Genomic DNA, 121618 nt, shown 5'->3' with positions numbered 1-121618 from the left:
CTGCAGTGTGCAGCCGTTTGGGAAGCGTACAATAAAAAGCTGTGTAAGACTTGACTGGTGAGGCTGGATCTGGAGTACTGTGTCCAGTTCTGGGCTCCCTGGTTTAAGAAGGACAAGGAATTACTGGAGGGAGTCCAGTGGCAGGCTATGAAGATGATGAGAGGTCTGGCGCATCATTCTTAAAAGGAGAGACTGAGAGAGCTGGGCCTGTTCAGCCTGGAGAAGAGAAAGCTGAGAGGCGATCTCATCAATGTTTATAAATATCTCAAGAGTGGACGTCAAGAGGATGGACCAGGCTCCTTTCAGTGGTGCCCAATGATAGGATGAGGGGCAACGGGCACAGACTGAAGCACAGGAGGTTCCATCTGAATATGAGGAGAAACTTCTTTCTTTTTAGGGTACCAGAGCACTGGAGCAGGCTGCCCAGAGAGGTTGTGGGGTCTCCTCCTCTGGAGACATCCAAAACCTGCCTGGACACATTCCTGTGCAATCTGGTTTAGGTGAACATGCTTTAGCAGCTGGGTTGGGCTAAATGATCTCCAGAGGTCCCTTCCAACCCAAATCATTCTGTGATTATGTGAATACAAGCCGTAGTTTGGGAGACAGACCTAGTCCATGCACAGTGTGAGCACTGGAGGACAGTGCTGTATATGCAGGGAAGTCCTACCTTAAGCCTGTCCAAAGTCAGATAAAGTTTATGCAAAATGCTTTCAGACCATGAGAATGACCTGTAGGTCTCAAATGTGTCAGCTTTTTTCCAGTTGCTGTGATAAAACATGCATCTGGTTTTAGTTGCTCCCTTCAGTTCTAAGATCATGAGCTCCGAGAAGTCTACTGATAAGTGTTCTGTGTTATCGTCCACACTGTATAATGCAAGTTTTAGGCAATTATGGTTTTCGTTAAGGTTTTCAGAATATGACTACAGGTAGCTGATAGTGTCTTTCTGGGTAATTCATACTGTTACAGATTTGGTTGCATCCACCCTGTTTTGACATGGCTAGGGAACTGGTCCAACAGTCTTTGTTGCAGTGGAATCTGGAGTAATTTTGCACCAGAGCAATATATCAGAATAGGCTTGTGGTGATTTGGACTGTGCTCCAGAGTGTTTTACAGTCCTCTTACTGTCTGTGCTGTTTCATACCCTACCCCAGAGAACTGGTCGGTGGTAATATGGGGTTGCAGACAGCTCTCAAATTGCTTGGTAGCTGATAAAACTCTTTTTAGCTTCTTTTTGCTTGCATGCACCTGCAGTCAGCATACTGGTCAACTTATTACCATATTTGTTTGAGGTACCTCTGTACAGTGTACAACTACTAGGCTTCTAGCTGCCGCTGTATGAGATCCCGCCTCAGGGCAGGCCTTGCAGAGAGGCAGAAGTCCAAGAAGTTGAAATTCAGGCATAAAAATTAGGTCACGTTTATGGATGGTGCCATAATGAGGACTGAGCTTGGTCACAGTAGGGGTGCCAGGCAGTGCTGTTTAAAACAAAAGCTTTGAAAGTGGCCTGGAAGAGAGTTGAGGACAAAAGCCTGGGCTTCCAGGCTGTGTTCCAGGTACCTGTTTGTGTAGCAGAAAAGCAGGACAAGATTTGCTTTCCAGGGGCTTAAGCAAAGCCTTGTACAAGCATCCAAGCCCCATATTCTCCTTCCCAACTGGAGTTGCTGTCGTTCTGCCTGAGCATGCAGGCTGCCAGCAGCACTGCAGAGCCGGCTGGTAAGCACAATTGCATTTGCCCTCAGTGATTGTTTCAGGCTGACGTGTGCTATGCAGTATGTGTTTCTTCTCACTTCAAATGGCAGCCTCCCCTTGCATGCTCAAGATCGTGACCTGAGTTTGAAATTAGCAGTAGTGGGCACTGGGAATTGCAGGGGAGTTGTGTCCCCTGAAAAAGCCAAATCTGCTTTGCTGTGTGCTCAAAGCGTTGATCTTGCCTTAGTCAGCCTTTTTTCATTCCCAGCGCTGGGTCCCATCTCTTTCCCATGCATGTGCTGTGTCCTCAGCTCCCAGCCATGCCCAACTAGAAAGCAAGCATACCTTATCACAGGAATGTTTTTACTGAGAGAAGCGTCTTAAACCCACTGCAGAGTAGATGTTGCATGTGAATCATGTAGTGAATTAACGTGCTGTTTCAGTGGAAGTTTTTAAATAGCACTTGGGCATTTTTTTATCTGTAGCCATTTTTATCAATTGGTTTACTAAAAACAAAATCAGAAGTCCCATGTGTATTGCAGCAATATTAAGTAGAATGCAATTTTACACTGTACCAAATGCTTTACAATCCCAGGAGGCCTACAAATCACTGGAAAATAGCAATAATGGCAATGTAAACATTGAGAGTGTCCGCAGGGGATGAGTAATAGAATTAGGATGTGGGAAGGGCTGTAGAGTATCAAAGCTGCCTTTTCTCCACTCCTTGAGTGGCTGTCCACATCCAGCCCTGCTGAAAATTAAGAGGTGTTGGTCTGGTGAACAAGTGCAATATGTATCTTACTAGGTTCCTGTTGGTTTGTCATATGGACGAGGGCTCGCCTGAAGAAGTGCAAATTGCAATTGCTAGTCTGGCTTGGTGTGACGTGGTTCTTCCTGCTGTTCATTTTGAACCTGGCTCGAGGTGAACACCCTTTCCTTCACTAGTACTGCAAGGTCTATTTTTTTATACGCTACCTCAATAATGAGAAAATTAAATACAGCTCAGCAATAAGTCTACATGCTCTTTGATGTGAGCAGTTTCCTACCTGCCTGTTAGTACTAAGTCTCAGTGAACTGGAAAGGTTCCTTGTACTTTTCTTGATAGTATGTGAGGAAAAATGCATAAGGACTCTGGAGTCTCCTGAATTAGGGAAGAAGGTCTCAGGCTCCTATCCCAGGTTTGTGAGTTGAGGTTTTGGTTTTGTTTGAGGTTTTTTTCCACCCTTTGACTTTATGAAAATTGACCACTAATGACAGTTTTCTCATCATGCAGAGGGGATTACTCCAGTTGAGGTGTATGAAGGGTGTTGGGTGCCTCATGATTAGGATAATTTAAATCAATATTTTTTTTTTCTTAATGGAGGAAGAAAGTGATGAGAGGAGAAAATGTTTGGAAAACCAGCAGAAGGATCTTTAGCATGAGTTAGGCTAAAGCAGAGCAGAGAGAGTGAGGCCCCCAGCAGCTGTGCTCTGCCCCTGCGGGGCTGCGTCCATGAGCCGCAGGGGTCCTGGCCAGTCCCTGTCATGCAGGTGGCTCTGCTGTGACGTGTGATATCACCACCGGGACAGCAAGGAGCAACCTGAACTGGAGAAGGATGGCCTCCCATTGCGAATGTCAGTAACATGTATCTGGAGGTGCAGGGACAGCTGATGGAGAAGATCCATAGGCAGAAATGGTTGGGGCAGCATACGCTTGGTCAGAGCTGCTTCCTGCCCCAGTTGCTGCTTCCCGGTGAGCAGAGAGTTGTGCCAGCTCCCTTCCTACCCATGCTGGTGACGTGACCCAGCAGAGCGGCTGGTTGTGGTGGGACGCCCTTCAACTGCCACGTTCAGGCTGTGAAGGAGCAAATGCCTTGGATGCTTTCAGTCCAAATGCATTGGTACACTTCTGCTCCATCAAAAGGAAAAGGCTGGTTTCCGCAACTATGAATTTATTCTGCTCCAAGCTTTCAGATTAAATCTCTCCCAGTACCTAATTTACATCCCACCTGGCTGTTTAGCTTCCAACATTCCTACTATTCTTACTTCTCTACTATCAGAAAAATGGAGGGGTTAAAAATGAAATTGTCTGTGGCTTCACTCATTGGCCATATTGCAGTTTAGAAAATTGTTAGGTATCTAAAATGGTGTGAGAGAATATACATAGTCCTTCTGTATGCCACTAAATTAAACTGAAGTTTTAAAAATTATTACATAACCTCTTTCTGCATTTGTTTTCATATCTGCGAAACAGGGATAACTTTTTTGCTAGATGGTAGGTTGAACTCAATGTAGCAAGTTGTGTCAGTTGAAAAGTATCTTCTAATGATGGTTACATAGTAATTTGTACCATTACAATTTCCTGTACAGTATCAGACAACTTTTCTGTTCATTTATGCATCTTTAGCAGTGTTGCACAGATGCAATTTGTGCTATGATTTTTAAGTGTTTAACTCTTTAAAAAGCCTTAAGTTTTATTAAAAAACAAAACAAAACAAACACACCACACACACACAAACAACAACAAAAAAAACCCCACAACTTTTTTTTCTTGTGGTTAGTTGTGTATGTGTCTGCTGGGTGCCATTCGTACTTTTATAGGGGCTCTGGAAAAAGAAAAGATTAAAGTTCTTAGCTTCACCACTCTGTCAGGTGAAAACCAATGGATTCCTGCAGGGTAGTTTGTGAGGTCTGGTGGTATTTTGTACATTATTCTTTAAAAGAATTTGGAGGCTTTGATGACTTTTCAGAGCCTGCAGTGTGAACTCTTGTGATTTGCATTTGTTCCCTGCAATTTGGAGCTGCAGGCACTGCACTAGCTTTGTTTAAATATAATGCCAAATGCCTTAAAATAGGTATTTGAACTTTGGATTAAGGAGACTACTTTTGTAATATTAAAGGCTTTTTTACTGCACACATCAAATATCTAACTTTCAATGCAATCTTCCTGTTAGAAGTTTTGGAAAAGCCATTTCTATATTCTTCATAACACAAAAAGAGAAGCAGGGTCTTTAGAAATGCCTTTTGTGCCATTTTCCTAGTAGCCTTTCCTTTTCGAAGTCTATTTTAAAATGTGATGAATTTGACACATCATAAATGAGCAGTAAGAGTGAAAGTGCTGTTTGCATTTTAGTTGTACTTTATTTGAGTTTTTTGCTACTGACTCAGTAAAGTTACGTTGACAGCACACTTGCTGTTTATCAGTGCTGTTATCTGGAGTGTGGACTTCTCACCAAAAATTGTATGCATGCTCTGTCTGGCAAGTTTAACCAAAATATTGCATAGATGAGAGAAATCTAACCCACAAGTTGATGTTAAATACAGATTTCACGATGGTAAAATAGAGTTCTACACTGGAAAAAAACTACGGCGTGTAATATTTGACTTTAAACATTATTCTGTTTGCGCATACTGTGTAAGGGAGAAATGCCGCTGTGTAGTTAATGGAATTCTATATTCTATGTATCCTGGGTAATTATTTATTACGCAGTATTTAACATATTTACCCACTGTCTCAAAAGATTTATGAATTAATTTTTCATATTAGATTTAATCTTATCTTTTGGAAAGTGAAAGTGTGGTAGAGTGTCCCCATTTAGTTTGCATTCAGATTCTGATTAATGTTTTCTGCAGTTATTCATGTGAACAAGTTCTTGATTTCTGAAATGTTCAGCTGAGAAAGATAAAAATGTCATACTACTCATTTGCATAATCTTTAATGCAGTAACCACCTTGAAAATGCTGTACGTTTGTAGACTGAAAAAAATGTGAATTAGCTGAGTAAGTAATCTGATTTATGAGCTTAAGATCTTGGTGGAATGGCAAATAGTTTGTGAGCAATCTGGATACTGAGCATGGTCATATAATTAATTTATTATTGCTTCTAAATAAAGAATAAATTCACAGAAATAAAAATGTCCCGTTGAATTCATTAACAGAACAGGGCTTGAAGTCACTGAATAAATTGCTCACAGGGATTAGCTCATGCCTGTCTGCTTGTTAGAGCAAGTCTTCTGGTGCTATAGCACTTTTAGTTCTATAGTAATTTTGCACTTGCTTATAGATTAGGGCTGTGGTATTTTTATTGCAGTTAGGATATAAATTTAAGTGAGGTAATATTGCTAACTGCAACCCTAAGTGTTAGTAGGCAAGTATCTGCTTTGTTCAGTATTATTTTCTCAATGAAAAGCAAACAACAAAAAGAACAAGAAAAAGCAAGAATAAAAGATGAAGATGCAAAGTGCAACCAATATGTGACACCTGCTTGATAACGTCTTGACTTCATGATTATTTGTCAGTGACACTTTTTTTTTTTCCAAATGCAAACTAGGAATTCAGGTGCTAGATAAACCACTCTGGTGGGTGCTGAACTAGTCAGACTGTAGCCAGTGTCCTAGCCAACGTCTGTATGAATCTCTGCTCAGTTGCTAGTGTGCAAACCAGATGATGGGGTGGAAAAAAAACCCCAAAAAACAAAACCAAAACCCCTAACTAAATTTGCAGATGCTACCAAGCCAAGAGGAGGACTAGAATTTAGAGAAAAGGATTTTTTTGTTCGGTTGGTTGTTTGTCTGTTTGTTTGTTTTGGTGAGTGAGGTTTTGTTTGTTTGGTGTATTTTTGTTTGTTAGATTTTTATATATAAATAAATCAGCACAGACAAGCACAAATTCATACATTATTTTTACAGCCAGTGATCTTTAAGAGTCTAGTCAGTTGACCCTGGGAAATCTGTAGGGACTCTGTGAGATGACCAAGAGAAGCAGATTAATACTGCTTCACACCAATGCAATTTTTGTGACATTCCCCCAAAGATCATGTCTTCTTGGGGGAAAAAAGTGTTCTGCAAGACAGGAAAAAAAAAAAAAAAATATATATATATATATATATATATATAGGAACAACATAAATCACGAGCTAGTGTAAAAATGAGTAAGGGTTGCAGAAGAAGGCTTTGTAGAGCCTGGGTGAGGTTTGAGCTGAGTGTGGATCAGCGGAATTGCAGTGCCCTGGGACGCAGATGTCGCAGACGCAGGAAGCCTGCGAGGCCACGTGCTGTGATCCTTCCCCTTGTCAAAGCTTTGGCTGGGCTCAGTGTGAATGCTGTGTCTGGCTTTGGGCACCACGCTTCTAGACTCTCTCCAAATCTTTCCTGGCTTTCTTGAAGAGAAAAGGGATGCTCTGAGGTCTAGGAAGCGTGATCTGGGAAGAGTGAGTGAAATGTTGGTTTACGTGTGTGGCATAAGAAGGAGGAGGGGGTTGGAGGAGATTTCTGCAGGAAAGAAAGAGCTGTTCTCTGTGACCATTGTAGATGAACTCAATTTCCTGAGCAGTACAGGCCATTTTTTATACACTAACCATACTCCACACAGGGTTTTTGTACTAGTAATGACCCTACTAGAAGAATCTGTTTTGTTACTTTCTGCAATGCACTAAAGTGGGTAATATTAATATGTAGAAGAATTTTGGTATTTGGGGGGTGGGTGGTGGTGTTTGTTTGGGAGTTGGTTGGTTGTTGGTTTGTGGTGTGGTTTTTTTTTTTTTTTTCCTTTCAATGATTGGTTGACTACAATTTGAGAAGGCTTGGGTTTTCTTTCTAGGTTTTTGTAGGTAAGTCCAAGGATATGAAAGGCCACTGCAAGGGCAGAGGGACCATCTTTCCCTGTGTCTGTAACAATGAAGAAATAAATAAATTAACTTTGCAGCAAGGAAGATTCAGGTTATATTACAAAAATCTTTTTTTAGAGAGGGCCAGCTTCACACTAGAATAGCTTGCTTTTGAAGGTTTTGAAAAACAGGTTAGACATCTACCACAAAAGATCATGCACAGCTGATTCTACCAAAAGACAGGAGAATAGATTAGATGACCTCTCAAGAGTTTTTTCCAGTTCTGTTTTCTGTGATTCTGTCAATTCCATCGTTATTCGTAAAAGGCATGTGCTTTCATGCAGAGAAGTGAGAATGTGAGGCTGGCCATACGGGGTCAGACTGTTTAACCCAGTACACCACCCTCAGTGGGAGCTGAAAGCAGATGTGCAGGGAAGACTGTACAAACAGGGTAACTACATGGGATGACACTCGTTCTGCAGACGGTTTCTGTGTTTTTAGTAGCTCTTGGTAGATTCCAGTTCTATGAATTTATCTCGTGCTCCTTGAACAAGCCTGAGCTGCTGATGTTCACAGTATCCCACAAGCAGAAGTTCTTGCAGCTGAGTCACATGTATGAAGACCCACTTTTTTCTCTTGGTTTGCAACCTGACTCTGTTCTAGCTTCAGTTAGTGCTTTTGGGCTCTTATTTTGGAGAGACATTAAAGACCCACCCTCTCCATTGCCACTAGAGACTTTATAGACCTTTACCTTATTCAGACTTAAGCATTTCTGGTTTTAGACCCGAGAGCTCTAACTTACTTAGATATTTCTCATATGGAAGATGATGCTTGGATTCTCCTTGCTGCCTTGTTTTGAACATTTTCAGTTCTACTGTGTATTGTTTGAGAAGGTGGGAACAAACTGCACACAGTATTTAAGATGCAGGTGCTCCATAAAGAGATGTTTTCTATACTGTTGTCAGTTCCTCTTCCAATAATTGTTTTTCTTTTTTTTGACCGCTGTTGAGCACTAAGCTTACGTTTCCATAATCTGTCTGTTGTGACCTCAGGGTCTCTCTTCCTGAGTAATACTGGTCGACTCATTGTGTATATGAAATTTGGACAGCTTTATTCTCCTGTATCTTTTTACATTTATCTATATGGAATTTCCTGTTCTGGTTTATTGACTAATTACTAAGTCACATAAGGTCTGTATGTAGTTCTTTGTTATGAACCCTCACCTTCACTACCCTAAATAATGAAGTAGCATCAGCAACTTTTGCCACCTTACTAGACCCCTGTTCTAGCTTGCTTATAAATACAATGAGCAGCACAGTCCCGGGACAGATCTCTGTGAGGACTCTTTACTTCCCCAAACCTTTCAGGCAATTATGTCCTATTTTTTGACAAGTTCTTACTCTATCCAAGAACCTTCATTATTTTTTGGTATGTGCTTAGATTCCTTAAGCCTTCTGGAAATCCATATAGATTGTATCAACTGGATTTCCAGTGTCTGTGTGCTTGCAGACATGAAAGTATAACAGCAGTAGCAAACAACATGATTCTATTTCACATAAGAAACTATGCTTTTCACCAAATACAAATTTGTTAGTTTAATCACAGTATTATGTTCCTAGTCTGGATGCATAGACTTTCTGTGTCTTCATTTTTAGAATACGGGAATTATAAATGGATTAATTTTACTGCTTGAAGAAGGATTTTGATGAAGAATGTCACTAACAGTGTGCTGTTGAGTACGTCATGTTATACAGTAAAAAGTTTTGCAAATGCATTTGAAGATTTTTCAATAGACATGATTAGTATTTTAAAAAACTAGATTATTTTTCAGCACTGTCTAGTGTTATTGCTGAGATTATTGGCAACAAATAAGTGTGTCAGCCTGTTGTAGTGTCCTTTTTATTTCCTAATTTGTAGTTGAATATGGCTCAGCAAACTTGAGTGAAAGGTGAAAGGAAAAAGAACGGGTAGCTTCAAGTCAGGGTTATGCTCCCCTGGTCATGTCCTTTGCTCTGAGTTTGGCAGAAGAGCTGAGTTTACTTGCTTGCATTAGATGTATATATATAGCTGTACGCAAACAAGGAATTTTGCTAATTATTTCATTGTATGAGCGAGCTAATATCCCTGCTCCTTTAATGGAGAGGAGCCCATCATTAAAAATGTAATGAGCATTTTCGTGTAATTAAAAATGGTGCATCTGAGTACTTTTCAAGGTTTTTCCCTTCCCCCAGTTCCTTCCTTCCTCCAACACAGTTCTGGCAGGGGGGTGTGTTGTTTCCTGTAGCAAATATTAAGGGCTGATATGAACAGAAGATATTGTCTTTATCACTTTTCATCTTTTATGATTGAAAGCAAATGTTTTCTGCATGATATTTTTTTAAACTACAAATACCATTTAAATTCCTCTCCTGAAAGGTTCCAAGGAATCCATATTCTCCAGCTAAGGATCTGAGAATGCAGATAATTATACCTAATAATTCCACCACTGTCAGATTAGATTGATTTTTAGTCACTTTTGTGCAGATTAGATTCAACTCAGGTGCTCAAAGTGAAAGAAGGTGCATTAATCTGCAGTGACATTCTGTCTCTCCCAATTAGCGAGTTCTAAGAGAGGTTAGATAATGCAAGTTTGATGGTGTGAAGCATTTTTGTTCTCCCATGGACTTCAGTAAAGTTAAGGAGGTTTAGGCCTTCAGAGGTAACCATCAGCAATTTCAGTGTTGGACCTACAAAAATAGGCATGAAAAACTACTGGAAATTAAGAATATTCCTGACAGATTTAAAGGCTGGGGACAAATGATGGTGTTTAAACAGAGATTTTGAAGGAGACTTTTTAAAAAATGAAATACCTATAATGTAAGCTTGTAGCGTCCACATCTCCATGCAATCAAAACATGTCTTTCAAAATTTGATTAGCATATTGACATTTATAATGTAGGTAAGTTTGCATGCAGTGGTTTATCTAATGCTGCATAACCTCATTGTCTGACATGTATTGTTTCTGTGTAGTGTTGAAGGTCACACACGTGGTCAGACCATAATTTTAATTATTTTCAAAGCAGCAGAACATTAGCATTACAGAAGTGAACAGTGAAGGACAAAGTACTGAAAAATGAAATGCAAATGAAAGACATTGCAATGTGTGCATGTCTTCTGATTTGGCAGAATTAATGCTGGCAAAGCTTTGCTGTAGCTCAAAGTATATGTTTATTGCTTAATTATCTCAGTTACTGAATATGCACATTGCATAATCTGGGGAAACAGTAATTGAGTCCATTACTGTAGATAAACAATTGCCAATTTATAGTACTTCAGAAAAAAAAATCTTGACTGTAAACAGATGTTACAAAATCTAAAATATTGATGCTATCTTATTTTTAACATGATGAAATCTTAAATGATTTCCTTAATGTGCACTCTGCCAATGCTTGTTGAAAATATTGCCAATATTTTTCTTATTTCTTGGCGAAAGGAGTCTACTCTGATTATATTTAAAATATTTTTCCTTTTCACAGTTGCCTTAATTTTTTTATGAGGTATTAATTTTTTTGTTTATATTTTTCAATGTTGGTATTAGCTAATGTCAAGAAGCAAGTTCTTTTTACTAACTGAAGATTGGCTTTTGATTAAATGAGAGCAATATAGGATGCAATTTTAACTGATGGAGCAATGATGATTTTGTAGGCGTGTAGGCAGTTTTCAATCTCCTACTTAAAAAGATATAATGGGTTCATCCTATTTTAGGAATGTTTGCATAAATCCCAATTTAATGTTAAAACAAACGAAAAACCAAACCTGATAGGAGCTCAGTATTAATACCAGAAACTATTTTGAACAGCATAGTGAGATTCAGGGGTTTTCCTGGAGATCATAATCTCTTCTAATTTTTAGATTTAATTCCTTATGTTTTGCAAGTCTGTTAACCCACCTAATCCCAAAGCAGTGGTCAATATCCACTTTCCCACTTTCATAAAGCTTGAACTGATTGTTTAAAATTGTACCATAGGTTGGAAAGAGGAAATTTTGCTACATCTGAAACACTCCGTGTAAGAAATAGGTTTGGTTGTGTGGGGATTTTTTTTTTTTTATGGGGGGCTTTTTTTCATTTGTTTGGGGGTTTGTTTGTGTTTTTGTTTTGTGGGCTTTTTTTGTTTGGTTTGGTTTGGTTTTCCTTTACTGGTGATTATTAATTATCTAGTGCTTTAAAATACGTAATTACAAGACCCAACGCCTGCATCTGCAAGGACACCATAGTCTTGTCTGGATGATTTCCATTTGGATGAAGCAAGGCCTGGGCTGATTCCTCTTGGAGTCAGAGGAAAACTCTCCATTGACCATAGCGGGAGCTAGAATTCCTCGACAAAAAAAGGAGTTACTTTATGCACTCGAGAAAGTTATGTGACTCTAAAACTGGAATTGGCACCTCTAATGTCTTATGAGAATGAAGTTGCAACCTGTGTGAAGGACTTTCTGTCTTGTAACTGCTCCCTTGCTTTGTTCGGTTATGTATTCACGTATTACAATATACGCTATATAGCGGTGATAGATTGGATTTATATATATATATATGTGAATATAGAGAGATTGTATTATTTTTTTAGTGTAACTGGAAGTCACATATGCAGACACAGGTACACACACATACACACACACACACACACACACATATATATATATATATATATAGCTTCAATACACGTGCATAGAAGTGTGCATGTGAGTGAGTGTATGCAAAAAGCACTCCAGAAGGCTCTCCTACTATCATTAAAGTTTTGCTATTGAGTATAGTAAGAGTGAGTACATGCCTCCTGTTATGCAGAATTATTCTCCCAGTCTCAGGGGGCAATTTTGTATCTTATGTCTGCAAAATGAAACCGATCTCACAAATACTTAGCCCAGAAGTGTTCATTTAGTCTTGGAAGTAGTCCCACTGAATTTAATGAGCCCTCAGATGGTAAATACTTTGGGGCTCTTATCTTCCTTTTTGCCTTATTCAGTGGTAAGCACAATCTCCATTAGCTTTTACATTAACATCTACCGTTACTTACAGCAAAATGCTTTTAGGTTTTGACTTGAAAATGATAATTCAAACAATAAGCACAAAAACTCTGAAGCAAAGGATAATTATTAAATTAGAATTATTCCAAAATTACGTTTGAAGAATCTGAGTTGGCTTTGTGAAATTTCAGAAGCTACATTTTTGAGTACTGCTGCAGGGGTTGTCTGATCTGGCCTTCATTGGAAAAAGAGTCTTATAGCCATTGGGATTTTTGAGAGAGAAAGGATTGTAGGCTTCAGATAGTAAACACTCCAACCTGCTGATGAACACTGATGGTCAAGGCAACTCTGGTTTCTCTGTAGCTGGGGATAAGTGTCGAAAACCACAGCTTTTGTTAATTCCGATGCTGACATCCAAAGGTGTCCGCCTGTTACCCGTTGGAGTCCTCTGAAATCCGTTCCAGTCAGCAGCATTCTTCCAGCTGACCGCACCGGCTCTGGATGAGGCTTTTCTTCTGCATGCTTCCTGAATCACATGCCTAAAATGAGCTTCCTGCAGGCTGGATTTGCTCAGTGGAATTGATGTGGTCTGACTATATATTTATTAATAAGCTATACGTAATGCACAAGCTCATTTTAGATAATTGACGCTTTTCTTTTTTTCCCCCCAGATGGTTTCAATCTTTGCTTTCAGAGCAGAGGACAATTCAACCTTGCCAGCAAAGAATTTCTAAACTTTGTAAGTCTGTAAACTTTGTAAGTCTGTAAACTTTGTAAGTTTTTTGATTTCGTTAGAACAGTGTTTCTATTTTGGTGGTGTAAAACAACGTCCCACGCTGACCAGAGCTCCGCATGAGGCTTACAGTGCATGACCATATTCCGTTAGCATTTGAAACAATTAATAGGAAATTGTGCTTGGTTTTTAGGTATTTTTATCTTGAGGGTTATGTGCTAGCATCTGTTTATTTTCTCTTTTGAGAAAAAGGAGAGAGGTAGGAAATGGGAAGAAGATGGAGCAGTAGTAAATACAAATGTAGGCAATGAAACCAAACTAGTTTATCATTGCTGTGAGAAAATTAGGTGAGATGAGTTGATTTGTGTATTGGTTTTCACTTGAAAGCTGTGTTTGAAAGGCACATTATCTACTGCATTGGTTGTCATGTTAAAAAATGGTATTCTGGCCCAGCAGTGCTGTCAAGAAGTACAGTATGTCCCACCTCATTAAGTACCATCTTTTTCCTCTCCATCTGTCTAGAACAGCAGGAAAACTAGTTTTCAAACAGAAAAATAATCAGTTTTGCACATTTCCTTTCTTCACCTCTGTACCTGTATTCATTTAAAAATTCAATCGAATTCACAGGGAAGCACAGCTAGAACAATAATCCTACTAAAGGCGCCATTTAGTATATCAGGGCCTGTTACTTGGGATGTAGTAAGGTGAGCAACTATGAGACCCCAAACAAAAAATACATTGGACACATGAGAGAAGGAAAATCTGCCCATTTAATAGAAATATAAACTGTGAGTGATTGACAGCATAGCTAGAAGAAATTTAGAAAGGCAGGTATTTCCTCTGTTTGAATATGTGACCAAGAGGTTCATCACTGGGTGTTAGAAGTAGTGCAGCACTTCACACCTAAAAAGCCTGATTTATATGGAAGTAAATAACTGTGCCATATGCAAGAGAAATTCCTTGAAGGTTATCTGATTCATTACAGACAGTACTGTTCCGATTAAGGGCCTGATCCGCCATGACAAAGTGCAGCTTTGCCAACAAAGCAACTCGCCTCTTGCTTAACTGAGGAGACAAAAGCAAACTGCAGGTGCTGGCTTTACTGTTGGAACTAAGAGAAAAACAACTCCAAAAGCCAGGAAGATAAGGCAACAAGAAAACCATTAAAACATTGCCTGTGTTTTCAGGTAATTGCTTTTATTGCTGTTCAGCTTTTGGAAATTCCAGCATTCTTCAGGTTAAAGCGATTCTCCTGATGGGACTCGTATCGATACCATCTCCTTATTCTTTATAGCAGCTGCTCAGAGGTCCTGCAAGAAATCAATTTGAAGCCTGTATTGTCTTTCTGGAGAATACTCCCAAAGACGGAATGAGGGGCTTTCAGAGGCCTCAGATCATACTGATACTCTTCAACTAGTTGGAGTTCTGATACTGAGCGAATGAAACAGTGTTAACTTCAAAAGGTCACTCCTTTACAAAGTCAGAGAGAGTGGCTATTGGCAGAAGTTGGCTGCACACATCGCTGAAGTTCCACATCAAAGGCTGGCTAGAAAATTGTTTTGCAGCTGAGGCAATACCAGAGGATGTGTTACTGCGTGAATGAATATTGTTTGCAATACAAAAAGCTGTTTTTAAAAAGTAAATAAATACAGGCTTAGAAAAAAGCAAATAAGCAAGCATAATTCATTCCCTGCATCCTAAAATATTTACATGTTTAGTTCTATGTAGACACAAAAAATAAGAGACCCCATGTGCAACAGAAGAAATAAGCATACAAATCAGTTGCAGGCAACAGACATCAGTTACCAATTTGCCACTAGGTGATGTTTAACAGTCTGAGAGTAATGAAAGGAATTTTCAGGGAGAATAATTTACTGTGTTCTGGGCTATGCATGTGCTAAGGATGATATCATACTTTGAAAAAATAACCATGCAGACCATAAATAGTCTTTCAGCTAGAGAGATTTAACACCTATTTGCAAGGCAGGACTGTATCTTTGAAGAAATCACTTTTCTCTTTCTCCAAAGCCTTTGCTTTATCTGAAGAAGGATATTTCAAAGCATAAAGCAACTTCTACTGTTTAAACTCTGCTAAACAGTGATATGCTGAACTGAAAAGTGAGATGCATCTAACTAAATAGGTGCATGACTTAATAATGAAGCACAGGAATGGGAGAGGATATAAGACCTTTAATCCTTTTGGCACTATGTCACTGACTTGCTTTGCAGCCTCAGGCAAGGCCCCAGTTTGCCTCCCAAAAAGCAGGGGTAACCTTACTTGCATTACAGGGTCACAAGTTTAGTTTGGATTCAATGTGGTGTCTCCGGGCCTTTGAGTCAGGGCAGCCATTTGCCTGGCAAGAATGAGACCAAGACAGCTGCATCAGCAAAAGCTGTGAGAACCTCAGGTAAAAAGAAAATGTGGACATACACGTTCACTTACCTAAGACTTGTGCTAACCAACATGCCAGTGTTACTAATATTTAATAATAGTCAGCCCTCGTGTACATTCAGATAACTAGACAAAGAGCAAGACTTTGTTTAGTTGCAAAGGTGTAACTTTAAAGCAATATTTTGGAAATGATGATATTGTGCTTACTCTTGGTTCTGACGGAAGTGATTAGCCAAGATGGTGTGGAAATGCCTCAGAAATAGTATGGGTCAACTGGAATGCAGTTTATAACCCTGAACAGCTACTATTACCTTCCATGCTCACTGCCACATGCTGCATCTTGCTGTTGACTTTGTCAGACTGATGGGTTCACACAAAGGTTTGAAAAAGAAACTTCACATTCCTGTACTTTGACTTTATTCCATTGGCTCTTTTCCATAGCAGGCTTCAAGATCCCACTGGGACTTGTGATATTTGGGCATTGTATTAAGTGGTTTATCGAAGCTCTCTGAAATACTTACTGAGATCTCTGCTCATGCACATCTGCTGCTCGATAACACGAGAAAGCTTGCAGACTTTTCCCTTTTGCATTATGGGAAACCATCTCAGAAATGGCACTCTGGAGAGTTAAAACTTTTTTTAGAAAAGACTGGAGAAAAAAAAAAGATATTAAAATAGATTCATACAAAATTAAATACATGAATTTACTTTAATGCTGCTATGCTGATTCTAGACTGTATATTCCAATTTTTTCTCATCTCCTTTTAAGTGTATAGCTCGTTGCGTGCACAGTCTCTGTGCATGTTACATTCGATGAAATAATCTTTCTGTACTATCCATCTCTGGTAGGATTTCTGAGCATATATCCAAAAAACAATGCAGCTTATTTTTAATTTAACAATATAATACTGGGGTGGGGCTGGGGGTAAGGGAGGGGAGGTTTCTGTGTAATAGGGAAGAAAACAGAGTCTTTATCCTGGATCCATGAGATTACTCTCCGGGTAGAACTATTTGCGTGGCGCAAAGGAAGAGTTTAAAAATGCAGGCAAGCCACAAGGTGGGAAGAAGAACTAGATCAACAGTTCAGGCAGATCTTCCTTATTTTGTCCATTCCAAGCAGTGCTGCTTTGGCTGTAGCAGCTGCTGTAGCTCTAGGGCAGAAACAGCAGCTGCCAAGTACTACCTTGAGGTGCTGGATTTTTCTTCTGTAATTCCTCTCTGCTGGGCTCATGCTCAGCCACGGTGTTCTCAGTTCCAGTGCAGGATTAAGGAATCAAGCAGTAAGCATTAAAACAGTTCCAGATGGAGTGACTTTATCCACCTTGTCTAAAATCAGTGCATCCCTGGAAGAAAGGCAGTGAATGTAGTAGTATCAAAGATCACTGCTACAGAGTAAGACAGACGAAAACTTGTTCGAATGCCCTCATTACTCAAATGTATCCTGGGTAAAATATTTTATACTTGCATATACTTAGAGACTGTGGGTTAGAAGGATTTAGGAATAAGAACAGAGCCGTAAGAATGTTAGACAATTTCCTAATACTTGAAATTTGTTAACAAAGAAGTCTGACTATACTTGTGATAAATTTATACTTTGGATAAATTATTTGGCCTCACACAGATGTTGTCCACTGCTTCCAGAAATCAAAACCCCAGGGAAAGTATGTGAATTCCTATGGTCTGGGCCAGATCATGAGGGAGAAACTGAATTAAGACATAGAGCTGATACTTGCTTTTTGCCTTTGCCAGCAGCTCACATGTCTCCAAAGCTGACCTGCAGCAATTAAGCATTGCCAGTACATTTCATTTAAACATGAACTTAAGGGGAGAGGTAACTGAGGATGATCTTCAGCATTATTACCTCTGCAGACTTCTGCAAGTTGTAGAAGGTAAGTGAACTGCAAATCACCTTTGTATTGAAAAGAGAAACTAAACCCAAGTTCAGGTGGAAGTTGGGCAGGTGCCACCATGTATTTGCAGTAGCCCTTGTAATCTTTTTCTGAGTACCCTCTTTGGGAGACGTCAGAGAGAGAAGCTGAAGCTAGACAGACCTTTAGTCTGACTCAAACCACTCATTTGTGCAGGCGTAGCTTGATTACAATGTAATTTGGCTAAATGGTAAATGTAATTAAATCATTGAATTGCAGTGGGTGTTGACCATTTAAAAACCTTAACTGGGCAATAAAACTGGAATCTAGATTATGGGTGGAGTCCTTTGGAAATAACATGTGGGAATGCTAATCAGTGCACACTTTACTGTAGGAATGCCAGACTAACAGGGGAAAAACTACCAAATACTTATTAAGGGCTTGTCCTACCTGAAAAGTGAGTGGTAAGTAGTGTATTTTGCCATATCAGTCCACATCCTTTACCTGCCAGTAATTTCTTCTGATGCTTGTAACTAAAAAGAAATGTTCCTGCTTTCTTCTGTTGTTGCGCTTCACAAGCCATATATTTAACAAATAGTGCTTTTCTAACACAACTGTTTATTTAAAGTTCCAATCGCTGCCTCCACTAGAAACCTGCTGAAGGCAAATGAACTATTCAGTTGTCACTGAAGGCATAATTTAATGATGTAGCATCTCTCTAGGCTGATGAATTCAGCCTTTTTGTTGTGGTTAATCTATGATGTGTGGAGCAGACGGTACCTTCGTTTTGCAGAGCTGTCTGTGGGAAGCCCACTTCCTTTTCTGTATATGATAAACAGAGCCTATTTATTGTAGAAGCCATCAAGGTATGAAGTTGAAGCCCTCGGGTGCCACTTATACAGTTCCTATTCAGAAGATACCTCCTTCTTCAAACAATTGGTTTCCAAGTGGTCTCCAACATCCCCTATGAAATTGCCTTGTTTCACATTTGGCAAAAAATTATATTGCTGACCCACTGTGTTAACAGCGATGGTAAATAGTGAAGGATACATGGAAGCATCTGGGTGAGAAATCTGTGACAGGCTTTTATGTGAAAACATTTAATATCTGCTCTCACTTTAATCACTTATTGTTTTTAAGTCAGTGACAAAAACATCCTGCTGGAATAGGAACACTGGGATCCCATCTGCAGGGAGAACGAATGGTGTTAGGCCTTACTATCATGTAGACATGACAATATATCAGGCAAACATATTAGTTGCTAGTTTTACTGTTGTTTTTAAGACTTCTGGAGAGAAGTTGCTTTAACCAGGCTTATGAACTTCCACATGGCTACATAAAATTATACCTTGTCCTTGTTTCTCCATAACATAAAGCTACTCTGGTAAAAATAAAATAGAGATTTCATCTTTTAGAGGTTTACTATACCTTTATGTTGCCCTCAGGCCGCTTCTATTTTTCTTGGGAGAAAGCTCATTCGTATTTCTTCGAGAATAGGACAAGTCACTTTCACTTTGTAAAGGCTAGAGCTGCTTGTGATAAATTCTCAGTCCTTTTGGTCACATGTATATTTGAATGTGTAATAGTTCTTTTTCTTTCATGGTTTAAACGTCCATGTTTTGTAGTTGTGGATATTCTCACTGGATTAAGTATTTTGTAACATATTGAAACATCTCATTGCTGTGACAGAACTTAGAAATAAGTATCAAAACACATTATGACATATGGAATAACAACAGGCTGTGTAAGAATGATGAATATGCTCCAGGTTTAATCTACATGGAAATGGAAGCACATTCATACCTGCCAAAGCCTTTTAACAACGTTTTGAAAACTGGTGCTTACATTCTTTGAAATATTTGTATCTAGAAGCAGCCTCCTCCTTTGGCAAACTTGGTTTAAATCATCTTGGACCTCTGACAACTGAAATAACAAATATACCGATATGCTCTGATGTTGTCCTAAAGCTTGTTTTCAATAGGAGAGTTAACAGAAGTAAAAATTAAGGACTGGGATTTGAGAAACTAGTGCCTGATGAGGAACTAACGCTCTGAAAATATTAGCCTCTGGTGGTTTGCTCCAGTAGGCTCAATAGGAAAAATATACCATTGGTTAAGATGAATTTTAAGAATATTGGAAAAAAAAGGAAGTGCAAGGGTTGCCAACAGCATTCTCTTTTACCAAACACTTTCCATAATGATTCATGGTCTCCTGCAACTCCTGACCCTTTTGTGGTACAATATCGCAGCATAGATGGCAGCAGCACAGTGTGGCTGCTATTTGGCTTGCACGTGATAGCAAATGGTTCAATAATTATTAGGTTGTCAAACTCAAATGATATCTGTAAGGCTAGGCTTACCCAGTACAGTTTTGCCAGTCCAGTCTCACTGTTTTTCTGTCCTTAACTTTCTCCTCAGATGCAGGGCAGCATCCTACTTGCAGTCCAATACAGAGGCAGGAACGGGGTGAAGGAGACCTGTTCTCTCTTACTTTGCCCCTGCAAAGGAGCACAGTGCACAAGAGCCATGCACTCATGGGCTCTGGGAGTGTCCATGGGATGTGAGAGTGCTGGGACTCCTGTACCCTGGGAGATGAGAAGGTGCTCTCCCATCCTCTCCAGGGCACCAGCATAGATCCCACCTATTCCCTCCTCCCACCCTTACGAGTGAGGCAAGATCAGATCAGCTGGAAGGATGGGATTGGGTTGACGAAAGAAAGACATTCTTGTGGTGCTCTCTCTTTCTTACATGGCATTTGCCCAAAAGGGTATTTTTTTGTTATCAAAAAAGATTCACCCAGTACAGCCACAGCTTTCTTGCAGCACATCAGTGGTATAGGAGAGGAATACAGAGCTTACCTGCTCCTATTTGCTTGGTTTGAGTAAACGAGAATTACCCATCTTTATTCACTGCATGTCAACAGAACAAAGGAGGACATAAAGTGTTTTGTTCTTTCCCAGGCTGGAGGGAAAAAACCAAACCAAACAAACAAAGTTGCATTTAATAGACAGAGGTCTTGGATTCTGGAGTAGAAGCCGTGCGTGACTACCTCTCAGATGACACACTAATTCAGGAAAAGTGGTGAAAGGACATCTGTTGGCAAATTGCCTTTTTGGGTTATTGAGAGCAGTAAGTTGAAAAACAGAAGAGATGAGGATACGTGGGATCCCAGCTGACTATAAGAAATCAAATTGCACTCTTTAAAAGAAAACTGATTACCAGATATATTAAAGCTTTAATCTTATTTGCAGTTAGTAGCCCCAAAGAGAATGCTTTGTTGGAGACCTTCCAAGAAAAGCTATTGCAGCCAGCTTGTAAAACAAAGACAATGTGATGGAAATAATGCAAATATGGTTCAACATTTGCTATAATAAAGTTCGTTTATGGCGCCCTTTGTAACAGCCTCAACAATAAGCACCAATTTCTTCATTGGCAATTAGCTCTGGTGGGACAAACACTTCCCCAACGTTGACATGAAGACAGTATTTACATATTTCTTTTCAGAAAGTGGATTGTATCTGGCTAAACATACTTTTTATTTCTAAGGTTTTCTTTTAAAACACCATTTAAACACTGAATGAGTGTAAAATGACCTCCATTAAGGTACTGCTTGTTTGCATTCAGTTCAAATTGGATGCTGCTTCAGATTCCAATGCAGCAAATTGGCAAACCCTGACACAGTGACCTGCTTCAGCTGGGGAACATTTTAATCCCCGTTCTGTGAGGATTCTTTGGCAAGGCTGCTCCTGGCTCTTGTCCTCGCAACACTAAGCTGTGCTGCTGATGTGAATTACTGTTACGTGTACCCTGTCTGTGGGAACTGGCCCCTGGTGCCTCTGTTTACCTTGCAGGTAGCCTGGGCTTGAGTTCCTCATCTGCCCTGAGCCTGGTGGCTTTGGGATTTGCCTTGGTCAGTTTGCCTCCCCGCAGCTGTAGGTGGGCCACATGCGTATGTTGGAGACCTACGCAGGCAACCGTGCCCATTAGTGCCTTCTCCAGCACAAATTACCCAGGAGGTTCTCCTCTGCAGTGTACCAGCTGCTTGCCCCAGACCTGGTATTTCGTGGGGTTCTGGGCACATCAGAGGAGTGGCACAGCTTGGACAAACATGTAACCAAAGAAAGAAAAATACTCTTTTTTTCCCCTTTAGGCATTCTGCAGTATGTGTGTTACAATAATTTGAGTCTCATGAAATCAGGAGGACAGCATTGACTATACATTGACTATAATTACAAACCATCACAAAGATTTTTTAAATTTATTTATTTGTTCTCATGACTTGAAGATATACGTATTTTGAAAGATCACTACAATAATAATTTTACAAAGTTGACTTAGTAGTGCTCCACAATCCATAAACCTGAATCTCTATATACTTTTCTTAATACAAACACCATAAACCCAGTCCTTAAATTACAGACTACATTTTTGAATGTTCACTTACTCCAAAATTACATCTTTTTATTTACATGGTTTAGTGAATTCATACAACTTCTTAAAGTGTCTTTGGCTGTATCTAGACATCTCATGCTGACTTATTTTCCAGAAAATTGATAACATTTGTGTTAAGTAAGTTTTCTGGACTCAGTTGCAATGCAATAGAATAGATAATTGAGGTGTCATAAAGCCATTCCACCAGAGGGATTTGGGATATATCCTACAGCATCATCAATCATAGCAAAACACGTTAAGCTCCTTGCATATGGTAAACTGCTTACATAAAACAGATCATTCTTGATAAAACTTTTTAGCATAAAATGAAGATGCTAATTTTTGGCACAAGAAAGCCCCATGCTTCTTATATTATCTTCCTTTGTATAAACACACACATATTCAATCCCCAGCCTCTAAATGCTAAATGGTTCTTGCAGTGGTGTGCATTACCTCTCATAGGGAGGCCACCTGTTGTAGTACATGATCCCTGATGAATGTATCAGCTGAGCAATACAGAAAAGCTCAGACATTTAAGTTGTTTAAGCACACAAGGAATCCCATTCAGCTCATTGAAGGTGAACATATGCGTGAGCCCTGTGCTGGGTGAAGAATGCCTCCTTGTCCTGCTGTTTATGCATTGGCTACCTTGGTATTTTTATATGTATGTTTACTCTGTCACCTGACTACAATTTTAAGTATTTTTCAAAATGTTTTTTTATTCAAACTATTTCGGTTAACATTAGTCAATGCCACTTTTAGTCTAATCCTCAGCCTACCCTGGCTAGATGTCTCCTCTCCTCAGGAATCCATCGCCCACTTTTGGCTGTCCCCAGCTGAGGGGAGAACCGGCAACTGGAGTCCAAGTGTAACCACCGAGCTGCTGCCTGCCCTCTCCTGCTTACAGAGGCTGTGCCTGAAATATCTTCTTTAACGCTGGCAAAAGTAGGCAAGTATATGGCTGTCAAAATAAGCAGACATCAAACTGCACAGAGAAACAGGATTCTGTATGCTCTCTACCCAGCAAACTAAGTGCTCATCCTCAACAGATCTGTGAGGCCACAGAAGGATTCTGAACTCAGCAGTTTTACCTGAAGAAAAAGTATCCCAAATGAATGGTTGGGAAAACTAAGTGCCTTTAAGAAAGACTTGAGTTGCTTTCGAGGGAGGCGAGAGTGAGTAGCACCTGCATATTTGGCAAAGAGAATAATAAAAAAAAAATCTTAGACAAAATAAAATACCACAGGGCTAATGGCAGCTGCAAGTGTGTGGTAGATAAATGACTAGAATCAGTCTGCCTGAACAGAGAGATCTTTTAAGAGAGACATAAATGGAAGCGCAAGCAACATTCCCCACAAAATTGTGGGGCGTCAGTATGGCAGTGTTCCGCACTCACATAACTTTGCTTTCCTGTTTAAATTCTATTTAGAATATAGGGTTTCTGCCAAGGAACTTGTTAAATGTGTTTATAAGGAGTACACCATGTTTTTGGGGTTCTGTAAACAAACACCTCTTCAAAGTTATACATCATTTCAGAGACTAAGATTCGCTCATCAAGGAAACTCAGTGTTTTCTTCACTGAAACTTTGCTAGTTATACTTTTTAAAGAGGGCATACAAACTTTGATCTATAAACTTTAAAAAGCTGGATTTAGGTGTAGGGAAAGATAAAACACTTCCCAGAATTCAAGTGTCAAAATAAATTTTGTGGGGGTTTTGAAGTAATTTTCTAGCTGCATTAAACAATCTTAGTACACAGGCATTGTTACAGGGCACATGTCTAACATATGGATGCTGCAACAGGCCCAATACCCACGGCCTGCTGCCTTGCTCAGTGGCCACTGCTAAGAGGCTTGTTACGGCCTGATGACCCAATGCAACATTTCTTTCACACAGAATCACAGAATGTCAGGGATTGGAAGGTACCTCAAAAGATCATCTAGTCCAATCCCCCTGCCGGAGCAGGAACACCCAGATGAGGTTACACAGGAAGGCGTCCAGGTGGGTTTTGAATATCTCCAGAGAAGGAGACTCCACAACCTCCCTGGGCAGCCTGTTCCAGTGCTCTGGCACCCACACTGAGAAGAAGTTTCTTCTCATATTTAAGTGGAACCTCTTGTGTTCCAGTTTGTATCCACTGCCCCTTGTCCTATGATAGGTTGTCACCGAGAAGAGCCTGGCTCCATCCTCATGACACTCACCCTTTACATATTTACAAACGTTAAACGTTTCAACCATGTTTCCTCAATTCACGGCCGGCACACCGCGTTGGCGATACACAAGCCACGCCAAAGCCATCTGTGGCCCACCAAGGAGCTGGCAACTGCTGCTGCTGGCAGCGCCCCATCAAAAGGCATAGAAAGATGAGTTTGGTAGGTCATGCGGTTTTTGCTTGTCCTCGTGGACCAGACCTACTTTTAAGGCGTATGTCACTGCGGGTGTAGCAGGTGCCAGCACAGCAGCGATGACACAGGAAAACACCGCACCTGAAAACTGACTACAGACCCCGTATCGCCACACAGAGCCGCGATCGCCGCTTGCACCCACGCGTTAAGAGCCCGCAGGGCCATGTAGGAAGCCCAAGCGCCGCACGCCCCACCGCAGTCACCGGGCTGGCGTGGGGGGCGCAGCCCAGCGGCGCTCGCGTTCGACTGGAACCAGCCAAAACGAGCAGCGCCCCCCCTTCCCCCGGGGACAGACGGGTACCGAGGACACCGGCGCCTGCGAGCTCTGCCGTACCGGGAGAGGCAGCGGCGGGAACAGACACACAGAGAGACACAGACACCGCCCCCCCCGCGGTACCGGCATCCCCGCGCCCAACCGCCCCCCACCCGCAGCGGTTGGGCGCGCGCACGCCCCGCACATCCGGGGTAGCGGCGGGGTGGGACGAGGCGCGCGGGCTCCGCCCAGAGGGCGCGGGCGCGCGGGGGACGTGTCCGCGCGCCGGGGCGGTCACCGCCCCTTTCCCTGCGCCCGCCTCCTCCCCCCCCCCCCCCCACCTCCCGCGCCGCCGCCGCCCCCGGGCCGGTGATGGAGGCGCGGCGCTGAGCAGCGCTCGGGCGGCAGCGGCAAGCGCGGGAGAGCGGGGGCGCCGCCGGCGGCGGTTGTTGCGCGGAGGCCGGGGCATGCGGAGCGGGCGCCGCCGCGGGGCTGCAGCTGCGGGCTCCGAGGCGCTGAGGGAGGCGGCGGCGGCGGCTCCTCCGCGGGGCTCCGTGTGACCGCGCCGCTGCGCCCGGAGCGCGGCTCCCGGCAGCCGCAGGAAGAGGGGGGCCGAGGCGGCCGTGGCGGCGCGGCGCTCGTTGCCCGGCCGCGGAGCGAGGCGGCGAGCGGAGGCGCCGGTTCCCCGCGGCTGTAGCGGCAGCCGCCGGCAGTCCGGCTGCGTGACGGCAACGGCGGCCGCGCCTCAACTTGGTGCGAGGCAGCGGCCGCCGCGGCGAGCGGGGGGTGCGCGGCTCGTCCCCGTCCCCGCCGCCGCCCGGAGGATCTACCCTGCGGGACTCTCCTTCCCGGGCGCCCGGTGACAGGCGCGGCGGGGCCGGCGGCGCCCGGTGCTTCCCCACAACCGCCGGCCGCCCCGCGGCGACAGAGAGGGCCGAGGTGAGTGCGGGCTCCGGGCGCCTCGGGTTCCGCTTCCCCCCCGCGCTGGGGCTCGGGGAAAGGGAAGCGCCAAGTTCAGGCAGCGCCGGGCTTCTCCCCCCTCCGGCCACCGGCGGGGCAGCCGCCGCTTCGGCCGATCGCCGCTTCCTCCCGCGGGGCGGCCCCGCCGCGGTGCCGCTCTGGGGGCAGCCGCCGGGGAGGGTCGGGGCGGGGGTGACGGGCACAGCCCGCCAGCGGCTCCCCGAGTTGCTCCGTGCTGGGGAAAGGGGCGGGCGGGGAAGGGCTGGAGACGTCCTGTTGCTGCTCCCAGGCTGCTCGGTGTCCGCAGCGGGGGAGCAGCGGGGCAGCATCCCCCGGCCTGCCTCTGCACCGCTGTCGCTCCGAGTTCGATCAGTTAATGGTCGTTACATAACATGTGACTAATATTTTAGACTTTTATCTGCTGGAATCCGGATCAGCCTCATTTTATTCCCTTTTAATTCATAAAGCTGAAGAGGGTCGGGGAAACTGGGGCTCTCAGTCCAAGTAGTTGCCTAAAGCAATTTAGTTTTCATGTGACTTTACCCGTGTTAACAGAGGGTTACCACCTCCTTCCACTTCAAGAAAGCAGAAGTATGTGTCGTTCATCTGTCCTTTCCCACCCTCCCCCACAACCCCGTTTATTATTAAGTACGGCCAAGTTTCTTTAGGTCGTACTTGTTTTTAGCAGGCTCTAGAACCTGCCACTTTGTGAACTTGCAGGGTGAGATACTGAAATAGAAACTGATTTTCGTGCAGCAGCTGCTGAGAGAAATAACTTTTATGGCGATGAACAGGAGTGAACCAGCCTCTTCTGTCTATATAGATGATGTTGGCACTACATGAACTGTAAATGAACATAGCCAACAGCTGTTCAAACCAAAACTATGTAACTAACCATATATTTTATACACTGCTATTCTCAACTTGACTCCTTTGCAAAGGCAGTGAAGATCAGGCTGCTCTGAACACTTGGAACACCACAGAACTCGTTTTTCTTGTAAATACAAAGGATTGCTTATATTGGAGAAAGCATTTAACTTTCTAGTGCCAGCTTCATCGTTTTCTGTGACTTGGAATTTTGTCTATGTCCTCCTGTGACGTTGATCTTTTTAAGTGGTATTGCTAGCACTTGGAATGTGAATTTTCTGTGTTTTATCAGACTTACCTTATCTGTAAAATGTGAATGAACATCAGAGCTGAATGTTCCTCAAATGATTGTCAGTATGCAGATTGTGGCAGCATGGTCGTCTTCAGAAAAATGATACAAACGGTACCTGGCAAGGACACTACATGCAAGCCACCCTTGAGATCAAGGTGATAGTGATAACACTTGGACTGGTATTGGATGCTGCCTGGCTTTTCAGAATTGTAAGCTACGTGAATGAGGATACCTAATTCCTTGTATAACTTGTTCCTGTAGGAATAGGGCAATTCAAAGACACTAGTGAAATTCATGGAAATATTTTAAAAATACCATGTGACAGTCATTGCATATCCTAGTGGTGAGGTGGTACTGTTTTACTCTTACACAAAAATTCCACCCCCCACCTCACTCATCATCTCAAACTGGATTTGTACAAACGAGTTCAGGAATAAGCTATACAGAGAAAGAATGGAGGTAATTTAGAATGAGTTTCAATGCCGGATTGCTGCTTTAGCAGAATAGTACCCTGCTGTCCTTTCTTTATTGCATACATGTTGGTAAAATATATATTAGTTGTAAACTTATTTAGGTATTATTCTTTCTTCTCTCAGAGAAAGAGCATGATGCTTGTCTTTTGAGATGAGAACAAAAAGTAGCTCCAGGGACACTCATCTAAAAATAGGATACTTCCAAATACTTGAATCACTTGAATGCAATTTACATTATGTTTAGTTCAAGAGACATGAGATTCTTGACAGATTTTGCATTTTATATTTAGTGGTATTTTGTGGGGTTTTTTTGGTGTGTGGTGTTTTGGTTTGTTTTTTTTTGTAGTGCACATGATAAGTCTCAGACTATCCACCTGAGACAAAAGCTTGATTCACAGGTCCCAAATGGTATGTTCTTTGGCTCTGCAGTCCTCTCCAGTCTCTTTCTTTAAGTGTCTTCTACATGGAAGTTCAGGAACCGTCTCTAGATGTAAGTTGACCTGTGTTGGGGACTTTCAGTGCGTACAAGGACTGGCCTACAAATTGAAATAGAATTTTTTGCCTTTTTTTGTAAGATGCATTAAAACACTTTTTAGCAGTTGGAATGGCGCTTTTGAGAATGGTGCTGTTTCATACTTATAAACCAATCACTTTATCAATAATTTTGGAGTTATTCTATTTGTCTTAAATTATTAACCAAAATCTGGAAGTCTGTAGTTCTGTCCGTTAGGCCAAGTTATAGTGCATGTTTTGCATTCTAGGGTTGCTCTTCAGGATCTTGGTTTTTAAAGTCTGTTTGGAAGGTGCTACTTTTGGTGTGTGTCTCCCCCACCTCGCAGGGCCAACATGGTGATATTTGCATTGAAATTGTGGCAGTGGAGTTTAGTTGGAGTTCATCTAGATGAATAGCTTGTGGCAGATTAAAGAAATGTTACAGGTGGCAGATGTTGAATATTTTTGTTATGGTATGGATCTTACAACTATATTTCATAGACATAGACTTGGATCCTTAAATATGATGTTCCTCATCCCAGTCCAGTTTTCTGTCCTCCTTTGACTATGAGCAGATTCTTTGTTATAAAGATGCACTAGAATTTATTTTTAGTATTTAATTATGCATTGTATCAAGAAAGCATACCTCTGAACTATGTGCATCCCACTTTCACTGAGCAGTATCTTATTTTTTGAGATTTAAATTATTTCTGTTCAGTTTTCATTGTTTAGTCTACCTATAGCTATGTATTTTTTCATATCCTGCTTTGTGATTCTTTGTATTGGCAGTAATCTCTTCATACAATTTACAGTTGTAACAATTTTTACAATCTCTTTATACATGTTTCTTCAGACACTCTATTTAATACTGCAGCAGCCTTTTTGAGGTAATGGTTAACAAAAAGCACTACTTTTATATGATGATACCACAGTTTTGCTTGTGCTTGCCACTGCTGCTTTTGAATCCTGATACTTTTAATTTTCAACAGCTATGCTCTGGCATTGAACAGAGATCTTCCTTGAGTTCCACAGGGATGCTTGTAATCCTCTTGTTTATACTAGGTCTACTTAATTTAGAAGGTTGCTGGCTATACTAATAATTCTGTCTTTAGCTTTCAGTGACACTACTTCTGCATTTATTAATATTGAATTTTATCTGCCAGTGCGTTACCTGTACATCATGGTTGATTAGCTCCCAGTTGGTTACATTTTTTGCTCTTCTGTACTTGGCTAACCTACATAACTGTTAAATTTTCTACTTTCTTTTCCAGATCATTAATTACTGCCTTTAAATGTTGCTTGCTGTATGGATCCTCGAAGCATCCTGCTGTTAGCCTTTTGCTGTGTTGAAGTTTGACTAGGTATTCATAATGCAAGCTTTGTGTTTCTTAGCTACCAATAAAAGAAAATATTTAAAGCAAAATATGACTGAAATCTGCAAAATATATCTGCAGTGTTGTAACCATGGCTTTTACTCAACTTTTAGCACCAAATCTATTCTTGACAGTAATATTCTAAATTTAACATCCCCAAATAAAATGTTTTAACTATATGCTTGTTGTAAAAGCATTTCGACACCATCTTCCACTAATTCTGGCAAAGCATTTTTTTCCTTTTACGGTGTTTCTAGCGGCCTTAGTCCATTATGTGAAATCAGCCCATCATAAAAATCAATGGAATTGATATACTTTTAGCTAATGTATTAAAGAGCTGGCTAACTGCTCTATTATTCACTTTTTGATTGCTTGAATATGGTTTTACACTATGAAATATCAGGATTCTTAAAGGGCATTTACTTTTGGCTAAATTAGAAGCTCATGACTTTGAGCACTGCATAAATATCTTATGCATGTACTGTTGTAGTAACTCCCAACCCATTGAGGCGTTTTTACTGTCGTGTTCATGTAAAGGTCTGGTTATAATCCAGTAAAGAGAAATAATTAGAATTCTAAAGCCATAGACTATGCAGGTTAGTGAGTGGTGGGTTGCAGTTTCTTGTAGGAAATATGATTTTGATTCCTTGTGTCTTTGTTTGAAGGGCAAATGGAACCAAGCACTCAACATAGAAAGGTCTGTTTAGTTGTCACAACCTTAGTTGTCACTGGAAGCAAATGTGCTTGGAGACTTGGTCAGTTAAGAAAAGGTATCCTTGGCAAGGTGGTCATTATAGATTGTCTCTTGATATCACTTACCACCCTTGCTTGTTATGCAGGGCTTTATTTTCAGTCATTAAAAAAAAAAAAATCCAAGTTTTTTATCTCCTCTTCTGCCTTTAAGTGGTAGGTAACTATGACAGGGTACTTGGTTGTGAAGTGGCTTCAGATTTTTTTTTTTTTTGCCAAAGTATTTGGTTTTGTTGTTGGAGTGGTCAGTTTCATTTCTGTGAAATTAAAAAGCTATCTTTGAGGGTCAGAGGTTTGTAGTGGTGCATTTTTACTGTAATCAGTGTTGAATGACTACTGCAACTCTCATTGGTAGTTTCAGCTGTTGTATTTTTCCTTTATTATCAGATCTTTTCAAGCATTTAGAAGAGAGATATAGGTAGGGCTATTGAGCACTGTTTGTGCTGTGGACTGCTATTCTGCATAATCTAGTGGTCCTTAAGGCGTTTGTGTGTGTTCTCCTGTGAGAAGTTACTGCTAGTGAATAACAGTATAAAGAAGCAGCAGTTTGCTGCTGTGTAAGTTTAGACTGTGGGACCAGCCAATGTACAGCTGCTGTGAAATTCATTCCTAGTTAAAGAGGGAAGTGTTTTCATACTTTTTTTTTTTTTTTTTTCCTCTTGTGCCATGCTGGTATCAACTTTCGGAAACTTTACTCAGTCAGAAAACTTAACGCAAAAGATAAACCAGTTCAGTGTTCTGCTGTCCAGCTGCAAGAGCGTTAGCATCCTTTGGAGGCAGAACGTGTGAACTGGTCTTTTGTTCCATAAGGCTAGTCCTGCTTTTTGAAACTTTGTCCTGTAAATTGTAAGCCAGTGTAATATTGGAAACGTTTTGGAAAATTACTTTATTTTCAGTAGTACTAATATTGGTTAAGCTGAGCAAGTGGTAGAATTTCCACGTGATTTGGTGTGTGTGTGTGGTTTTGGTTTGTTTTGGTTTGTTTTCTTTTTTTTTTTTTTGTGGAATTTCTTTCTGTGGATAAACTCTTGCCACTTTTTGTACAAATAGTATTTCTTCGTAGTGGGCTATGGTACTATTTTCATGTTGAGTTCAAATATTTCTTCATGTGAGAGAATTCCTGATGTGTAAGTGAAGTCATGTGACAATATTTGTCATCCCAGTTATGTGGAACAATTGAATTGGGATGATATTCGACATCGAGGTTTCCTGTGAAGACTCGTTATAGGCCAGCAAGAGGGTATGTCATACTTTTTGACAGTGCATCAGGATAGACTCCAGGGCTTCAGCTGGTGCTTCTTGTCAGCCACAGGAATTATGATCATATCACAGTGCGTAACTATCTCACATTAAGTTGTTCTACAGGAGACAGGAATGCTAGCCTCATTTTACAACCACAACATGATGAAGGCTGAAAGAGCCTGAAGAACTTGAATCTGGATCTGTTTATTTTTCTGTAGGTACGAGTCATTGTTATCTTTTTCCATGCCATTTAAACCTGCACTATGTATGCTAGCAATGCTTTAGTGCAAATTGTGAATGATAACCAAAATTGCACTAAAAATTAGAAGGGAAGTGATAATGCCAGGATTCTTCCAGGGAGAGGGAAACAAGGTGTGGTGTGTTGTTTGTTTGTTTTTCTCAGGGTTCTGTGAGGAACAAACCAGGGGATGGGAATATTGGTAGTGGATTGGAATCAGTTGTCACTGTGTAGAGAGATTTGGAAGCGCTTATTAAATATCTGAATGAAGAAGCTGACTGAAAAGCAGAATGAAAAATACATCAGATGACCGTGGACCTCCATAAAGAGAAAGAGGTCTTAAGCAGATGTCCCCACAACAGTGTACTAAAATGAGTTTGACTGGAGTGGCCAGGATGAGGAAGAACTAAGAACAAGCATAAAGCTGTCTCTCACCCCAGCCAAAAGTGGATGACAAGAAGGCAAAGTTTCATGTGGTCAGTTCCCAACTATGCTAGGTATTGCAAGCAGCAAAACCAACCCACAAGTACAATAGGCTTCTGAATCTTCAGATGGCCCAAGTGGAAGTAAGCTACACATGAAGAAGTAGGATTGGTTGGAGTTGTGCTATCACTCAATGTGACATTCATCAGTTTGATTACCATTATGAATAATTTAGCATTAACAACAACCTGGCCTCTTACGTGCATATCCTGTTCATGATGTTTCTGCATTAAATACATCAAAGAGAGAACATTCACTGATGGGGCATTTTTTAAGTATCTTTAAGGACTTGTTTACGTTAAAATTAAGCTAATGGATTTATTTAATTTTCAGTTCATTGTATACTCAGGGTAATTGGGATTGATACGCTTTTCGAACACAGAAGATGAATCCTAGTTCTAAATGCAAAATTCAGCTTTGACTATTGTCTCCAGACAGTCCTTCTGTAAGAAATTACTTCAGTTTCTGCTGATTGGAATACAACTTTGAATGTCCAGTTTGTGAGTTAATGGCTGTTATAAAGAAGTTAAGGATGTATTTCCACAGAAACCCTTTCTTTTTATTATTTTTTTTTTAAGACAACTTTGCAGTTTTAAACTCTGTCTGTAGTATCATGTGAGTGAAGTGAATGTCTGCTATCTTTACGTTTGGAAAATGGTTGAAGACAGCATAGGAAAGCAGTGCTGTTCCAAAGAAGTACTTGGAATAACAGGTATACTTAGAATAGCCAAAAAAAACCCCACCCCTGCAAGCAGTGTGTGATTTTTTTTTTTTTTTTTTCCTCCCTTTTCCAGTATACTCCTGCACTTTTTCTTCAGGCCTCGCTGATCAGAAGTTTAAGAAATATAGGTACTTAAATTAGTAGTAGTTTAGGAAACCTGTTTTGTTTTCAGTTTTCAAATTCTGAAGATAGTGCCAACAAGTACATTCATAATACAAATACTAAGCTTCCTAAAGTGCAGCAGAGGTACTACAGTTTAAATACATCAATTTGAAATATATATTTCAAGAAAAATTACATGTACCCCTAAGGCCCTCTGTCTGCAAAAAGAGGTTATAAAATTGAAGTCTGTTTTCAGGCAGACATTTCTAAATATTTGATTTTGTGGTTTATTTTTCTGAACTGTAAGTCTCAGAAACAGCATGAAAAATACAAAGTTCAGTAACTTTAGGGAGTAGAAAAGTACAGTACCACCTTCAGGAGGAGCCTTAATGCAGATAAAAAGATCTACATGCTCTGCATCTTCTCAAACTTTGAGAGGCCTTGAGGTTCTTCTTATGACTTATGCCTTGCTCCAGTGCTGTTTGTGTATAAAATGAGTTACAGATAGAATAGGAAAGTCCAGTAAGTTAAACTTGCATTTTCTTGAGACTTAGCATTAATCTAAGTATCTGTCCTCTTTAAAGAACAAACTGGTAATGTTTTGGAAGTGTGGTCCAAGATAGGTGTGGGAAAACAACTCTAAGCTGCTCAGTGGTCCCTTTTCTTCAACTTCTACTGGGCACTGAAGTGAGCGGGCAGAATAATGTGACAGGAAGGATACACAGGAATTCTTTATTCTTTGTAAAAGCTCAAGTTCCTTGCTAAAGCAGAACGGAATAGGTTAGCTGCTGCTATGTTACATGGCATACTCATAAAAAATGAAAATTTTTTGTGTGGTGTGGGGGTTTTTTTAGGTTTGTGGTTTGTTTTGTTTTTTTCTGCTTCAAATCTGTTTTAATCTATGGCATCATGAGATTTAGGAACATTGGAATCAAATATTTACATTGGAATAAAATATTTTTGGAGTATCAGCCTTAAGGACTACTCCAGCTGTGCAGAGTTCCAGAAGTAAATGATCAATAATCTAACCTTGAAAATACCTCTGATGTGCTGAGAGCTTAAAAAGTATTGGTAGTATAGCTTTACAAAAACTGATATTCGTTATAGGTTTTACAGGCTCTAAAATCTGTATTTGATGCTCAGCTGTGGATAGATTCATTGAATTGCTAGGAGCTGCATTAATATTTTATCAAGTCTAAAATAATGTGTATGTTGTTGAAATATACTACTTTGTACAAAATGTTAAAGAATCAGGCAACATTCGGTACTGTGACTGTCCAGGAGCACTGGCAGGCTCCTGCAGTGAATATTAAACAATTCATCAACTCTTGTTAAAATGTAGTTGGGATACAGCAGAATCAAAGTTACTCTGACAAAAGCACCTGAAAAATCTTAATGTATACATATTCAAAAGGTGTATGGTACACTTGTTGAAAGCTTTTTTTTTTAAATTATTATGCATTAAAGTACTATTTCATAATATTATTCTCATTATTCTGCTATGGTGTCATCTCTTAGAAAGAAAAAGTGTTTAAAAAACATTATGAACAATTCTGGAAATCTAGTGAGTAACCAGAACTGGCTAAAACACTTTGTGTATGCAGACCCAACATAAAACTTTTTTCTCTATCAAAACATGCTTGTCAGGCTACGTATCTAATTTTGCACTGCAGTTCTAAATCATAAGAACTTTATATCTGCAATAGTTAACTTCAAAAAATGTAAGGTACCCAATACCCAAAATAAACCGAGTAATCTTGCATATTGAATTTAATTAGTTCTTTGAAAAAGAAGCCCTATAAAACTGAGAAACCTAGTCTAGAAACCATTTCTAGAAGTTTCCTTCCTTCTGGTTCCTTCTAGTTCCTTTTGGGTTTTGCAGAGTTGTCAAATCACATCTTTTGTCTTTCCATGTCCAGGAAAACTAATCACTCTTCTGCAACCACTTAATGCTTGAAATCTGCTGCGCGCAAGAAACCAATTGTCCCAATCTCAGCTGTGATATGATTCACAGAAGTACAATAATATGTAATTTTCTTGCTTTGGATTATATCAAAGCTTTCTTATGCAGTTTTAGGCTATCATGACTGTCCCTTTTTTCCCCGCGAAAATTGTGCTTTCTCAAACACAGCAAGAACTTCTTAGGGCTGAAACAATGGCTTTTCTATACTTCTTGAGTGTTGCGTATATTTGAAAGATATCTAAGAACTCCTTTAAACCACATTTTCCTCTTTGTCTAAAACTTAATGAAACAACTCAGCTTCTACCAGGAAAACAGTGCCTTTTTTTTTATAGCATACTTCATGTTGTATGCACTACAGTCGAACAGCGCTGAGTTGTGGTCAGTAGTTTGCACTAATCCACTAGTTTATATCACTAGTGTTCTTAAACAAAGAAATGACAATGGGATGGTTTTTAAAATGAGCTGGCTTTCTTTATTGTCACTTCTGTGCAGAAGAGCCCAGACTTAAATAGCGTGCAAGTCAGGTACTGATTTCCTGATCAAATGTTTGACCTTGGGATCCTCATAGCTAAATTTTCAACTCTGAGGCTGTAAAAATATTTGATACCAACTTTCTTCTAATCGAGCCATCTTTTGTTGAGGAGGCTAATGAAATTACGATTCACTAGTGCTTCCGTCTGCAGGGATGAGCTGTACCGTCTATTTCTATGGAGCAGAAACAAGAACAATTTATTGGTTTTCAAAGAGATAGTGTCTGCTTCTCTATCTGTCACTTGTAACGTGCTGGCTGTTAGTTTAAAACATCTCTCATCAGTTACTGTTGTAGCATACCCTCTTAACAGTTTTCCATAATTTGTGATTTCTCCATCTTTTCCATTTGTTTGGGTGTGTAATGACTGGTTGGTGTATCATTAATTTTTATTCAGAAGGCTGTGATAATGATCAAGAATGGGAATAGAGAAATGTATCTGAAATAAGAGAAAATAATAGAAATTGCTAGTAATTTGGGTTTTTTGATCTCTAGTTTGGCATGTCTTAGAGACTTGGCTGTCTGAGAGTGAAGCTCAACCTTTTTCAAAAAATAATCCCTTTTTTTAGTGTAACTCAAGTATTTCAGAAAAAAAAAAAAAAAGAAAATTACCTCAAAGTCAACTTACTGAGAACGTTCATTTTACCTTACTGGTCCTTGGAGAGTATTCAGAAAAGACACGAGGTCTTGTATTTTCCTTTGCATGTGAGTTCTTGACATAATTTAATTTACCAGAGATATTTCAGTGTATTTTGAATAAATGAGTTCCTTTGTGTTGTAACAATGTACTAAGCTGTTAGATAAAAGGTAAACTAGGATATGTCAGGAGAGGGAGACAATACTTTGAGAGAAGTGATGACTGGCATCTTTGAAGTAAATTGAAATCTATTTATGGCTGGGCATATTGAAGAGGAAATGAAGACAGTAGCCCAAGCAACATATAATGTGTTTAAAGTTTTCCAAATCTGAGCCCTCTGATGTGGAAAAAAAGGGGATTAGTTTGGTTCTTTTGGTGGCAACTGGAACTGCTGCTGCCTCGGCATCATGAAACTTGTTGTGGGCTGAGCAGTCCTGTTGAGAGAGAAGGAGAAAGTTTAACCAGTCTTATGCAAACAGTTGTTGAAGAATTATCTTCCTTTTCTGAAAGGGATTTGTTTTAGATAGAGGGGTGGGGAAAAAAGTGTTTATTTATAAAAGCTTGAATGCTTATGGAGGAACATTACTGCAAAGCCTCCAAGCTAGTGAAGCCAGTTCTATGTAGACCAGGGAAATTTTAAGGGACTTCTATCTTAAAAACTGTGTATATGTCTAAAAAACTTGGTATCTGCTGCAAGTGCAGGTTTATGGGAGAAATACCGTGTTCTGTTCAGCTTCAAAAATAAGGCTTTCCAGTTATAAATAAACATATTTTTGTAGCTGTTAGACAAGACTTTAATACACAAAAAGTTTGAAAGGCATTTGGAAAAACTGAGTCACTTGCTTTGGCTGCGTCTGTATGGATAAAATGTCCAGTCTTCAAGTGATGCGAGGGGTATTTCCCTGGCTGCACCAGCGCTGGCTGAGGTTCTGTTCTCTGCCTGCAGTCTGTGTTCTCATTGTACATCAGTGGGAACATCATGCCCTGTGGTAGTCCTTGTTGTAAAAGCTAATAGTGTTTTTATGTGAATGCATGCCCCAGCCAGGCAACAAAAATTGCTTTGGCAGGAGAGGAAGAGTTGCTTTTTGACACAGTGTTACCTCCTACTCTGTTCACCTTCAGTCCTCCATTGCTCTTCCTCTGTGTGCGCTCCCCACGATTTGTAGGCTATTTTCAGTCACACTCAGTGGGCAAGGTCCTCAAAATATTAAGTTAGCAGAAGTTTGGAAAAAAATTGTGCTGAGGAAGAAGAAAGACAACTAAATAGTTGCCTGTTCTTTTTCTATTCTGCCGATTCCCCAATGACCCATGTTTTTGACTGACCAGATGGCATACCAAAAGCTTGGAACAAACCCTAGCATGGGATACCTCTTGCTGATTTGGTAATTAAGAGACATAGGGAAGATAGAATAGTATCATGTGGACAATGGAGGTTTTGGGAGTGGAGGAATGAAGAAGAGCTTGTAAGGGGCAGCAGCATCAGGGTGCTGAGGTTGTTGTTGACTGAAATCCTGGGAGATCGGTTCTGCTTTCTACAAGGCAGGATAACTTGTTTTAGCAAGGGCTGTGTGCAGGTGGACTGTAATTTATTTCTAAGCATCAACAGTCAGATATTTTTTCAGTGTGCCACTGCTCCTACTGCAGCTGGTCCTTTTAAATTATAAAAAAGTAGCCAGCTGCTGCTGCAGGATATTTTTTTGGGAAGTTAAACCATTTTGCTTGCATTAATGAGGAGTTGGTCATGTTTCTTCTCCCTGACACAAGGTTTCCAGAGTTTGCATATGAACTTTTCAATGTGAATTTGCTGAATGTATTTTTTTTTAATGGGAATAGTTTGAAATCTGTTCACAGAAGAGGTATGTAGCTTATAAAGTTGGTGTTTCATAAGTATGCTATCTCCTGTTCTCTTGAAAAACTGAAGAGGAGAACAGGAGAGCAGACTGCAGACAAGATGAAGAGAAGATTAATGTATTGTTCATACATGTAAAGTACTTAAGCTAATGTAGTTAGAGTGATAACCTAGTTTATTTACTTTCTGAATAGCATGAGGAAAAGGAAAGAAAGAAGCTCAATTCACTGTCTTCATGCTAATATTTTTTGCACTAAAATTAAACTCGATACCTTACTGCATTGGAAAAACTAAGGCTTTATTCTTAACTGTGGCAGCTACTTGCACAGAAGGGTGGTATGAGAAAATTAATAAAGCAACTGTCTGCTAAGATTTTCTTCAAATTAAATTGTTGGGTATTTAGTTATGACCTAGTTTCTTTGGACGTGTATTCTACACTAATCAACTATTAGAAAAGACCTCTTATACTACAAATAATAGTATAACTGTTTATAATAATATTCTCTCATTTTCTTAAATGACTGCAGCTAAATGATATGATTTTAAGGGCTTGACTGTTATCGAGGAGTGAAATGTTAGTGTAAGTATGGATGTATTTTTAACAGTCATCTATGCTTTCACTCCAGTTTTTACGTGAATTATCTGCTTTTTCTACATGTAATATCTAACTTTATAACAACTTTCTTGGCATAAAAAAAGATAACAATCAAAAGAGTTGGTTGCTTCAAATTTCGAAATGAATAAATCCTAAGAAAAAGTATAGGTTGTCTTAAGGTGTATTGTAACTATTTTAAAATTTGTTGCTAATGGTATCTGAATTGTGTTTCCGTTGATCTGCCTAACGGTGATTGCTCTCTTGTGTGTGTGTGTGGTTTTTGTTTGTTTGTTTGTGGTTTTGGTTTTTTTTGTTTTTCTTTTAGCATATTAATAAAATATTGCAAATTACATGTAATATAATCCATTCTGTTACACTTAAACATTTCTTCATTCTGGTAATGTTCATGGATCATTGGTGTTTTTTGCAAAGCATTATAAGTAAATGACAGGATCACAATATTGAAATATTGTACTGTTGGCTCCTCAGCTTGTAATTATTTCAGTAAGTATGTAAGCTGTAAATGGTCAAAGGCTAGATGTCTGGTTAAAAAAATAAAATGGTATCTGATAATCAGACATTGCTATGTTGAAGGCTGTTTCAAGAGATACAGATGGCCTCAAAGAGCCAGTGTTTCAGACTGAGGAAAATTGGGACTGGGTGACATAAGTGATGTTACCAAGCATCTTTTAATGATTAAAAGTAGTTGGAGGTGGGTGAGAATTAGAGGCTTTGGTAGCATCTGAACAGCTTTGAAATAAGAACTCTGGTACAAGATCCTGTTGATCAAACTAAAGCTGTGATCTCCAGCCTTCCCTGAACGACTGCCCTGAGCAATGTGAAGGAAGCAATGACATTTCCCTTTTCAACTTTTTGATTTACTGCAGCGACAAACAGCATTGGAGAGTCTCCTAGTCAATGCTTTGCTTAAAGGAATGTGTTGCAGGCTCCAAGTATAGGCAAACAGTTGGGTAACAAAAAACTCATAGGAGACGGGAACAGTAGAGTTTGCAAGAGAGAATAAAATTTAAATGTCTTGCTCTAGAAGATAAGAAAAATATTTAAATGGCTAAATAGTATCTCACTAGTTCTTTTGTCAAATAGCGACACTTGGGGTTGTGTAGTAAATTAATTAGTGAAAGAGTTTGCAAATCCAGAACTATTGAGAGAATGTAGAAGTGTTGACTGGGGAGTATCTACCTATTGGCAGGTGAAAGCTTTGACTAGCATGGTGAGCCTGTTTAACCAGTTTCAGGTAGGAAACAATCAGTTTGATCTTCTCCCTTCTCATCCCTCTTGACTAGGGCAAGAGTGAAGTTTACTCTTGACATAGGACTTAGTTTCCTTTTCAGGCTTCCTTGTGCTTTCTGGAAACAGAGAAATGGGAAAAAATGTGTTAAATGCTAGAGACATTGATATAATTCAGGCAAAAGAGGGTAGCTATGATTAGCAGGAAAATCTCAGTGGGTTTTTTGTAAGAAATGGGAGGGGTTCTTATATCCCAGTAAAATGTAAAATAGGCATACTGTCAGCTTTAATTTACAGCATAGGGCACACCGTTATAGCCCTGGGGTATGTTGGAATCCTTTTTGTGGAGGTAGGCAAGAGGGTTGATGTATTTGGATAAGATGTAGTGTCTTGAGCAAAAAATTACATGGTAGTACAAACCAGACAGACAAGATAGTCATATAAGAAGTTAAATTTACATGCTAAATTCTTGTAGTTTTCTTTTACAAACATGCTGAAGATAGCACTGAACTTTAAGTCTTTTGCAAACTTTTTTGCCATATTAATTCTTGATGAGTAAGCAGAGTATTGTTGCTATGGTATGGAAAATCAAATTGAATTTTCCTTTCTGTATATAATTTTTCAATGACTATGGAAGGTTGATAAGGCTTTTGCTGAAAGGATCTTATTTAAGTCATCTTTTTTTTATTTAGAGTTTATTTAGAACTTAGTTTCTGGAAGCATGGAGTTTCTTTTTGGTGCAAATCTAAGAGCAATGCTGACAAATCAGTGGTTTAAACATACTTGGTCTGTAGAATGCTTCAGCTTGCAAAGCAAGTAACTGTTCTCAGCATTTGCTCTTCTTTTGAAGCTGATGAAGCACTTGAGCTGCTACTTGTAGTTGCTTCTTATTAATTTTATATCAAAGTAATTTGAAGCTAAATGTTCATGTATCATATCATGGAAATCCAGCTTAGTTATTTTGACAAATGGATTGTCTTCTGTTTTGGTGGGAGCCCCATCAGGAGATAATTGCAAGCCCCAAGTTTTCAGTTGCAGAGGAAGGTCTTAGAAATACTTTTTCAGATGGTATTGCTTCTCTAGTTTAGTTACTACTGATGAATTGGATTTGAGTCTTTAAAAACCACAGTACATTTCCTAACATATACGAAAAAGTTAGTTGATACTTTCCACATGAGCCAGTGTTAAGAAATGGTTTGCTAAGTGTGTGCCTTTATCAAACAGTTGAGCTAAAAGCTGAATGAGTTGGGAGGCTTGTTTTGGCCTGTCATGAGGTGTGTGTGCAATAGTGTTGAGAGGTTCCTGTTTGCTTGTCTTGATGACAAGATAAAGGTTTCAGGTTAAGTGGCTTAAGACAGTACTTCCAAAGATTTTTCCCATCTTTCTAAAGGAATAAGCATAATTCAATACTGATTGAACAAATGTAGTACATTCATATTTTTATCACTTTTTATTTAACCGTATTTTTAAAAGATGCCTTTCATTTTGGTGCTTGATGAAGTGTTCTATAGTATAGCACACCTTCATCTCAATGTTCAGATTTTATTCTTCTGTAAGTCATAGTTCTCTCTATATCCTGACCTTTATCTCAAAATAGCAAGTATTTAGCCTACTTGTTCCATTATTTTATCTTTAGTAACTTTGTTTTTATGAGTTGATTAGAAACTTAAACATTCTGAATTATTTCCTGCTGCTACCTAACTTTTGATGTACCATAGGATGAGTTTCTATATGAAGATTCCTGTTTCATCACTTTCTAGAATATTCAAACAAGAATTATTCCTCAAGCCTGAACCAGCCAGGTGTTTTAGGGAAGCAAGAGTTCGTACAACTGATGTCTTTCCGGTTACTGGAGGTGCTAAATGGTTGAATTTATATCTGAATAGCTGGTGAAGATTTCCAGGAGTGAAAGTTTCTCAGACCCTGAAGCAGTCTGCCAGGTATCAGATTAATAATACTTCCCCTCATGATGTTATTATGTAATTCACAATATTCCTGGTCCACAGCAGCTGCTAAAGAGGTGTTTAAATTGAGATGGAAAACAGATACAGAATAATGGAAAACCAAACAATTAGACAAAATAGAAAGCATAATTACCATGTAACAGGCCTGTGAGATTTAGCCTAACAACAATGGCTGGTCCCAAAATTCAAGAATTAGGTGGTTAGCTTCATGAGTCTGCCAATTTGCCACTGCTGCTACAGTGAACAGTCTTTTCCTGGACATTCTTTCCCTTCCTTAGGCATGTTTTATGAAATAGATTGCAAAATTTTAGCACAGAAATGTACTGCAATACAGAAAATAGCTCTAACCTATACCGAAACATGATGATGTCAGAAAGGAGTGTGGGGATAGAAGCAAATGCTTAGGGACTAGGGGACATTATTATGCATTCCTTGAGCTGCACTGCTAATTTTTAGTGTTGTCGAGATTTTTTTTTTTTTAATTTTTATCTCAGTTTTAGGCATGATGTGTATGTAACCTTGCATACCTTGTTCCCTGCATAGATAGTGACGTGTCTTCTGGGTTTGTAGTTGTAAAAAGAAAGGCACTGCAGACAGCTGACTGGCTCAGCAATCAGTAAACTAAGTGAAACAGGGTGTTTCTAGGAAGAAAGTGTAAGATTTGCAGTGTGATTTGGAAAACGCTATGCTGGATTGCTGCATTGCCAAAGGCTGCATTAAAACAGGAGTGCTTTTTTTAGAAGAGCTAATTCATTGGTTTATTGTTGCAGTTTCCTCATCCGTGTTATGACAGTGTTAATAGCTCTCAGTATTCTGTTTCAACTACCTGTTACTGATTTTACAGAAAGGGACAAGAAGGAATTTAGGATTGGTATTACTAACCAAATCCATCATTTTGGAAACTTGATAACATTATGCTTCCTGTGTTCCTTTGTGGTAAACAAAACTTCCTGAAAATAGGGACCATTATCTCACCTGAAGCCAGAAAATGTTTGCCTGCCTGTTTCTACTTAGAAGAATGGCATAATTTTTTTTGTTGAAAGTGATATTCCTACTCTTGCAAATGAGAAACGATAGTAATTTGTCAGCTCAGCCAAATTTCAGATACTGTTGGAAGCAGCAGAGCTTTGCCTGGAGGCAGATGAAGATACCAGAAACTAGAATTTCTGTGGGAGACTTAGCATTTGTGTATGAAGACATATGCTTGCTCAAGCAGTTTGTTGTTTTAGGGTACATATTCTCCTGTTGACACTGACAGTCTTACTGAAATGCTTTAAAACTGGTAGGAGGCAACAAACCATTCCCTCTTCACTTCTATTTTTTTTTCCTCACCACAACATTTTTGTTTTAAATAGAGCATTAATATTTTCAAAGAACTGAGTCCCCAGGCCAGAGTTTTTACCTAGGGGAGGTTCTACATATTACTTATGTGCTCTAGGCTGTTTTTTTCTGAAGGTTTACTTTTATGTTCTGTAAGCTTACCGTTCCCTGAATTAAAGTCCTCCTAATAAGCAGTGTGTTGGTTTGGACTTTAGAATTATGATATGCTTGTTCACCTCTTATACAGCTGTCTCTAATATTTTAATTACATACTAGGGGACTAATGTTGTAATGTATGGTAATATAGGGCTTTGTAAAAGCTTGTGGACAAGAATACCATTTTCTCATTTTGCTCTTTGATTAACATGTGCTAATTACATCTTGCAAGAGAATACTTCCTATTTGATTTGTGAGGTTTTTAATGGTTACATTTGGTTCCTAAGTTAGTAAATATATAAACAACCATTTTGAGCTCTGCATACAGCTATAAATTATTTGGTTTAGAGTAAGGACTCTAGTATTTATATTTCTTTTGCTATTAAGGTACAGAGCTAAATCGACAATAGACTGTCTTTTATGCCAGAGTGCTGGAAGAAACAATTTCTCATTTGTAAACAGACATAATTAAATGTGTGGAGCAGTGGTTTTACTTTGGGGACTTTCTACCACTTAGCACTTTGTTTATTATCTTCATGAGAAAGTATTATATCACTGAGATCTTTTCTAAATGTCGAGAAGCATTGTGTAAATTTGACATTTGCTTTTACAAATTTATCAGTTGATTTATTTCAAATATTGCCTGTTGTGAATGGGAGGTCCTAGGATCTTGCCTGGATACATCTCCTTCTCACTTTTCTCACTTCAAGTAATATGCTATAGTACACGCTATAATACTTTGTTTGATCTCCAAAAAGCCTAAGCCTTTGGTAAGAAGTAGAAGAATTCCGTAGTTCCCTTTATGTATAGGACAGAGTTGCTCTAATGTATTATACTACAGTTGTCTATTGCCACTTGCAGACTTGACTTCTTGGCCTGTGGAAGGCTGAGGTTGTGATTTTCTAAACACTGTTAAAGTAGCATATTTGTAAATATTTTTGCATCCGTCTGATAATTTCTGAGGTAATGGGAAATATTTGTAGTTATCTCACTCTCTGTAGTTCTATTAAAAATTACCAGTGGAAATGGAGAAACTGGGTATGACCATACCTCGGGTACATTTTTTTCTAAACTCTCCCATACCCTCCCCCTGTGAGCTTTCCTACTGTGTTTGTTTGTTTTTTATCAGATCAGAAAATGAAAGATTACAGATTATTAGTTGAGTATTATACTTGCGAATAGAGCAGGTGGCTTTCCTGAAGGTCTCTGCTCACTGTTGAAGAAAGCATTGATCATCATAGGGCATGCAACTTTACTGAATGTTTATGAAGGCAGCTGTGATTGCTTTTTAATGTAGTTATGCATTTAACTATTTTGTATTCATAATTAAATAGGATTTTTTCCTCAGTAGATCTGGGAACTTTTTTCCTGATGAGTCAGGGAAGACTAGAACAGGTTAAACAGGAAGGATCATCTTTCTCAGTTGAAGGGATACTATGTTTGTTTTCCACTGTTAATGTCACCTGTGCTTTTTCTAGTGAAGAACAGTAATCTGAAAGTGGACATTGAGTCATATTCATAACAACTAAATGAAGAAATCCACTTAGATGTGCATAGGTATGCACACAACATGTCTATATAGGTAGCTGGGGTTAATGCCAGCTGGTGTACTGGAGGGAGTTGATGATTCTGCCTAGTTGCTGCTGCTTGGTTTAAGGCTGTTGCCATACTTGCATTTTTTGAGGAAGATGACTACTTGATCTGTTACACCAAGTGATAATTATCTGAAGTCTCCTGAGCTTCATGTGACTCATGGTGAAGAATTGTCAGTGAGGTCTAAAGTCAGTGCTTTGTATGCAGGAAATGTTACCTGTAATGTCAGGGGTGTGCATCTGCTGCTGGTCCCACCTGAGAGCTCGTAAGTAGGGGGACAAAAGACAAGACTGTTGTTTGAAACTGTTGTGGAATAGGATAGGAAGGGGGAGATTTTGAGAGGGAAGTACAGCTCAGTCTAAGTTTTCAGTAGCCCATTATATACAAATATTACAAATACAAATACAGCCCAAATATTACAGAAAAAGTAAATTACCCACTCTTTATAAACAAACAAAGCAAACAGAAAACTCATAGTTGACACTTGATCTTGTTTTCTTGACTTCTGGGTTCCTTCATAGTGAATGCTTTGTCCATTGAAAGGGCAGAGAGGTGTCCAATGCATTTTGCACTGTGGCTCACATCCTCCACACGAATTGCGCTGGTTGCTTTGCATACTTGTGAAACAATGAGGGTAGTGTTTCCTGGTGGCTAAAGAGAAGGTGCAGAGTGTGTCTGCCAGCTCGTGGCAGTCAACACACAACTCTTTGTTGATAGTCCCACTGAAGGCAAACATGCCCGGCCCATTGATGCTCTGTGCTCATACTTCAGGCTGCTGTGCATTAGTGCTATCGAAACAAACTGGTTTTGCTGATTGCTTTACTAAGGATTTTGAATCATGACAGTTAGAAAGACTTCCAGCATCTTTACAGACCTATAGTGCTGCTCCTGATTTGCAAATAATCTGGTTTTTGTCTTTCTGGAAAGCAGTTGTGAGGTTATGAGAGATACCTTTTATCTTTTTTGAGTTGTGCAATTCTGTGCAGGTAGTATGAATTATGAAAAAGGTAATTTTACAGTCTAGAGAGATTTGGTGATGATGCTGAATATGATAGTAGACTCTTTACTGATGAGACCGGTAGCTTGTCTTATATTTTTTTTTTTCTTAACACTTTCCAGCAGTGTAGTACTCTCAAGCAAAGTGGAAACAAGCTTTGCCGTAGTCTTGATTAGGGGACAGGGGAGGAGGAAGCATTTTACAATTGACTTCTAAAAATAATATTTACTTTAAAAAAACCCCTATGGGTTAAATCACTCTTGGTCTCTTTCATACAGTGCTAGTGTTGGCTTGTGTTGGTTTGAGTCAGTGTCCCCAGAAGACAGAAGGCCTGTGAAGCAGGCGCTGCTATCTTGTTTGCATGGATGTACTTGCCAGAATTGTTGCTTGGTTGGTGAACAACCTATTGCCTATTGTCTATTTTCTGACAAATTGCATGCAGGAAAAAAAATCTTTGGATTGTCTCCATGAAGAAAGATTTATTCAAATTGTTGTTTTCCTTGCTGTCTTCTGTATAACAAAATCATGGAGAATTACAGAATAAAACTGTGGTGGTGTGTGGGTTTGGGTTGGGTTGGGTTTTTTTGGAGGGTGTGTGTTTGTTTGGGGTTGTTTGTTTGTTTGTTTTTTTAATATATGCTTGGTCACTTCAGGACCAACAGGTAGAAGATGTGGTTTTCTCAGTGTTTTAAATCTGTTTTCTCTGGAGTTTCTGTCCTTTTCATGCTTTCATGCTCACTCCCTTGCTCTGGTGTTTTTGACCATGTACAGGGTCATAGCACTGAATTGAGCTGGTAGGAAAATTAAGCTGATGAAATAGAGTTGGCTACATGCTTTATGACAGCTGTATGAGTTTGTGTGTGGGGGGAGGTGTGTCACTGAATAAACAGAAATTGACTGTACAGACTGGGAAGATAATGCATGACTAAAAAGGAAGAGGTAAAGTGGTAAGTGGGGTAGAGAGTGACAATTAGGAATAGGTTCTCCAGTGTGCGTAAGTAGCTCTGCATGATGACTGTTATTAACATTAAATATGTCAGAAGGAAGTTCTCTGAATAATGGGAATGCAAATATTGAGGCTGTTCAGTATAGACACTTACTTGAATATGAGACAATTATATTTTGCACTCTACAAACACTGTGGCTGTGAATCTGGGCAGCATATCAGAGTGGCTGGCTAAAATTGGTTTAGGTTTAAATAAATGCTCAGGGTATTGGACTCCCCTGAAAAGGCAATTTTCAAAAAAAACCTTTCTTTGTTGTTAGGTGCCACTTACAAAAGCTGGGGCACCCACTGTGCAGAGGGTCTGGTGCACGTGACAACAGAACATTTAGCTGGGAAGATCTCTGTCTAGAATCATCCTGAGCTAGCATTAATCCTGTAAAATACTTGGAGTTGATGTGAGAAGTTATGAACAGAAGTTGTCTGGATTCCAAATTCCCAAGTCCCAGCTCCAACAAGTTCATTTGAAGTCTTGTAGGCTATTTGGATGCACAGTTTAAAGCAGAAGTACTCTTCTGCTTAAATTGTGTAGCAGTGTAACATGGTTTGGAGCACTGAAAGGTAATATCTACTGGTAGCCTTAATCTAAGTACTCAAAACTGCTATTGCGGCAGATTCTTTCTTGTTTTTGTTCACCTAAATGTTCTGTTATTGTTATCCAGCTCTCCTAACCCATTTGCCTGTCTACGTCAGCAGTGTCCATAGATTATTATTTCTTTTTCTGGGTTTCATCAAGAAAAGAAAGGGTACAGTGCATCTTCACCATGGTTTCTTTTGCCTGTTTCTGGCTAAAACTGCTTTTGTTTTGAGTTGGAATCACGAGAAAATCACCAACCAGTTCTATGTGCATACTGTGTCTTAATTTTTGTTCTTGACAGGATGTAATGGAAAATCCAGCTAGAGTATAAACATACAGAAGTGATGTAGTTACAGGTAAGACAGTCCTCTCTTTGAGCATGTAATATAGGGGAACAAATTTGGAAGCCTTATTGTGAAGATCAGAAATGCATAATCAAGCCGATCTAACTTCCTCTACAACAGGAAGCTTGTGGACTGGAGAAAGCCACATGTGATAGTCTTGCAGAGCAAGCTAAGGAAACATGGCCTAGATAAAAAAAGCTATTTTAGGATCTGTGTAAAATCATCAGGTTAACAGTAGCCAGAGTTTTATTTTTCAGTAGTTCACCTTCAGCAAAGGAAAGCATATTGTATGGGATTTTGTGAAGTTCTTTCAGGTGATTGTTCTTGTTCATGAACTGGGTAATGGCATACTGGATGATTATAAAATCTGAAGATAAGAGATGTTCGGGAATAAATACAGGTACATGAAGCTAGGATGTCAATTCAGGAGAGTCTTGAATGTTGGAAAGACGGCCCGAAAGAATAGGATATGATTTAGAAGAATAAGTGAAATGCTTTACATTTAGGTCAAAATAACAAAAAAATAAAACATGGACAACATCTGTTTAAGTTGTTCCTGCCACCCCATTCCCCACTCTGATCGAGGACAAGCCATGAATTATAAAATGAAAGTTAACAACGCAGCATTTTTCAGAAGTGTGTGTATATATTGGCATAAATAAACGGTGGCATAATGTAGAGGATATGTAGAGTTGAACTTTCTGCTCTGTTCTGTGTCGTAAGGTTAAAATACTGTGTCAGTTTTGGCTATTGTACTTCAGGAAAGATGAAGGCACAGTTAATTTGCCTCGCGAGGGTAATGGTAATAGCTGGTGATTTAGAAAAATAGTATGTGCAGAAAGAATGATTGAATTGGCATTTTGTAACCCAAAGAAAAGATCAAGGGAAATGATAAGCTTTTAAGTGTGTGGGAGTTCACTACAAAATAGCAAACATCTGCCCTTGGTAGATGTGCCTTGCTTACTAATGGCAACATGGACCATTCTCTGTGTGTCCTGCTCTCATTGTTTGCATTTTGTTTGTGTGTTTTAAAAGAGCTATTTTTGTCCAGTGTCTGAATAACACTGAACAAGGAGCTTGTTGTCTTAGGATCCTTTGAAGAAAAATATAAATTAGCAAAATCACTTAACCGCTTCATCTAACCAGATAGATGTATAGATAGATACTAGTTAAAACTCTTGAACAGATAGAAGAAAAGTTGCTCCCAGATTTGCCAGCCACTTATCCACAAATGGACTAGTTTCCCATCTGTAAAAATGGATTGTGTTCTCCACCTCTGTAAAGCACTTGAGTTTTACTGAAGAAGGATGTGACTAATTTGCTTTGATAAAGGTGGTTGGATCTCTTCAGAATTGTGTCATGATCTCTTACAATTTAACGCTTCCAGAAAGGTAACAATCACACAATTTATGTTAGATGTCCTGCTGGGTATGTCTTGAGTCATCTCGTGAATCTGTATTTTTCCTAGCCCTTTGAAACTCCACTATTTTTTTCAGATCTGGTAAAAATTGAAATTATTTGTGGGAGATCCTTAGCCAGTTCTTGTAAAATTCAAACTGTAAACCACTTCTGTGGATATGAAACTGGTCGCTATCCCTATTCTATTAGTATGCTTTATCAGTATTTTGGTAATGTATCTTTGAATGGAGAACAAAATTAGGAGTTAAGATACTTTTCCCCTTCTACAAACAATGGGAAGCTGCCACATATTATACTTCCTCTGCCTCAGTACTGGGATAATAATGTGTTTCAGAATAAGTGGTTGACAAACATCTTTCCTATCACTGCCAATCTTGACTTTCCTTACCATGTATTTCCTCTGTACTGTCATGTTATAGTGTCATCATCTTATTTTTTTTCTCCCTTAATCTGGACAGACAATATATAAAGCTAACAGTTTAAACAGGTAGAGCGATAAACCTAAATAATGTAGTAGGCTCATATATAATCTGGCAAATACAACACATAAGCTCATAACATATGGCAAATATTAAGTGTAGGCAAATTACAATTGCAGTAAAAAATGAAATAGTCTGCTTTTTTATCTGCTAAGATATTTTATTTACTTTTCAGCTGCTTAGAATTTTCTTCAGATGTTGCTATATTAACTAGGTAAAGGAATAGATTTAAAGGAATTAATTCAATATTGCTAAAATTTTAACATAACTCTTGGAAACGCTCAGGCATAGTTTTTCAGGTGTCACTTTTTTTAGAAGTGAAAAAAACATTACTTCTCAAGCATCAGGTCTGTGTTAGTTTAATAACACCTTTTTATTACAAAAGCTGTCATTATAAATGCGAGAGGAGAGAATGTGAAAAAACCTACATCTATGAACTGGAATATGTATGGGAAAATTTAGTCTGAAAGGATGATCATCTGGGGAGCTGCTCATGTGAATGTGTGCTGTTGAGGAGGCTGTTTTCTAGCCTTATCAAGAACAATTCATTGTTGTTTGTGCTAAGTGCTCATGATTGGATAGAGGGCGACATATATAGAACTCAAAAATAGATAACTGCTTATTTGAGAGGACAGGCAGTCCTCCCACTTAAATCATATCATCTGAAAGGCTAAAAAATTTTGATGACTTGTTCCACCTCTCCACTCTACCCCTACATATGTTGTTTTCCTCACAGGCTCAGTTCACTGCCTCTTTTTAGAAGCAGTCTTTTGGCTCCTTCTCTCTTGCATAGGATTTTGGATTTCGAAGTCTTAAATGCTGGATAACTTTCCTTCTCTTCCCCTTTACCTCAGACTCTGCCGGAATTGAGTCTGGAACTTATCTGAATTTCTGTTGTTCTTCTAGGACAGCCTTAAGACCTTGTGGATGGAAGACCTCTTTTGCTTCTACATTCATGTCAGAATGACCTAGGCCAGTCTGTTGCTCTATGGTTCCTACCACAGGCGCTCTACAGCAATGTATTGGGATTTTGCCACCAGTGCTAGTGGACTTGCAGATGGCTGTAAACCTGCAGAGGAGGTTAGTACAAAATGTGATCCAGGAATTTTATGCTTTGATCACGTCTGTCTGCTTTGGATGTATCTGAGAGCAAAGAGAGTGTTTAGAGTCTGCCTGTATGCTACTACTTTGTCTTCTCATATTCCATATGTTTCTGTTCCTTCAGGGTCCTGGGGGACCAGTTCAGTTGTCTGCAGCTCATAAACAGGTGTCCGTAAGAATCCCTTTAGATATGAGTACAAGCCTAATTTATCAGATACTGTGGTTGTGTCTTGGTATTGGAAAGTACAATATCCAAGTGGGTAAAGCACCTCATTTGTGTTTCTCCTAAACTTAACTTTACTCTCTTAGTGTGATATCATCTTGAGAAGAGTGATCTAGGCCAATGAGTTGGAATTCAGATGAATTTTCCATCCAGCTGAACTTAAAAAAGCCTGTTTTTTATTTTCTGTGCCGCTACAGTAAACACAGTTCCCTTAAAGTACCTTGTCAGACGAGAGGACTTATTAAACTACCACTGTGTAGTCACTAACTGCACAATGAGGGGTTTAACAACTGATTTCTCGTTAAGCCTTCTCTCTGTGTGCATCTCCCACTTGCTACTGGTTTTTTAAGCTTGATTGAAAGAAGATGGAGAGCCAAAGTTTAGTGGGACAGATGGGCAAAGTTGTGATACAAGTCTGTTTCCTTTGGCAGAAAAGATTAGCTACTTCAGTTGTAGTAGTATTTAGTGTGCCGCATGTTGTCCTCCACTTGATAACCTTGGTATTTTGTGCTTATTTTCCGCCTTGATTTTTTTTTTCTTTCCTGCAAACCTGTTAACACCTCTCATAAGATTAGTTTTCACAGACTGAGTTCTGAAGAGCCCATTGGGGCCAACTTCGAAGTTCAGGTTCAGTGAGGTACAAAGGAAAAAGCCTGGTTCAGGTCTAAGTGGATCCTTTTCCAGTCAACTTTGAAAGGTCTTAACCTGGCATGCACTCTTAAATTCAGTGCTTAAAGTATAGCTTGAACAAGCATCAGTTTGGAGGGGAGGGGAAATATATCAAAAATTACTACCTAGTACTGTTAAATAATAGTTGAAGCTACTCAGAATTAAAAAAACAAGGTAAAAAAAAAAAGAGCAAATTTTTGATTTCTGGACTTAGTGCTTATGGCCTCAAGCTGTAGCTCCACTGACATTTCTTTTGCTGTAGCCAAGACACCACTTCTGTCGTTGTTGACTCTTATGGTGAGTTTAATAAAGGGATAGATTTGAGTGGAAGTAGTTGCTGTTGGGTGTGATACCTGATTGGTCTGGGTCTGCACTGGGGGACTGGTGTGGTTGAAAAAAAACAATTGTTTTGGTTATTTTTCAGTTATATCAGTTCCCTTATTGAGTTTCTTCATTGGTGTATAAATTTTTGCTGGCAAAGCGAAAGGCTGGCATATTAGAATGAGAGAGAAGATGGGGTAGCAACTACTCATGCAGTAGTGTGTTGGTGAATCTTTAACCATGATCTAACCAAGTAGTATGGCCTCTCAGGCATGTCTGCTCTCTGTTGTAAAGATTCTAGTATCTTCAGAGAAGTTGAATATCTTTCAGAAAAGTTACTGAAAAGTAATCTTAAGTGAATTGAAGCACAAAAAAGGCTTTAAAACGATCTGATTTAATTTAAATTTTTAAAAAATGATTGTATTACTCAAATGCTGTGGTCTCCAATTTATGTATAGCTGAGTGTGCAAATGTTCCATCGTATTCCCTTTTTTAATGTTTTCTGACACATTAACCTTTTGACCTATTCCTCTCTTGGCTTGTAGTCAGGTATGAATTTTGAATTGTAAAAAAGCTTAAGTCGCTACCAGCTTTATACCTTCGAAAAATGATGTGTCAAATACATTAGCTGTTTTTTACAAAGTGCCTGACAACTTCTGAGAAAAAAGGTGCAAAGTAATAAGCACCTGAGTATTTGAAGGAACTTAAGTAATTTAGTGATGCTTAATACATATCTACCATACCTAATGCTATACTGATTCTTTTCACTATGCAACTATGCAGAAAATTGTTAGCATTAGTCTTACTGATAACTAGGAAAAAAGTGAACTCTTTCAATAAATAATCTTTCTGACTTAAATTACATATTGCACTCCAGATTTCTCTGGACTGCTGCACAGTGCAACAGATAACAAATTCTAGATTTTATTTACTTTTTTCCCTTACTAATGCAATACTTATATATTGATATGGCTATTTCATTTAAATTTGCCAAACTTTTTTCATATTAGTATGGAAACTTACAAGTTAAGCCAGATGGAAAACCTTTTTTGGAATCACTAGCTGTAAGAGTATAGTCTTGAAATTTAACATGCGAGTGAATCTACCATTTTTCTTCTAGAGAATTAAGGAATAAAATCCAGCAACACTGAAAAAGCATTTATTACAGAATGCTGAAAATGTAGCATTTTCCTGTGAAAATGACTTTGTTTCAATACTTTCCATGATTTAAGTGAAAACTTTTTTTGCAGTTTTATTGGGGTTTTTGTTGGTTGTTTTTTTTTTCTAGTACTTTCACAAAGGAGCTTAAAACATGGTAGGTTTGTTCTTATTTATTTTTGAAGCTGTTGATAAAACAGGATTGCTTTTTTCTATAGAACTCAACTTATTGTTTACATACTACTGCTTTTGATCAGATGTGAACATGAATGTCAATTTTTATTTTTTGATGAAGTTGATAGTTGGGAAAAGTGCTCAGTGGTTCTGTTTAGCCTTTGGGAATCCAAACTGGAATTCCCTGCACAAATGCTGTGATTACAGTGACTTGATTAGGCCTGCCCAAGAGCTCCTTTAAATGTATATCTACCTGTTTGATGTAGACCTTTTTCCTTCTTGTTGTATTTTCTCTCATTAATCGTGGTATGCTTTTTATAATGGTGTGTCCCGAGTGCGGAAGAAAGTTCATTCTGAAAAAAACTATAAAACCAAGATGTTCTTTGTCACACTTGGCTGGATTTAAATGCAGCATGTTCTTCAGCTCAATGTTCATATTTTGTGGTTTTAAGTTTCAGCAAGCCAAGTCTACCTAGTGGATTAATTTTATTTTTTTGGTTAATTGGAAGTACTACTCTAGTGACTATGAAGAGGTTTAAAATATTTACTGTAGTGTTGGAGATGAGTCTGAGAAAAGATGTAGCCAGCATTTAGTTTGTCTGGGAATACTGGCAAATTGGCTTCTAAATATTTTTGTAGAGTTATCTAATATATCTGGTTTGGTGCAGGAGGGAGAGGACAAAGCTGTTCACAAAGAAATTAAGAGTCTGGATTTCTTGTCTTTTTTTAGTCTTTTTTTCCTTTTTTTTTCTCTATATAATCTTAGCATTCTGCAATTAAAAGTGATTTTATTCTGCTGGCTGGCCATATATTGCCTTTTTTCTTTCCCATCAAATTTCTGCCAATCTTTCATTACTTCAGTTGTGCTTTTGGGATTTTTTTTTTTTTTTGGTATACCAATCTAACTTTCTAGAGACTTCTAGTGTAAAAATGGTTTCATTTGTTTGTATTAGGGTGGGTGGGTCAAACTGAGTTTTTTCCCTACCACCTAATGGAATGTGGAAGCTCTGCCTGCTGATAACTTAAAACAAGCTAAGTGTATGTCCGTGGTCAATTACGATTTCTATGCTTAGGTCCATCATTTATAACTGTCTGCTTTTACAGTTACATAAAGACATATTTGGATAGGTAAATACTGTGTGCTTCAGGTTTTCTGAGTCATATGGGCAGCTGAATATTTCTTAGACAGGTGGGGTCTTAACTATTACTTCTCTTTCCTCTTCCTTTTGTTAAATAGTCTTGATTGCTGCAGCAACAGGAGATCACTTTTTCAGCTTGTCTCCACTGTTGTCTTCATTATTGTTTGCATGGTAGCAACCTAGGAGATGTAGACGTAAGAGTAGTGGGGGAAGGACGGTGCATCTGGTGCACAGAACAGAATTGGTCAGAGTTGCTGCCTGCCTGAGAGTTAAGGAGAGTTTGCTTGCTTGAATATCTGAGGGAAAGATGCAGTGGAAAGGAAAAGGAGAGTAGACTTCTGTTGTGAGAATGTCCCAAAATGTGAAACTAGCCTTTGGAACATTTCAAAGTAGACAGTACTGATATTTCTGTAAATTCTCTTGTACTGTTAGTCATCACAGGTGCTTCAGCATATAAACCTCTAGCTCACCTGAAGTCTGAACTCTAGAGTTTAAGCTCTGGTCTTGTGGAAATATCAGTATCAGTGCTGAAGACTAGGATGCCATGGGGACAAAGAAAGTATCTAGGCCTTTAGCCACTGCTGTATTGGGCTGTTTGCAAAATACTATAGCAAGCTTTCCATTTCAATTTCTTCTTTCCTTGTCCCGTCTTGAAAAGGATCCCAAATTCTTTTCTTCTGCTCTCTCCAAAGTAGAACCCAAAATACAAGCATTGTCTACCTTAAAAATAGATTTTTACATGGACGAATTTATGGATAGTTGAAGAAAATCTCATGGTAGTTCTTTTTATACCATATGTACATTCATATGGGTTGACAATGGAAATAAAGAACTTAAAGCATGGTATTTCTCAAGCTTATTTTGTCAGAGATCTCTGGGAAGACAGAATTAAGAAAAACTAAATCTAAAACAAGTGAGTATAAGTAAGAGGGAAAATGAAAAGTGGATGTGAAGAATCTTATCCTTAGTGCAATACTGTGTGTATTACTACAAAATAGTTGTTAGCAGCTGATGCTACCTGCTGAGCAGACAGCTCTATGATGTGAAAACAAACTTTGTGTGACTGTATGCTTAATAGCTATATGGCCTGTCTGTATAAATACAGCCATTTGCTTTCTGCGTAGAATTTATATTTGCATCCAGCAAGCATATTTGCTGCATTGCATAGCAAAAGGGCACAAGTTTTTGTGAGAAATAATGCAATAATTTTTATGAATGTGTCATGAAATTGGACAATGCTAGCTTGTCTTTTTGTTTGTTTTCATTCTGATCAGAATTTTCTTTCTGGTGAAAAAGAAGCAAACATATATTCTGATTTTTTTTTTTTTTGGGAGTGCTTTTATTTTTTTGATAGAGATCTGATGTTTTCTCTATGTTTCAAAAAGTGTTTAGTCTTGAAAAACTGCTGAGCTACTTTTAGTTAGAGTTTGTGTGTTTCCCTAGGCATGGTGGGTTGTGAGTTTTTTTTGTTGTTGGGGTTTTGTGTGTGTGCTGGAGTTTTTTTGTTGTTTTTATATATTTTTTTTAAACTATCTGCAGCATCTTTGTTAAAGGGTTGTGAAGCAAAACTTGTTAACAAAACCTTTGAATTCTTTACCTTTTTTTTTACTTAAGACAATATAGCCTATCATGTGTTAAATGATTGTCATCCTTATTTTGTCAAATTATATTTCCTAATTCTGTAAGTCTTGATGTTCAGTCACATGCATTATCCTATTCAACAATTTTTCATTTGATATCTGCCTGTATTTGATTTGTCAGCAGGTTCTGCAGTTACTCCAGGCAGAATTCAACTACCTTCTGTAGGATAAACATCATAACGTGCATAACATCAATTTTGCTTTACCTGTATTTTTTTCAAAGCTTTTCTTCTAGAACGCTTCTAATTTTTTTAATATTTTCCACATATATTGAAGGCAGAGAGAAAATGCTCTTTGAGTGTATTTATTTAGTATTTATTCAAGTTCCCATTCTGAATTTTTAATCTGCAACAGAAAGTTTTCAGGATTAGAGGTTTCTGCAGTTACTCACATAAGGAGTTTACTACTATTTGCCCTATGTTTCCAGAAATCTCCTTTATAATATTTTTTTTCTAATTAGCTGATTCTGTTTTTCTTTAATTCAAATTCTTCCCCATTAGTGATTCATCCTTAATGATGACTGTTTGCCTATGTAATTTTGTGCTGTCTTTAAAAGTGTTTGAAAAATTAATGAACAATTTTATTCCACTCTAACTTTTGGCTTTGATACATATCTAAATAATAATCAGAAGCTTTATGGAGGTTGGATGTTTTGGAACATTTGAGGCTTAGCTTGCAAGATTAAACAGTTTCTCCTAACACGAGGAAAGATCCAAAATGGTCTTGTAAAAGATTTATTCGCTTGACTGTTCATAGTCTGCTTAGGTCTTTGTCTATGAAAAATATGTAACTAGCTTGGTGATGGTGAATTCTTCTGACCTTTAAGCAGTCAAATTTCTCGTTGAAATTTGTGATACTTTAGTACTGACATCTGAGTTGCTAGTTCTTTTCTGTCTTAAGAGCAGAGCAGAGAGTAAATTCCAAATCCTTTTGTCTGTATCCATCAGTGTTTTCAGGAAGAATCTGCTTATTTCTGCAAAATACTTCAAAAGCAAATGCAACCTGATGTTTGTAACTGTTGACATGTGCAGACTGAAGAAAGTATCATCTGCAGAAAATTCTGTTGAGTATTTGATATATCTGTATGAAGAGTGATCTATTGATAAGGATAGTATTCATTTTAGTTCAGTCTCAGCTGGTAAAAAACCTGACTTTGCAGTTTGACATTTTAATGTAGAACTTTAAAAAAAATTTGGAAGCAAATTTGATTTTTCTGGACTATGCAGAAACATTATAAAGGAAGATGAAAAATATGAGGATTGAGAATATGGAACAGCTTACTGTGTTTTTACTTCCATATAGTCTAATCTAGTGCATGTGATTTTTTTAAAGAAGATTGCTCGCAATAGTAAATCTATTTATCTTCAGCAGGAATTTTAACTTTAGAAGAAGTCATGTAGGTTGGTCTGTTCTATTTATAGCTTATTCATCTTGTACCTGTCAGATGATTTAAACTAGTCTTTGGAATGTGTGACTTCTTGATTATTAGAAATTCTTGACTGATTCTATGGATTTGGTCTTAGTGAACATATGTCTTGTAAGACCAAGTGATGCTGCTTTTGGCTGGAAACCTTCATGCTGTGTTACATCATGTCACAAGCCTGAGTACCTAAAATATGTGGAGGTGTTTACAGGTTTTTGTTGCAGACAACAAATAGTTTAGTAATAGCCTAGTCTCCACTACTGTGGCACTATCCCCTTGTAATAAAATTTTGGGTAGTTCAGATTTTATTTCTTAGAAGAGCCTTGGAACCAGCATTTAGCCCTTAAAGGGAAGCTTAAATTAATTTCAAAAAGTTTCATCTGAGTAATGGTGAGCTTGCAAGAGCTGTAGCTCACAAGACAAAATTGTTTTTCTTGAGGAAATGGAGATTTTCACCTAGAACACCTGTACCAATGAGACCTGGATTTTCCTCTTCCAGTCCTGTAGTGTTGGGATTGGAAGACCAGCCAGCACACAGCTCTTCAGGGATTTATTAAATTTCCAAGTCAATTTGTAGCTCTGGGATGCTGGTTGGCAGGAGTGTTGCTGCACTGAAAAAGCTAAGTGCTGGGTCACCGAGTGTGAATCTTCCAGAAAGAAAAACCAAAGAAAATCCCACCTCAGGCCCCCGCAGAGGATAGCTGAGGCTCAAACAGGTCTTACTGCTGCATCTTCAGGCATTAATTATTGTACGTTGGGGATTTATGAGCTTGGTGTATTGCTAGCCCTGACGTTAAATCCTCTCTTGCTGCTGTTAATAACAAAAGCTTTTCGCTCGTGAATTGCTCATTGTTTCCATGCTGCCTGTGGTACTCACTGATGAAAATACTGTCTGTATTTTCTTGCTGGCTGTTACTCCAAGTCAAGTACACTCGGTAGCTCTCCTGGAGCATGCATGTGAAGTAGCTGTGGCTTGGAAGCGGAATGTTGCTCCTTGTCAGCATCCGAGGTGTCAGTAGCCCAATTTAAGACTACAGTTGTTTCGGGAAAAGAAATAACTGTCTGTCGGCTTATAAATCTGCTTTCCTGAAAGGATTGCCTATTGTGTAGTTGTCAGGAGAGGCAATATCTGCTATTCAATGTAAGAAAAAAAGATTTGAATAATGGTGGTTTGAACTTACCTGCTGCTACTGTAATACCCAAGAACTGAATGCCTATGCAAAAACTTACTGCTGTTAGCTTCAAGGTGCTATATATATATATATGTATCTATCTGTATATTCATTTTGTTATATGTTGTAATTAAATTGACCTAATGATATACTCCTAATATTTGAATCAGTACTGTAAGAAGATGTATAGGCTTTTTTTGTGTAGGATTTGCAATATTAAATAATATATACTGATTGTTCACTGGGCATAATAGAAGCATATTTTAAATCTCAAAGCAGTTGAGAGAACAGAAATGTGTGAAGGATCCCTGAATAAATCTGTCTGGTTTTAGATAATTTTCATTAAACCTGGAGAACAGACAGAAAAACGAAATTGTTGCCTCAGTCATCTGAAAGCTACTTTAAAGTCATGGAATAGGAGTCAAGTGAATCTCATCTCTTGATATTACAGCAATAGTCTTTGTACCCTTATTGTATTCTTGGTTCTAAAATTTTAGCTATCCTCTTGAGCTCTTGTAATATTTACAGCGGTATTCTGATAGGGAATGTTTTTTCTCCTTCCTGGACCTATTTATTCTTTTCCATGTATAGCAAAAATTGTTGCAAAAAGGAATGTAAATCCAAAATCTGTGGATTAAATTGGTTTTGAACTTTTGTTATTTGATTAAAATATTTTTCATCTGGTCCTTTGAAACCTTGCCCATTGCATTTTCTTCTTTCAGCAAGATAGGGCTTTCTTAAAGTCAGTCTAAAAAGTATTTGCTATGGTTGGGGAAAAGAAGTAACTTAAGAAAGCCTTTCAAAAATTTTAATTTGAGGAGTTCTGTAAATAATCCTTTATTTTATTTTCAAAACCAATCTGTTGGGAGAATTTGGGTTTAGGGGAATCTGTGAGTGTGGATTTTTTTGTTTTGTTTTCTTCTCCTAAAAGACCAACTTAAAAACAACTCCCATACACCCTCTCAATTCAGAGCTGGTATGGAGGGGTTTTATGACAAAGATCTGGCATCTCCATTTGCTTCTGGAAGCAATTAATTTAGGCCTTTGTGTTTGTTGCTCCTGTATAAATTCCAGGCTGGAAGAATGGGAGTAGAAAGGACCACTTGGATCACTGTGTCCAGGCCCCTGCAGTGGACTCTTACAAATCCCCAGGGCTCTGCTTTGAAGCATCTTGTTTGCTGATACATAGCTCTCCCTCTGCCTTTCCCTTGTGACATACAGTGTGTCATACAATGGTTTCTGATTTTATACCTAAGGAAAATACTTAAATGATGCATTCAAAAATCTTATTGGCCTTTTATCCATGACTGGGCGACAGTGGCAGCTTGGAGTGTCACCCTTATGAGTATTTGCTTTATTGAAACACTCTGGCTGACAGCAAAGTTACATACTCCATTGTATAATATTGTGCGTATTCTGTTGTGTCATCTCGATTCTGTTATTCCAGTCCACAAACCCATCTTTATTTCTACCTTATCACTTGTTACTTTTTAATGGCAACAGGTCTCAAGATTGCCAATCTAGGTCTAGCACCAAGATTACTAAAGAAAATAGTTGCCAGATTATCGAAGGTGCGTTCTTGTCAGCCTAAGTTTTTTTTTTAATAAGCCTTTGCAGTCTTTCTTGTAATCATCTTGTTTCTCTACATTATTTTTTTTGTATTAATTCTGATCTCACCTTAAATAAGTTTTCCATGTCAGAGCTATATTTAAAATGTTTTGCACTAGCTGACAGCAGTAACTTTGAAGTCAGTTGTAGATTGAATGAAATTTACACTGTTTTAATTTTATAAAAATGGTATTGCTTCTTATTCAGCTTCTGATCTACTTACATTTCTGATCATTTACTCAGTCTGTTCTAGAAACATTTGCAGTATTTATATACTATATACTGTATTAATTACTAAATTAATGTATACTATGTTAATGCAGTGTTAACATAATTTATTGTATTAAACTTACTACATATGTCTGGACGGCTTGCTGTCCTTCTGAATTGCATTTATGCCTGTTTCAGGTAGTATATGTAGTAAATTACTAGACCTGCCTGCTATCGTGCTTTGAACTTTCACATGGCAGGTCTTTCTGGGCCCTACAGAAGGGATCGTACCGGCCATCCTGTTTTTACCAGAATAGGTAATCTTAGTTGGTTTTGTTTTGTCTTGGTTTGATCATTTCCATTTCCTTATCCCTCCTGCAATTGTTTTTCACATATTTAATCTTTGTTAAATGGGGATAAACTATATTTCTAGGATAATTAACATTGGGCCCATACTAAGTAGTTATTAATCTGCAAATGATAATTTTTATTTGAATAGTGCTAATTAGGAAGAGAATCAGGAAGGACTGTGCAGTAGTGGGAACTGCTTGAAAGTGTTGACCAAATGCTTGCTAGATTTCTTGGAGAGTTTTGAGGAGACATAATCAAGATAATATAGGCTGCTTACAAACTCATTGGAGAAACTGTTAAGTACTCTAATTTGCAAAATGAAAAACTGTTTTCAGAAGTTAAATGATTGTAGTTAAGATGTTTCTGAAAAATATAGGTACCAAAATAACAGTGTCTTAGTTTTCTTGCAGTAGGTGGGAGAAGAGCTTGCTTTTGAAAGCATTTCTACACAGTTTGGAAATGTTATTTCCTTACTATATATCTTAGAAGTAATTAGAATTAATCATAGATGTTTAGAGGTTAAGTAAAGACTACTTAGACACGTAAATCAGGAGAATCAGAGGTTCAAGTGCACAGTGACTTAGTTCCATATGGTTATAAACAGTTTGACCAAACTGTGGGTGGAGTACATACCTGTTGTTCCATTTTTGGCATTGCTTTTCTGTGTGATGAGCCAGATTTTCATCTCACAAGAGCTTCTACTTTTGTAAGCATATTTATGCATTCTAGTTTAACTGTAGGAAAGCCTTTATGAGATCATAACTTTTGTTTTTGTATATTAAGTTCATCCTTGTCTTTTTAAGTATAGTCAGCTACTCCTGTGTTTCTATTTTATTCTTCCTTCATTCCAAGTTTTACCAGTTTTAGAAACGTAATTGATGTTTTTTTTTTCAAATGGTCAATTTAAAACGTTGACTTCTGAATTGAAAGTTCACTTCTGATGAATTGAAAGTGTAGTCTTTCTGCACAGAGCAAGAAGAATAGAAGTTGATTTTACTGACCCACATTTCTCAGATTTTTCTTAAGAGTAGGTTTACATTTATTGAATTGTTCTCATACTGCTTCAGACTAGAATGAGCTGTTTCCTCTCATCATTTCTTCAGAACTTCCTGTTCCTGGATTGTACTGAACAGGTCAGGTGCCTTTTGAATACTGAAACCTTTCCAAATCTGTCACACAAGTGTAGCTCCATGAAGAGTACTACTCTATGTTAACTTCCAAGCAGAAGAGAGTACTGGCATCCTTGAACTTGTGAATATTTTTTTGCCTGGTGAAGTTTACCAGGTGTGTCTATGTTTTGGTGAAGAAGACATACCATACACCTGTCTTCCACAGGGGGTGGGTTGACCTTCTGATTAGAATGTTTTTTAGAATGCTTTTTATAACATTAGAATTAGAATGCTGCTTATAACATTGAAACTAGGTAACATTTTGTTTATCCTCAAACTGACCTATTTACCGAAGAGCTCCCTGGAAGCAAGCACTAAAAACAATTTAACAGAGCGTGGGCCAGTAAAAACAAAAAAAAAATACACCAGCAGAGTTGCAAAAGTGGTTCTGAAACCTGAGTTTAGTGTTGGCATCACTTCTGTTTTAAAATATAGACATACTCAACTGGATAAGCCTCATTAATAGTTCAGATGTATGGAGTTTTAAGCAGTGCTTATATTGACAGCTTGCATTTGCTTCATTTTTTAGGCATTTGCTCGAAAATCCATACATATGCCTAATATGTTACTTTAGAGTATGTCATCCTCTTCTCCCTCATTACTAAATAGACTGAGAAGCTGAAAATTCAATGTTGTGTAGGCCATCAATCTTTCTTTAGATGCTGTTCAGTTAATCACTTCCGATTTGGTCTAAATTGATATTAGTAGTTTAGAAATAGCAAATGTTGTGTCAGGATTTTGATGAGCCCTTTCTTTGTGCCAACTTCCATCTATTTATATCTGAAGGTTTGGAAAAGAAACTTTACATCAGCTTTGTCTGTTTAGGTGCCACATCTGGTGTAGAATCCCGATTTAGTCGAATAACAGTGATGAAGTCCTTTGTCAAGTCTGTTACAAAGTCATATTGAGGACTGATCACCAGTATAAACAAAAATGAAATTGATCCAAAGATAAAAATGACTGAATGTGTTGTAATGAAAAAATGAAAAAACTAAGTATTCTTTCCCGTGCCAACTGCGTTAATAAAAGAGGTGTTAAAGTGAAACAATGCACTTTATATGAGAAATAATTTTAAAGATGACCTTTACTATAGTGTCAAGTGTCTCATTGATTTTTGTCAGGGGAAAAAAAAATTGCTTGACCTTCAGAAGTAACAAGACTTGAATATACCCATTTTTCTTCCTTTCACTTTATTCTTGCTAAGTTACAGCCTTCTACTCTTTCCAAGGTGTTTTTAATACTCCTTTTACTTCCATGGCGTAAAGATTTTGTTCTCTATTATCCAATATTTTGAAGGGAGAGAAAATACCTGGTTTTGCAAAAATCTTCAGTTTTATTACATTGCTCAGTAGCAGAGGCAGTTATTAAACCTATGCATTTTGGTATTATTGCTGTGGTTACTGGACCTGTTTGTAGGTGCAGTTGACTTTCTTTGCTCTAAGGACGTACTTCTGTTTCATGTGAAAGTTTCTATCAGACTCCAAAGGTTTCTTTCTGCAGAGCAGCTTCCTAGCCTGTTGACACCCAGCCTATACAGATAATAAAGTTATTCCATGCTGAGTACAGGACTTTGTACTTGCATTTGTTGAACTTCTTCAGGTTTTCAACCTGCCTGTTTTTCTAGCTGTTGGATGTCCCTTGGATTGGCCACCCAGGGCTGTTCCAGGATATTGTCTCAGGCATCTGCATGTTCCACCCCCAGCTGGGTGTCACCAGCAGCTTTGCTGAGCATGCATTCAGTCCTATCTGCCAGGTTCTCAGTAAAGACTAACAAGTATCAGCTCCAGTTTTGACCTCTGAAGGACACCACTGGTGAATGTCTGTCAGCTGGACTTTGTACTGCTGGTCAAAACCCATAGAGCCTGGTGGTCCAAGGTAAACCACACTCACTGCTCTCCTCTTGTTTACCAAACCGGTCCTCTCCTTAAAGCAATCTGCCAGGTTGGTCAAGTATGATGTGCCCTTGGTGAATCTGGTGAGTCTGTTCCCAGTTACCTTTTTTGTGTGTGTGTCTGTAGGTTCCTGGAGGATTTGTTCCATAATCTTCACAAGGGTTGAAGTGAGACTAACTAGCAGATGGCTCTCCAGATCCTCTTTTTCCTTCTTGATGATAGGTTTTTTTTTTTCCTAGTCCTGATGCAACACTTGGGATTGCCATGACCTTTCAGAGGTGATAGAGAATGACCCTGCAGTAAGATCAGTCTGTTCCTTCAGCACCCTCAGATGCCTCCCATCTGGTGCCATGGAGTCACACACATCCGAGTGTCTTAAGAGGTCCCTGATTCAATCTGCCTGTGCTGCATGTTGATGTTTACTCCCACAGACTCTGCCAGTAGACTAAAATCTGGGACACTCAAGAGTAAACCTTACCAGTAAAACAAGGAAGGCAAAAGAGTCACCAAGTATTGTAGCCTTTTCCACACCTGTTGTTACCAGGTCTACTGTCCCACTGAGCAGTGGATCTGTGTGATTCTCAGCCTTTCTTTTGCCAGAATCCTTATAGGTGCCTTTTTTTGGTGGGTTTTTTTTGGTTTTTTGTTTTTCCTGCTCTTGTTTCTTCTGATCTCGAACACCAGGGTTCCCTGCTCAGGAGATGTTTTTATATTCCTCCAAAGTAGCTCAGCTTCTACCTTCTGTGTATTTTGCAGAAGTACAAGAGCCTCTTCGTGAAGTTGCTTGCCTCACTTTGTCACACAGATCCTTCTCAGCAGCTCTCTTTCCCCAAAGCAGGTCTGTTGGTCTTAGAAGCCTGCCTTTGACACCAGTTGGGTGTTGGTAGGCTGTGCGCACCCCTGCCTGAATCTTCCCCACCCACTGGAGCAATGAAGAAGAGCAGTGTCTGGGTTCCATGCCTGCAGCCCTCTACCCTCCTGGGCTCTGCAGTCACTGCTTATGTGCTCAGGTTCACACCTGGCAGTATCACCAGTTCATACATGGATGAATAGCCAAGGGGTGGTTGTCTAAAAGCTGAACTCAGGCAGACCCCCATCTTGGGAGTCTCCATCCACTTATTCCTTGAGTGCGGTGCCTAGCTGTCTCTTCTTCCTTGTGTCATGGGGCCCAGGCGTGTGGTTTCAGGCGTAAGGCCACCACCACCCCTCCAGCACCAGAAAGAGGTCCCTAGCATTTCTTACAGCCCAAGCCCTGGATGGTGAAGTCCTCTTCCAGAGCTCTGAGTCAAGACTCTGGTATGCAGAGGGCAGTTGCTTCAGCAGAGTTTCTAGGCCCCTTTGCTTCATTGCTGTACTGCCTGAATTCTGCTGGTAAGCAGACAGTGGAAGTGCTGTCCTAAAACCAGTGGTAAAAATACAGTGTAATTCATGAGACAATAAACTGCCTAAGGGAGTAAAAGCCTTTGTGTAAAGGTAGAGGGAAGGGCCTTATTGGTGTAACCACTATGGGTTGAACTTCTGCGTTGCTATCTCTTAATCACTTCCCTGAACTGGCAACGGATTCAGACCGTTCACAAAGTGTCTCTTTGACATTTCACTGAACTCTCGAAGGAATTTTCTTTCATTAGAGGCAGATGTAGTGCCAGCCCGTGCATTTTAAAACACTTGATATAGTTGGTATTTTTATGGACAGAAAGTCTAGATTACAGTTCTCCTGGTGTTTTTGTTAATTTGAGGACCCCTAAGCACTGTGCTCCTGTGTGTTTTACACTTTCTTTTATAGCTTAATATCTCACAAGTCTGAACTTCAAGAAACCTGAGATTATTGACAGCCGGCTGAACATGAGCCAGCAGTGTGCCCAGGTGGCCAGAAAGGCCAACAGCTTCCTGGCTTGTATCAGAAATAGTGTGGCCAGCAGGACTAGAGAAGTGATCATGCTACTGTACTTGGTATTGGTGAGGCCACACCTTGAATACAGTTTTGGGGCCCTCATCATAAGAAGGACACTGAGGTGCTGGAGAGAGTTCAGAGAAGGGCAGCGAAGCTGGTGAGGGGCCTGGAGCACAAGTCTGAGGAGCAGCTGAGGGAACTGGGGCTATTTAGCCTGGAGAAAAGGAGGCTGAGGGGAGACCTGATCACTGTCTACAACTACCTGAAAGGAGGTTGTAGCATGGAGTGTGTTGGTCTCTTCTGCCAAGTAGCAAGTGATAGGACAAGAGGAAATGGCCTCAAGTTGCACCAGGGGAGGTTTAGATTGGATATTAGGAAAAAATTCTTCACGGAAAGGGTGGTCGGGCATTGGAACAGGCTGCCCAGGGAAGTGGTGGAATCACCATCCCTGGAGGTATTTAAAAAACGCGTTTAGACGAGGTTCTTAGGGACGTGGTTTAGCACTAAATTTAGGTTATATTATGGTTGAACTCAATGATCCTGAGTGTCTCTTCCAACTGAAATGATTCTATAAGAATTTATTTAATGTTCTTTTAAATTAACACTTGGTTTAAGTACAAGCACAGGCTGGTGGTATGACTTGATTCTTTGCCGGATCATTTCTATGGTGTCCTGAATTAGAACAAAAGAAGAAACCTATTGTATGGAGAGTTTAAGTACAGTCGTACTGTGTCAGACAAATTTTGTCTGTATACAGTATTTGTTTCTTCCAGTGGTTGACAGTGTATATCTAGGGAAGAGAACAGGGGAAATTGTAATAATACTTCCTCATGGTCCTCTCCTAGTGTGGAGTGATTTGAGGGTCACAGTCAGGGACTACCTGAAGTAGGAGTGAGGACTTAGTATTTAATAGCTAATGAATAGACCTGCAGCACTGGTGGTGTTCTGTGGTAGGCAGTTTTCCTCCGTAAGTACACATTGTGGGGAATACCTTCCTTTTGTTTTTTAACCTGCTCGCTGATTTAGGTTACATCTTTTCCAGCCAGGAAGAATGCTGCTATCTTCACTCACATCTTATAATGAAGCTGTCCCTTGTTGTCCTTTCTAAACTCTCTATATTCTTTCTGAAATGACAAGGGTGAATGTTCATAGAATGCTCAAGATGAGAAGGCAGATACTGTGTAATGGCATAGTGATAGTTTGGTTTCTGTTCTTCTCTTAGTAGTCTGTAGCAAATTATTTTTCTTTCACTGCTGCTGATCACCAAGCTGATGGTTTTATGGAGCTTTATAGTGCAACCCCAGGATCCAGAGTTCAGGCTCATCCTTGTGTCTATTGAAAACAAAACAAACCAAAACACCACCAACAAAAAAAACCCCAAACAAACAACCTCTAGGATTTTTCTTAACATACCTCACTTAATGATTTGTTGTGGTAATTTCATCTGCTATTTTATCATCGAGTTGTTAATTACAGATACTCGTGCAGTTCTTCATTTTATGTAGTCATCCTTGTATACCAAAACTATATAGATGCAAGCTGAGATTATCTTGAACAAAGCGCTTTCTTGGCATTTGATGTGTACCTATGCAGGAAGCAGAGGGATACACATACACCCAGTCATGCACAAGTGGGAGGCTACAGGCTCCTACGTTGCTTTTCCATCCAAACTGATGCCACTTAAGTGTATAGGCATGCATAGAGACATCAATGTTTCTTCTGCTAATAAGAAGAAATAAGATGTATTCAGAAGAGGGTATCATAGTACTTTCTCTTAAGAAGAGAGAAGGAAGGCAGGAATCAAATTGATGATGAAATACTAAAGGAAGAGTAGTCTTAGAGATACAGGGTTCTTTTGTGAGGATTTTGCATAATCATGTCTTACAATTAAAGTTCTTCCCAGTAAATTCTTCAGTTTAGGCTGAAAGTATGTGAGAGAAACAACATGTGTGTCAGTTTTAAAATTCTAGTGTGTTTTTGAAGTCTTATTTTCCTTTTCCTTTTTTTAAAAAATAAGTAGTTAAGAATATCTGTAATTCTGCTTTTAACTTAGTAAACTATTCCCACTGGGAAATACTTTGGGAATACTTTGAAACATATCAGTACGGGTGGGGAACCTGTTGTTGGAAAAAAAAAAAATATATATATCATATAGTAGTATAAGCAAACAAGTGCAAGGTGTTCTTGATTCTACCTTACACAATTGTCAGTCATGGAAATAAGCAGTCCTTGTAATAAAATTTGCTTCTAATTTGAGTAGGCCAAAAGAGAATTTCGGAGGTTAGTGTTCTAAAATGTTAATGTATACATGTTGAAAAACATATGAAAGTTTGCTCTGTAATCAAACATTAAAGTATAAAAGGTACTTTAAGCATCAGAATTGTTAGTTGATACCTTTAGCTTTGAATGCCTAGAAAGGGATCACAGTGGCTTGTTCGTACTTTGTTCACGTTGCCTACCGTTTAACTTTACCAAAAGGGATGTTTATTTTTGGTTTGTTGAAAGCAAAGCATTTTTCTTTGTGATGAAGGTGTAATGTGCCATTGGACTTTATATAAAATACAGGCATTTGTAGATCAGCACTCCTAGTGATGGGCCCAGGAAGTCAGCGTGTGCTACACAGCAGGAGCATGAAGAATATTAGCCATAGGCTTCACGCAGCACAGATTGATACCTTGCTTCCCGAGATGTTCCTGCTTTTCATTCATTTAGTTTGTTCTGATCTGCAGAGGGTCCAGAGAATTCCTTTTAGTTTCATTAGATGCGCATACCCTCTTCTCCAGCAGCTCAGCAGAGCTCTCTGTTTTGGTCACTTGAAGTTTCCAATAATGACTGTTGACGTGGTAAAAGATGAGAGTAATGCTGCTTTAATATAACCTGTTCCCTAAATCTCTTTGGAGTGCATAGAGCGTTCATTTTGATACATACAGCATTTGGTAAATCATTACCTCTAAAATGTGATTAAAAATTCTGCTTTTAGCTCCTGTCCTTAGGTAACTTTTCGTGACTTTTTTCTTTTTCTTTCCAGATATAGAAGAACGTGATCTCTCAAACTGGATTAAAGAAACCTGTTGATATCTTTATTTATACTTTTTTATTTTTGTATTTGACTTGAAGTGCCATGAAAAAATTTGCATATTGCAAGGTGGTCCTTGCCACCTCTTTGGTTTGGGTCCTTCTGGATATGTTTCTATTGCTGTACTTCAGTGAATGCAACAAATGTGATGAGAAAAAAGAACGAGGCCTGCCTGCTGGAGATGGTAAGTTTTCTGCCTGAGTAATCTTTAAATTGTGCTCATTTAAAATTGCACTTCTTTTAAACGTTTATTTTTTTTCCCCAACAATATAGCATTGCATCAGCATTTCGATGTCACAGAATGTTCGATCTTTCTTTAAATGACTAGGGAATAAGCATGTTGCTTGAGTTCTATGTTGAAGACTTAAAATCCTATACCTTAAGTAAGCATTTAAGCACTGATATATACGAAAAAAACAATAAAACTATACAACAAGCAGTTCAGGAATGTAAGCTATGTTAATCTAAAGCATGTTCTAAGTTTCCACAAGTAAGGAAGCAAAGGCACTGTCAACTTCACTAGACTTGGTGGTAAAACAAAACAAAGCAAACCAACAACCAGACTTACTTATCCCCCTGCCCCTGCAAAAAAAACCCAAACCAAAACACTCCCCCCAAACAAAGCAACTAACAAAAAAAAGCACAAACAAACCCCACAAAAACCAAGCAACCAAAAAAATAAAACCTAAGCCAAAATTTGGCCAGTTACTATAACAATAAGTGGCAGTGAATGTTGTAATGAAAATAAATTTATGAAAATAGCTAGAATAAACTTGGATGTAAAAGTGACAAATATGAGAGTATATGTACTTGTGTGTGTATGTGCACATGCATATGCACATGCAACTGTATGTAACTTTTTATTTGAAGGGAGAGCTGTATTACTCAGTACTAAAGCTCTTCAGATAAGCTTTCAGTTTTGTTACTGGCGTGTTAGTTTTTGGGAACCAGTTTTATGAGCCGAGTGTGGTTTTTTGAAAGCCAGTACCATTCATGTTGCCAACTCTGTTTTAGGGAGGTCATTGTAGTTGATCACATGGGAGAAAGGGTTGGTGCAGGGAGAATTCCCATCTCTGCAATGTCTCAGCGTGGGTATTTAGAACTGCGGGCAGCTGTCGCCTCCCATTCATTTGTGAAACATCTAATTTTGTGGTATGGTGTCTCTCCCACTGGAAAGGCCGTGTCTGTATGTTTCACTGCTGCTGTAGGAAACTTATGCTGTGATGCTCAATGTTAAGTCTAATCAGCCAGCCGTACTCGAGATTAATTAATGGATTCTGTCACAAAAAACTTTCACCTATTGACAGCTGATATGGACGAGTTTGACCTGCCTGGGAAATTTTCTGAAATGTTTTAAGAACAGCGTTGCTGTGTTACAGGATAACACTGGGGAGATGTTGGGGTTTTTGGGTGGTTTTCCCCCGCTATGATGAAAACAGGCCGATAAATCTCCACAGAGAAGAGAAACATATAGGAATGTCGAATTTCTGTGCTTAGTACCTTGAAACTGTTGTTTCCACAACTGCATTCAAACATTTTAGAGAGGTTTTAGTTACCTGAGCTTTGCAAAAGAGACTTAAGTTTTCAGTTGCTTGCATTTCATCTTTTGGGTTTCTTTTTCAATAAGTGGAAAAGAAAGTGACAAAAAACTGAGGTTATGTATGTCTGTCTTCTATAGGAGCTCAGTCTTTTTTTTTTTTTTTACTTCAGAAGTTGGGAAGTTTTCTTGAGGATAAAATTATGACTGTTATTGTGGTGTTAAAGAATGGATACCCTGTTTGGATTCCCACAAAGGTTTTAAGCAATACTAAGCCTATAACTTATGTCAGGCTTCTTTAGGGCTGCCTTGCAAACAGGATTTTTTTTTTTTTCCTGCTGTTGGCAAACAGCAATTGAAGTCAATATATATCAAACTTGATTTGATATAGTCATGATGTTGAAAGTTCCGGTGACTCTACACATAAAGGCATTGGAGGATCCTTCAGGTGAGGGAAAATCTGCAGTTTTTAAAGATTACTATTGTAACTTTCCCCGTGCAACATTATTTTCACTTAATTGGGTAGCTGAGTACAGTCTTCATTCTGGCTTTTCCCTAACCTGTGTGTTAAAATCCTTAATATTATTTTCATATCTTATTGGCTTGTTGAAAAAAAAAACAAAAAAACCAAAAAAAACCAAAACCAAAACAACGAAAACAAAAACCCACAAAAACAAACAAACAAGCCAACCACCCAAAAACCAAACCAAGCACCAAAACCTTTGCATATAGTTTCATAGTTTTTTTTTTTTTTACAGGTGATTTGTAGTAGGGTATCTGCAGAAATCAGAAATGTCTGCTAGAAACCATAGTTGTAGTTGACAGTGACACTTCCTTTTAATCTAGTTGCATGCCTGATCTTTAATATTCTTATTTGTTCCAGCAGTGTACTGATTTGGAGTCTGTAGTGGCTCTTTTCCCCACTCAGAATGCCTAGAATCTCCTCAGATAACATGGAGGCTATTTTTCCTGTGAAGTTTTTATCAAAATCTGCTTTTTCACTTTTTCCCCCTATTAATTTCCATAATTGATCTCATTTTCTTGATTCAGCATAAATTATGTAAGTGTTCTGAATTTAATAGCCTTTTTGTCCATGTCACTCTGGTATATAGCTTCTCTTTGAAATTCATGGAAGAATTCCATGGCAGTTAATGAACCTACTGGACATACAATGAAATTTTTCTGAAGAGTTTGTAAGTTTATTTTAGGCGGTTCTTGCCTAGTTGGAAAAATTAGTCTTTAGATATTTTTGGCAGGATTTTGAGGATAGTTTTGGACAGTCTAAGCTTTCACAAAGTTAGAAGGATGCTTTCCTTAGGTTTTTAATACAGAAAATGGGGGGAATTTCTTCTTCAGAATAAGACTTAGAGCCGTGCTCTAAATTGCCTTTGAGAAAAAGATCTTTCTCCTTGGTGTTGATGTTATAAGATACTAGCATCTTAAATCACAAGCTTCAGCTTATGTGTCTAATGTTGTATTGTAAAGATACAGCTGTTCTATTTTACCAATGGTTCTGTTGTGGTTTAACCTGAGCTAGCAATACAACCACGGCAGCCGCTCGCTCACTCCCCCACCCCCCAATAGGGGAGAGAATCAAAAGTGAAGGGAGAAACTTGGATTGAGACAAAGACAGTTTAATAAAATAACAAAATACTAATACACTACTAGTAAATATATCTATAAAATAGAAATAAAAGATACTCAAGGCAATTCCTCATGAACATGCTGAGCAGCCAGTCCCAGGAAATGGCACCTGGTCCCACCACAAATCCCAGAGAGAAAAAAAGAGAGGAAAAAGGCAGAAAGGCTCAGAGACCTCTGCAAAATGGCAAAAGGCCAAACTAAACGTCCTGACCGAACTCCCTTGGCTCCGACAAAAAATAGCGAAGAAAAACAAAACAAAACAAAAACAACGCCCACAAGAGAAAGTGCCCAAGAGAGCAAGCAGAAGACCCAACTCTCCTTATATCTGAAGCATGACGCTAATGGGACGGAATACTCTTATTGATCAGTCTGGATGTCAGTCAAGCTCTGCCCCACCCATGCCCCCCTTCCTTGATGCCTCACGCCTGTGGGCAGAGCACTCAGAACATCATTGGCTCTCAGACCAGAGCAATTAAAAACATTAACTCTGTTCTGGGGTGTTATCTTCTTCTTCTCAAACTAAGTCTAAATAATGAGCATGCTAGCTATGAAAAAGAGGTTTCTAACTGAAGAAAATTAACTCATTTTCAGTCAAACCCAGCACAGGTTCAAAAGTGGCACATCTAGGTGGTGCTTCCCTCTTTGTATTAATAATTGCTGATTGTTGATCAGCTAAATTCACGAAGGGTAACAGCTGACAATGGATGGCTGTTGCTGTACGTTTTAAAAGTGTTTTTAAGAGTTGGAAGAAAAATCACTGAACCTTAGTAAGCATTATCCATGTTATGAAGCAGTTTTTTTCCAACCCCGAAATTCGTAGGATATCTAGTGGGGCACTACTGTTTCCAGATAGGGATTCAGCATTGCAATTTAGATTTCACAGCCTGGAATAGAACTTACTGGTAAGTGTAAACAACTTGTAGGCTTGAAGAAAAGATTCAAGCTGTTTCTTAACAATACAAAAAAGGGACTATTCTTGTAAAACAAACAAACAAAACAAAAAACACCAAAAAACCCAGGTAATACTGTGGTTTTACTAATAAAGATTTTTTTTATCTGTAGCTCTGTCTTATTTCTGTAATAAACCTGTATGTCAGCTCTGAGGTCTTGACTTAGAGGCTTCTTAAAGGTATGACTGCCAAGGAACTTCCAGCTTTGGCACTTGATGCAGTTTCTAAATAAACTTCCAAACTCCTCCTTTTTCTATTTTTTTTTTTTTTTTCCCTGCAAGGGGCATTCCACTTGTGGAATGATTAGAAGTCCTGCAAAAAAAAAAATCTTTCAGACCTAGGACTGGTATTGCAAGAGTCTTGTGATCTCAGCTACTTGCTATTTACACTCTTTTCTTGGGGCAATGACAAATTTAAACTAGGACCAGTCATTTTTGTCACGGGCAAATCAAGGCCTGTGTTCTGAATTTTGAGCTTTTGTAAAGATGGAATATTGGGAAGTTGTGACTTGATTCTGAATATTCACATCTGCATAAAAATTTTTTAAGAAAAGTGAGTAGATCCAAGACGTAAAACACAGATCTAATTTTTGAAAATAGGAACTGTTCATTGTAAATCAGTCTTGTTCTGTTAAGGCTGAGGTGTATGGAAGAGACAATACTTCTCTAAACTTCTACCTGTTCAAATAGCTTTCTTTTAGTTGTGGTAGTTCCTCTAAACATGACTGCACTTGGTGTTCTGGTCAGTTTACCATTGTTGTGGCCCCTAAATACATGCCAGGGAAGAATCCATCCCTTTTTCTGGCTTTAGATGGTCTTAGATTTTGAAGTATCTGGTTTCCATCAGACATATTTCCTGGTAAAAAGGAGTTGTAGTCCATAGACATAAAGAGTTTCTGATTTTTAACGAAGATCTGGAAGAGATCAAGCCTTCTTTGAACTAATGTTTTACTGATACAAACAAACAAGAAATGTCTGGAAAAATATTGCTAGATTTCCTGTTGGATCAGGTGATGATTAAGTCATTCATTTAGCTCTGAAACTTGTAGCTGTAAATGAAATTTCTGTTTATTAGAACTATGTCATCAGTGCATGTCTATAGCCCTTCAAAGGAAACATGTTTTTCATAGTTAACTGACAGAAGAGCACTGTGGTCTGAATTTTTAACAATGCATGTTAGTCATTTTGGTAGAGTGGTGTTGGTTTGTGTTTATATGAAAACTACATGCTTTTGTGGGAAAACAGATTACTCTAAATCCAGAAACCTGAGAGAAGATGGTTAATTCTTCTTAGAAAGTCATCTCTGTGCCTGCACCCCAAGCTTGCCTGTCTTTGCATTTAGTGAGTTCCGTAAAACATCGGTGGATCGAGTAGTTGCTGGATTTTTCTGCACAAGGGAGTACTTTATTTAGGTAAAACTTGTAATCAAGTAGTATATATTTGCTAATGAAATTTAAAATTCAACTGATGAATCTGTGGAATTTGTATGCCCACATACAACTCACTGATATGCCAAACTAGCATCTAACAGCAAGATCTGCAAATGTGAAAGATAAGTTTTAAGTTTGATTTAGCTATTCAGTTTAACTGGTTTAGTCAACATTAAGAAACAATTGGAAGTATAAGTGAAACAAGAAATTTTTTCTTCTACATAGCAAACATGGTAGGATAAGACATTGACTCTTGAGAATGCTGAAAAATATGGTGAATATTTTTTTAGCATATATTCAGATACCTAATATGCTAATATCTAAAAGCTATGTTGAACACTCAGCATTTAGTCACTTTCTAAGTCAACCTATATACTAATTGCTGGACATTTAATGAAAATAGTTATGTTAGCTCACGTAATAAAATCAAGTAGAATATACAAAATTAAGCCCAAATAATTGTCTTATTGTATACCATGGTTTTATGGTGATTACTACCTCCCCAAAGGCACAAATTGTAGTTTAAAAGGTTATGCAATTGCAAATGAGCAAGCTTTGATGTGGGTTCAACCACACTTTCTTAGGAGGCAAAGATGCAAAGCAAACTGCTTGCTCGTTTTAGCCTATGGTTAAAACGAGCACCTAAATCAGTCTGCTGAGGATCTGCTTGGACATACTTTATCTGTTTGAAGTGTATGGCTGGCTGGCAGCTTCTAGAATTCTATAGCTCAACTGGCAGTCAAGGGGAATTTGGTAAAAAGAAAGCATCTCTGTGGTTGGAGGATTTTCTCTGCTAAATGTCACTGCATTAACGCAACTAGTGCCATTGCCTCAGGTACTTCAAAATGAAAGTTTCTCAAGGAACACATTGTGCTTGTAACTGATTAATACTAAAAGCAAACTAGCAAAATGTTTCAGTTATTAGTATATATTTTAAGTCTTAGTGTTTCAGCAAGGATAGAAGGCTTGAGCTTTTTTTAAAAAAAATTCTTATTCTTCACGTGACTATTTGCTCTTGGCAAAAGCTTTAATTATACTGTGTTATCCTACATGCAAATTAAAGATAATTTGAAGCTAGGCTTATTACTGAGAGCTTTTGGTGCTTTTATTTTAAAATACTTCCTGTTCCTATGTTTAAATCTTAAATTACTATGTTTTAAATTAAAATTTTTACTAAATTTGATAAATAGTAATGTATTTCAAATTCAGTATTTGAGCATTTGAAACATTTAAATTCAGGAGACAAGTAAACAGGAGTTTTCAAATAAAATGTAAGAGGTTTTTTTATGTTTTAGTTTTACACTTAAAAAACCCAAACCAAAACAAAAAATACAACCAAACAAAAAATAATAATTCAAGGGTTGGACTCCTTTTCTCTTCCCCCTCTCCCTCATCAGTTTGATCAGTTATTTGATATTTAAACATGTCAAGTATTACTGTTTCTGTCTAGAGTACTAACATTAAACTAAATATAAACATGTTGACTAAAAATAATGTTACTAAAACCAATAGAAATTATCTATAAACTGTAAATGCCGGTATCATTCTGTCAAAATAAAAATATGGAAATAAATGTAAAGTTACATTTTCCTTTACAGGTATTTTAGTAAAGATTAAATTCAACTTTTACTGAAAAGCTTGTGTGTGCAAGAGTAATCTGGGGTATAAATGTCTGTTGTTCAGGAATTTTAACAGTAAAGACAATTAGGACCCAATGATGAATAGATATAAACCTTTACTGTTCTTTCAAATGAATTGTCGTGTCTAAGACTTTTACTACTTCTGTTTAACTCCTAAATATGAAGATTCGTTTTCACTTCCAGAAGCTGCTGGTTTTAGAACTCTGTTTTAATTAGGAACACTCCTACAGTATAGAATATAGTATAAACAAACAAAAGCAAGTGTAAAAGTAGTTACCAACATTTTATTTATTCTTAGTTCCAGAACCCATACAAAAGCCACATGAAGGACCTGGAGAGATGGGGAAGCCTGTGGTCATTCCGAAAGAGGAGCAAGAAAAAATGAAAGAAATGTTTAAAATAAATCAATTTAATTTAATGGCAAGTGAAATGATTGCACTCAACAGATCTTTACCTGATGTCAGGTTAGAAGGGTAAGTGCTTTATGTTGTATTAAAAATGTACTCTACTTAAATGAAGAATGTACAAAGAGTGATCCAAAACAAGAGTTCAGTTCTGTAAGATATTACTGTTGAAGTGAAAAAGTAGGAGGATTTCCAGTACATACGGAACTTATTTGTAAAATAAGATTGAACAGTAGAAACCAGTTTTCTCCAGTGTTATTTAACTTTAAATCTGATTACAACTATGAAGCCTGTTCGGGGAATAGAAATTAATCTGGTTGAAGGAGAACGAAGTTAACTTAAGACTTGGCATTTTGGGAAAAAATTACTTGTTTGAAAAATTCATGCACTGTTTGTAATGCGGCAGACTAAAATTCTGCATTATATGAAATAGAAATGATTTGATGATGAGAAAGAAATACTTTAATTTTTTTTATCTAATGAAATGTGCAAGGCCTCATTTAGATTGCATTATATTTTTTTCTAATATCAATGTGGTTTGGTTTTGATCTTGCCTCTGAAATATTGATTCTTTCAGTGCTATTTGAGTCATAAGTAATTAAAAAGAAAATTGTAGCCTTGTTTTAAATAAAATTAAGATTGCTTTACTGTCCTGGGGCTACTCTGGCAGGGTAGCTGATGATTCCTGCTGCCCCCAGCCCCTCTTGTTTATGAAAGGGACTCTCAAGTTAAGTAAAGCTCATGAAATAAGATTTTCCTAATCAATTATCTGCATTCTTCTGCAAGAATCAGATGCTATAGAAACCTCATTTCATTAGAAGCTGTGCTGTTGCTTCTGTATACACAAGGGCTAGCTGCTGTATTAATTTGTTTTCATTTCCTACCTCAGAAGATAATATTAGAAGAATGAGATGAAGCTCTGACAGCTTTTCATTTTTAATGAGTGATAAAAGAGCTGGTTTGTAGGTGTTATGCCTTCACGTATAGTAATGAATGCGATTCTATGCAGCATGCGAGTTCCTGGTAGTGCTGGTGTTCTTAATAATTGAGCCATATATTTTTCAAAATATTATTTCACAAGTTTGAATTATGTAACTTTCAAATTGATTTTCAGATCTGTCATTAGTCAGATTTTATGGTCACTATGGTCACTACTTGCCTGTATCTCAGTTTAGTGGAAGAGTGCAAATCATTAACTTGCAGGCTTTTCTTTCAAAACCGGTAGATGTTTTGAGGGGCATTGTATTGTTTCTCTGACATTATTGCTCTGATCGTGGTTGTAACTTGGCAATGGGATCTCTTGGTACTCATGCAGATTCATATGTAGTGTCTGCGCCTGTTATCATACTCTCTATAGGATAAGAAATTACCTACCAGTTGAGAACTTGTAGTTAGCATTTTCAACTTACTTTAGTTGTGAAGAAAATAGTAAGTTTCACTGGAGATTTTTGTCAAATCTGGGATGCTAATTTGGTGTGATTTCTGTATATATATATGTTTTTTTTTCTGGAAGAGCTGAATGGAAGTAATTAACAAAACTTAGGGGAAATTCTATTTACAACAGTTGGTTATGGGGAAGGTAAACATTGAGTAACTTTTCATTATGACTCTGGAAGTATGGGAGAAACTAAATAACATCATTGGTTTATCAGCATTCATACTGGAAAACTTGCATGTATATATTCTACCATTTTTATAGTGTAAGTACAAAGATAAAATAAGTTTGTGGATCTAAAAAATTGACTTAACTGTAAGCTTTATGAAGTCTAGACTTTGAATTAATCAAAAATAGAGAAATTCTTAAAAACTATGAAATGCGTTATCTAAGCATTGCTCAAGCTTTTGCAGACAAATGAAATTACGATTATAAAATCAAGGTGAGCTGTAGGAATTTTTTGTATTCCACTTGGCTATGCTCTGCAGTTGTTATGTTTTGCAGCAAGATATGCATTATACATTTAGTAATGTTGCATTTGTTTCTTTTTTTTCCCATTTGCATGGACACAAATACTGTCACTATACTATGTGTGTGAAAGTGGAATCTTAGAATAAAATTTTAGGTAAGGTCTCAGGGCAGAGTTGGATTTTCTGGTTTTGTAAATTGCTGCCAACAGTTTTAACATTTATTTGCTGTGTGCATTTTTAGTAGATTTTGAAGAAAAGATGGTCCCCAAAAACCTCCTCCTTGTGTCATCTTTTCAGTATGTACTCTATAAGGTCATGTTAATTAAGAATTTGGGGAGTGTGTTAGCATTTCCCTGGCAAATTTGAGAACAGTACTGTGTTTACAGTGCAAGGGTATTTTAATCTATATGTGTGGATTAATATTACTTTTCAAGAACATTGTAGCCATTTTCAGAATTTTGAAAGCTGTAAATATGCTCTGGTGTTTTATGCATAAAATTATTTATCTGATCAGTGAAATACTCATATGGCCAGAAACACTTTGTACTCTGTTAGTGGGGTTGCTTCTGTTATAACTTGTTCTATCTATATCCCTGCTAATACGGAAATAGTTTGAGGAGAAGAACGGGTGATTTCTAGTCATTCATTACCACGTTTATGTGCTTGCAATATAACTGCAAGTAGCACTTTCAGTCAAGGCTTTGAAAACGTGGGATATGTTCAAAGGCGCATTTAGCTGTTCAACCATGTAATTATTTTCTTCACAGGTTTTGTGGGTTGCTTCCTTTAATGTGCTATGGGGGGAAGATGTGGCTATTTCAAGTCCTATAATTCTCCAGCATGTCAGTTCTTCTAAAATACATAAGTCTGTAAAAGTTTGGCCTAACAGTTAATCATTGAAAGGCCAGTGGAATTAGCTGTGCCAGGACCAATGTGCCTTGTGTATTTAGTGGGGATGGCATAACCTGTCAACTGGAAAGCAGCTTTTGAAGTACATTATCCTTCACATGAATTTCCAGTTCTGCCCAACCCTCATCATCTGTGTGAAGGCAAATGTGTTTGTGTACCTGCTCGGCCCTCAAGGCAGTGAGAACCTCCATGAGTTACGTGTTCCATCTTGCACTCCTGCCTCTGGGTGCTTATAGGTTAATCTCCAGATGACCCTCTCCAGGCATCATGTTTATGTTTTGGTCAACAAATTTTGTTTCCTTACTAGATGAACAAAAACGTGAGCTATTTTAGTAACTTCTAGGCACTTCTCCAGCTCAGGGAGCTCCTCAGGACATCTACAGAAGTTGAAATCTGTGTTCTGCTGAGCTGTGCCCCAGTCGTATTAACATGTTTATATTTATTTTTATTATTTGGCACAAAACTACTGAGGCACGTAGATGCCTTTAAAATAATTGACATATGCCTGAATTGCTAGTCGTTTTGTGTCTGTAAGCAGCAACATTTTTCTACTTATTCTTCTCGTGATCCAAACTAAATTATTTGCTTAACAGAAATATCTAAACCAGAAGTAAATTTTTAGCCTGGATACTTCCCCGAATCTGGACTGGAGCACGTTAGTGTAACTAATTAATATAACTGACGGTGCCGCAACCTCTGGAGGGATGTTGTTGTGGGGGAACAAGCAGCTGGGGGTAGCAGATTGGTTTTAAGTTGTTAATAGAGCGATTCTTGTAAGCATGTCTTCTTCTGGTCTGTGAATCAGTCATCGAAGTGGGAGCTGATTCACAGTTTCCAGGAAAATATGCAGCTGTGGGCTTGACATGACAGCAAAGAGTAAAAGATGGGTGATTAGGAACACTAGTGTCTTGCCTTAAGTCTGCTGAAGATGAGGCAGGCAATGAATAAAATAGGTGCCAATGACTAAAATAGGTGTTCAGCTGTGCCTGTGTGTCATAGACCAGTATTCGGGCTGGAAAGTGGGGTGGTTCAATGCGTGAAATCTGTGTGTGTCGTATGACTTGGTTTTGGTCTTAATGCTATTTGAGGTGCCTTGGAAGCTGCTTTGCAAAATGAAGAGTGAGTCCTGTGTTCTAAGGCCTTCCAGGCTGTATTCATTATTTAAACATTTGTGGAATATATAAAATATGTAAGGAGACATTTGGGTCCCTGGTGTGAGAGTTTAAACCCAATTCTGACTTTTTTTACATTAGAAAAGAGCATGTTAAAACACTCTTCCAGGCTGGAAAGAATGGAGGCATAGCTGGGACAGAATTATGTCATGCATGTAAGCTCTGGTCCTCACTGGAATTTAGGGTGCAACCCTAGGAGGGTGTCATATATTGCAGGTTGTGGTTCCTTAGAAAGGTGATGGACTTCCCCAGGCAAGGAGGAGTGTGGATCACTTTTGGGATACCTTAGCAAGATTTTCTGCAAGGCTGCAGATTATGTAGAACTTGGCATAAAAGATCTTCTTGTAATTCTGTTCCTTATTTGGTATAATTTTGCCAGAATTAAGGGTATCAGACATCTTATGGTATCTCAGTTTTGCGTAACACTTGAGATCTTTCAACTGTCCTTTTCTCAAACTGTCTGTATTCAGGAAGTAGAGGTGTTGGGTTTTGAGTGGTATCGCTACTGTTAGGGTATAAGCAGATGTTTTTAGCTGGGTAGCCCTACATATTTGAGTGAACAGGGTTTAAATTCATTCGAACCATGACTTTAGCCACTTAATAGAAAAATAAGTTGCAGATCTGTAACTAAGACCTTAACGTTTACCTAATACAGTAATGTGGTCAGTTTAAATTGGTATTGAAGGTGCTTTTTGTTGAATCAAACTACCCTACTCAGTTCCTCCTGCCAAGCTTACTTTCACAATTGGGAGGGAGTAGAGAATTTTTTCCTGGGATTAAAAGCCATTCTACTAAGTTGAACTTAAGTGAACGTTGTGAAGTTTATAGCAATTATACTGGTCTCCTTTCTGAGTACGTCATTCATATGACTAATTCCGTCATCTCTTTGCTTAGAAAGAACCATATTTAGATTTAGGCACTGCTAATTATATGATACAACATAATGCTTTTCAGTTGTGGGACTAAAATCTGGTTTTCATATGTGTGCTTTAAAAAGGTATTGTTCATTTTAAGCCTGAAATGTGCATGTGAGAATACACTGGAATCTGGATTTTTAACTTTTCAAAACAAATTTATTTCCTGTATAATCTAAGGTACTACAGTTGAATCATATTATGACATATTCATAAAATTTACACAATCCCTGTGTGAGGAAAATAGTTTGAGTAAACCTATTAGTAGTAAAACTAGTAAAGGCACACATGCAAGAGCATGCTCTTAGAGCTCAAACGTGTGACATTTTTTGTTTGGTTGTTTTTTTAAAATACTTGAAGTATTTACTTCTCTGTGAGGCTTGTGGAAGTGTGCTCTCTTTTAATTCTTTTAGTTCAGGAGAAGAGCTGAGGGGAGATATAATCTGCTGTAAATGTGGCCTGCAGCCAAAATGAGTCTTCTCACAGCTTCTGTTGATATTGATCTTACAATTGTGTGGCCTTGGTCTTCACTGACTGGATGGAAGATTACACGCCAAAAAGGAAAAAAAAAAGTATATTTTGTTGAATTAGCAAACTGAAGCAACACACGCAGTAGCTGAATGATTACTAGATCTGGTGCAAAAAAGGGGATGGGATGAAACTGTAATGTTGAAAAGTGGGATTATTTTGGCAGCAACCCACAGTTGCACCAGATTAAGTGGAACATGGTGGAGTGGGGGCGCAGACCTTCTTACAGAAGGTATTTATTAAAGTCCCCATAAGGTCATGGGTATTGAAGTAGCTCCATAAATTGTGATATGCTTTCCGAACTTTAGGTATTTGTTTAGCTCAGGTCATAGTGATGTAAAAGATAATAAAAAAGAGCAAAATTGTCAACACAGGTAGTGGAACACTTCAGAAGCTTATTTGATGTTTTGTTACAAGCTAAAAATCCAGGCTGCTAAGTAACTTGGCATCTGTAAAGGAAATCTGCTGACAGCAGTGTAACTTTCAACAATGTAACGCTGGAAGTCTGAAAGCATGTGAGGTATTAAAGACTTTACAATTCTTTCAAGCAGGAATGTTTTTTCCTCTGGGTTTTGTGGTGCGTATAGCATGTTACTGGGCCACTGTAGAGCCAACATTTGGAAATGTTCTTGTTCACACTGACTTAATGAGTCAGCTGGAAGAAATGACCTATAGATTTCTTTCTTAGAAAAAGTAATTTTAAAAATCAGATTGCTTCCTGTAAACCATTTTTTAAATATATAGACATATACACGTATATATGCACACGTGTGTGTCTGTATATACACACAAACACTTGGCAGTCTCATTCTTAGTTGTGAGTGTCTTCCATTTTGGATAAGCAGCCATATCCTGAACTTTATTCAAATTGATAGGTCAAGTATGGAAAATAATTTGGCTGGAGAACTTAAGGTTCCGTTTCAGTCTTTGAGGACAGAATTGGTTTTGCTTCTGTCAAGAGATGTGTTCCTGTGATCACTTTCAGGATGAGGAAAACAGTCAATTGCAGCTGCTTATCTTTGAAATTCTGCTTGAATTCTGTGACCACAATGGTTTTAAGGACCATTTTGGATTTTGTTTCCAGGGTCTAAAGAAGATTTCCACTTGACTCATGAGATAATGCGACCTTTCTTATATCCAAATGTTTGAGATCAGAAGAAAGGAAAATTTCATACTCTTGATGTCAGGTAAATTACATAATACTATTGAAGGCAGATATTAAGCAGGCTGAATGGAGATGTTAAAATAATAAGGGATTTGCCTGCATTCAGGTCAACAGTTCAGAAAGATTAATTGCAGTTGTGATATGAATTATAAAAGTGAGGACATCTTTCTAAACCAAATTGTTCTGATTTGATTGGAAGAAGCAACTTCAGCGGTAGCGTGAAGTTTTGTCACAACCTTATCTGCAGTGCTGTCTCTTTGTGCAGCCCCAAGATAAAGCTGTGGTTGTGTGCAAAGTCTATGTAGTGCAGAGTGGTTTGGCATGTTGTGATAGTCAGTGATTTCATCTTTCTCATAATTATTGCTTTTAGCCCTTTCAGCTGTGTTTTTTCTATGTGAAAATGAGATCTTTATCCAGCTTAATTGTCTTCAATTTCGGGGCTTGGAGTATTGCTAAAATTTATGTTGGAAGCAGATTTGTTAACATCGTCGTTCGTAGTGATATCATGAGGCTGCTGCTCATATCCAGGAAAGACTAAGTCAATGTTTACCAGAAACACACCACTTGACTTAAGTGCTGCCGGTTCTTGCTGTAGTGTTTTGACACTTTCTTTTCCACCCCTGCTACAGGGCGTTAACCTCTGGAAATGTAGTCAATCTCGGCGGCTTCAGGGTGACTCTGAGTCTTGTTTCAAAATGTTTTAATCTATGATTTAAGTAGAGAGCAGTTTTTGTGTTGGGCATAGCTCTGCCTCAGCTTTGTTAGATTAGGTTAACTGCAGACTATAACTTTTGACAGATGGACAGGTACACAACAGAGTACTGACATTTTATGGCACTGCAGTGATTTTCATCAGATAGCCATAATTAAAGCCTGAGGTTTCGTGAGGGGAGTTCAAATTTTCTGATTTTCTTTTGTATCGATCTGGCATTAACTTTTGGTAACCTCAGTAGAAAATAAATGCGTATTTTCAAGTCTAAGGATAGTGATGCGTACTTCCAGAAGTTCCAATATAGTTTAATACTGAAGAGTATGCTGTTTGTACTGCGTCAGTAATATTAAACAGATTTATTACAGGGCCTGTGCTGTGTAGCATTTCCTCAAAACTTCAGCTCTAATGTGGTTTTCAGCAAGACTTGGATTATTTGTTTGTCAAATTTGAAGTTCTGGGATGCAGTTTACTTATAACTGCAGCTTTTAGTTGTAACTGCTTTTTGTAGCGTTCAAAAGAAAAGATTTTACTAGATTTGTAAGATGACTAAATAAGTTTCCTCCCCTGCCTCAATCTGTTGCTAGTACGGCTTTCAGGAATGTATCAGCTCTGCACTGTCACACTTGACATACGAGGTCTGGTCTGAGCTCCACTGGGATTTCCCAACTGATCCGTTTAGTGCACAGGAGACACTTGTGCTTGTGTTCCATCTCTGTCCTTTACCAGGATGCTCTGGGTTGTGTGCACTGGGCTAGAAAACAAAGGTTGCATACGTGTTTTACTGCTGTTAATGTTTCTGAGCCACTGACAATTATTGATCATTCCTTGTTCCTATGAAAGGCTGGTGGAATCTGGGAATAAAATTGATATCAGGTATAGCAAATGTGACTCAGGTAGCATTTAAGTCTATTGATTTTTGTATTTAGGTATGCATGAGTGGCCTCACTTTGAAAATTTCATATTTTGAAAAAAATACCTGTTCCTTATCCTCTCATTGCTCTTCTATGGAGAATAACCTGTTGGCAGCATCAGAAGGTCGACATCTGCCCTGTAGTATTTAGAAATATAGCATCTGTTTCTAACGCAGACTATAAATAAGACATAATCTTTCTAGAAAATTACCTAAATATTTTTTTAATGTTTTCCCTCAGTGAATGAGAATTTTTCTCATTGTGTCTCACTGCATAAACATTGTGGTAGTGTATAATTGATTTCCTACAAGACCTGCACCTTGTTTGTAGCTTTTTTTGAGGGTATGATTCTTTAGCCTATGAAACAAAAGTATGTAAGAGCTATCAGGATATTAAATCCCATTTTATTACATTACTTTCAGAAATGATTTAGCATGAATTTGAAGGGTATGCAAACAGATCACTGCTAACATTGTAAATACTTGTTTTTCAAGATACGATGATATTACACATGTAGCACTCAATCTTGGGTTTTAGGAATAATTTCTAACTAAATTGATCCATGAATACAATTTCATAATATTAATAAAACGCCAAGTGCTATTCTATAATGAGATGCCTGCACAGTTGCATTTTTTTCAAGGTAATATTTGAGGTGTTTGTGAAAGCCCCAGCAGTAGACAGAAGGAGGTGGCATTAGGACACCCAAGGGCGGTGTCCCGAGTTCCTGGCGCCTCAATGTCTCTGGTGCCGATGGTTGGAGTGGGTGAGCCTAGTTCTCATAGTTGGGCACTGAGGACGGCAAAGATAGGTATCAGAAGAATTTCACCTTCTGAGGAATTCAAATGAAGGATCTTGTAAGATGACCTAATAGATTTCCTCTGTCCCTGCACTGAAGTAAGTTTCTTCTCATTCCTTTGCTGACATGAGAAAAGAGAGAGGCTTCCAGTTCTGCCAGGTATCAAGGAGGGTTGAGAATACGTGGTTGTACTGATGTAGGAAGCTCCAGATGAAGTTGTCATCTTTCCTTGCAAGATGGTGCTGAAGCAGCATTTAAACTTTGAGATTTAACAGCTTAATTTTATTTGGACTGAATTGCCTTACTTGATGTCTCCTCTAGGTTATTTTTGTAATATCTCCTGTGAACTATTTGTACTCTGGGCTGAAAGAGAAAACAGGAAGGCAGTTTATTCAGAGGCTCTTCATGTGCATTTGCAGTAGCATCAGGTAGTTTCCAAGTGGCTATACATAATCCATTTAATAAAATTCTCCTTGAGATTTTTTTTTTCTAAATATCCCCCTATCTAAAATATGCAGAGTTTCTGTATAAGATTCAATAAACATCTTCACAAAAAGTCAGGACGGTGGAGAAGTGTAATCCAACTCATAGTTGCTTTTGACCTTCCATTTTAAAAAACTTTTGTAATGGATTTTAAACTTTGAAATCAGGCTACATGGTGTTAGGGACAACAACTTGTATTTATTTTGCTGTCACTGTTCTTATTTAGCAATGTTATACGCACATGCTAGGATATGTCCTCCTTCCTTGGCTTGTAGTCCGTTAAACTTGAATTCAAGTTCTGAAGGATTTGGATCTGTTACACTGCCTTGTGCTCTTGGGGAGATAATGGCCTACAAGTAACCATGTAGTAATAAGGAATCGGGCCAAAGTATTTTGAATCTATAGTGTAAAATTGCAAAAAGGTGAAATTCTGTAAAAATGTGTATGAGCATCTTACAGAGCTCGGAGCAGCATCATGTCTTTACAGTCCTGTGGATACTTTGTAAACTTTTAAAAGTATAGTTTGTAAATGTAAGGGCTTTTTCTGAAGTCTGTTGGGGCATTAAAGATCTTGGATGATGTTAATTTTGTTTCCTAATGACTTTTCTGTTTTCTTTCCTAATTACATAAAAGGAAGAAATCAAATATTAGGGAAGAATATAAAGCTAATGCAGTTGAAGCTGGGGATTTCAGTGCATGAGAGGGAGACTGGCTATGAAATAAAGAACATTACTCTTTTCAGCATTGGAATGTGTACATCAAAGACATGTAGACTAATGAGGCTTTATGTCCTGATCATATTTTAACAATCTGGCCTGTTCTTTTTCTGTGTCTTTAGGTAATAAGGCAGTAAGTCTCTGCTTGCATTTAAAATGTCTGACATTTTGGGGGAGTTTCCACAATCTAAATAATATGTGGAGTGACATTAGCCGAGAGTTTGCATGATGAATGCCATAGATTAAGGAAAGGATGATGCATTCCATGTGAAGTAGACATTCTCAGCTGCTGTTTGGAGCCTTCATTAAATTATTGGAGATGGTATGACTTCCTAATATTATGCACTCAATTTTAAAACTGTTTGAGGCATGATTCAACAAAAGGAACATAATGTATTAGTAGTGAATTAAAATTCAAATTGTCCTTAATTCATACCATGTGTGTCATACCCCTCATGGTTATATTCTGCTACTAATGTTGCATAACTGTTGGTTGAAACTAATGCTGTATTTTAAATTCCATAGTAATCCCTTTCTGGAGTAATTTCTCTTCAAATGAAAGACAAAAAGGATTCTTAATTTAAATGTTTTTAGTATGGATAAAACACGAGGTTTACATAGAAGGCTAATGATCTGATCACAGGTGTCAACTGTTCTGTTTTATTTTTCTTATGTTCTGCAGCAATATGTTCCTGGAGGGGAAGAAGTGTATGTCAGTGTTTTGAAAATTAGAAACAGGGTTTTTTTATTTTTATGTATTCACCAAAATGTGTACAAATACAGCTAAAAGGTGTATATAAAAAGGCAGATGAAAAGAGTATTAAAAAATCAGATATCGTACTATTAATTCTTTCCTTTAGCCTGCCTGCATAAATGAATCTTTCTAGAATAACTTCACACCAAACACTTTATTAAGAATAACATTCAGAAATTTCCAAACCAGTTTTGTTATGAAACACCCTCGTGTTCAGCGTGGCAGCCTTTTTACATATTGATAAACAAGCCAGTCCAGGGTCGCTCTTAAATTGTTACCCCAGAAAAGGTTGATCTCTGGGGGTGAGAACAGGCGAGTCTTGTTAAGGAGAGGAGAATGTTCACTTTCTGCAGGACAGGGCAGTGGAAATGCCTTGCGATGGGGAGAAGTCTCCCAAAAAAATCCTGTAAGCTGCCTTCTTAGTGCTAAAATTTTCTTCTTCAAAGACAGATCTTAAATGTTTTGATATATCTATGCTTGGGGAAGTGTAATGGTTTATAAACACGGTAGTCCCTGAGCACTTGGCTGGCTTTTATTATACCAATTCATTGACTTGAGATTAGTAAAATCTTCCGTAAAACCATTTAAAAAAAAAAAAAAACACACCAAAAAACCAAAAACAAAACCTGGAGATGAGAGATTTCATATTATAATAGTAGATCCCATGGGCACCCCAGCAAGATATTCCTGATGAATGCCACATTGTTATTGCTTTTCACAGAGAACTGCTAACGGGCTTCTCTCAACTTTTTTACAGATATTCTGCCAAAAGTAGAGGAACAATTGGTGGACTTGCATTACTACTGTAGCTGACAGTCTACAATCAGACACTTATTTTCTGATCTAGGGAACAGTGCAGCAGAAGGAATAAAACACTGAGAACTTGCTTTTAAAGTGGCAAAATAGGCTGAACAAGTGACAAATATGGGCAGGAAGTTATTTGGCTTGTGTGTTGAACTTTTCATCTGAAAATCATAGCATCTTTGAAAGGCTGTTTTATTTTCCAAGTGGCACCACAGGAAAAACTTTGAGTTGACGTACTTCACAGGTTTTTTTATACATGAACTAAATAAACACAGGGGTATATATCTGCTTTCCCTAAGGAATTTGATGCTCACTTCAGCGTGGTGAATAATTAAATTTGGCCATAATTGTAGATAAAGATAATATTGCAGATGGTGCCTGATGCTACAAAGATACCATTCCTTCAGTTCTCAGAAATGAAACATGATTCCACAGAAGCTCTTCCAGATATTTCTTTAATTGTACCTGGATTTACTGATCTTCTGAGGGATCTCGGTGCACACTGGCTTTTTGTCACCACCTCTGAGCTGAAACGCCTGTGTGCTATCAGAGCTACTCTCACTGAGAAGAGCTCTGGCTCATCAAGTTATGTGGCAAATGAAATATTCGTGCTGGGAGCCTGGTTTTGGCTGATGCTCCTGGTGTCACTGCTTGGGGTGGGATTAGGTGCTGACACCATGAATCCTGGATTTGTGAGGCTGCTCCTTCAGAATTGTTCTTATGTATTTAGAGTGGATAGAGTGCATTACGCAATTCTCAAACCCTCAGACAGCACCGCTGTTAAGGTCATAGCCATGCATACTTGTTAACGTATTTTAATAGAATTTAGATCAGATTACATTACAATGAATTGACTCAGTAGTCTGGGATCTAATAAAAACTTGTTGTTTGGAATGAAGGTCCATTGAATCTATCACTTTTTCCACTTCAGTGTTCCCTGGTGTCTGAGATCTGCATGTATCTCTTTAGCTTTGATTCTTAAAGGATTTAGTCCCATCAAATCTTATGTAAGTTTCTGTGTGTGATTTTTTGACTGCACAGGAGGAACAGATCTGTACAGAGAACACTTAAATTTGTAGGGTTATTTTTTAGAGCAGAATTATATTTTCAGAATTGCTGAGAGTACTTTATGTACAACATATTGATTTTACTAGGAGATATGGAAAATATTACCTTCGTTAAGGTATTGCAGAGTGTAAAATTTTGGCTGCATGTGGGGTTCCATTGCATAAATGTTCTATATATACACTACTGAGAGCGCTAAGCCTGTAGTCTTCCACTCTAACTTTGATATGTGAATATAATTCTCTTTTAATTTTATGAACCTGTATAGTACTTCCAACATACATACAATGAGGAGAAAGAAAACCCTCTTTGTATAATATAAACACAGTGTATTATGAAATATACTTAGCTCACCAGTATTACAGGTAGCCCGCTTATAGTCTTGGCTGTTTCCAAACATGAACTCTTTAGCTCTGTTAGTTATTACCTGGTTTTATTCATTATACACTTTTTATTGCATTTACTTCTTAGTTTGGTTGCCATTTCTTATCTTGTGTCTCTCTCTCTCTTTCAGTTGCCCCTCTGTCTACATTACAGTACTAAAGTTTTCCCCTTGCCCTCAGAGGGAATGCAAGCCTAAATTAGGGGCTTGGATTAGTGTATCTGGAGATGCTACTCTTCACAAAACGGAGGCAGTGGAAATAGATAATCTGTTGTCATCTCTGTGTGTTAGCAGTGTGGGTGTTTCTTTCATTTGTAGAATTGGTTATTGAATTGAGATTCTCCTTTCTTAGTGGTAGGATGGAATACATAGATGTATATGTAAAAGTCAGGGTGTTTTTTTGATACAAATATAAATCTGCAGCTTTTGCTCCTGTGTCCTACTTTGTCTATGATTGGTATATTATGAATGTTAGTGTTGATGCCCAGAAATAAACATCAAAATTGCAGTTCTAACTGAAGGCTTGACCTTTACAAATATATGCCTTATTTTTTTTTTTATAGGTGTAAAACGAAGGTGTATGCAGACAACCTTCCCACGACAAGCGTTGTCATTGTTTTTCACAATGAGGCTTGGAGCACGCTTCTACGAACTGTTCATAGTGTGATAAACCGGTCGCCACGACACATGCTGGAAGAAATCGTCCTCGTTGATGATGCCAGTGAAAGAGGTAATGATAACGTTGATGCCTTAGCTTGCTGCTCTTTTTATTTCAAAAATTGAGACTGACTTTCTACTGTCTTAGTGCTCCTCAGCAAAACAGTAGCTGAGGCAAGGGAAAGCAGAGTGAGCAGTGCTCATTTTGCAATATAGGTGGGTCATTCTCCACTGAAAACTACTGTAAGTTTATCTGTCTGTCTACTTTTCTGTTGACAGTGCAGAGTCTGTGTTTGCTAGTGGCTTTATCCTATTACAGCTTTCATGTTGTGCGTTTAGAATTTTAACACATTCCTAAAGTTTGAGGGCATTTAATACTTGAATTACCTGGTGGTTAATAGCAAAGACAGCTCTGTTCCTCACACACATCCAAATTTACTGTCACTATCACCACCAAGCTTCGTGTTCAGAGGGATTAATTTTGATGATTCGGTTCATAGGAAGTTCAAATTCAGTTTCTGTGCTGTAAGAGATTCTGCTTTTTAATAACTAGTGCTCCAGATGAAAATTCTGTGTTACAGAATGAAACTTTCCATGTGTAATGAAATCGATAGACAAAACTTAAAGATGATTTTTGTTCTTAAAATAAGTCTATTTAGATTTTACTTTTCCTTTTTTTTTTTTTTTTCCAAATTACAATATCACGGAAATAAAAATAATGTTCTAGATAGTACCTGATATTTCATTTCAGTTAATAGTTGATATTTGGCTTGTTGCTTACTTGATCTTCCTTGGTGGTGTGGGTTATAAAGTATAACTTGAGGGATTTTTTTTTTTTCTTGTGTTTGTAGATGGAGATTAGAGGGTAATATGGGACTTTTAATCCAAAACTTTTCTGTATTTTTATACTGAATCACTCTTTTTTTCTATATTTCTACATGGAAAGTTTTCCACTAGGACTAATAGCTAGTAGGCCACTACAAAACAGTTGTGGCAGCCATGAGTTGTCGGCTGTTACCTGTATCAGCAGGAGTTCTCATGCTTTATAGAATCATAGAATCATTTCAGTTGGAAGAGACCCTCAGGATCATTGAGTCCAACCATAACCTAACCTAACTCTTGCACTAAACCATGTCCATAAGAACCTCGTCTAAACGCCTTTTAAACACCTCGAGGGATGGTGGCTCCACCGCTTCCCTGGGCAGCCTGTTCCACTGCCTGACAGCCCTTCTGTCACAGAAGGGTTTTTACACCCAGCATGCTGACATCTCTGCCTGATGCTTCTGATTCCAGTGGTGCAAAATGCATATTCTACTGCTTATGGTAGTTCCATCTTCAGAGCAAGATGGCAGACTGTTGTCCAAACAAGATCTATGTATGAAGAGAGAGACTGGATTTCAGATAGTATGGTCTAAGTAGCATTATAGTGCATGGTTTACAATGGTTTTAACAGGAAGTTTTATGATAGTTAGTAGCCCTTGTAATGGTTAACAGGAGTTTTTGTAGCTGAAGAACTTTAGGAGTGGATTTTTGCACTTCATATCTAATGTGGTAGAAAGTATAATGAGTTTCTTCTTCAGGTTGCGTGTGTGTATGATGCCTTAGCATAATGACTGATCTATTCCAAGCTATGTCAGTCTAGATAGAGTACAGCTGGTTGTGGAATAGCTGAGTAGACTAAAGAAAGATCATATCAGCTAAACTGAGCTCTGACCAGCCTGTTTTCTGAGGGAAGCATAGCTCATGCGCTCATATTGTGTTTGCACTTGTATCAGTCTGTATTCCTTTCCTCTCTTGGGCACCCTCACTTACTTTTGCTTTCTTGCCTGATGCCAACTTTAGCTGCTTCAGCCAATTTCAGTGCAATTTGGAAGAAGGGACAGAGGCCTTAAATACAATTACTCTCTGGCAGCAGAGGAGGAATGCCTATGCAAAGGGCAACCTCAATGTGTTTCAAGATTGGATGAGAGGCGTGATTGACACTTGCTTTTAGAAAGAGACAAAAGGTCAAGTGCTCACTTTTTTCACTTATGGGGAATTTGTAATTACACCCCTCAATTTTGGATCACTCAGACATCTTTTATTTGTAGTTATTTTCAACAATTACTGAAATCTTTGTTTTGTTTTCCAAAAACTTGTTATGGTTCCAGCAAGCATGCTTTTGCATTAAATAAAACAAAAGGGTATGATGCCTGAAAATTTGAAGGATTTAGCATGCACAACTTAAGCATTCTGTTTGTGTTGAGCTAAAGTAGCTGACTTTTCCAGAAAAAGAAAATGTGCAGCCTGAGTAGTGTATTTTGAATGCTAGCATCAGAGTCAATTTAATTGGAATAAAGTAAATGTTCAGTCTGCCTGAAGCACACTTTGTACCTGCTAGTGTCATGCTCTTAGAAGAATGAATTTGCATAATATCGCGCACTTATTTACACCAAAAAGAAAAGCTTTGGAGAAACAAGACATATCTGTAACATTGTTCTATAGTTACAGATCAGAATTGCATGTTTAGTTTTTAAGTATTGAACTTTGGTAACTATTTAAAAAAAAAAAAAAAGATAGGAGAGATCAGGAATTGTCAGTATTTAAAACTAGGTCAACATTGAATGGACAAGCATGGTAGGCAGATTGCATCAGGATACACTTAGTTATACAGGTACAGATCAAAGCAATGTAACCAAAACTAAATTCCTGCCAAGAACATCTTGTAAAAGCATTCACACTTCTTAAAACTGTGTTTGTGTGCTTATATGTGATAAATCTATGTTTTACTGTAGTTTAATAGAAAAAGTTTGAAACTTAATTTTTCATTTATAGTCATATAAATGTGACTCTGTAATGGAATTGCCAAGTTATTTTTAAACTCATGCACCTACTTGGCTTGAACTCAATGTATTTGTTGTTTTGGCTTCCTTAGTTCTGCTACTGCCACAGAAGATGCTCTTTAAACTGTCTGTAATCCTAGGTAAAATTTTGCACCCTTTTGATACAGAAAAGGTTTGAAAGGAATATCCAGCAGAAACAGCTATATGAAACTAAAGTTATACCTCTGAAAATACATGAATTATTCTTCCCAAGTAGAAGTGTTTGTGTGTTGGATTTGTTTGCTTGTTTGTTTATTTTTAATATTATCAAACCTTATTCTCTGAAGTGTATGAAGCAATGCTAGAAATATACTCAGCCGTCAGCCTGAGTCACTCATAAGGAACTGACTGTAATGCATAAAACTTTTCATTTGAGTGTTTAATAGAGGATTTAGTATAAATATGACCAATAGGTTTGTATAGAAAGTATCTACAGCTTGATTGTGGCATTTCTTGCAGGCCAAAATGTATTGCATGCATTGAAGGACTATTCAGTACTCTGGAGGGAAAATATGCTGCTTAGATTTGAACGTTTAACCATAACTGCTGTAGCAAAGGAACACCAGAAATCTTGATGCCTGAGTTATTTTCCATGCTTTTGTAGGGATGAGACAGCAAGCTTTACCTTTTTGTTTATTTTGCTGAGGTTCTAGTCATATTTTAAGGGCGCAGTTACTGAATGTCTGGCACAATGTTTTGTTTCTGGCAATACTCCCTTCTGAAGTTTGGAACAAGGGGGCAGTTCATAAGAATATTTTTATTGACCTGGTTAAACGTGGGAGGACTGTTCTTAACTCTGTTCCCTCCATAGCGAAAACACTGCACATATCTGTGATTGTTTCTTAGAGGGGAAAAAAAAGTTGAAAAGTACTTGAAAAGATAAATTGAAATTTGAAATACTTTACAGAAAAATATAGGTAGGACTTAAAATTTTTATATGCAATAGGTTGACCAGGACTTTCTGCGATGTAACTTTCTGGTTTATGCTAGTTCTTGACTGGCTGCAGCCATATTATTGAAATTATTCTTCCTCTCTTCCTTCTGGCAGAATTTTATCATTCTGTTAATGTAACTGTGCATTCAGGGGCTGATGTCCCAGCCCATATTCATTCAGCTTTAAGTGGTTAGAAATACTTTAAAAGCTTATCATTGCTACACCTTAAATGTGCAGATGAACATGCTGATTTGTATGACTAGCTCATGAGATGGTTAGCATAGAGAGAAATGCTTCACTGTTTTATCCTCTTTGTATATATCATGGGAGCCATATACATTAAAACTATAACCATTACCATGATACTACTTTGTTTGTATGTTTTTTAAATTAGTGGCTTTGGAAAGCTACACTGTAAAGAGATTATATTTGCTACAGACTCAGCTAAATGATCTCTGTTTGTGCTAAACCCCAGAAGGCCTGCAAAATGTTTAGACATGTACACTTGGTTTGTAGTAATAAGCATTTATTTATTCGAGTCTCTGTTAATATGCAAAATAAGAATTAACTTGCTTTGAGCTTCTCTGGAGACAAACGTTTACGATCTATCAACATCTTAGGCTCTTTTAGTGCAGTTCAGCTTTCAAGATATGTCAGAACTTATTTCTGTGGGTTTTGGTGACAGTCCAACAATGTGCAGAAAAAAAATGAGGAGGCGATTAGAACTCATTCATCCGAGCAGTGCTAAGGAATGGTAATCACCCTCAGGTCAGCTCTGCCTCTTGAGATTTACAAAACAGCCACTAAGAGTTCATGCTGTGCTTTTTTCCACCCCCTTGCTCCAGTGTCACACTTGGTCTTGTATGAGTTACTTACCGTCTTATGCTAAATCCTACTACAGACTTTGCACTGTTGTGCTACAACTCCCGTGTGCTTTGAGTGTATAATCTAATATATTCTGTAGCTGTGTTATAAGACTATTTTGCCTTTTTTACAAGTTTGAAATCTGCAAGTTATTGCAGAAGTCTGTTTCTGTGACTGTCAATTGCATTCTTCCTCAATTCTTAGTTCTTCTTTCAGTATCATCCATCATAGTCTAATTTTTCGTGATGGGCAAAAACTGTGCCTGGCAATTGGAAATTTGTTAATTTGGCAGCTCTTTGCAATGCAAGTAATTTTGAGTCTCTAGGCATATGGTAGTCAGTTATGGCTGTTCTATTTTAAATAACTTATTCCTCAGCTAAACTGAGGTTTGTTGGTGTTGCAGATATTCATTTATGTATGGCTGATTTTGTCTTTGTTTTTAGGTGACTTAGTGATAGTTTAATAGAAAAAATATTAGCCAGATCTAGAGAAAGCACAACTGAAAAATCAATTTGATCGTGTTTTAAACTGCTTGCAAAGAAATCATCTCTAAGTTATGTTCCTGTAGGAGGTAATTTCTTATGTTCAGCTAGTCGGGTCACTTTCTGTATTTTCTTCATAGAAAACTGTTATGTCCAAGAGCAGTTATGCATATGTTTTTGAAAGTAAGTGTCACATCTACTCTGTGATAAAAGCTTGCCTATCCCATCTGGTTTCTGTGTAAGCATTCTACAATCTCTTAATTTTTGTGTTTTCCATAATGAAGAAATGAAGAGGAGGAAGAATTTCCTGCTCTAGCAAATGAAACACATGGTGATGTGGAAGGGCATATTGTAAAGTGTAGAATAAGCAGCAGAGGAAACTAACTGAGAAAGTAGGAAAAGGATAGAAAAGAAATGAGAAAATGTCTCTTGTTTCAAGTCACTTCATAAAAAAAACCCAACCAACCAACCAAACAAAAAACCCCTGAACTATGTAACTGACAGTTTCCCTGGTTTTGATTGTTCTTTGCAGACTTCTTGAAAAGACCACTGGAGAATTATGTGAAAAAATTAAAAGTACCTGTTCATGTGATTCGAATGGAACAGCGTTCTGGTTTGATTAGAGCCAGATTAAAGGGGGCTGCTGCTTCTAAAGGCCAGGTCATCACCTTCTTAGATGCTCATTGTGAATGTACAGTAGGCTGGCTTGAACCTCTGCTGGCAAGGATCAAAGCTGACAGGTAATTATCTACCTATTGGTCCATGTTGGGTTTTTTTGTTATTAAGAAATGTTCCAAGTATTACAATATAGCCTACAAGCAAATACCTTCTTTCTGAAGGGCTGGATATATTATGTACTTCTCGTTTGTGTAAGGATAAAAGGCTAATTCAGTGAAACTTTTACCAAGTAAAACTTGGTTTAACATGGAGATTATATTAGGATGCATGGGATAGTGTGTTAAATAGCAGGAGATCTGAGCAGGAATGGAGTTCAGAGAACAGTGGAATTTGAGTTCTTCTGTCTTCAGCCTGGCCTGTTCCTTCATGAATTTGGGAAGATATTATTGAGGAAGAAGTGGAAACCCCGATCTCATGTAACACCAACACTGTGAGCAAGAGTTGTCAGGCTTACTCTGTTCAGGTTCTCATTGTGATTTCTTTATTTAGTAGCATATTTCTGTTGTGGAAATCTGTGCTGTGACTCTGTCTTCTGGGATGTGTTTTCTAAAGTTAGAATATTACTGGAGTCATACTCATCTACACTGCAGTATCATAGTTTTCTATTTCTATCATAAGTCAATATTCACAACACTTGTATCTGTGATAGTGTGATGGAAATTGTATTGAGAGGGGAAAAAAAAAGTGGGAGAATGGTCTGCTTTATGAACCATTCATACATCTGAACAGGAACTCTGTAGTTGCACACCAGTCTGTTAGGGACCAGCATATTACATAGATTAGATATTAAGTATTACAAAGTGTTACAATCTCAGTTTTCTTATGTTTATAGATAAAAACCACTTTTAAAATGTAATGTTACAAAATATAGCATTATGTGGTGAAAAAACTGCAAGTAATAAAAAAATCTTTGTTCAGAACTGTCCAAAGACATAATACTAACCTTTAAGTTACCATTCATACACATTTTTGTGAGACTACAATACATAAATTGTTAGAATTTTTGCAAATGGCCCAACTGAATGAGTCCTTTGAATTTAACTGAAACCCTTTAATCTTTTTACAGAGCTTTCCTGCTCAGGGACAGTTATTTAAGTGTCTTTAAGATTATTAGAATTATTTGCTATGGGTATATGCATTCATAATATCAGGACAGTGACAAGGAGGCCTCTTTCTATCAATTTTGATGCAGTAGTTATACTTCGTTAACAGTGACTGTCATTTCTTAGTACTGAGGGCATATAAGAACACTTCCACAGAGCTAATGGCAGAGTTTTAATTTCACGTTACTTTGACCACTTAACTAGAAATGAAAGCTCTTATTTTCTATACAATCACTATGAAGCGTTGAGAAAGCTATGATAATTTTTTCCATCTGCAGAGGGATGAATATTTGTTACCGGTAATAATGCAGATACTATTTAAAAAAACAGCTTGTATTGCCAAATTGCATCAGAAAAACAATTTTTTATTTAGATGAATTAACTCTAATGAGCAAGACAGAATTTGAATATGTTTCATGGTATTAATCTCTTAAGTACTGTTGTTAAGAGATGGCATTGAAAACTTAAATTGTATATGTTAAAATAAAATGAAAAACAAAACGACTAAAAACCTTTTTTTGACACTGACTAGTAGATTTTGGTTCTTTCTTCTTTCTAGGAGAACAGTAGTGTGTCCCATCATTGATGTAATTAGCGATGACACCTTCGAATATATGGCAGGTTCCGACATGACCTATGGTGGATTCAACTGGAAGTTGAATTTTCGTTGGTATCCTGTTCCTCAGAGAGAGATGGATCGGCGGAAAGGAGATAGAACTCTTCCTGTTAGGTAGTGAGAAATTATTAAATTGGTAAAAATGTTTACCTGATGTTTACTCATATCTTTTCTTTGTTAATCGTGGAATTAATGAATCATGTTGTAGCATCACTTTTGTCTTATTTGAAGGAACAGCATAAAAGTTCTTTTACATGGATTGGTTGTTGGTAACTTTTGGTAGCTGTGAAAGAAGCAATCAACTTGTCACTTTAGAAATATTTTTATGTCAATTACTGCCAATTTACTACTTTATATGCTGATGCAATGGTTTTTACTGAAGCTTATTTTTATCTTTTATTGACCCTTTGTCTTTTATTTCGACAAAGTAAACCATATTTTTAAAAGATACATTGATTTTTGGCATGTGTGTGTATATTTGTGTGTGTGCATACACACAGAAACTTAATGTCTTAAAAGTGCATTGGATAGGAGGCAAATTTTTACTTGCATGTCGTAGATGTTATGACAAAGGTAATGAGAAACACAGATAACTTGTGTGTAATGTGTGGTGTTTAACAATTGCAAACTTACATTTTCTGGCCTTACTGTTCTGAAAAGTGGGCAATATTTACTTACCATAATGTTGAGGGTATGGCCTTCACTCTTATTTGTTTTTCATTTAAGAAATCCAGAGATCTTGTCAGGATATGGCTGATTTTATTTCCCTCTAACCCCTAGTTTCCTTTTTAGGGGAAAAAAGCCACATACATTTTTAGTTAGATTGTGACCTAGCTTATATTTTGTGTATTTCAGAAAAGGTTCAAAGCTTTTCAGGAAAAAGACTAGTGTTAGAAAATAATTTATGCTAAAAATGTAAATCACTTGCATACTTGAACTATGAGGTTATATCATCAGCCTAGTATGTAATTTACCTATTGTGTATTTGTTGACTAAAAGGAAATTTGGGAGATGTTCCTAATGTTATGAGAAACTGGCAGTTTTAATTTTTATACCAGCAAGGAATTTGTAAAGAAAATCTGGATGTAACCCTGACTGTACAATTTTCTTGTACGATGCAATAACAGTGAATGCAAGCAGGACACTTCTTGGCCTCCCAGAACTTTTTCAGGAACAGTTGCCAGAAGCATAGATTTTGTGTAACAAACTAGTTTCTTTCTTATGAGTTACCAGCATTGGAGGCAGAAGTCTTTCTCAAGAATGCAGGCAGCTTTCTAGGGGCTCTTTCTCTATCCAGACTCCAGTTTGAAGTGAGAAAATAAGCAGAACTGTCATGGACTGGTTCCATCTCTGGAAAATTTTGAGCTAGCAAGTACATCGATGGTAACTGAATTTGGATGGAAGCCTACTGAACAGGAACACGCTAGGAACTTGAGAAATAAAAAGCCATTTTGTCAGTGTAAGTGTAAAGTGTACTTAAGTAGATGTTTTCATAGTGACTGATGGCACTTTTTTTTTTCCTACCTCCCCGTCAGGACACCTACAATGGCAGGAGGTCTTTTTTCAATAGACAGAGATTACTTTCAGGAAATTGGAACATATGATGCTGGAATGGATATTTGGGGTGGAGAGAACTTAGAAATTTCCTTCAGGGTAGGTAAAACTCTTTTCCATATTTTGTTACTCAGGGCAGCACATCTTGAGTTCTGCGAAATACAGATCTGCTGCCTGCATCAGTGTCCTCTCCTGTTGCTGTTGGCACTTTGCTTCCTGTCAAGTTCCTCCAATGGAGATAATGCAGAGACTGTATCTGTCAGTGAAAAGTGCACGGTGAATAGTTGGCCGAGCTTCATGATTAAAAGATTAGGATGCTCATTCTGAAGAATGAATGTGTGTGTGTGTGTGTGTGTCTGTGTTAAAAGGAGTTCAGTTAGAAAAGCTGACTGGGGAGCATAAGTTAAGTGTGATGTCATCAGTGCACGGTTTAATGTGTCAGTGAAATGTGAGCACCTCTGTTAAAAACTCTCTCTTCTTACTGTTTCCTAACTTAATGATTGCATGCGTTCGTTTGGATGTGGACCTAACCAGCGTTGTTCTCACTTTCGTTCCTACCAAATAGTGCTATTTTCACTTGTTTTACTTATCAGCTCAGAGTATATACGTGGATACTTCTGAAGTAGTTCAGCTTTCCAAATCTGTAATTTTTAGAGGTCCAAAATAAAACTGAAAATATTTTTAGAAGCTTTGTTTGAGAAGCATGTGTGTGTTCGGTTGGTTGGTTGTTTTTTCGTTGTTTTGGGTTTGTTTGGTTTTTATATGGAGATTCTATTTTGTAATGGACTTTTTTTGACAGATCGGCCATGTGTTACTTCCCTGTGATTCATGTGAGATTTTTTCCTTCACTGTCAGCTTACCCAGTTCTCTAAAGTAGTCTCTTGCTGATGCATTGTTGCTATGAGGCCTGACATACTCTTTCTTATGCTACCTTACTCGGGTTTGTGAGCATCTTTACCTGTTGAGCAGAAAACAGCTGTACATTTTTCTTCTATGCAGTATGTATTTGTTCAAGAACTCAACAAATGTTGTTTCTCCAACTTGAACAGAAGCAAGTGGTTAACATTTTAAAACTTTTTAAAGTGACTTTGAAGCTATGCAGTAATTGTTCTATCACTTTCAGATCTGGCAGTGTGGTGGCACTTTGGAAATTGTAACTTGTTCACATGTTGGGCATGTATTCAGAAAAGCAACACCGTACACTTTTCCAGGAGGTACAGGGCAGATCATCAACAAAAATAACAGGCGGCTTGCAGAAGTCTGGATGGATGAATTCAAAAACTTCTTTTACATCATTTCCCCAGGTGAGCATGGCCTCAGTTATGAGAAATACCTATTAAGAATTCAAATGTTATTACTACTTGGGAAGAAAATGCGTATTTAAATAAAAATGTTATTGCTTTGAAGATTGTAAGACAAAGCTCACTTAAGATGTACAAAAAAGGTCTTAATTGAAAAATAATTTTCTTAGCCAGAGATGTGCCCCGAAGTCTTTTTTCTTTAAAAAACAAAACCAACCAACCAAAAGCCATACACATGATTTATGAATGAGCTTTCTGTGCAATAGAATTAAAGCTCAGTGGAATGTCAAAGAGCTCTGCCCATAGCGCTTGAAAACTAGCCATCCAAATACATCTCATAATGTGCTGGAGTTTGGCCTCTGGCTTCTATGTTGTAGACATTCCAGGTTGAATATATCAGAAGTGATTTAAGTGAAACCCTGTTGTAGGAGTGACAAAAGTTAACATCTGGCTTGGTAGAGTTTACACTTCACTATCCAGAGTAGAGGGGCAAGTTGCCAATATACTTGACTATGATGGTATTTATTATGTTTCTCAAAATGGATGTTAACAAAACAAGAGGATGTAAAATATGAGAGCAAATTTCCTATGAACTCAACCTTTTCAAAAAAAAAAGCAAGCAAGCCTGGGAAATGCAGAATTATTACTTTCCACCACAGGATATTTTTGTTGTTGTTATTTAAAAAGACAAAGAGACAGACTTTGGGTAGCAACAGACATCATCTCTGAAAGTAATACTTGAGACATTAGAGACATTCGATTTTAAATACTGAGTGGTAGTTCAGTATGCCACATCTGCTATTCCACCTTTAAAACTAGTATTTCCTTATGACCTGCTTATTAAACCTGCATTGATATTGAAATTTAAAAGCTGTAATACAATGTGTTATGAGTCTGAACAGTGTCAAATTTTAGATTACAGGTTTTCAGAACACTTGTGAGACCAGGTGACCGTGCTGACTTATGGTGGTTTTTTGTCTTAAGAGAATGCATTACTCGAATAAGACTGTATAAGATTTTTTTAATTTAAAAAAATAGTTCTTGCTGCTACTCAAAGCTTTTTAGGTGAAATCAGAAGCTAGCAGCTTATGGTTATTGCCCTGGGTTTTTACTAATGAAGCATTATGAGTTCAAACATGACATATATAGATAGAAAATTGTATATAAATAGGTGCGATCATTTTTTGTTAAGATTGCTTTTATGCATCCCTGCCAAGCTAGATTTTAAAATGTATTAAGCAGCTGGAACACCTAACTGTAAAAATAACCTAATTCTTAAAAACAAATGTAAATTGCTGAACACCATGATAAAGCTCCTCTTAGAACATCTGTACCTGCTGACTGGCACACGACGTCTTTAGTGCACCCCTATCCGTATTGACACTACACTGAAGTTTGCGGCTAGAGATTGAGTGTTTCAAGAATAGGATCATATAGTACCTGAATAATTTGGCTTATTCTGAAATTGGTGAGTTCCCTGGGGGCTGTGAAGAGGGTTGTTAGTACTGAGGTCATTCTTAGCTGTGATGTTCAGAGAAAGAACACATCGATGTACTCAGTGCCGCTCATATCTCTCACCTCGCAAACCCACCTAACTTGTGAGAGCCAGTGGGTGCTAGCTAGCAAGGATTACTGGTTTGGGAAGTTTGCAAACACTTTATGTTGTTATTCTGGTATCTCCAACCTTACCTGATTGTTGCAGATCCTGATTTTTGCCTGTTGACAGCAAATAACATCAGTGTAAATTTTGGTGAGTCTCTCTGGCAAAGAGTTGTCTTAGGAACTCAGTGAATCTCTGCTACTTAGGCTCATTTAGCCATACTCTGCTTTTCCAGGTATCCTTCTAATATAAAAATTTAAATGTTTAGTTCTTACAGAATGATGGTGTAGTGACCCTATGGCAGAGTACAGTACGCAGCCTGTGAAAGCGTTACCTAGTACAATGTGTGCTTTCAATATTAGTGTGATAGTGTCACAAGTTCTTGCAAGAACGAGGTGAGCATTTTAAAGCTGATGCTGGTTTGCAAGCCTGCATGGAGATGAGTGAGGACAACAGGCAGTCCTTTCTGCACCTGGCTTTTTTCTTGTTGACATGGATGAGAAAATTGGATTTTGAAGGAGGTAATAAACTGACAGGCATCACTGAGCCTAGGTAACGAGAAATTTGTTTCCTCCTTTATATTCTTTCTCTTCTGCTCCCCTAAGATAGTGAATTGCAGAGGGATTGGTCCAGGAAAGTAAACCTAAGTTTCTCAGGTAGCTTTCCCACTTCATGTAATCTGTGTTGTCTGGAAAAGAAAAAAGGCTTACTGGTTGAATGACAGGAACTCAAGAGACTTTCTACTATTGATGCAGTTAAATGGAAAACTGCCCTCTTGAAAAGTAAGCCTGTAATCCTTTTTTCTTTAATAAGTACAGCCCGGTAGAAATTGTTACTTGTCTGTTGTAAGCTTTCATGCATTTTAGAAGCTGTCTCTCTGGTTAGGTGCAGCTGCAGATGGAGGTTGGCCAGGAAAGTTTTGCAGCAGCTGCCGCTCAGCCAAAATCAAGCCTGTCTCATTGCACATGACAGCTATTCTCCACGTCAGAAATGGCACAAGCTGTAGCCTTTTTTCAACAGCTGACAGTTTTCCTCACAGTCAGGCGTCACAGCAGTGCGCTTTGTCGCAGACCAGTTCCTCTTGGGCTTTCAGAAAACAGATCCAGCATGTGCAGGTGAATAATCTGATTCCTGGCTCCAGTTGTTCTGTTCTGTGGACTCTGCCACTTCTTTATTTCTAGTGCTGTCCTTTCATCACTTTCTCCAGTCTAAAATACTAGAACTGGATTGTCCAAGCTGAGGCTTCACAAGCTGGTGATGTCGGTCTAAGAGCTTGCTGTGAGGAGAGTGCCTTGCTTTTCATGGGAAGTGATGGGGCTTTACCTCCCCTCACTTGTTGATTATTCATCTATGTCAACTGATTTGACTTGCAGAACTTGTCAGGAGTATTTGCCCTGTGGGCTGGCTCTCTGCTGGTTAGGTTAGCACCTTTGTCAGCACAGGTGGTGCAGCAGGAGTCTGAAGCTGAGCAAGGAAAATCTGCCCCTTTCTGCACCAGCAGCTGCAAAATGTTAGGCTGGCTCACCACAGCTACCTCGTCCTAAGCTTCTCCTAACTACTAATAAATGGTGAAACTGACAGGTGTAGAATTTGTTGGTATCCTTAATCTAAAGATGAAGCATGGATACTTTGAGGCTGTGTGGTTTCCCCATGCTGCATGTGAGTCTGGCTTCCAGCTCCTACTTGCACCCCCCTGCTCCTTGTCCAGGGTGCATCCTCATCATTCAGCAGCCTCTCATCTCCCAGCTGGTGAGCTGAAGACATCCCAAAAAGCAGCTCTAATGAGCTTGAGTAGAACCTCGTCTAGCTTGGGTGGAAATAATTTCATCGTTGGCCAAAAGCTTGCCTCGGAAGGTATCTTCTGTTGCACTAGGGCTAAGTGAACAGGCAGAAGTCCTGAAAAGGCAGCATTGCAGAATTATCTGAGCAAGAGCCATCTAGGCAGAGGCATAAACATGTTATCTTGAAAACTGGATCACTTGGCCTCGTTTCTAATTGCTGCATGCACTTGGCTCTCGACAAGCATGGCAAGTCCAGGTTCAGTATGTACAGACTGGAAATGGATAACATTTTTATTTATGGTTAATAGAGAGGACAGGGAAGGGACTGAGTCCGCATCTTGCAATGTAGCCAAGCCAATGAGTGATACTATGTGTTCTTGTTTTCAGCTACCATTCCCTAATAACGTTAATTGGGAATGCAAATAATTTAGCTATTCTAATTGGTTTAAAATTATTATTGCTTATTTAGTTTCATAATACTAAATAAAAACAAGTTCCGTGACTTTTAATGAGACGAGTTTTAGATGAACCAGTTTTCATATTGCGCTTTTGAAAATGATTGAGCAGTTTATATTCATGATGAAAAACATCATGTTGCTTTTCATTTTTTTTTTTTCCAAAGCAGTTTAACATAAGTATATTGCCACACATTGAACATGACAAGCAAATCTTCATCTCTTTTGAAATTTTGAGGATGGTAGAACTGTTGCAACATGGCTGATGGGAAGCTTAAATATAAGAAAATTAAATTGAACAAGGGGTATTCTACTGATATGCATCATTATATGTATGTTTTCGTAAAGGTATAAGGAAAGAACATTATATATTTTTAATCAGAGTTGTCTGGTACTGCATACCAAACTTCTTCAAGAATAGTGATATCACAAGCAAGTGCTGAGGTGAACCTTACATTTGTACAATTTGGTGTGATTTTTACGTTTTGGTGTGATAAGATGATTTGATGTGGGGCTTTTTGCCTTATCAGTATTTCTTTTTAAGTACATCTTCAAGCATACATGTGGAAAAAAACCCATGTGATTGTCCCACAGAAAACAGCAAGCTGTGTGATAAATAGAATCATCAGGGACATCCACGCTTCTAATGTAATTAGGGTTTTGAGGGTGGGAGGGAATATATTGCGTGGTCAAGTAAAGAGAACAGTAGTAAGTACTGTTAAATACTTTTTTTTTAAAAAATGAATCAAAGACAAATATTTGAAAGAACATCTAGTGGACATGATTGTCTTCCTCATGATGCACATACCTGTAAAGTCTGGCATAATTGTCTCCTGGGAGGAAGATTTGATCTAATTTTTGTTCTGTATTCTTGTTTTCTGGGGGTTTGTTGCTTGGTTGGTTTGTTTGTGTTTGCCTTTAGAAACAAGTACAGAAACACTGGAAGTTATATGTCACTGTGTGTATAGAAATTTTACCCATCCATGGAGGAAATAATGATTTAGATATGTACTTTATTTTTGAGTTACTTTACATTTTGCAGTTTTCCTGATGTGCTTCCGTTTTTTTTTCCCCCCCCAAAGATCTGTTCCCCATGAGTAACTGCCACTGCACTGTATAGTGCAAATGTATAGGAACAGTCAAGCTGGTTTTGAGTGATATAGATAAGGTACCAGAGACCTAGGAAACTGAGTAATTCCGCGTTGTTAGAGGACACCTTTAAGGCAACTAAACCAGTTCTACTGTTCAGTCCATCTGCTGACATGATGGTAACTGTGGTCCACGTGCCAGTATAGGGGTTCATACAGACCTAACTTCAGAGAGGATTTCAAAAGAATCTTTCAGACTAAAAATGGTTAAATGGAATATAAGACATACCTTTTATTTCATTGTAACAGAGGGAAAATCAGCTGATGCTTTTTGTATGTGGTGACATTTAAAACTACTTTAAGAAACAGCAGGCTTGTATGCTATTAAGTATCACATTGCATTTAATTCTTTATGGTTGTGGCTTCAGTTCTTGTTGCCATTCAGTGATGTGACAAAGCCTTAACAGTGTTGTTTTCTGAAGGTCCATGTAGCAACTGATGAATGAGTTTTGAGTATCATTAAGGTTGTTGTAAGGATGATATGATAACTGTTTCATCCATCAGCTACTTTTTCATCATGGAATAATGAACAACTCCATACTTAGCTGTGGCTGGTACAGCCTTTCTCTTCTTGCTTCATCGTCTCTTGAGAGAGTGCTCCTTTTAGTCTAGAGGAGATATTGCTTTGCTGAATATAAGGCAGTATTTTGGGGTGGAATTTTTGTTTGTTTTTCTTGTGTTGTTTTGCTTTTGGGATTTCTTTTGTGACTGGGAAAGCCCAGACTGAAGTTTTGTAGGGTTCTGTTCCAGGAGATTTTAAAATTTCATTCACCTCTTCAGAATTTCATTAAGAAACAAGCTTTCTTTTACTTTCATTCCCTTACTGGTATAGTTCTCCAGCATATTTTTTAAAAAGTCTTTAGTTAAAAAAAAAAAGGCAGTTTAAAAGCCTGGCTAGTGTGGTTCTTTTCTTTCTGGAATATTGAAATTACTAATGTCTTTATTGATATTTACAAACATTTAGCTGAAATTATGCAGTTATCTGTCTTAATTGAGTAGAAATACACCATCTGCTGGCAGGTTGATTTAATAACACAGCATGCCAACTTAAAAATGTCTCAAACTCAATTTCAAAAGGTCAACAATTTTAGAGGTAATTTACAGTCCTGAAAGTGGAGGGATTTCTGACAATTGTATGCAGCTGGAGGTCTATAGGTGTAGTGGCCTGTTGAGCCATATTTGTGGTCTGTGTGGGGAATTTTAATTGCTTGGACTTGTTTTTGTTCTTTTTTGGCTTGGGTTTTTGTTTGTTTGGGGGACCTTTTTGTAGTGTATTACTTTTGGCCTTTGTGGTGTGGAAAATAAGAACTGAATGTGATGTCTGAAAACAAAAAGTTATCTTACCCTTAATTAATATTATTGGAATATTAATGACAACAGTGCTTAATTCTGGTGAGCCAAAAATGTCTACCGATCATGCACACCTTTTTCACCCCATTTGCGGATGGATTTGCACAAGTTAATTTTCAGAAGGAATTAAAACAACCACAAAGGAGTGGGAAGGTACAGGAAGAATGAGCTCTTTGATAAATGAAGAGCAAACGAGAAAAAATGCAAGTAAAATACCACAAAAAATGATAACAGTACTAATGGTGAACATACTTCCTGCAAAAGCTGCAGTTATATTGAACAAATACTGAATTATTAAAGGATTAGTTCCCTGTATGAAAGCTGTTTCCTGACTGTTTCTTTGTGCGGTTAGATGATGAAGGGTCCGGCAGGTGGTACCTGGCTTACAGAATTAAATGAAAATGGAATTCTCTGTACTCCAGAGGAGGAGACTGTTATGTTACGCTGCACAGATGTGCACCCCACTTGCTACCGGGGATAGAATGGCATTTGTGACTATAACAGTTTCAGCCTTTCTCCTGTGATAACTTAGTAAGCAATTGCATTTAAATTGTTCCACAAACCACAGGTAAGAAATTGTCATGTGTAGCACAGATGCAGTGATTCCATCTTCTGTATTATCTGGAAAAAGAAGTGACAGGTAGTGACTGATGTGTCCTCTCTGAGAATATAAACAGCATAATGATATACTTTTTTAAAATTTTATTTTTGCATACAGATGACTTTCTAAAGAAAATGTCTTTCATGCAAAGTGTATTATACAGATCACTTTTGTATTAAGTGGAATTATATAAAGTTTGCTAGCAGCCATTAAATAAAACTTTTTTGGTCCTACAGGAGTTACTAAAGTTGATTATGGGGACATATCATCACGACTTGGACTACGACGCAAGCTCCAGTGCAAGCCTTTCTCCTGGTACCTGGAGAATGTTTATCCTGATTCCCAAATTCCACGCCATTACTTTTCTCTAGGAGAGGTAAGATTTTATGCTATGTATTTATGTACCCTACATAAAGTATGTTGCACAGTAAGTTGTTTGTATTCTCAACTGACTAGTGCAGACAATTTATCTCCAGCAAAGTTCAAGTATCTTGCACCTGTGTTCCTGTCATCTGTAAAATGATACATCTGGCTTCTCAATGGGGCGGAAACCTGGACTTTGGCATACAGTACTGTAATTTGAATGTTTTCCCTTTTTACTGCGGTATTAAAAGTCACATAGAAGGGCTTTAGAGGTACCCCTTCAGAAATGTGTAGTTATCGATAACTTTCTTTATAACATTCTCTATGCAGAGCATGAGCAGACTTTTGCTTAAAACACTAGACAGGGCCAAGCAAGGACTTTACCTAAAAACTGCTCTGGACTTTACCCCAGAACCCTCTTCAGTGACCAGCAAATTCCAGTGATTCCTAAGCCTTGCTGGGCATTTCTCTGTTTTTCTTTAAAGCTTCTTAACTCACTGCAGTGGCAGTACAGATGATGCTGTCCTGAATAAGTAGGTACCCACTCTCCCCACAAGTCATATTGAACCTCTTGTAGGGTGCTTTTTTTACGGTTTGTTTTTTAAAGAAAAGTTTTTAACAAACTGGAGCAGGCATTCATGCCACTGCATGAATATCAGGAGACTGATATTTGTGCCTGCTTACTCTATAAGAATACAGAGATGAAAGCTGTAACTCAAGTGAGGAAATGGAGCCCAGTCAACCGTGGTTTCAAAGGGAATTAAACCCACCATGCCTAGGAGAATGCTTTAAAACTTCTGACTGTTTGGGCTGGAGGCTCGATTGTGTACGTTCTTGTTGTAGACAAGTCTTTGAGCAAAAAGAGTCCCCCAAGATGGAAAGTTCCCAAAAAAAAGCAAAGAAAGAAATATGATTCTGTAACCTGGTAGCTTGAACACTCGCTTGGGCATTTGAGTCACAGATAGTGGTCTCTCGTAGTATGGTTCCTATGTTTTATGTTTCGTTCACATAACCTCTGGGTATATAGCAGAGAGAACTGGTGCTGGTGTGGTCTGAGATGGGCATCGCTCTCCTCTAAAAACATCAACCTTTTGCAATGTGCTCTTCTTCACTCCCAGATAAGAAACGTGGAGACAAATCAATGTCTGGATAACATGGCAAGAAAAGAAAATGAGAAAGTTGGAATCTTTAACTGCCACGGAATGGGTGGCAATCAGGTGAATTTTTTTTTAATGATATTAATGTATTGAATTATTTGGAACGCTACTTCTCATCAGAACAATTTTCTGATTATTTCAGTAGTTATCTTTAAAATATACTGAAGTTGTGAAGTTTGGGAAACCCTCATTGAAGATGATCCCTGTAAGAGGAAATGCATGAGACAATTTGTTGGTGGTTTGTCATTTATAGGTTTCTGAAGCCTGATTGCAGTAGATTTTGGATCAACTTTCAAGCAAAATGAGGGGAGGACAAGACTGTTACAAGATAGGCTTCACTTCCTGTACATTCTCTGAAACTGTGTCCTGATTAGACCTCCTGATTGGCATCGTTACTTTTAAAAAAAAAAAAAGGGCACCTGTACCTGAAAAGCTGGTTTTAATGTACATTTTTCTGAGTGTCTGTTCTGGAATTTATTTTACATCTGTTTTTTCATTCTACTTTGTTAATAATTCTTGATTAATTGTTTTCCGGTATACAAAGGTTACCTGTGTTGGGGATCCTCCTGTTTCTATGCAGGAAGCAGTTTGCAATTAGAAAATGGCAGTTTTGTCTGAAGAGCTTGTTCGTATAGTGTTTATATTTATACCCTAAAAAAACCCAAAAAATTCTTTCTATACATGCTGAAGGGAAGAAAAAAAAAAAGTTAGTGGACAAGTGTTCCCCCTCCCCCTATCCTAGGAATCTTTTAGTTGAAGTTTTTGCTTGAGTTCCTCTCATTCTTTTTCTGCCTAGGTTTTCTCATATACTGCCAACAAAGAAATTCGAACTGATGATTTGTGTTTAGATGTGTCCAAACTTAATGGCCCAGTAACAATGCTCAAGTGCCACCATCTAAAAGGAAATCAGCTTTGGGAATATGATCCAGTGGTAAGTCTTCTAATGACATGTGACATTAAAAAGAGACAACTTATGTCTTTATGTGAGCCTACAGAGCAACATATACCAGTGTGGGACCACTATTCAGCATGTCAAAACAGGAAAAAAGTCAGGTCCGTGTTCCCTCTGTCATTAACGCATGGTGTAGTCACTCAGTGACCATACGCATTGTTTTAATTATCTGGTAAGTTTTGGGGGAGCTTTTAGAAGAATATTTTCGCTGTGTTTTGGATTCTCTGGAGAAAGGTGGTCTGTCAGTGTAGTGTTATGTTACAAGATCAACAATAGAAAAGTATTCCAGGGTTCTACTGGCCAGTAAAAGCTAGTGCTAACAACGTCTTACCTTGCACAAAGTTAAAAGGAAATACTTTTTTAATTAAAAAAATCAGCATCCCAAAATTATAAGGAAGATTTTACATTTCAAGTCATGGTATGTTTAAGGCTTAAAACAGCTTTATTTTAATTGTTCTCTTTCTTGTATATAATGTTCAAATTTATTTTGAAATCCGTGTGTCGAGCTGCCAGATCTAGAAATCATAGACCGTTGATCCATTCATCCTTAATTTGATTTGCAAGCTCTAAGCACAATTTTGTGATTGAGTGATGCTGTCAAGAACTCTGACTTATGGCTTGTCTAGTTAGAAAGAAATAGTTCTCAAGCTGCTTAATTTAGAATCAGTTATTGCAAAAGGCAGTTACAAGACAATTTGTCGAAGCACAATCTTGCCAGTCTAATCACAGTGACTATTTTATAACAAGAACATGTAGATATTTAGCTACTAAAAAAAATATTTCATTGATTAAAAAAAAAAGGGATTATTTCTAACTAAATAGACTTGCTAGAGATTTTAGTAGCTGAGGTGTTAATGAAACCTACAGCCTGTAAGACTATAAGGAAAGATGAATGAATGATGGGGTTTTTTTATTATGATGGCAATTAATGTGGAAGACAGTGAATCTCTGCTAGGATGTCTGCACATTGCTAGCAAGTGCTGATAGGGGAGTGAAGAAAGATGCTGAAGAATTTCAGGATTAAATGTTATTTGAAATGATTAAATTTGAGTCTTGGGGACCATTCATTCTTGTTTTTAATATACTTACTTTACCTGACTTAAGTCAATAGCATGAGAAGTATTACTACATGCAGTGATTCAGCAATCAGCAAGTGCCTTTTATTTTGTTTCTGCCTTATCAATGGTAAGAACATTGCATCTTTAGGTATCTAATTGCTATAGTGTGGAATCCTCGGCCATTAATTTGGTTGTACGTGATTTTTCTCTTTATTTTGCAATGGAAGAATGTAGATATAATCTTCAGATCTTTACTTAAAGCTGGCTAATAAAGCTCAAAAATAAGTTAGAGAATACTTAGCTAGAACTCCTGCCCACAAAGTTGAGTGATTTTTCTATAGTTTCTTTTCCTTCTGCCTCTGTTTCAGAGGTACCTAAGAAAATATCTACCAAGAAGAAAAAGAAAGGAGTCAGGGGGAAAGCTTTGTGTTATTTATTTGTCTGCTTAAGTCTGTTCCAGCTGCCTTCTTCATTCTTCAGCTGCTGTATGAGTGTAGGAGATGGTGCTTATTTTTTTTTGATGTGGGTGTGTTTGTGGTGGGATTTTTTTTGTTTTCTGTTTGGTTTGGTTTGGGTTTTTTTCATTTTGCTGCTTGTGCACATAAAGCCTGCCTGTTCTGCCACTTTTCAGTCAGTCCAGTGTCCTGGTTGTGCTGCTGAGTGAGAGAAGAAATACTGATAGCAATGCCAGTCAGTACCGTAGACAAGTTGATGCACTGATGAGTATCCGTAGTACAGTGGCAGGAAATGCAACTTCTGAAGATCTCTTCTCCGTGAGGATAGTGCCGAGGTAGATGGAGTGGTGTATGGAAGATTGCATAAGTAAGATTAGTAGATACTGGAAAAGATACGCATGTATGTGAATTTGTACACATCTTTTTTAAAAAGAACATGCTTTTTAAAAAGAACATAGTACTAAAAGAAGATAGTGTAAGGTCAATTTTGTGTCCTCAAGTGAGACAAAAAGCATTTTTTAATACATATTCAATATGTTTATTCTAATCTGATCAAAACTATTATAACTAAGAGTTGAAGTTGTATATCTTACCAAACTTTAATTTCTGACTCCTCAAAGATCCCTAGCTGTCTAGTCCTATTTCAAGAATGGTGGATATTTCCTGATAAAGAACATAATTTGAAAGTTCAGACTGTTCTGGTTTTTATGAAGCAATGTGTTTAGTATCTACAACACCACATAGGATTTATAAGTTTTCTCTAGAATTGGGATCTGGAGTCGGTAACCAAGGAGTCTTGTCTAGTTCCTGTTTACCTATGGAAGAACTTAAATGGCCACTGGAGACTTTTTGGTTAGCTTATGCCTGGTGATTTTTGTAAAACTAATTTCTTTTTTTTATTTTGTCTTCAAGAAATTAACCCTGTTGCATGTGAACAGTAACCAGTGCCTGGACAAAGCGACTGAAGAGGACAGCCAGGTACCCAGCATCAGAGACTGCAATGGCAGCCGCTCCCAGCAGTGGCTGCTTCGCAATGTCACCCTTCCAGAAATATTCTGAGAGGTTCTAAAGAAAAGCAAGGATTGACTGGGCTACCTCGGCTGATACTTTGGCTACACTGTTAAGCAGCAACAGAAGAAACTTCTGCTCAGCAGAATCCACAGTTCGTCAGCTGTTAAAACTCCTGCAGCTTCTTGGTAGCTGTGAACCAGCCTTCCTGTGTAAGGATGTGAAACTACCACACATACCAGTGAAACTGCGCCCGCTGATGTTTACAAGATTGAAGGAGTTTCTTCCAGCAAATAACTTAGAGAACGTTTGAACAGCGGAAACATAATCAATGAAATAGTCTCTCTGAAGAGCTGCATATCATTGTAGTTTGCTTGCACATCGGTAACCTCTGCTGAAAGTGCTGTTGTAATGAAGAAAGTTCCATGAATTTTTTTTTTTTTTCCTGGTTAGCAGTGGTAACCAGACTACTAAATATAGATCCACAAATAAATGAGAGAGCTGGAAACCAGATTCAGTAACATGAAATAAGAATTCTGTGTTTTTAAAAAGAAAAGTAAACAGGGTTTAATGGAAACTAAATCAGAACTATGAAAAGTACAATTTGTTATAGTGAAGTATCAAATTTATATGTAGATTTTATACCTCGCTGGGGGAAAATAACCAAGTCAAAATGCAATGTTTCTCTTTTTCAATTGTGTGATAGTCCATAAATACTATTTTTTTTCTGGTGGGTCTAAAATTATTTTGGGTGCAAACAAAACGACCTTAAGAATAAACTTAGCTCTTGAATGTCAGATCAACTTTTCATTTTTTTTCATTTTAATTTCTTGGCTGTTGGAGTTGTATCTTTTTATTACTGTCTGAAAACTGGAGGCTAACGTGCTGTCTAACTTTTTTTCTGTTCAGACCTGCCGTTTCAGTTTATACTTGGGTCAGTCAGCTTATGGACTTTCATGGCCAAACAAAAGATTTAAATACACTTGGAAATTAAGTTAACTTGATGGAACACGTGTAGCACCCAAGACTCATACTACTGTACTATGGTTTTGTTTTCATAGCAATAAATCTTCTGTTCCTTGTTTGATTTCAGTCATCAGAAAGCCAGAAGAAAAGATACATGATTTGGATTGCAGGAGACTGGCAAAACTGAAGGTTTTCTGGAATCCTTTTTTCACTTCATATTCAGATGTGCTTCGTTGTCAAGTGCATATTTAGATTAGACTCTGAATTGTAATGTTGATCTGCTGCTTTTTTCTAATAAAACCTAAAGAAAAATAGCTAAATTGGCATGGTTTTTAAAGTTGATGTAGCCAAAAAGCAGTATGGCTATGTCATTGCATTGGTCTGCATTTTTTAACTGAACTGCTTTGTTTTGTTAAGAAAAATCTGTGTGGGCTGATCTTTAAAATGACCCACTGAACGTTCAGAGTATACATTGACTTTTCTTTTGGAAAGATAAATGAGATTTGCTTAATGAAGAGGATATTTTTATGATAAATGTCATTGTTTGGCCAACTGTCCTGTAAAGCGAATTAAACCTAGACTCATGCAAAAGTTGTGTGCAATTATATTTGGCTGTTATGGCTATTTTAGATTTGCTATTCCAAGTTGCTTTAGTCCGTGTTTTCTCCATTACTTCTGCAGCAGTAGACAAGAGTTTTCATACGCAAAGTGGGGGAAATGTTAACAAATTGCAGTATCGTGTTGCTACTTAAAAAATACATAGGACGAGATGATGTGTGGGGTTAATACCAGATAAAGCATCCACATTTCTAACTGTCTTTCATTGAGCCCTCTTTTTGGATAGCCCTGCAAATCTTATGAGGTTGAAGTGAATTTGTGAAAGCAACGGCATGGTACGTTTATCAGCAAGATATTGAAATGTGTCAAGATGACAGTCTATCTTAGTGGTTATGTGGTAAGACTTAGTCCTCTGGTACGGTCAGTGAAGAGGATGGGATGGATGACAGTGCCATCATTTAAAATTGATACATTTCCTTTCTCCTTACATACTCTGTGGTCCCCTTGGCTCTTGTACTGTTTCTGAAGTACAGTTTGTGGTTGTCTGATATTGCATCTTAGCCACCAAAATACTGTTTTCAGTTTTCTGCTCTGTACCAATGAATGATGTTTTGGTAATGGTTTGGATTTAATTTATGTTAGCAAACTAACACTTTTTGGGACGGGGGGCATGTGGTATGTAAAAACGAGGTTATGTATTAGTTCAGAAACAATTTTGCGAACTCAAAATACATCCCTTTAAAAACATTGCCAGCAAAGAGGCTCTGAATCAGAGCTGGATAACCTTCCATGGAATAAAAAGCAGGAGGATCAGAAGTGCTGTGTAGAAGTCTTGTAAATTTTCAAAATTTCTTATATTAGTGTTTCAGATTTCATAAGTGTATGGCACATCACTGAACACACAAAACCAAACACGTTTTCACTTTTTAACTCTTATGATTACAGCTGAGATACTCTGTTCACAGAACTTAAGTGCCGTGGCTTATAACATAAGTAAACCTGTAAGCAGGTCTCAGCGTTACAATGGTTTTCACCCTTATAAAATGACTTGTTGAATTAATATGATGGTCACATAAAACTGCAGTATAAATCGTCGCACAACTGAAAACCCACATATCAAGTTGTCAAAGTAGCACTCTGATTTCCAGCCAATCCCCTACCGATTTTGACCTGCAAAAGTTGCCCTCTTCTCCTGCTGAACACGGGGAGGGGAAGCAGCAGACTGCAGAGCTGTCTGCAGCCCCAAGGTGTTTGGCTCAAAACCCCTTAGCTCAGCCTGTCCCATGGTGGGGTGACTGGTGGTGGTTGACTGGCCGTGGGCTGCACTCGGCTTGCCCATCTCAGCACGGCCGCTGTGCCACATTGGTGAGCGACACAGGGCTTCTGCAAATGTTCCCGGTCCCTCTAGTAAAAGGCATTTCACATGTTGTACTATGCACCTTTCAAACGTGGCCACAGGATAGCTTCCCCAACACGGTTTTCTTCTGGCTTCTCTTACCATAAACGTGGTGGCTGTCATCAGAGCTCCCCGCTGAAAGTGAGCTTCGTCGGCGTCTCTGCTTAGCTGTTGTCTCCCAGTGGTGGTCCTCCACTTACAGGCACTGTTCTTCTATATCTCAGCCTTGAATAGGAATATTGACTCTGTCCTTCCAGAGTTACAGGCATACTCAATTCCTTTCCATCTGATCTGTCTTCCCATACTCACATTTTTAGTTGGCATTTTTAGAACCTGTGTAGCTATTTTTATTTAACCTGTTCTGAAAAAGACCTTTTTTCTTACTGTGTAACATACCCATGTTGTTAGGCATATGAATAATTTCTAGTAGAAATCCCACTCTTCTCTCCAGTGCCTCTGCATTTATGACTGCTTTGTTCAGATCAAATGTAGGAGGAAAAAAAAAAGGACCACTGCTATCTTATTTGGCTTTGATAGCAAATACAGAGTAAGTAAAAAAAAAAAAAATCAGTAGTTGTATTTTGAAGACAATCAGTTAACTCTTTTTGTCATTCTGTCCTGTGCTCAGTCTGTTCAGCATAAATTTCTTATGCGTGCTCTGAAGACAGTGTTCTGTTCTCCATCACTTCTCATTTGCTTGCACAAAGACTTTTATTGAGAAATACCAGTGCCTTTTAACTGAGTTGAAGTGTATTACATATTATGGTGCAAACCTAGGATAACTAGGTTGTGCCAGGTCTAATTAGGTCATCTTCAGCCTGTTTAGATACTGGAAGTCACAAACCAGTTATCTGTGCATACACACAACTGTAAATGTTTTTCTCTCAATCTGCCAGTTTGTTTTATCTGTATGAAATGAAGTTGTATTTTAGTAGCTTTATTTTTATGGTAGTACTGTACAAACGGGCTTAGCAGTCACTTTTCATTTCATCACAGCAATGGTCCTAATACAAGTTATGTACTGTAAGCAACATAGAGAATCTCTGTGGCTAGTTAGCAGAAGTAAGATAATGTTTCTAATTCTTACTGTGCAGAATGCTTCTCACTCGCTCTATTTGTTCAAGTAATGTAATGCATTCGAGAGATGAGCAAAACCTTGGTATATTTATTCTGCTATATTTCCCCTTCAAGGTAAGTAAGGAGATGCAAATATGCTTCAGAAAATTAACTGAGAAATAGTTACTCAAAGCTTTCCTTCACTACATTAACAATTCCTCCAAGTAAATGGTTCCCAAGTTTGTGCCTTACTCTAATAACTGAAAATTGTTCAACTAAACATAGTTACGATATTATGAGAATGTGATGCATATGGTATTAAAGTACTTCGAATAACAAAATAACACTTTCTGTGTAATAAAAGTTGGGCATGTAGCTAGTAGGTTATCTAGAGACTAGAAATTATGACATTGAGATGAAAACTAACTATGTTGTTCACTTTGTTTTGAATCTTGGAGAATGCATTTGTAGCATTCTGCTTTCATTTCATGCAGGGTCAACTGATCCTTACCATGCCAAGCCATTCAGCCAGGTGATGCAGCTCCATCTCAAAACCAAACTCAGAGATTAAAACAAGCTGCTACTTCTGAAAATAAACTGAGTAATTGTCATAGCATCAGTTCAGGGCATAGACAGTAACCTCCCTCTGCAATGATCATTCCTGGTGTCCTTGCCTCTGCCTCTGAAGTAACTAATAAGACACACAGAAGAACTTTGAGTTTTAAATGCATCGTCTTTCTTTCAGTAAGTGGATGTCTTTAGGAGTTCTCAAATAACCTCAATATTATTCATGCTTTGGATTCTTCAAAAAAGCTTTTTGATCTTGACTCTTGTGGAGTTCTGTCTCATTTTTATCACCTTACTCTGAGGTGGGTTTTTTTAATGCTTTCAAAGATTGGATTATAGTGTTTAAGGTACTGGTGAGGTCATATATTGACATCAGAGGTGTGCATTATTTCTGTTATCCATTATGCATTCTAATAGTGCATTAAGTAAATGTTCTCATGAAGTGATCCTCAGTGACATTTTAGTCTTCTGAACATTTAACTTTTAGAAGTAATTCTTTGTTCAATTTTGTATTAAGTTGAATTTATAGATTTTTGCTTTCTTTCCTTACGTGCTGTTTAATCACCTAGCTTTGTTTATTTCACTATCTTAAAACAACTTGGCTTGCTTTCTCAGTACTTAATGATACTGGTTCAGTCACAAGTTTTGGACACTCCCACTTTTGCCTTTCTTTTGGGTTGGAAGGGACCTCTGCAGTTCGTCTGGTCCAAACCTCTGCAAAAACAGGGTTGATTTCCAAGGTAGGTCAGATTGCTCAGGGTGTCATCTAGTCAAGTTCTCAGTATCTTGAAGGATACAACCTTCTGGCCAGCCTGTTTGCACTTCTCATGGTGAAGATTTCTTCTTTTCTAATACCTAATTGGGATTTCCTTTCCTATAGCTTGTCTGTTGCCTCTCATCCTTTCACTGTGCTTTTCAAAGTTGATCATAAATCTTTACTCTTCAGATACTGTCTGCCATGTCACTTCTTCTGTTTTTAACACTAACCAGTTGGCCGTGTATAGTTTATATACTGAAAGTGAACAGCTAATAGAAAGGAGGTTAAACCAGTGTTTTAAGATACTTCACTACTGCTTCCTCTAAATTCTAGAAATATGCCTTTCCTACAAACTTTCCTTTGGCAAAGGGAAGCACCTATCCTGTGACATGGTCCAAGAAAAACTGTTCCACTCCATATCCAGTCCACAGGAACTGGGAAAGGAGCCCAGCCCTTCATTGCTGTGGCAACTTCAGCATTGGAAATATTCAAACCAAAGAATCTGAGAAAAAGTTTTGTAGTTGCCTTGGCTGCTGCTGAGGAGATCTGGCTTGTTTCAGAGCAGAAACCTTGTTTCAGGTTCAGTGAAAACAAGAAGAATTTTCTAGCTTCTGTTTTCTGTCATGGTTTCAATGTAGGTGAATTGATTAATCAAGGTATCCGAGTCTCTAATGGATCTTTTTGATCTGAAAATGTTTTCAGGTAGCTAACCGGATTAGTAGGATGGTAGTTTTCAAATGTGTGCCAGTTAGATGGACACAGTTCAAATGACCAGTTCCTGGTAAGTATTCTAGGATCTTGGGATATGACAGCCGTCACTATAGATGATTGCCATGGTATGGTAAGTGATGGCTTGTTGAATGCCAGTGTACTCTTTGCTTGCAATTTTTCCTGTAGTCTTTTAAATCAGAGAAATGCTGGGAGTGGAAAGTGTCATTTCCACTGCCAGTGTAAAGAATCCCTCCCCATGTGAAATGAAAAAAGAAATGCATCCTTGAGATGGTGAGATCCAAGTTGCATATTTAATTCCATTCAGATGTGGCTATACTAATATGGTGAAGGAACTAGAGACAAATAAGACAAATACCAAAACCAAAAATCTTCCATGTCATTCACAGATGCTGAAAACCACATGAACCAACTCCATATTGCCTATATTCATGGTTTGCTTGAATGCAGTAGCTCTCAAAAATTACCCTTTGTAGTCAAAGCCAATCATTCTTCTGATCTGGCCTGGGCTTTTTGTGACCTTGACTGTGAATTCCTAAAATAAAAATCAATTATTTCATTACAGATTGTGCATTTGTACATGTTTATGTGAAGTAGTTCAGACAGAGCACATTAAACCACTTCAACCAGTTACAACTGAAGCTCAGCCCCACAGCAGGAGCGTGTACACCCTGTCACGCGAGAGGCTGTTTTACTGCTGTGTTGTATGTCAAAGGCATGGACAGCCCTGCCTGTCAGGTTTGCTGCGTAAGGTGTAGTCAGGGCCATCTCAAGTCTGCTCAGTCAGGTCCCTGGTGCGATGAAATGCTTGATTGTTCTCTTTGCCTGGTTCTGGACTGCTAGGAGGCATTGTGTGCCATTCCCACTTTTCTGCCTCTTATTCTTGCCTTAAAAAGTGCATTTCATCCCTGTGTAATAGCACCGAAACAAATCTTGAAGGAAATTGTATCCCCTTCTGAGTCATGGGGTTTGTAGAAACCAGACCCCAGAGGTCTGGGTTTTTTTTTCTGGCTAAGGACTTGCCAGAGACTGGATCTCTTGATTGTGTCTCAGTCAGTGTCCTAAGAGAGGCTTTATTTCTCTGGTGCTTCAGTCCAATTGGATCAGTGATCTTCAGCCTCATGAAAGCTTAAGAGGCCGTTTGAGTATAATCCATTAACTCAGTTCCTGCAGTCAAGTTTATGACAAATGTTAGGGGTGATCTTAAGTAATCACTGACATCGCTAAAAAGAAATTCGTTGTTTTCTTCGGGTTCCCCAAAATCCCACCCCCACCAGCACTTGGTCAATAGACAAGGGATTTTTTTTCATAACTCTTCAATTGTGCTCAGGTATAGACATTTTAGAGCTACCAATTCAGTCCAGCACACCTGGTCTGCTCCGTAGTTGGTGTTGGAAGCCACTCACCTGTGTGCACCTCTCTGCTCCTGCCACCGCTGTGCTACCAAGCAACACATAATGAACTGGAGGCAGTGTCCACCTTCCCTTCACCTAATCCCTCCAAAGGTGCCTCAAGATTGCAGACCTGGATAGACCAGATAGATGGATGGTTTAGTTTTGAAGGTCACAAACTGCTGAGTGAAACGTTTTGGGTTTTGGTGGTTGAACTGATTTGATACTTGGTAAGGTGAGAGCCTCTGACCCATTTTTGCTGGGATAGTTAGTTAAAAATGCTTCCATATGAGGCATTTGCTTAGAGGAGGAGGGAGAGTAGGACACATTATTCTGAGCGGCGAACAGGCAGTGCCTTTTGCTTGGGGTTTCATCAATATCTGCTGGGATGCTACATGTAGGTGATACCACACTGTAACCAGCTGGTATAATATTCACAACACAGAAAAATGCTGTGTTTTGGTATAGAAGCAGTTGACCAATGATACTGGTGTACTGAGCCTTAGATTTGCTTGTGGCTCATTTACTGCATACTCTGAATATTCTGGTGCATGGGCTGAATTGCTCTGAGTTCCTGTATCTTGTGTAGGAAATACCAGAGGAATGCATAATGGACTTTCTTTGGGAAATGGGGCCATTTGAGTCTGCCTGTTAATGGTGTGTTTGACTTGGACATCAACAAGACGTATTAATTGTTCTCGTCCTGTCAGTGATGTGTGGGAAATCAAAAAAAAAAAAAAAAAAAAAAGAAAAGAAAAATCCATTAGATGCAATTCTGGCTGTAGGACCGGAAAGGCTGATGTACAAGTTTCCTTCAAAGAGATGACAGAACTAGACGCATAGGAATGATGGTGATGTGGTAATAATCAGTGTGATTTGCTGGGGACTGCAGTGATAGTGGGAATGTCCTTATCACTCTCTCAAAGCTTTTCAGTGATGTCGTCCCTTCTCCCCGATGGAGAACTGTGGAGCACTGTGCCTAACAACTGTCCTTTGCTTGATCTCGGGCATGGATGCGAGACTGCTTTTTCAGAAGCCTACGTCTCTTCTGCCTTGCAAGGTATTCTCATCAATGGCAAAAAGATTTACACAGCACATGCCTATGTATCATTTTCGGAGTGTTATTCTTACAGTCCTTACTATTGCTGGTTAGAGCAAGGGGAACTATCCTTCAGTTTTGCAGACAGCATGTTTTAAGGGGTTTTGGTTTTGTTTTGTGGGTTTTGGTTGGTTTTTTTTTTTTTAGCTTGTTTGTTTACGGTCCTTTGCCGTGTTCACATTCCATAACATTACAGCTCCATAAGGAAGTTACGTGAATCCTGCCTGTCCCCTGATGGAACTTGTCTGTGAAGATGTCTGCAAGAAGGACAAATTCTGCCAGAAATACAGAGCAGATAAAAACATAGATAACAACTCCCATACCCCACACCAACCTTTACCCAAGCATTTTTGAGATACAGTAGTTCAGCTTAAATTTCTTCCTGTAGTAATCTCAGGTCCAGTTTAATTGTGACACAAAGGCACTCAGGCTTTTCGTTAAACTGCTCACCTTGAAAGCTTTGCCTTTGTCAATGGTATGAGGTTCTTTAGATGAGACCAGCCCAGGTGGTTTGTAGTATTAGTTGACAAAGGTAGAGGAATGGTCACCTCTGTGTATACACCATGTCCTCCTCTTTCACCAAGTACTTCACTACGGTTGGGGTTACATTGTGTTCTTCCTGCTGCTTCTCAAGTAGATGATGTGAGCACCTGGGGCTAACGTGGTGTCAGTAAAGTGGTTGTGAAGTTGCTGTCTGTGAGAAGAAACCCTCTGATAAGTAGTCATGGGTGTGTTGGGCACTTCATGTTAACACTATAGGTGATTCCATGCATCATTCTTTTGATAACAGAATAGTTAAAAACCCACAACTGGGGTTAATTCTTTTGTGTGCTCATTTTTCTGCCTTCTTTCCCTTTCTGTAAGAGCCTTTATTATCTTTACTTTGTGGCTATCAGTCAAGTGGCTGTGAAGGGACTTAGATGGTGCTAGGCACATCCGTGCCCCAAATATGAAGAGCAGAAGAGTTACTTTCCCTGCCATGGTTACCAGAAATAAAGAGTTGTGGGGTATGTACAACCAAGATGTGAATGTGCAAATAGACTGCAACTTGGTGAACTCCAGTT

The 121618-nt window shown here is 38.3% G+C and overlaps 1 protein-coding gene across 4 annotated transcripts; it reads left to right on the top strand.

The window, feature by feature from the left end:
• Nucleotides 1-24696: 24696 nt before the first annotated feature.
• GALNT1 (polypeptide N-acetylgalactosaminyltransferase 1) lies at nucleotides 24697-113606 on the top strand. Of its 4 annotated transcripts, none has more exons than XM_065628502.1 (13): nucleotides 24697-25290; nucleotides 49929-50097; nucleotides 68187-68418; nucleotides 75733-75907; nucleotides 89621-89787; nucleotides 95388-95595; nucleotides 97196-97366; nucleotides 98788-98905; nucleotides 99930-100110; nucleotides 107279-107418; nucleotides 108524-108622; nucleotides 109359-109493; nucleotides 111940-113606. In XM_065628502.1, the coding sequence occupies exons 3-13, from the start codon at nucleotides 68280-68282 to the stop codon at nucleotides 112084-112086; spliced, it is 1680 nt and encodes a 559-aa protein (XP_065484574.1). In that variant the 5' UTR covers nucleotides 24697-25290; nucleotides 49929-50097; nucleotides 68187-68279; the 3' UTR covers nucleotides 112087-113606. The 4 variants fall into 4 exon arrangements, with proteins under 4 accessions (XP_065484574.1, XP_065484573.1, XP_065484575.1 ...); XM_065628501.1 differs by having other exon boundaries at nucleotides 49924-50097; XM_065628503.1 differs by lacking the exon at nucleotides 49929-50097.
• The last annotated feature ends 8012 nt before the right edge of the window (nucleotides 113607-121618 follow it).

Source organism: Caloenas nicobarica, chromosome 2, assembly GCF_036013445.1.
Source record: "Caloenas nicobarica isolate bCalNic1 chromosome 2, bCalNic1.hap1, whole genome shotgun sequence".
NCBI lineage: Eukaryota > Metazoa > Chordata > Aves > Columbiformes > Columbidae > Caloenas > Caloenas nicobarica.
Note: the sequence above shows the minus strand (reverse complement) of the source record. Positions and strands in the feature narration are given on the sequence as shown.

Coding starts and splice junctions, on each gene's coding strand:
- GALNT1 (XM_065628503.1), top strand. CDS start 68,280: ATGAAAAAATTTGCATATTGCAAGGTGGTCCTTGCCACCTCTTTGGTT. Junction 107,419..108,523: donor ATTACTTTTCTCTAGGAGAG/GTAAGATTTTAT, acceptor CTTCACTCCCAG/ATAAGAAACGTGGAGACAAA. Junction 108,623..109,358: donor ACGGAATGGGTGGCAATCAG/GTGAATTTTTTT, acceptor TTTTCTGCCTAG/GTTTTCTCATATACTGCCAA.